The sequence below is a fragment of the Gigantopelta aegis genome, chromosome 6 (assembly GCF_016097555.1).
Source record: "Gigantopelta aegis isolate Gae_Host chromosome 6, Gae_host_genome, whole genome shotgun sequence".
In the NCBI taxonomy this organism is placed as follows: Eukaryota; Metazoa; Mollusca; class Gastropoda; order Neomphalida; family Peltospiridae; genus Gigantopelta; species Gigantopelta aegis.
The window spans coordinates 57,322,027-57,466,205 of record NC_054704.1 but is presented as its reverse complement, the minus strand read 5'-3'; the positions used below and the strand labels follow the sequence as shown (position 1 = coordinate 57,466,205).

At 35.4% G+C, this 144,179-nt stretch overlaps 2 protein-coding genes across 2 annotated transcripts; both read right to left on the bottom strand.

The window, feature by feature from the left end:
• Positions 1 to 29,634: 29,634 nt before the first annotated feature.
• Positions 29,635 to 90,069, bottom strand: LOC121374301 (zinc finger SWIM domain-containing protein 5-like). The gene is made up of 17 exons (XM_041501351.1): positions 89,693 to 90,069; positions 59,962 to 60,052; positions 53,047 to 53,174; positions 51,901 to 52,044; positions 50,245 to 50,393; positions 49,266 to 49,416; positions 47,628 to 47,804; positions 46,622 to 46,795; positions 45,991 to 46,143; positions 45,332 to 45,481; positions 44,723 to 44,848; positions 42,513 to 42,665; positions 41,085 to 41,220; positions 38,450 to 38,607; positions 37,442 to 37,605; positions 36,554 to 36,701; positions 29,635 to 36,010 (listed from the first exon to the last, which is right to left on the bottom strand). The coding sequence occupies exons 1-17, from the start codon at positions 90,066 to 90,068 to the stop codon at positions 35,211 to 35,213; spliced, it is 3,378 nt and encodes a 1,125-aa protein (XP_041357285.1). The 5' UTR covers position 90,069; the 3' UTR covers positions 29,635 to 35,210.
• Positions 90,070 to 106,957: 16,888 nt separating this feature from the next.
• On the bottom strand, positions 106,958 to 141,341 carry LOC121374876 (DNA-directed RNA polymerases I, II, and III subunit RPABC1). The gene is made up of 8 exons (XM_041501989.1): positions 141,185 to 141,341; positions 129,069 to 129,157; positions 128,549 to 128,610; positions 126,682 to 126,821; positions 125,161 to 125,241; positions 120,192 to 120,250; positions 118,894 to 118,972; positions 106,958 to 109,858 (listed from the first exon to the last, which is right to left on the bottom strand). Exons 1-8 carry the CDS (start codon positions 141,239 to 141,241, stop codon positions 109,793 to 109,795), a joined length of 633 nt encoding a protein of 210 aa, XP_041357923.1. The 5' UTR covers positions 141,242 to 141,341; the 3' UTR covers positions 106,958 to 109,792.
• Positions 141,342 to 144,179: the final 2,838 nt, after the last annotated feature.

Genomic DNA, 144,179 nt, shown 5'->3' with positions numbered 1-144,179 from the left:
TACCTACCTACTCATGAGAAGGAGGGCACAAGTTCAGTCCCGACTTCTGAAAGTGGGATGTTAATATTTGACTGTAATAAAAATATGTGTTCAGATCAGAACGCATTTAAAACAACAAACAGAATAAATAAAATTATTTTATTGATTAATATCACATAAAATGGGATTTGAATTTATTTTTAAACAGATCGGTATGATGCAATGCAGATATGAACACATACAAATAATAATACGATTTATCTTGCTACCTACACCCGTTACTACAGGTGTTGTTCATTGTTTATTAAGCTTTCAAAGAGGTGTCCTAATTACTGGGGAAATGCCGTCATTGTTTAAAAGGGGACCACTGGCAGACAGTGATGGTGGGGGCGTTATCCCGTGGGTCCCCTCCCTACGCCACTGTAGGGACGACGCATGGCCATAACACTTTGAAAGAGGCACTTTTGTGGGTTATGTTTGTTTATCTGTGAAAATGTCCTCACTTGAATTTGAAAGAAGAGTCTGGCAACCTCGAAACGTACCACTATATTTTACACTGCAGCCCCTGCTCTGGTACCCTCCCCGCCTCCTCACCCTCACCCTTTTCAGGTCTAGTTTAGCTCGTGCTCGTCGTGGTTTCTTGTTTGCTGTATCACGCGCAATCGTAGAACATGTGCCCGTGTAGCATTTAATTTGCACTCCCCAGTCATTATTATACGTATTTATAATTTGCACTCCCCCAGTTATTATTATACATATAATATGCACTCCCCTTGAATTATTTGCACTCCCCTAGTTATTATTATACATATAATATGCACTCTCCACAACTATATTTAAATACTGAATACATTACTGTACTGTTACTTTATTAACGTGCCTATATCCAAGAGGTTCATCCCACATTCAATCTCTGGCAAGGGCAGTGGTTGAGCATTGGACAGAAGGTATTTAATTTATTATTATTATTATTTAATATTTTTATTCCTTTTCTTCATCAGCATACAGAGCAGTACACTAGAAAAACAATATGCACATAATCCATTTCTTGTACATATAAAACATATAAATAAGAGAATTCGTATCTTTATATTGTTTTTCCCCATTATAACCGTAATGCGTTTTGTATAACTTCCCATTTTTCTTTAATTCTCTTTGCTGTTCGGGTGTGTATAAATATAGTGAATACAGTTCAATTCTTTTATAATAATATGACCTATACATGAAATATAATTTGGTTTTTGCTGTTTCATTCTAGAGACATGTATATAATGCTTTACTAAAGGCAGACATAAATTTATGTTACCAACATTTATATTTTTAGTAAAAAGTCCAAAAAGAAGAGTCTCAGCCGTATTCGGTAGAAGAATATCAAATTTTTATTTTAAGTTGTCAAGAAAACAACACCAAATAAATTTGACATGATGACATTCAACAAACAAGTGAATAATCGTTTCTTTAGTTTCACCACAAAAAGTACACAAATCAGTTTCCCAGGGTTTGCATAGCATCAGTTTGCTGTTGGTATAATAAATTTGATGGTTAATTTTAAATTGAAAGGATTGCAATTTTGTGTCATCAGTTATCTTAAAAGGCATTATGTAGTAAATGTTTTCCCAATAGTTGTCCTCAATATGTAAATCTAATTTCTGTCGCCATTTTTGTTGCGCAGTGGGGTTTTCATCCAATTTATCGATAAATAACTGAAGGGTTTTGATACTTTTTCATATTTTTTAAATAGTTTTACATTTGAATTTAATATTTTTCCTAATTTAAAATCAATATTTCTAATTATGGTTTTGCATCTATTTGGTATTGCATTCATTAAGCCATAATATTGTAAGTAATTTAGATTCAGGTGATACTTTCTGCAAAAGTTATCTCATGTAAGAAAATTTCCATGATTATCCAACAAATATCTTTTTCACACCAGGTATTGTAAAAAATTGGTTTATTATTGACTGTAATATTTGGGTTAAACCAAAGAGTTTGGGATAATATGTCATGCGGGGTTGTGGTGGGGTATTTAATTAAAAGGGACAATTTTGACTTTATACTACAATGGAATGGCTTAATTCAGAAGGCTTGTCTAAAAATTATGAATATGACAACTAATTCCTAATATTACAAAACCTTTTCGACGGGCGGTCCAAATAAAGAAAATTGAATAAATATTTAATTTTATATTTTTAGCCCTAGGAGAATTAAGCGGAAAGAGTTTGGCCTTGAACCAAACAAAATAAAATAATAAATAAATAAATAATTACGTTATGTTAGGTTATGTGTATAATAATGAATGGGTAGTGCAGACGATGTGTATAGCAATGAATGAGTAGTATAGGTTATGTGTATAATAATGAATGGGGAGTGCAGATTATATGTAAAATAATAAATGTGGAGTGTATATTACATGTATTAATATCTATAATAGTAATAGACGTAGGATATATGCATTCTAATGAGTGTAGATTATGTTATAACAATTGAGTGCACTATAATAATGAATGGGTAGTGCAGATGTGTATAGCAATGAATGAGTAGTGTAGGTTATGTGTATGATAATGAATGGGTAGTGCAGATGATGTGTATAGCAATGAATGAGTAGTGTCGGTTATATGATGTGTATGTGGGTCTGTAGTAATGTATTTTGATTCTAAAATATGAACCCGTTTAAGACCAAGCTTTGCAATGTTATCTCCACATAATTCATGTCATATTAATTGGAAGTAAGCTAAGCAAGGGGTGGGTGAAGAGATTCTGGGATCCATCTGATCACCACACATAATGAGTTATTATTTTTATTCTGCAAATTTACAAGGGCGGATCCAGGAACGTTTTGGCTTCCCTGATTCACATACCCATCTAGATTTGCCACTGAGATTTTTATCAACCTTTACAAAGTGCACTGGCCATACAAACATAACAAAACACTAAAAAAAATATAATTATGTGAGTGACTAAAACATTATTATAGCCTACGTGTAATATAGACTGGGGGCTGTCTGTATATTACATGTATAATATGCACTGGGGAGTGCTTATTCTATGTATAACCCTGACTGGAGAGTGCAAATCCAGGGGAGTGCAAATTATAATAGCACAATTATATAATTTTTCAATGTGTAGGACTTCGTATTAAAACATTTAACTGAACTGGTTTGATTCTTTTGGTAGAGTGTTTACGTAAATTTTAGAGGATCATTGGCTACCGTGGGAAATGCTTTAATTATGTGCTTGAAGATCAATTCATTATGCCAAACGAGAATGTCAATAATACGTTTTTGATTTAAAATATTTGGTGTGTAGCTAAAGGCCCCCAGCTCCTCTGCTACGTCGTGCCTGTCAAATGTTACACTATTTTTAGGCACACAACTATGATGTTTTTAAGTACTACTTAAAGTGGGTGTGACTTTCTGTGAACCCGCTTGATGCGCGATCGGTCTGGGATCGATCCACGTCGGTTATTTCTCGCTCCATTGAGTGCACCACGACTGGTATATCAAAGGTCGTGGTATGTGTTATCCTGTCTATGGGATGGTGCATATAAAAGATCCCTTGCTACTAATGGAAACATTTAGAGGGTTTCCTCTCTAAGACTAGACATCAAAATGACCAAATGTGTGACATCCAATAGCCGATGATTAATAAATCAATGTGCTATAGTGGTGTCGTTAAACACAAACAAACCATTCATTCATGTGAATGTGAATGCACAAGTAGAAAGTTTGTTTATATACACCTATAATTTTGCAATGATATATTTTATAAACATGTTAATACTCAAGCGCGCCATATCACTAATGTAACCGAATTATGTGTCAATACGATTTTATGTTATAAAAGTTGTATACAAACATTATATCTCTGTATATATGTATACATTATGTGCTCAAGTGCCATTAGGTCTAATGAAAATAAAGTTATGTTCATTCATTCGTATATGGACTGTTTGTACATTTGTGTTGTGTAGGTGGTATTTGTCATTTGTTTCCTTGCACTGGTTTTCAGCTTGGGTTTTAATTAACTCCACAGCTGTGTACAGGTTTAACAAGGTGAACACTGTACTCACTAAACCTGTCCATGTTTCTTTTGGCTACTTGCTGTTTTGAGTCAGACGCTTCATTACATATGAACATGGAAAACCTGTCAAAAACTTCTCTTCGAAATGTGAGGTCTGTTTGAAGAAAATTAGGGAACGATTTTCACTTTACTTCACTTCACTTTTCACTTTACTTCACTTCACTTTTCACTTAAAAGTACCTCATAACTTTATTTCAAATGGAATTGTTCAAATAACATATTTTTAATGAAATATGTTGTGCCAATTATCTTGAGAATATAAAATAAAATAAACAACCCCACACCAACAACAATGTTCGATCGGGTATATATGGCCGTATATATATCAATATTTAACAGGAAGCCATTGTTTACTTTTTATTTATACATTTCATTTATACATATATTTGTTTACAATTTATGATTAGATTCTTTGATTTTTAGTTTTAGTTTTAATATCAAGTAAAAGTTGATATTGTTTTATTAATATACAATTTATAGAGAACGTCTCATTTCTTATTTTAAACACTAACACTAAACCCAACTTAACACTAACACCTAAACTAACACTAAACCAAACTTGCACTAACACTAACACTAAAACAAAATTAGCACTAACACTAGCACCTAAACTAACACTAACACTAAACCAAACTTGCACTAACACTAACACCTAAACTAACACTAACACTAAAACAAAATTAGCACCAACACTAACACCAACACCTAAATTAACACCAACACTTAACACTAAACCAAACTTGCACTAACACTGACACTAACATCTAAACCTAACACTAACACCTAAACTAACACCAACAACTAAAACGAGTTGTTTTAAAATGTATCTAACGAGCGAAAGCGAGTTTGATATGTTTTTAAACAACGAGTTGTGAGATAAATGGTATCTAACCGATACGAATGTATTATTCTATTACTTACGCATCAAAAAACAGCTTTTAAGCAAATTTTAACACCTTTTTTGACTAAAAGTTATTTACTGCCGTTGCACTTGTAGCTGACTTACAATAATAATAAAAATAAATAATAACAACATACAGTTACTATTGTTTTGTTTTTATTCATTTTTAATGTTTGAATTTGCGATTTACTGATAAAAAAAATTCAACTTTCAAATTTCACTCCTGACCCCAATCGTCCTTCAAGATTTTTGGTGGTCATAAAACCTACTCAATCTAATTAAAATTAGCTCCACAATTACATGTGGATCTAACACCAGCCAGTTGGAGCTCATGTCCACCAATCAAAACCTTACTTGCAGAATCCTGCCAGTGATTTAAAAATAATTTGAAACCATTCCGAATTATCCTGAGGATATACGACATGTTTCGTGTGAATTACGAATGCCTTAAAACATGTTTTATTTTATAAAATAAATAATTTGTAATGTAAAACTGAAGACTGATTTAGTTGGGGGGTTTTATAAATAAATAAATAATTTTTAATGTAAAACTGAAGACTGATAACCCACCCCGTACGTATTGGTATGGTTCGCTGTACTGGGGCCACTAAAATAGACTCGCCCGATATTTTTAGAATTTGTATGCTCCCAAATAACGTTATAAAAGGCGAAGTGTGATTGGTCAATATTTAAATTATTATTTACAGACGAAATGTTACCTGGACATTGGGGACTATACGCAGTGTTGTTAGTTTTAAATCACTGGCAGGATTCTGCAAGTAAGGTTTTGATTGGTGGACATGAGCTCCAACTGGCTGGTGTTAGATCCACATGTAATTGTGGAGCTAATTTTAATTAGATTGAAAATCTATTGTAATACTGAACTACCTGTTGTAATGTTTGCCCATTTAATTCACTATTATTATATAACCATTCCTCTGCCCCACTATTTAAACAGTTAAAATGGATGACAATGGAAAGACAAATCCACTATCACAAATGTTTACAAATTTATAAATGTCTATACAATGAAGCCCCAAACTATCTTTCAAACTTATTAATATATGTTGGAGAAAACAATCCCTACAACCTTCGAAATGTAGAGGATAGAAATCTATTAATTCCAAAACCTAAAATGTCTTTATTTAAACATGCTTTCAGTTACTCTGGACCAGTACTTTGGAATAAATTGCCTAAAGCTATCCGATCATCGCCAAATACTGCTGTTTTTAAAATAGACTCAAGAAATATTTTCTAAAATAATATCATTTGTACATATGTTTATTGCCATATATGTATTTTCTATTTGTTCATAAATGTATGCATTGTAATTCTGTATTGTTTGTACCTGAGGTCCTCAGGGAAGATTAGCTTTTGCTAACTGTGTTACCCTCACTAAATAAAGAATTTATTATTATTATTATAGCTAATATACCTTACAATTTTGGAAATTGTGTAATTCTTATTAGAGTTCCCGCAACTTTTTTTTAGACTCGACTCTAGATGAATATAATAATATATATATATTATACACTACTATGCGGTTAAAAATAACTATCGAAGACTGATCATTTTCGTTGAGTATATATTATACTTTTAATACATAAACTATTCAGTGGATTTTTGTTTATTTAAAAATAATAATAACTTACGTAGTTTTTGCACGTTTCGAGTTCCATTTTGGTTGTTTCTATGTTTTCTGCCAACAGATCCAGTGTTTTCTCAGAAACGTCAAAAATACTATTGAGAACGAAATGGGATACTTTCTAGAGAGAATGTCTTAGATGGATCGTCAGAATGCTAAGAAAAGTACATGACCAACAATGAATGACCAACAAAGAACTATCTGAAAGCTGCACCAATAATGTTGCCATGGAATGAACCTGGCTAATGCATGGACTAGCTAGACTATATTTAGTGAGGTATCACAATGTGAGGGAAGAAGACTGGTAATAACCTAACAAGGACAAGGTCATTAAGTATTAAGCACAGTGTCTCATTAATTTGATTTATTTACGAAAATACCTAGTAGGTGTAAAATATGTATTTCTAAAATGCTTCCTATGCATTATTACGCCAGGAGTATCCTATATTTTTAGGTCAGTGCCCACAGTTTAAAAACCTAACTGTCAACTTCCCCTCTAATCCAGAACTAACGTAAACGTTCTGTCGTGGGATTATACTACTTTTAAAATGGTTTTTTCATCAGCATATCAGCATATTATGAGGCTCTTTGATATTTACTTCGTTATGCAAATGGTCGTGGGATACAATCTTCTGTATTTATAGCCAAAATGGAAAATAATACAGCTTTTAATATGCCAGTCGTGAAGCATTGTTCGAAAAAATAAAACCCTAGTACTGATGACAGAAATAAGGGCACTTCATTGCATAAACTCAGATATTTAACCCATTATGTTCTGTCAATAATAACTCATAAACACGTGCGTCAAGCAATAATGAATTCAGGATCGTTAATTTAATCATAGAGCAAACTTATGTTAGAATCAGTAGATGAACCCATCCATAGTACATGTATTTGAAGAAAAGGTCATGTTTAGCGACAACTCGGTACAATTAGAACTACTTATATTAGATGTTAAAGGGACATAACTAAAATCATACTTTACTTAGATTTTATTGTTTAGATTATCAATTCCGTACATTTGAAGTGTTATTGGTCATTCTGGTGTTTTTAATAACACAAAATGCATTTCTCATATTTTTAAAAACGCACGTGCGTCTGAGAAGTAACACTTATGGAGTCGAGTTTTAGTCTATTTGTATAGGGTATTTCATCATTTCAAAGTCACACTCATGTTTCACTCTATTGTAACTTTATCTAAATGTGTTAATTTTCACGGGTAGAAACTAGGGTATGTCTCTTTAAGCATGTAACTAAAATGCTTTCTTTGCAAAGTAAAGGAATAAATCCGCAACAGGCACATCAGTTATTTTTATCAATTCGAATCTAAGGATCAAACGTTTGTTTATATACATCTTACCCCATGGACGAGGGATTATTTAAGATTCCTTTGGTTTTGCAATAATAAAAACGCGTTCTAATGTTGATTCACAGCAGTTTCATCCGACTAGCAGGTTGAGCAGAAATGGTTTTGCTTCATTTTAGAACAAATATTTGTGCAAACTTTAAGGTTTTAAAAGCCTTATTAGTGCAGTCTTTTATGTAAAATAGGGGTACGTTTTGCTTGTTGGTTTGGGGAAAACAAAACTGAATTCCTCTTGTGTTGGATGTTGTGGTCTTGTTATTGCTAGTTTAACACACACACAAAAAAGACAATAACACCACTGCTACAATCAAAATTTTATCCCTGAAATATTTTCAAATGTAAATTCTTAGGTTTATTTTGTAGGAGGTTTGAGTGTTTTTCTACTTTTGTTTTAGTCTTGCATGTATATAGACCCATGTGGAAGCTCAAAAGAGCGGGAAGGCTTGTATCCAATACAGTACAAAATATTCACCGCATTGGTTGTGTGTGCAAACAATAATATTTGATTCGGTTTTAAAATCAATAATGAGACTTAAGGTGTGTTTTAATATTTCAAATAAATATATTTATTTTTTTCCAAAACTATTTACTTAGTATTCCTAAATCTGTTCTTTTCAGGTCATTTATTTTTATTTTTTGTTTTTAGCACCAGAGAAACAAAAACACATTCTGATTTACACATATACTGTCAAAAAAGAAAGGCATAGGCAAAATATTAATGGAATTATCTCTTTAATATAACGTAGCATAATTTCGTTATTTATGATCGTATCACATTCAAATTTGACGTGAGTATGTGACAATGTTCTTGCTATAGACTGACGGCAGTGGAGGCGTTTTCGTCACCAAACAGCGCCGCACGAGGGCACTGAAATCAGTACCTTGTGTGGCCACCATCAGCAGCAGTCACTTCGCGACATCTCCTTGGCATAGACTGAACGAGTCTCTGAATCCGCGCACGTGGAATTCTAGCCCATTCTTCCTGCAGTGCATGTGACAGTTGCGGAAGCGTCTGAGGCTCCGGGTTTACGCTGGCGAACACGTCTGTCCAGTTCGTCCCATAGATGTTCAGTGGGATTGAGATCTGGCGATCTCGATGGCCATGTCAGCACATTAATGATCTCATTCTGTAGGAAATCCATTGTTACACGTGCCGTATGCAGCCTGGCATTGTCCTGCTGAAAGAGTTATCTATGTTGATCCAAAATGGGAAGCATGTGACGGCGAAATTTTTTTAATGCCGGTAGCGTACAGCTGTCAGGTTGACTTGTACGAACACAAGTTCACTTCTGCCTGTGTATGAAATGGCTCTCCACATCATGACACTCCCTCCACCGAATCTGTTAACTTCGGCGACGCAGTTGTTGGCAAAACGTTCACTGCGGTGTCTGTAAACACGTTGTCGTCCATCACATCGCTGTAGAAGGAACCGTGACTCGTCGCTGAACCATACTCGCTGTCAGTTTCCAAAGGTCTACCTCCGTACATTCGTGCACCAGCAAACACGTAAATGTCGATGTTGACGTCGCAGGACGGGGCCAACATACTGTCTCCTAGCCCGTAAACCAGCTTCTCGAAGTCGGTTCTGAATGGTTTGTGCAGACACCCTTCTCAAACCAGGTATTCGTCCAGCAGTGTTCGTTGCTGTGGCAGTTCGGTGACGCAAGTGCAGAACCCGGATGTAGCGATCTTGTACTGCGAGGTCTGCCACTTCTAGACCGGTCTTCAGCTGATTGAAACTGCTGGTACCTGTCCCAGAGACATGGAATGGTGCTCTGATGGACGTTCATGTGACGTGCGACTGCTGACTGCGATTCACCTAACTGGAGGCGACCTATTGCAATGTTCGATTCGGCAGGTTTAGTCTTGGCATTTTGTAACTCGTTTATGTCGAAATCTAAATGAGGCATCATTGCGAGCATTGCAGCTTTAAATACCCATCACTACCCCAATCTTTTCCCCGAGTTTCACGTGCATACGCCAAAATCTGACCATTTGACGCTGATTTCCTGCAATTGTCGCACAATGCCCCACAGCGTGCCTTAAATTGTTTTTTAGGGTACATTTTGGCATGCTGTCCCATTCCAGGAACATTAACAAACATAGTCATTCAGCAACATTGTAAAAAAAAACGATATTTTGTCAAATCAAACACTTTTCTTCTTTCCCTATCCACCTATGAAATTTGACAGAGTATATATTTTTTAATTTCCTTTTATGTAAATGGTTAAGTCTCGAATTTAGTTAACACCTATCATCATCTTCTTTATGTTCGTTTACAATGTGGTTTCTTGTTTTGACATGGGGAAATTAAAATCATGTTTTTATTATTTTTCCGCAAGGTGTTGCTTGTTTGAAATGTCAAATTCGTAGCTTAGTGCAGTCAATTTAATATAAATAAACTTAAATATGAATGCAATCACAAAATAAGATATTAATTATGTAGTTAAATTCCAAAATTAGTTTAATAACAGAAGTAATGTTTTACTGATTGGAGTGTGGATTTTAATCTAATGACTGTATATAGTTAATTGAAGTATTAGTAACTAGTGAACGAGATGTATTATTAGTAAAAACCGATAGAAAGCTGCCTCTCCATGGTAGGCCCCAACGTGGAGCGCCAGCTGTATAAGCGGCATTTAGTTATAATGACAATTCCAAGGGTTACTTTACATTCATTTTCAAAATATCTTTCCTTTGGGAAACATACATTCATAAAATATCTTATTTAGTCATTACATCATATTTAATTATACTTATTAAATAGTACGGAATTACGAATTTGACATACCCGAAACAAAAATAATTTTATGTAATAATCACTAGGTGATATGAATTATTAAATATAAATGTCATATTTTTTTAGATCAGAAAACAATGAAATCACATTAGAAATAGAATAGATGACGAGAGAACATGTGTTAATTAAAGGTGACAAGAAACTATTAAAGTAAACATCAGATGGACTAACATAGAAAAAACCATCAGAATCTTATTAATTATGCATAGTCCTGTGAAAACAAGTATTTCTTTATGAATCTACAAACCTACCTTCTTGATTAGACTACTAGAATTTATATTTGTAGATCGAGCGTGCTCTTTGTTGCCTTGCTGTTTATGGAAGCTCGATACGTTGTCATGGTGTGACCGTTTGACACGCGCTTCTTGATACTAGTACTTGGGTTTTCTTTGACTTTTTGGTATGTCTAAGTACTAGAATCTTTAAGACACACATCCCATTGAATTATCACAATGTGTGACAATTCAGAACATTTCTATGAATTATGACCATACGTATTTACTCGTTTTCATGTAAAATTTGAACATTTTGTTTGGTATTCAAATGTAATACGTGGTCATACACTGGCATACACTGACAACCACAGTGTATCCAAACGTAATACGCGGTCATACACTGACAACCGCAGTGTATCCAAAAGTAATATATAGTCATACACTGGTATACACTGACAACCGCAGTGTATCCAAACGTAATACGAGGTCGTGCACTGGGATACGCTGACACCCACAGTATATCCAAACGTAATACGCACTCGTGCACTGGCATACACTGACAACCAGTGTATTTAAACGTAATATACAGTATACACTGGTATACACTGACAACTGCAGTGTATCCAAACGTAATACGCGGTCCTACGCAGTCCTACACTGGCATAGACAGACAACCGTAGTGTATCCAAACATAATACGCGGTCCTACACTGGCATACACAGACAACCGTAGTGTATCCAAACGTAATACACAGTCATACACTGGCATACACTGACAACCGCAGTGTATCTCAACGTAATACACGGAAGCTCGATACGTTGTCATGGTGTGACCGTTTGACACGCGCTTCTTAATACTAGTACTTGGGTTTTCTTTGACTTTTTGGTATGTCTAAGTACTAGAATCTTTAAGACACACATCCCATTGAATTATCACAATGTGTGACCATTCAGAACATTTCTATGAATTATGACCATAAGTATTTACTCGTTTTCATGTAAAATTTGAACATTTTGTTTGGTATTCAAACGTAATACGCGGTCATACACTGGCATACACTGACAACCACAGTGTATCCAAACGTAATACGCGGTCATACACTGACATACACTGACAACCGCAGTGTATCCAAAAGTAATATATAGTCATACACTGGTATACACTGACAACCGCAGTGTATCCAAACGTAATACGAGGTCGTGCACTGGGATACGCTGACACCCGCAGTGTATCCAAACGTAATACGCAGTCGTGCACTGGCATACACTGACAACCAGTGTATTTAAACGTAATATACAGTATACACTGGTATACACTGACAACCGCAGTGTATCCAAACGTAATACGCCGCCGTTCACTGGCATACGCTTACAACTGCAGTGTATCCAAACGTAATACGCGGTCGTGCACTGGCATACACTGACAACCGCAGTGTATTTAAACGTAACATACGGTATACACTGGTATACACTGACAACCGCAGTGTATCCAAACGTAATACGCGGTCGTGCACTGGCATACACTGACAACCGCAGTGTATTCAAACGTAACATACGGTATACACTGGTATACACTGACAACCGCAGTGTATCCAAACATAATACGCAGTCGTGCACTGGCATACACTGACAACATGTATTCAAACGTAATATACGGTATACACTGACAACCGCACTGTATCCAAACGCAAAACGCAGTCGTGCACTGGCATACATTGACAACCGCAGTGTATCCAAAAGTAATATACGGTCATACACTTGTATACACTGACAACCGCAGTGTATCCAAACGTAATACGCACTCGTGAACTGCCATACGCTGACAACCGCAGTGTATCCAAACGTAAAACGCAGTCGTGCACTGGCATACACAGACAACCATAGTGTATCCAAACGTAATACGCGGTCCTACACTGGCATACACAGACAACCGCTGTGTATCCAAACGTAATACACGGTCATACACTGGCATACACAGACAACCGCTGTGTATCCAAACGTAATACACGGTCATACACTGACAACCGCAGTGTATCCAAAAGTAATATACAGTCATACACTTGTATACACTGACAACCGCAGTGTATCCAAACGTAATACGCAGTCGTGCACTGACATACACTGACAACCGCAGTGTATTTAAACGTAATATACGGTATATACTGGTATACACTGACAACCACAGTGTATCCAAAAGTATTATGTAATATGCGGCCGTACACTGCCATACACTGACAACAGCAGTGTATCCAAACGTAATACGAGGTCGTGCACTGGAATACGCTGACAACCGCAGTGTATCCAAACATAATATATGGTCATACACTGGCATACACTGACAACCGCAGTGTATCCAAATGTAATACACGGTCCACTGGCATACACTGACAACCGCAGTGTATCCAAACGTAATACGAGGTTGTGCACTGGAATACGCTGACAACCGTAGTGTATCCAAACATAATATATGGTCATACACTGGCATACACTAACAACCGCAGTGTATCCAAACGTAATACACGGTCGTGCACTGGCATACGCTGACAACAGCAGTGTATCCAAACGTAATACGCGGTCGTGCACTGGCATACACTGACAACCGCAGTGCATCCAAATGTAATACGCGGTCCTACGCAGTCCTACACTGGCATAGACAGACAACAGTAGTGTATCCAAACATAATACGCGGTCCTACACTGGCATACACAGACAACCGTAGTGTATCCAAACGTAATACACAGTCATACACTGGCATACACTGACAACCGCAGTGTATCTCAAAGTAATATACGGTCATACACTTGTATACACTGACAACCGCAGTGTATCCAAACATAATACACGGTCGTACACTGACATACCCTGACAACAGCAGTGTATCCAAACGTAATATACGGTCATACACTGGTATACATTGACAACCGCAGTGTATCCAAATGTAATACATGGTCGTACACTGGCATACGCTGACAACCGAAGTGTATCCAAAGATAGTACGCGGTCGTGCACTGGCAATAACTGACAACTGCAGTGTATTTAATCGTAATATACGGTATACACTGACAACCGCAGTGTATCCAAACGTAATACGTAGTCGTGTACTGGCATACACTGACAACCGCAGTGTATTTAATCGTAATATGCGGTCGTGCACTGGCGTACGCTGACAACCGCAGCGTATCCAAACATAATATATGGTCATACACTGGCATACACTGACAACCGCTGTGTATCCAAACATAATACGCGGTCATGCACTGGCATACACTGACAACCACAGTGTATTTAAATGTAATATACAGTATACACTGGTATACACTGACAACCGCAGTGTATCCAAACGTAATACGCCGTCATGCACTGGCATACGCTGACAACTGCAGTGTATCCAAACGTAATACGCGGTCGTGCACTGGCATACGCTCACAACCGCAGTGTATCCAAACGTAATACGCGGTCGTGCACTGGCATACACTGACAACCGCAGTGTATTTAAACGTAACATACGGTATACACTGGTATACACTGACAACCGCAGTGTATCCAAACGTAATACGCAGTCGTGCACTGGCATACACTGACAATCACATGTATTCAAACGTAATATAAGGTATACACTGGTATACACTGACAACCGCACTGTATCCAAACATAAAACGCAGTCGTGCACTGGCATACATTGACAACCGCAGTGTATCCAAAAGTAATATACGGTCATACACTTGTATACAGTGACAACCGCAGTGTATCCAAACGTAATACGCAGTCGTGAACTGCCATACGCTGACAACCGCAGTGTATCCAAACGTAAAATGCAGTCGTGCACTGGCATACACAGACAAACGTAGTGTATCCAAACGTAATACACGGTCCTACACTGGCATACACAGACAACCGTAGTGTATCCAAACGTAATACACGGTCCTACATTGGCATACACAGACAACCGTAGTGTATCCAAACGTAATACACGGTCCTACACTGGCATACACAGACAACCGCAGTGTATCCAAACGTAAAACGCGGTCATACACTGGCATACACTGACAACCGCAGTGTATCCAAACGTAATACGAGGTCGTGCACTGGAATACGCTGACAACTGCAGTGTATCCAAACATAATATATGGTCATACACTGGCATACACTGACAACCGCAGTGTATCCAAACGTAATACACGGTTGTGCACTGGCATACGCTGACAACCGCAGTGTATCCAAACATAATACGCGGTCGTGCACTGGCATACACTGACAACTGCAGTGTATCCAAATGTAATACGCGGTCCTACACAGTCCTACACTGTCCTACACTGGCATAGACAGACAACCGTAGTGTATCCAAACATAATACGCGGTCCTACACTGGCATACACAGACAACCGTAGTGTATCCAAACGTAATACGCGGTCATACACTGGCATACACTGACAACCGCAGTGTATCTCAAAGTAATATACGGTCATACACTTGTATACACTGACAACCGCAGTGTATCCAAACGTAATACACGGTCATGCACTGCCATACTCTGACAACCGCAGTGTATCGAAACATAATACACGGTCGTACACTGGCATACCCTGACAACAGCAGTGTATCCAAACGTAATATACGGTCATACACTGGTATACATTGACAACCGCAATGTATCCAAATGTAATACATGGTCGTACACTGGCATACGCTGACAACCAAAGTGTATCCAAAGATAGTACGCGGTCGTCGTTCACTGGCATACACTGACAACTGCAGTGTATTTAATCGTAATATACGGTATACACTGGTATACACTGACAACCGCAGTGTATCCAAACGTAATACGTAGTCGTGTACTGGCATACACTGACAACCGCAGTGTATTTAATCGTAATATGCGGTCGTGCACTGGCGTACGCTGACAACCGCAGCGTATCCAAACATAATATATGGTCATACACTGGCATACACTGACAACCGCAGTGTATCCAAACGTAATACGCGGTCATGCACTGGCATACACTGACAACCACAGTGTATTTAAACGTAATATACAGTATACACTGGTATACACTGACAACTGCAGTGTATCCAAACGTAATACACGGTCGTGCACTGGCATACACTGACAACTGCAGTGTATTTAAACGTAACATACGGTATACACTGGTATACACTGACAATTCCGCAGTGTATCCAAACGTAATACGCGGTCGTGCACTGGCATACACTGATAACCGCAGTGTATTGAAACGTAATATACGGTATACACTGGTATACACTGGTATACACTGACAACCGCAGTGTATCCAAACGTAATATACAGTTGTGCACTGGCATACACTGACAAGCACATGTATTCAAACGTAATATACGCTATACACTGGTATACACTGACAACCGCACTGTATCCAAACGTAAAATGCAGTCGTGCACTGGCATACATTGACAACCGCAGTGTATCCAAAAGTAATATACGGTCATACACTTGTATACAGTGACAACCGCAGTGTATCCAAACGTAATACGCAGTCGTGAACTGCCATACGCTGACAACCGCAGTGTATCCAAACGTAAAATGCAGTCGTGCACTGGCATACACAGACAACCGTAGTGTATCCAAACGTAATACACGGTCCTACACTGGCATACACAGACAACCGCTGTGTATCCAAACGTAATACACAGTCATACACTGGCATACACTGACAACCGCAGTGTATCCAAAAGTAATATACAGTCATACACTTGTATACACTGACAACCGCAGTGTATCCAAACGTAATACGCAGTCGTGCACTGACATACACTGACAACCGCAGTGTATTTAAACGTAATATACGGTATATACTGGTATACACTGACAACCACAGTGTATCCAAAAGTATTATGTAATATGCGGCCGTACACTGGCATACACTGACAACCGCAGTGTATCCAATCGTAATATACGGTATACACTGGTATACACTGACAACCGCAGTGTATCCAAACGTAATACGAGGTCGTGCACTGGAATACACTGACAACCGCAGTGTATTTAATCGTAATATGCGGTCATGCACTGGCGTACGCTGACAAACGCAGCGTATCCAAACATAATATATGGTCATACACTGACATACACTGACAACCGCAGTGTATTTAAACATAATACGCAGTCGTGCACTGGCATACACTGATAACCGTAGTGTATTTAATCCTAATACGCAGTCGTGCACTGGCATACACTGATAACCGTAGTGTATTTAATCCTAATACGCAGTCGTGCACTGGCATACACTGACAACCAAGAAGCTGGTTTACGGGCTAAGAGACCGTATGTTGGCCCCGTCCCCGTCCTGCGACATCAACATCAACATCAACATCGATATTTACATGTTCGCTGGTGCACGAATGTACGGTGGTGGAACTTGGGAAACTGGCGACGTGATGGACGACAACGTGTTTACAGACGCCACAATGAACGTTTTGCCAACAACTGCATCGCCCAAGTTGTCAGATTCGGTGGAGAGAGTGTCATGATGTGGGGAGCCATCTCATACACCGGCAGAACTGAACTTGGTATTCTTACAAGGCATCCTGACAGCTGTACGCTACCGGGATGAAATCTTTTCGCCGTCACATGCTTCCCATTTTGGATCGACAGAGAGAACTCTTTCTGCAGGACAATGCCAGGCTGCATACGGCACGTGTAACAATGGATTTCCTACAGAATGAGAACATTAATGTACTGCCATGGCCATCAAGATCGCCAGATCTCAACCCCATTGAACATCTATGGGACGAACTGGACAGACTGTACACCAGCATGACCCGGAGCCTCAGACGCTTCCGCAACTGTCACATGCATTACAGTAAGAGCGGACTAGGATTCCACGTGCCCGGATTCAGAGACTCATTCAGTCTAGCCTATGCCAAGGAGATGTCGCGCAGTGATTGCTGTTGCTGGTGGCCACATAAGGTACTGATTTCAGCGCCCTCGTGTGACGCTGTTTGGTGACAAAAACGGCTGCACTGCCTATAGCAAGAACATTGTCATATACTCATGTCAAATTTGACTGTGATACGATCATAAATAACGAAATTATGCGTTTCTTTTTTAACAGAGTATATATTTAAAAACAAAATGTCATTTGGCATGATTGTCAATTAATAGTAATGAATGGGGAGTGTATATTATATGTATAATAATGAATGGGGAGTGCAGATTATATGTATAGTAATGAATGGGGATTACAGATTATATGTATAGTAATGAATGAGAGAGTGCAGATTATATTTATATAGTAATGAATGGGGAGTGCAGATTATGTGTATGGTAATAAACGGAGTGTATATTATGTGTATAAAAATGAATGGGGAGTGCAGATTTTATGTATAATAATGAATGGAAAGTGCAGTGTATATGTATAGTAATAAATGGGGAGAGTAGATTTTGTGTATAAGGAATGGGGTGTGTGTAGATTAGGTGTATAATAATGAATGTTGAGGGTAGGTTATATGTATACTCTTCAAAAAAAGAAACGCAAAAGGGTACAAATGGGTTATAACTCCGAGTTTATGTTTCCTACCGGTTCATGCTTTGTGAATATATGGTCATTGCATGTCCCAAACACATTCCCACGGTTACATTCGATAAAACGCAGCTACTGTACAATAACGTTCCAAAATGTGAATATTCGCAAAAACGCAGCCACATGCAAACCATGTCACCACTGCACGTGCGTTGTCTGCACGTGCAACATGAACACCGACAGTATAAAAGTGCAGGGTGTTCGCTTGCCTGGCCTCTGTATCTGGCCGACAGTTGACAATCCAGGACATGCCACGTCTCAGTGAACCGCAGAGAAACAATGCCATCGGCCGACTAGACGCAGGCGAATCCAGAACGGCCGTTGCCAGGGCATTCCATGTGTCCCCAAGCACCATCTCCAGACTGTGGGACCGTTACCAGCAACATGGATCAACACGTGACCTCCCTAGATCCGGTCGACCACGGGTCACTACCCCCGGGCAGGACCGCTACATCCGGGTACGCCACCTTCGGGAACGATTGACTACTGCCACCTCCACAGCCGCAGCAATACCAGGTTTGCGCAGGATATCCGACCAGACCGTACGGAACCGCCTACGTGAGGTAGGAATTCGTGCCAGACGTCCAGTTCGAGGTGTCATCTTAACACCACAACACCGTCGACTCCGACTGCAGTGGTGCCAGATTCATCGACAATGGCCTCAACTGCGATGGAGACAGGTGTGGTTCAGTGACGAGTCCCGATTTCTGCTCTGACGTCATGATGGAAGATGTCGCGTGTATAGGCGTCGTGGTGAACGTTATGCGGCAAACTGCGTGCAGGAAGTGGACAGATTCGGCGGGGGTAGTGTCATGGTGTGGGCTGCCATCTCACACACTGGCAGAACTGACCTGGTCCACGTGCAGGGCAACCTGAATGCACAGGGCTACATTGACCAGATCCTCCGGCCACACATCGTTCCAGTTAATGCCAACGCCAACGCAGTGTTCCAACATGACAACGCCAGGCCTCACACAGCACGTCTCACAACGGCTTTCCTACAGAACAACAACATTAATGTCCATCCTTGGCCATCGACATCACCGGATTTGAACCCAATTGAGCATCTATGGGACGAGTTGGACCGACAGCGACAACCACAGCCCCAGACCCTGCCCGAGCTGGCAGCAGCCTTGCAGGCCGAGTGGGCCACCATCCCCCGGGACGTCATCCGTACTCTGGTTGCTTCAATGGGCAGGCGGTGCCAGGCAGTTGTCAACACACGCGGAGGCCACACTCGGTATTGACTCCAGATGACCTTGACCTTGGTGGTGTGTCCTATCACTTACTCACAATGGACTAGAGTGAATTGTGAACAATCCTGCAACATTTGGTAATTATCGGACTCACCATTCAATAATTAAATCAATTCTCCAAATGTTACGACAATGTGGTTTTGCGTTTCTTCTTTTGAAGAGTATATAATAATCCATGTGTATATTATTCTCTAATATGTTGATATCCACGTTACTAACATGTACCAAAATTAAGTTACCTTTATTTGATCTTCATTCTCCTGTTAACTTCCTTTGGTTAAAACATTATAAATGTCATGCATTAACATTTATTGACGGCTGTATTTCTAAACGTAAAGTTCTTGTTCCAGCTGTCAGTGGGGCAGTAATTTATTTTAATTATTTCCCATTTATTTTTATAATATATACTGGGGTACCACGATATCGCGATACTTGACTATTTGGAAGAAATAAAGAAATGCACTAACATATATGAAGGTAAATATACTTGGGTTGCAATTTTTGCTATATCTGTATCATGTCCATGCCATTGTGTTGACAAATAAATGCAGTTTTAACATTAAAACAGTTGATGGAAGTACACCATACCACTGGCTTCCGTTCAAGGGAGGTTACCACGATATCGCGGTAAATCGCAAACGTTACAATACGGTGGACCGCCAGGGTCAAAAATGGCTCTTTTTGTAAACACATTTGTAGTAATGTCTAGTAAATAAAACTTCAACACAAGAACGAAGAAAAGTCAACTTAAAACGTTTCGTTTTTCAATGGAAAAGTCGGTAATAATAATTATTATTATTCTGCAAGACAGTGTGGGCATTTTTTTTAAATTGTTCATCGTATTAGTGAGTTTCAACAGTTATATAATCAATATTTATCGAGTGAAACCAAGAATAGAACATATTAAAAGTTATGTGTTTTGTTTAAATTGCCAATAAATATAGGCATGGCCCTTAAATGTTTCCATACTTTTCTAGAGGTCGCGCGTTCTAAATATAGTAACACTGTGAACGTGTATAGCCGCCTTTTTATTGTCAACAACCAGACGACAGTCTAATAGCTGTCAGAGCAGAATTGACCCCTCCGTACGCGATGGACCAATCATGTTTCGCGGTTCAAAAACCGCGGGCCCAAATTTGCTTGGACGCCTTTAGGTTATACAACTTAATGTTTTTCCGATGTGTAACATTTTTGTATAGTTAGCATTAAAATTAGTTAAAATAATTGTCTCCTCCAAATGAATTATAATCATAGTAAACATATACTTCTGCTGACATGTGTTAACAGCGATGACAACTATGCGGAGCCTACGATTGACGTAAAATCAGTGTTTTCCTGCGAAACCGTCACATGGTATTGAAAGTGAAGTTTTGCCTAAGTCCATCAAAATTCAACTGATATATAAATTCTACGAAGGTAAGAGTTTAAGAATCACTTTCCCTCCAATGTAATGGAATTTACTGACTCATTTAACCAATCTTCGATGTATATATTGTCGTTAAGAATCCGTCGTTAAACCGCACACCGTCAGACGAATGGCCAAAATAAAAGTTTTGGCAAGACTTCCGATCGTTCCAGCATTCAGTTAATTTAGGCTTAAGTTAGGTTTAAGGTTAGTGATGGTATTAACAAGCATGCTGGAACGTTTGGAAGTCTTATCTTTTTTCCCTTTTCTTTTTGTTTGCATGTATGTAGGCGTGAGTGTGTGTATGTGCTTTTGTGTGTGTGTGTGTGGGGGGGGGGGGGGTGAGGGAGTAACCTATATGGTTGTGAGCTTTAGGGGTATAAGGAAGTATTGTCTGGAAAGTTATAAATTAGGCAAATTTTATGTAGGGACCCTGAAATGTTTTGAAGCAAAAAAAATAAAATAATAATAGTTATTTTTTGCAATCGGAACAGATCTGCTGGTTATGGTTTCTTGGTTTGATTCGATTTAAGCTAGTGCATCACGACTAGTATATCAAAGGCTGTGATATGTGCTATTCTGTCTGTTGGGTGGTGTATATATATAAAAGATACCTGGCTACTAATGTAGCAGGTTTGCACTCTAGACTATACATGTCAAAAGTACAAAATGTTTGACATCCATTAGCTGATGATTAATAATTCAGTATGCTCTAGTGGTCTCTTTAAACAAACCAAACTTTAACCTAACCCCTCCACCCCTCCACCCCTCAATTAAAACAACCCAATTTTACCATAATATATATTAAAACAATTCCTCACCTAACAGCAGATCAATTACCAGTCTTGGGTAATTTATAATAAATACTGGTAAGACATTTTATTATTCCTTTATTGTTATTCTTAGAATTTTCAACTTAATGGTTTCTGCCAGAGGCTACTGAGGTTAAACTTATGTACCCTAAAATCTTGGAAATTAATAGATATATTGTTTTAATGTTTAGATAAATGATAGTAAAAGAACTGCTGTTTATAAATGGTCATGTGCTTGAAATGTAATGTCCTAACCCTAATTTCAAAACATTTCAAACCCATAACCACCTAGATGAGGCACTTACATCTGTTTTGTTTTTATTACCTACCCTAAATATGATTTTCTTTTGGAGACAGTAATTTTGTTTTTCATCATTACTTTATACCCCAAATTTTAGCAAAGCATAGGCATTTTTCTTCTTCCACATGTCATCTTATATGTAGCTTTGTGCAACTTTCTAATAGAAATCAAATAACATCATCAAAGTTAAATACATTGTTCACTACTTTTCTTAATTTACTGCAATACTTTTTAATTTTATACTTTGTTTAGTCACATTGATTTTGTTTACTGTTAAAAAAATGTTTTCCTAAAATTAAATTAAACTTTAAATTAATACAACGATATATAATTAAGTTACAGACTAATGTACTTCTTCAAATGGATGTGAAATACTTGACATGTTTGTTTTTATATATTTCAGCAACTGGACCAATGGCTGTGGAGTCATTGATTAGATGTCGAAAATGAGATTCTGAAGACAAACTATTAAACAAATTACATTGCATCTTGATATTGAGAACAGAATGATAGAAAGAAAAACTGGGACAGGGGATGAAATTGCTGCTGAAAATGAAACACTTTCAACAATTTCATTTAATACAATATTTTTTTTTTTTTTTTTTTTTGTGTTTGACATATTGCTGCTAAGGAGTAATTCAGATTTCCAAAACTTGGGATTCAGTTTGACACAACCCATCAAATGGTAATCCTTAATTGCTCAGTTGACTACAAGTTTCGAGGATAATGATTTGGAGATGGATGCCACAGAAAGATACATTTTTGAATAAATATATTTACCTGTACCAGATTGCATGGGGATTAATATGTAAAGACCCTCTCTTTGAGAAAAAAGAAAATGTTAGGAAGTATTCTCATAATAAATATTAAACAAATCGTGCAAACTGCAATCTGTGGTTTAGTTTCATGTTATATATATATATAATTTTGCCTCTTTTATATATATATATATATATATATATATATATATATATATATATATATATATATATATATATATATATATATATATATATATATATATACTAGTACCTTTTTTTCATTAAATTTTTATTTTGTATTATCGTGGAACCCGCGATATCGTGAGCAAGGAGTATGCATATACATTAATATTGTTGTTGTTATAGATGTTGTATCTTGTTGTTTTTTGTGTTTTTTTAATGTTTGCTGACACCAGCTTGTTTGGTAATTTGCAATAAATTGAATTGAATTGAATTGTCGTTAAACAAACAATGGTTGTTTATGTCGGACCTTTAAGCATACAAGGTGGTACTTAACTGAGGTGGGGTGGGTCTGGTGTAATTATTAATCGGAAGTAAGGGAAGCCAGTGATGGGTGAAGAGATTCTGGGATCCATCCGATCACCACATATGAATTATTAGTTTTATTCTGCAAATTTGCAAGGACGGATCCAGAAGAGTTTTAGCCTCTTTGGGTCCGCCCCAGTTTTATATAGGCCCTACCCAACACCCTCGTTTAGATTCGCCACTGAGATTTATACCAATATTTTTAAAGTGCACTGGCTATTGAAACGTCAAAAACACTAAAAATATATAATTATGTGAGTGCTTTAAAAAATATTATACCCTACATGTGATGGGGGAGTGCATATTATTCAGAGGGAGTGCATATTATACATACAATACAGACTGAGGGAGTGTATATTACACATAATATGCACTGGGGAGTGCTTATTCTACGTATAATGTTGACTGGGGAGTGGAAATTATATGTGACACCAGTGGGATTACAGGCTTGGAACAGATATGTTAAAATATTTATTACCCCAGCGGTCACTCCATATTTTCTCAGTGAGAAATATTCTGCATTGGTCTAACGAACATACTAGTATTGGACAATTTGACGCTTACAAACCAATGACTTTGTCGGTACTAAATATGACGTCATCACGATTTGACAACAAAATGACGCCATGTAGTTTAAAGAGTTTGCCTTTACGAGTCTATGTTTTTGGTGTTAAATTAATAACAAAATGTCATTTTAATGCAATTCATTATAGATTTGGAAGCAGAATAAAGAGAACTTGTTTTTTTTTAAATTATCTATGAACGTGATTAAATTACAACGTTATAGTAATTCTCAGAACAGTGCGTAAAGTGGTTTACATCGTTCCTATACAGGTTGGCCTTCGTGCATGTGCGTCGAAAATAAAGGCTTTTAGAGAAAAAATAGCTGAGGTAATAAATAGAATAATAAACTCGGTACCAGTTATTATCAAATTTATGTCCCTTGTGAAATAATTTTAATTTGTCACTCGCTAAAGCTCGTGACAACTGAAAATTATTTCACTCGGGACATAAATTTGATAATAACTGGTAACTCGTTTATTATCCTCTATTTAAAAAATAGGCGTCATATTTATCGACCAGCTTAAATAATTGTCATAATCCTCAGGAATGAAGTGGTCACTGCTGATCCTATCCCATCGTACGGTCCTTTCGATTACGCACGGGTTCTGTTTAAGAATTACTTGACTATTTGGACTGTCTGTCCAGGTTAGTTGTAAAGAATTCAGCCTTACCCAATGAATCATAAAACTCACTTTGGGTGGGAGAAGGAACCCAGTACTTACCAGCCTGGTCTAATGGCTTAAACACTATACATATGCCATACAGTTTAAAAAGTTTGTTTTGTTTAATGACACCACTAGAGCACATTGATTTATTAATATTCGGCTTTTGGATGTCACCATTTGGTAATTTTGACATGGTAAGCCTAGTACAGGAGCATTAGGTCAAAATTATATGGGCAGCTGGAAAAAAAAATAGAGAAAGCTGAATTTGTCAGTGAAGATTTATTGATGCATCCACAGTCATAATCCGCAAACATTCCAAAAATTCTGCCTAAGCTAACCGCAGGAGGGAAGAAAATAAAGATGGCCGCCATTATCATTATGCATTTACCTATGTTTGGAACTAAACTGAATACAATGCCATTTTAATACCATTTTTTCAGGGATTTAGAATACTGGAAACTCATTTATACCATAACCTAATGCTTTAGAGTGTTAATTCCTTACAAAGACTACGTATTTAAATTTAAAGGGACACTTACGTCACCACCCTGGCTAGTTTCTCCTTATTTTAAATTAATTTATTACTCGCCAACAGGTATATCCAGATGTTTCTTATCTAGGCTGTAGAACTATACTTTTAGCTGAATATTATTAAGGAAAGATTGCTGGGGTAATTAGTAAGGCTTGGTGGCGAGTTCCTGAAATGATTTTCGACCACTTAGGGTCATGACGTAAGTGCCCCTTTAATGTATATCATGATTTATGTCTGATTTAAAATCATCAATGCAACACCAATCACTAATTATAATTAAAAGATGAATTAATTACGTATCAACTTTAAAGTGTGTCAAGGTAATAACATGATTATATGCTTGAATAATAGCATATATGGCTGCTTTCTCACCAATTCTCTTAACAATTTTATTGGTCAGTGTCTTCACCATCAAGTGGACAGGAGTTTGTACAAGTCTATCCGGCACATATGGATCACATAGGTGTACAATCGAGGCCTGCTTTACGGCATTTGCATCTCTTGCCGCATACTGTTTTACAACCACAAGATATGATGAACAATACCTATTCTGGTGCAATGGGTCTATCAGTCTAAATGATGGTGAGCATTCCATCTTTTAGTTCCCATCCCCATTCAGTTGGATTTAAGTGAGCAACATTACCAAGCCACTCTTGAACTGTGAAATAGGCTCGGTATGAGTGGTACTTCGCTGCTGCAGAAGTAGGTGGGAGGATCTGAAGTTGGAACGTGCTAATTTTTTGCATATACTGCACATTTCTCAACTTATCAAGTGCAGTTACTGACTGTTTGGCATTGTATAACTTCAGCAGGAACAATTCTCCCACCCTGGCGATTTCATCGGCACTGGCATTACTCTGCTTAAATACATCAAGCATGTTCCAGTTCCCTTTGCCTAACACGTCAATAGCCTTCTTTTCGCTGATGTGGTATCACACCCAGTAATGGCATGTGCTATCAAAGTATGTTGCCAAGTTTGTGGTGCCATTTTCTGTTGGATGCTCTTTATATTATAAACTGACTCTCGTGAGTACTGCATGTAGATGTTGTCTGTGGTTGCCCTATCAATCAGCATGACTAGCAGATCTGTGTCTTTGCCAACAAGCACCACTTGTCGTGCATTAGTATAAGCAAAATCCAGTGCTGTGCTACAAATTAAGTAGTCAGCATCAGCCTGACTTTGGCAGCAAGCAACACCCTCAGAGATAAGTCTTTCCTTCAGCTGTTCAATTAACCGTGACTTGTTAGTACGATTTGCTAGAACTGAATGTTGATTGTTGGTGACTGGTGTATTTGGATCAAATACTATATCTGCAGAAGTATTTTTTACAGAGCGACGATTCTATTCTGCAACTTTTGTGGACATACTAAGATCAGTGTAGCCATCAAAGCAGATTGTGCAATCTCTGCCATAATTTTGTAGCACGTTTTACATAGCTGTCACACACATCATCATATGTGCATTCAACTGGCCATGTTACTCTGCAACATATGTCCTCCATCCACCACATAGTAAGAGTTCTCAAGACTATTTCCTGATACTGGCACAACAGGAGCTTTCGGGTATTTGGCAAGAACACTTTTGGTGTTTTAGCGCATCACACTGTTTTGAAACAGTGCAGGTGGCTGTTTGCTGAACTCATGTTTGAGATGATTTTCCATATCAGATGGTTTTCGTATCACACCGGTAACCCGCATAAAGAGTAGTGTTGGATCGACTTCAACATCTTGGCTACGAACAGTGGCAGTATTGGTGGCTGCCCCAATGGATATGACGCGATCATTTCGTTTGAGTTTGACATCAGAGTAGTTTTGTCCTGTTAAACGTGCAGCTGCTTCTATACCTAACTCTACTGCACAATCTGCATTGGAACACTTAGGGGCCACAACCCATGTTGAAATGCTGACCAAGCCATCATGATAATCACCACCATAGGCGAATGGTGGGTGGGAAGTGAAGTAATTGCAAAAGGTGACATTATGTCTGCCACCACGTGTTGTTGTGGTTGCCCGCAGGTCTGAGTGTTGGTCACTTGTCTGAGAATGCACACCACAAAATGACTCTAATTAATCACATACAGGAACGGTTTGTGGTAGGGCATGGACAACTTTGGCTTGTGTACTCGTTGTAATACCACGACCATGTGCTAGACCTCCACGTACTTTAAGCATTCGCATCCACATTTCCTCGATTGTCTGGTCAGTAAAACCACCAGACCAGAACCTGTGGCTCCTTCTGATGGTCCAGTACCCACATGCTGTGTACTTCTCATATTGGTCCTTGGCCATTATTTTGGGCAACTCTTTCATCTGGTCCAGGTATAGCCTTGTTGATTTGGCATATGCAGTATGTCCTCCAGAATGAAGAACCGGGATCATCTTTGCAACACAGAACAAATGTAGTGCCCAATCACCAGTGCCCTCAGCACGGATGAATAACAACAGGTTACGCACCATCTTCATGTACTCATTCCATAGCTTCTCAGTTCTACTGGTTGTAGAGAGATCCTTCCCAAGATCAACCAATATTTGTGTGACTAGCATGAGATCATACTCCGGGAGTAGAGTCTCGGCTGCATCCATCTTTGAGCAGCATCTTGTGTAGGGTGTTCAGTCTATTCAAGTCCACACCATCCAAACAGTTTGGCGTACGAAGCATCTCCAAAACAACAGCTGCAGCAGAGAGCATGTGTGCTCTAAGAGCACGAGCATATGCATGACCTGTGAGCTTGTGTTAGACAGAATTTGGTGCATAGACGGTTTCCCACTGCTCCTGCAAACCACTACAACTCATGAGGTTACTGATTGCCCCCATGTAAGACATGATCATATGGAATTCACCTAGTCTGACAAAAATGTTCGTAATATCTGGGGATGCCTGGATAATCTCTGCAGCTTTAATGTACAAGGGCTGATCAAATGTGACAGATGACATACCCAAATGATATTTCTCGGTTAGGGACTGTGCATAGGATAGGGCTGAATAGATAGTGTCTGGCTGGGTGGGATTATGATTCAGAAATGGGAGAATCTCGATTCTGCTATCAAACTGTTCTTGCCCGACTACTGTCTGGTTAAATCCACAAAATAGCTGGCCAGCCACATCATGTCAAGTGATGTAGCAAATTTAAGGATTGGTGGATCAGGGTCGGGAGGTTCTTCAGGGCCAATGAACACTTGCTTGAGACCTGGGCTGCTTGGCTTCTTGTACCTCTTAAGTGGTATTTCTGCAAATCTACCAACATTAACAGCCAACCGCACTGTAGTTGAATGAGGGAGTTGTGGTTCAACATGGTCACCAGCAGGAGTGATGCCAGCAATGCCACCCATAGTATGCCATGTCCCACGTCCAGTCAGCGTGCGAGTATCAATGTCAGCATTGTCAAACACAAAATTGACAAGTGATCCCACCCAGTCATACTCTTTCTCATCAGTTGGTAACATGGCATCATACAACCTTAGCACTTCCCGATAGTCATCAGCAAACCCTAAACTGCTGAGCAATTCTACAAGCTCGCGAGACTTGGAGCTGACATATACAGATATTGCTAAGAGACCTGAAATCACAAAAATAAATTGCAGAAGTTAATTTATGATCTCAAAAAACCCTCATCAAGTGATAATCTATGCAGTTAAAGTAGAAATTTTCCCCAAAACACAATTTTTACTACTATTGGCAGCCATCTTTGCTTTCTTGCTTCCCACGGTTAGCTTAGGGTTAATCTTTGGAATGTTTGCGGATTATGGATCAGGAGGCATCACTTTACCATCCCTGAGAAATTCAGCTTTCTCCATTTTTTCCCCCATGTGTTTCCATAATGCTCCTGTACTATAGTCTTAGAAAGGAAATCTGCTACATTTTTCCATTAGTAGCAAGGGATATTTTATATGCACTATCCCACAGACAAGACAGCACATACCACAACCATACCCTGGCTGGAATCACTATACTACAGAGGCTGGTAATTATTACGTAAGCTCATAAGTGTATTATGCCACACATATGGGGGCAGATGTAGAATTTTTATTCATTGTATTCATTTGCTACACATTGGAATTTTTGGTGCAGATAAAAAATGGGGGGGGGGGGGGGGGTAGGTGTGAGTGTCTGTAAACCCCCAGCCCAACATGCTTTCCCTGGATATGTGCCCGGATCCGTTGGCGTTATTGTATAACTGATACTTGTTACAGCATTAACTGTATATACATGAGGAACAAGAAAAATACAAAAACAAAACCAAAACCAATAACAGTTGTTTATGTCATTTATTTGTACCATCAGAATAGTGAAGATACAACTCTTGTTTCTTCTCGTGATAGGTTTTCAATAAATATACATCTTTGTATAAAGATTATTGGTTTACAATGGCAATGGAACTGAAAAACCAAATTGGTACATAAACAATGGCAAGTCAATCTGAATCACACATGTAACATACATCCAGCATTCATCAAGTATTTTCAAACTCGTGCAATAGTCTCAACTTGGATATAAACTCTACTACAAAATGATTCCAATTCTATTGTCATTAAAACAATATGCTACTGTAATCTTCACAATCGACAAAAAGTTTTATAGTTAAGCAAAACCTAATTTAAAAGTTCAACATTTCTCGTTACAAAATACTGCATGTGGCAGTGCTAAAAAAAAAAGGAGGAAATCCTATTGGCTGGGCAACACAGAATCTGTTAACAACACTCTTCATATAGATATATGAAGTTCTGCATATACTGCATCCCCCTGCTACCTTCATTTTAATTCAGTATTCAAGATTACCATAATAACATTGTTTTACTAAGCCTAACACCGGTTCAATGTTTCCAGTTCCAACTTTACAAAAAAGATGCATTTTATATATTTGTTTTTTTGGGGTATGTATGTGAAAATTATTAATGAGAAACCCATCCACATTTAGATCACTGCAAATGTAACTAAGAAAACCCTGGCCTATTTTATGCTTTTGATTATTTGTGCTGATATTTCGGTTGTGAAACCATTGTGTCTTAAAATGTTAACAGGTTTCCTTAGAAAATGGATCAATCAATATGATTAAATGGTTATATAACAAGAAGCCTAGAGAGCTCTCATTAATTTTCAATTTTGTCACTAATAGATGTTAAAATTTCTAATTAAATTTTAAACATTTAATAAAAACTGGAAACTTCCAAAATATCTCAATATTAGTGTGGAGACTGCACAGAGAATCATAGTTCTATGTTTTAGAACTATCCTAGGGAACATAGACTTTAAAACTTTCCTTTTTTTTTTTTTTTAAAACCCAAAAACCCAAGAGACAAAAATTGAAAATTAAAAATTCCAAATATGTTTCTATTAGTTTGAGACTGCCTCAGATAATGTTTCTGATATACCCAGTCAAAACTCTAGGAGGCATTCAAAATTTCATTTTAAATTGGTTGTTTTTTTTGTTTTTTTATAAAACATTTCTTACATATTTCTCTATTACTCTGTGGGTCATAAAAGAGTAGCCTATGTGGCGACAGCGGGTTTCCTCTAAAAAACAGTGTCAGATTGACCATATGTTTGACGTCCAATAGCCGATGATAAAATAAAAATAAATCAATGTGCTCTAGTGGCATCGTTAAATAAAACAAACTTTACTATTACTCTATGGAGACTGCCACACTGGATGACTATACAAGTTTTAGAACAATCCAATAAAACGTCTAGAAGATAGAATTCAAAGGAAAGTTTGGTGGGCAGATGACAGGCAGATGCTGGACAAATCAGTATTAGAAAAGCTCCTTGACAATTGTCATAGCGAAACTAATACAATACTGCTGTTGAGATAGTAGAAATATAACAATAAAATTAAGTGGATACAAACAGTACAGGCCATTTACAAAGTGTAAACAGTAAATATATTCCACACAAAGATAATTATGGAAGTAATTTCTCCAGTGAGTTTCAGTACTAGCTCTGCATCAGCAAACACTAGGATAAAGTGAGGGTCTGTTTTGTAATCTACCGGTACTAGTGGTATCATTAAACAAAATAAATATAAACTTTCTTTTGTAATCTACAACTGAAAAATATTTTTCAAACTATTTTTTTTATAAGAAAAATTACATAAAAATCAACAAAGGACCTGTATTGGGGGGTAATAAAATTTCTTACATTTATAATCTGAAACATGCACACACAAACAATACTTTTGTATTTCATACATTTGATAAAGCAAAACAATATTTTGCTTGTAACAACAATGTTTAACAAAATAAAACATTTTACACTTTTACAAGCAATTATTGCGAGACATCTGAATTACAAAATATATGTACTTTAAAACTCAATGTTATAAACAGTTGGTTTTCCTAACAGAAAAGAACAACCAGAACAAAATTACAAAATATATGTACTTTAAAACTCAATGTTATAAACAGTTGGTTTTCCTAACAGAAAAGAACAACCAGAACAAAATTCCATACTGATAAAATAAGAGATAACTCGGAAAATAAACAAAAATGAACTAGACACACAGAGAAAATTTCATACAGACTTCACAGTCCAATCTTACTAAACTCAAGTTGTGCAGTGAAAAATTATGCAAATCAAGCTTATGTTAGAAATATGAGGTAGATGTATAACACACACAAGGAAAGGCATAGGGATATAACATTGCTAGAGGTGAAACAGCATGCATCTATCAACATGTATAAAAATAAATGTATACATGTAAGACACATTCCCCTCATCTCTAGCAAAGACACAAGTCCCTGTGAGGAAATGGAGTGGGAATCTGTAAGCCTATTATAGAATCATCAATTAATACATTATGAAGAATGAAATTATGTGACGAGTTTTGTGGTTATAATGAATAGTTCAAATAGTGAAATGAAATTGCTTACCATTCATAATGCTTAAATACACTTATTTTCTAATTCAAGTCTACTTCAGCACAGATATACAAGAGACAAAGACATGAAAGAAAAATGGACAAAACCATGAGGTATAATTTGCTAGCCATGTGTGCTTGAACCATCTTATCTCTGCAGCTGATAATGAGTGTAATCATGCTTTATAACAACAATTTGCTAGCCATGTGTGCTTGAACCATCTTATCTCTGCAGCTGATAATGAGTGTAATCATGCTTTATAACAACAATACATCTAATCAAAGTCAATTAGTAATCAAATAACTTCACATTCTTTGTGTGCACACAGTATAAAATATCTAATCATATATAATGTCTTTTTAAAAATATTTTATATGAATACCCGTTAGGACTAAAATATAGTTAAACCTGTCAAAAATGGTCACTTTAGTAAGGTGATCATAAACTAAAGGTTGCCCTTTTACAGTTCATTAACTGACTTCACTAGTAATTAATGTGTGTTCTATGGCATACATTTAATAAACTTTTTAAATGTCACATTTGTCATAATTAATACAGTAATCTAGACATGTTCGTTTCTTCTCAGTTACATTTTACTATTAATGACAGACTATATGAATGGGGTTTTGGGCTACTTGCATTTAAATGAACAAGATCCAGACGTAAGGAGTTAAAATAACTTTCATAGGTTTTAAATGTGAGATGGATAACTTTCTATATGGATATGACATACATTGCTATTCCACACAGTCGATGATACTCATTCTTAAATTATATACGAGCACTGTTTATCTGTGAATGCAAACAACTATGACCATCAATGACAGTTAAAATGTTTGTATTTATGCTTACTTTATTATATATTTCAATTACTTGCTTTTTAAAATTCAAATTATGCTATAATTAAATGACGTTAAAGCTGTATGAGCACAAAGATGCCAGATAAGGAAAAATAAACATACCCTGCATTTTTATGTGAATACTTGATCAATTTCTAAATTATTCATAATAGATCACCACAGCATATTTCAATGAATTATGAAGATCGGTTGTTTTTAATCTTTCATGAAATATTATTGTAGTAAACAAGTCCTGAGGCTACAAACTTTATCATGTATACAATAAAAATATAAAAGTTTATCATTTACAATTCAATCTTTTGTAAAAAAAAAAGTAACCCTGTGATTCAATGCATGATCACCAGTCAGTCAGAAAAGATTTGAATTTTGTTTTCAGGTCTCAAACAATCCCAACAATTGAGCATGCAACAACCTTTAACGACAACACTATGACCTCAACACACAATAGCTACAAAATAATAAATAATATAACTACATATTAAAGAAAACCCCACAAGAAAAACACTTTAGCACTAAACAAAATGATAACTGTAATATTATACTGAAAACAACAATCAATGGAGGTAAAACACTGCCGAGTCATCAGCTACTGCAGTTGGGGATTACTTGAAATGTTATCTCAAGTTCCTGCTCAATAACTTTCAATGTTTTTATCTCACCACTGGCCAATTGAATAAACAAAAAATCAAGTAAAGAGATAGACAGACAAGAAAAAACCTGTCAATATTAAGGTGGAAATGTTCTGCTACCTGTAGCAAGTATTCTATTCACAGTAAACCCAATGATTACACAAAGCCCAACCCTTCCTATCATATCTGCACCAGCACAGAACAGGTGGCTACAAAACAATCAAGAATATGTGAAATGATGCAGCTTTAGATCATACAGTATTACCATCTAAACTCGTCATCAAGGTACCGGTCAAGATGCCATGATAGGAATAACGGAGTTTTCAAAGACCTGAAAGCTGTTCCAGAAATTATCACTAGGTTGGTGGGAAGAGGCAATTCTTTTTTAAACTTTGAAAAAAAATAAAAATACATTGTTGGTTCTAATAAATTTTTCAAGTGTAAAACAAACATGGTGGATGATGAATTCAAGTAGTTCAAATGGATAGATCTACTTTTTGTTCTTGAAATAGACAAAAATTAAAGCCTGTTCCCTTACATATGAATGCTCAATATGATTTTAAAAAATATTAACTTTAAAAAAATACCAAATTATGTGGATAAAAATGTAAATATTGGGTTAGAGATTTTAAGAATACTTGCCTTCCTACTCCAAGCAAGCATTATAATTTCTGGGAGAGTTTTCAACTAAACATGCACATTAATGTAAATATTACATGGATGGCGACACATGAATATAATGGCTACAATAATAACATCTTTTATAGATTAAATAAAAAAATGTATGACCAAATTATGCAATTTTATCATTTGTTGTGAGATACATGTATATTCTTGGACACACTTACCCAATTATTATTTTGTTCATATCGTAATTGTTATACAATATGAAATTATTTTTTGGAATATTATTGCCACTGGAAACAGTATATTTGCCAAAGTAATCAGAATCACAAACTATTTACGGCATTTACAACAAAAATGTAGCACATTTCAACTATCAAAAATCAAACTGTGAAAAAAATTGTTAACTTGTACACCATGCTCGGATAGTAAAAAAGAAAATCACAAAGTAATGACAGCATTTGGGTGATCAAATTATTGCATTCCTGAGTTGACAATGATCCATATTGCGATGATCAGTGATGAAAATGAGACAATACATTATGGCGCTTGAAGACTATGAATGTTTGGCAAACATTTCTCATCCAGTGTTCTTATTTTCATTATCAAATACATCACACAGTAAGTAAAGAATGAAATAAACATACAAATAATCATATAAAACACAATAATTTCTCATGCATTATTTCTATTCATCTTTATACTGCAAGTCATTTATTGCATGAAATCACACATTAAAGCACCCAAGTTCATAATGAAAAAAAAAATGTAGCACTGATGAGGTTGGACATGATTTGACCACAGGTCAGCTGACATCACACAAACATATACACACACGCAGGTAGATTTGGAGTTATTCTCATAAACCAAAGCGCTCCTTAATGAGGTACATGAGTTTTTTCTTTCCTTTGTAAACTAGTTTCATGTTCTCTATGAGCTGAGCAAACTGAATGTGCCCGTCCTGAGCCAAGACAAATGTCTCCCGTGCTTTGGTGAGAAACTCGATGAAGTCACCGTAGTGTCGTGGACTAATGTGCGTCAGCCTGGAATGCGTGGTGTTGATGTAGGCATATATTGTAGCTTCCATCAACTGACGGAGTGGTTGCTTATCGTATGACAACAGTTTGATGGTGCGTCGTTTCCCGTCAGTACTGGCCATGCCTGGAGCAGTCAACGTGCACCGTCTGAGAATGTCTGACAGAACTGTGGCACACTGCACATTTTTAACCAACAGAGGGAGCATGTTGGCCAGCTCCGTCTTGCCCAGTGAGTGACTGAGGGCACAAGCCCAGTGAATGTCATTAATAGCAGGGTGGGTATCCTGGTTGTAGGCCAGATGAAGATTCTTCATGGCCAACAGCGCCAGTCTGTAAGCTCGATGTGGGTAACCTCGGTGTTCCATGTAGCGTGCAATAGTGAACAGCTGGATCGAGTTCATCACATGCGATGCTGCATCAATTACTATCTGATAGGCCGTTTCAAAGGCAACTGGTTCCTTTTCACACAGTGTGAGTGCACACAGAGCACAGTTTTGTGGATCCTTCGTGGCACACTGCAGTGCGAGACTCCGAGCACAGGTAGCAAGCTCCTCATGTTGCTGGTATGACAAATTAAGCTGATCCATCGTCGCGCGAGAAACTACTGTTGTAGCAACAGTACCTGCAACAATAATCATAGAATTAATCAGTGTCGAGCAACAGATGCGACAGATCTCTATAAAACTGATTTGCAAACTCAATATTAACACACAATTTTCACTCTTGAAGACAGTCTTTAATGTATATACAAAATGTTGAGTTTTTACTTTTAGCCTCTCTTTTTTTGACATGGAAAATGTTTTTACTAAAAAATAAATGTTATCCATAAATTGACTCAATGCAGTTCAGTTCACACGGATGATAACAACTTCTTGTGCAATCCTTAACTAGTTTATTATATAGAAAATAAATGTTTGTCTGAATAAAAAGTTTATTTGACCATCTTTGGCTGTTTTCATCACAAATGTTGTGACACAAGGGGTTCAGATTCTATGCTAAAAAGTGTGGAGCCGAAATCTATTTATTTGTAATTTGATACCAATTGATTATGCAAATATCATTCACCTAACTTTAACAGTTACCCGGGTAACAAATAATTTATGGTTCACCAATATTTGGTAACACCTTACAAATGCATATGTGCATATTAGTGAAGACTGCTTACTTGTGGCCTCAATCGGAGCAAACAGCTGGAACCAGTTCTGCATAATGGAAATGAGAGCTTGTACACCAACCTCGGTGGCACACGTTACCAACCACCGCACCATCTCACGTCGGCGCCAGTTGAGAGTCATCAAGGTCATACGCATCACCTGTTTCAAACAAACAACTCTGCATATAGCTCAAATACTTCATTTTAACATGTACATGCTACATTAACAAGAAACACTAGTTGCAGCCAAACATTTATATACAAAGTTGTACTGTTTTCCCAGTTTTATCACCTATGTGTCTAGACTGATGATCAAAATCATTCCCCACCATTCACCAAAAGCTACCTTGTTTTATATTCCCAATTTTGGACTATAAAATTCCCAATCTGAAGGTAAGTAAATCTTTTTTTATTATTATATAAACATATATTTTAAAAACAAAACATAATACCTGACAAACACCCCTTCCCTCACCCATAACATTTACTAACACAAAACATATATTAATTTGAATAAATTACAAGTACATGTATAGTATTACTTTTTAAATTCTAATTTTAAATTTTTGAAATGAAACTGAAAATTCCCAATTTCTTTTTAAAACAACACTAAAATTCCCCAATTCAAAACCATAGGCGTCGTCAATTTTTAGAAATAAAACCCTGCCTACATCTTAACAATACAATCTGTTAGGGAGTAATACTAATTTAAAAATATTTTAGGATTTCTTTTTATGGAATCTTTAGAACATTAACAATACACTTTAGTCTTTTCAATGACATTTAGTAGCATTAAAATGTATTTCTTCAACTTAAATTGTTTAAAATTCTAACTTATGTTGTGTATTTTTTTTTAATTAATGAGGTGTCATTAAACAAAAACTTAAGTTAAAAACTAACCTGTAAACCAAGCTCAAATGCTGCATTGAGTGCCGGCATGTGTTTTGGACCATCTGACGGTGTGGCTATTTTGAATGCATCTTGTGCTAGCTTGAACAGCTGAGATGAGCTGTGGATGTGCTGTTGTGCGCATTCTAGAACTCGGCGCAACCGTCCAGTGTCACCTGTAAAACAAACACAAATCTCTCATTAAAGGCATTTAATCTTAAAGGTCTGCTTACAACTAGACCCTTATTTCTTGTTCAAGCTTAATTTCTTTAGCCATTTAAATTGGTTTGTGAGTATATAATCACCAACAAATTTGTCCAGGTGAATAACTGCTTATGTCCGTGACCAGTTGAAAGTGTTCTGAATTATGTAACATCTTGACAATTCAGAAGGCTGTGTTTCGAAATAGTATTTGTGAAAAATTAATTACTGCCTAAATTCTGGAGCTTGCCAAACCCCCAACATGAAATCTGTGATGAGGTTCTTGAGCATATTAGGACAACCAAGATGCTCATGATGTAAATAATGAACATTCTAAGCAAGATACCATTAATCATGGTGATACAAAGTGTAGGCTTTGTGTGGAGGACAAAATGTTCATATGGACTAGGGTTAATATACAGAAATTCATAACTCTGATTTTAAATGTATTTTTAAAGAGGCATGTTCAAATTCAAAGACAGGTGGGGTTTTTTGTTTTGTGAATGTTTACAGTCCTAATTATTAGTAGCCATAGACCAAACCCTGTATAGTTGTGAAAATCAAGCCATTGAAAAAAAAGTGTCTTAACACTAAACTGTTCATTTAGCTAATTTTAAAAGAATTGATTGGTTTCTGAGTTCAGTGATGTGTCAGGAATTTTTTGACTTTTTTTTTAATAGTGTCTTGATCCTCAAAATATTGTGTTGTACTAGTGGTGAAAACACAGCTTCTGTCTCCTCTAAGCACAAATATTTTAGAACAGCAAATGAGAACTTTAATACAATAACATTGTGCAAATAAGTGTCAAATACAACATACTTTTGGATGCAGCTAGTAGAGTGGAAGCCAGTTCACACTGGTGAGCTTCAACATGACTGAGAATAAACCATCGAGGAAATCGACTCAAAATGGCAGACCCGACATTGTTCAAGCCATTGTCCAAGTTCACTTCATCCGTGTTCTCCAACACTGGTAGTCTGCAAAACAAAGAGACATGTATTGTGAATGTCTAATTGAAATAGAATGACTTTTAAACATGCTTATAACATTTGATAGTGTCTGTTTGAGGTTCAAAGTCATCTGGATACTGCAGGTGAAATATCTCACCCCACCCAACGGTAGTCGACATACTGTACACTGTATACAGTGCATTCCCCAATTCATATTTCCTGCCGTTTTGCACACGGCACTCACCGCAAATCATAATAGAACAACAGGAAATAGATTAATTGCGAGTATGGCAGCTTTAGTTTTTCAATGGAAAATACCTGGGAATTTGTAGCTGAAAAAGTGGTTTTCTGCATGTATTTTCACTTGACAACAGTGGTGGAAAGTCAAGGTCATTTTCAGGAATTGATAGCTGATTGTGACAGCTAATTTGATAATAAATTTGATTATTTTACCAACAACGAAATATTGGGATATGAATCGTAGTCAGACAAACAGTTATTGGGAATAATGGACATAAATACTGGACATCTGGCCATACAGAGCACATCGGCTATTTAGATGTCAAGCATTTGACAATTTTGACATATAGTCTTAGAGAGGAAACACACTACATTTTCCATTAGTAGCAATAATAATAATGGACTTAAATACTGGACATCCAGCTACAAATGTCCTTAAAGGTAGGGTCAACTCAAACAAGAGCCTTATGGGTTGGAAAGAAAATGAAAAACACGTAATTTTAGCGTTAATAAAAAAAACCCATGATTATTCCTGCTAACTGGGGGCAGCCATTTTGTTTTGTTTTTGTGATGTCCAGTGGGATAGCTTGGGGCGAAGTGACATCAGCTCCTGACCATCTCCTGTATGTACAGTGTAAACAAAAGCAGTAAGTTTCGACACTGCGCTTCTCTTTGATCAGTCCTGACTTGTAAAACAGCATAAATGACGTAATAATATAATAAACTATTTAACTAAATATATTTCAAGTTGCATTAACGGAACAAAATGGGGTTATAGTATTTTTCTGTTAAATAATCCAAAGGAAAAATGTTAGGCCTATTGATATGCTACGTTGGAGCAAAAACGACAACCCACGATACCCAAGTGATAATTTTCTTTTCTTTGGGACTACGTAATTAGTCAGTTCAGTTTTTTTAGATGGAAAAGTCTACTTAATCAATAGTTTTACAGAACTATTTACAGTAATAAACCATGTCCATTACAATTTTAGGGGTGACAGGTAATAATCCACAATACTGGTATGTATTTTTGTGTCTAGACAGCATCAATTAATTGGCTCGTCTGGTTACCAATCAAATACACACCTGCCAATCAGGAATCACAGGTAGAAGCAACTAACAACATAGACCAATTAACTAAGAAAACACTCCGTGTATCATTTCAGTACGTAGGTTAATGCATGGACAAAACATTGTTAATTATTTCGACTTGTTGTGTAGCCACTTTGAAATGGTATTTTATTTTGTATTGAAAAATAATATATATAGTGTTGGATATACTTATTGCTGGCTTACTGGGATGTGTATTATTACAGAACATTGCAATGTATGACTATTTATCATCCCGCAAATACCAGGTAGATTGTGTTTCTCTAGTTCTAAGGCTCATTCCTGACGTTACGCGTTAAGTATTACGTAACCACCAGCTCGCCAGAGGACGTACTCATTGAGATGGTACAAAATGGCTGCGCCCGTTATATATAATAGCCGTCACATTTAAACGTTTTATTAATTAACTATACGAGTATACTTGTTGATATTAAGCAATAATGTGCATTATATATTGTTGAATATGCATACCAGGCCAAATGCCTTAATTGTCCCTTCCTTAAAGTAAACATAACCTTTTTGCCTAATTTTAATCAACATTTAACTGATCTAAAATATCATAAAAATGTGAAAAATCCACAAAAATAATACTTACCAATTCAAATATAAACTTTAATTTATGTATTTATAAAATATTTAATTGAAAATATGAGTAAAAGTTATAAATATTTGTACTTGGTTTTGTCAAAAATTCATTCTGTACCGGTAGTCAGAATGTTAACGAGAACGAAATATAGACCGATGGCCATCAATCATGCATCAGGCGACCATTTATCTCCTACCAAATGTTTGACATCCAACAGCCAAACTAGTTTTTCTTTAATGGAGCCATTGGGCCATTTCGTACTCTATCCAGTGGCTTTACAACTAGTATCTCAACAGCTATTATGTGTATAGTGTATAATCTGTAAGTAGGTTACCTAAAATATGTAGCTTATGTTACACTTGTTTTGTTTTATAACACACTAACTGATCACACAGCTGTGTAAATGCAAGCGAGTAGGATAGTTACCTGAATCTAATAAAGTAATTATGTTTATTCTACTATCTGAAATCATTTGTATTTATTCCTTAAGGTTGACGAGATAAAAAAGAAATGATAAGAAAAGGTAAGTGCTCCAGGCAAAAGGATTTATGTATAGTTTATTAATTACCTCATTGCTCTCATGCCCACCAAGTACGCCAATTGAACATCAACTCCCAGGAGACTAGAAAAGAGGAAGCGTGCAAATGTGTGCATCGGGTAGCTCTCGGGGTGAATACCAATACCCAGACCACTCATCGGACCACCTGAAACATACAGTTTGTTATCATTACACATATCAAGTACACTTTGTTTAAAAATGGAAACACACACAAATACTAGTGTTAGGAATGAACAAACAGATACTTTTTGGGTCATATTTGAGATCAGCATCCTCAACCAAAAAAAATAAAAAATAATAATTACAATTTAATGTCGCTAGAATGATACCATTAACGACAAAAGCATGAATACGATATTTACGGAAATACTATTTTAAATTTTTCAGCTACGATATGTGAAACAAAATAAATTGCAATCAGTTAACGTGAAAAATCCATAATGTGGACACAAAACAAATCAATTCTAGTAAACAAAAGTGAAGCACCCTCTAGTAAACAGGAAAGAGTGCAACGTTTCTAACTGCATTCAGGAGCATGCGTTTGCAAAACATATCGTACCACATATGTGGGGTTTGTAATTTTTCCATTTTTAAGGCCACTACATGAAAAATATATGTTGCTTAAATATGCAGAGTTGATGAACACATTGTTTAATATTTTTTTAAAAGGCAATATTCTGTTTGTCAAGCGTTCTGGTGAGGTCCATGTTTTACCAACACACTGTTAACACTTGATGTCATTACTGATAGGTGCAGTCATTAGTTTATATAATATGAAATTTTTTATGAAGTGATTCTTAATTAACACAATTTATACACTCAAAATTATTTACAATTGTTATGAATGTATTATGAATACTATTCATTACAGTAAAGACACAAAAATGTAGCATACATTTTGCAGATCGAATATAATAAATGAAAACAATTTCTAACAACTGGGGGCTTAAAAATCATAAAAACTAAATAATTTGGTCTTGTTGATCTGGCACGTGTGAGGTCATGTGACACACCCCAAAATTTAATTCATCTTCCTCCATTTTAAGTCAATTTCTACGAGTCATGTGGACCCGATATCGGTAATTTTACAGAATAAACAAAAACGACTTAGTAAAATTAATTATTTCTGGGGTTTGTAATGTTTTGTATTAAATACTTACTTGTCTGAACTTCATTGGTAATGAAAATGTTCCTGAACTGTGAAGAAAAACCTCACAAATGAACGACTAGCAGAAGACAACAAATCGGATGTTGATTGCACGAACCATTCATAAGAAAACAAACTGAACGGAGTTGCAGGCATAACGTAGTTAGGCAGGTTGACGATACACATTATGTACCCGATACACCAAATATAAAATTATTATAACATTATATAGTAGCTACTACAACAAATACCGATGCCAAAATGATTGCTGTGACTATTCTCAGTCTCACCTTCTAGAAGCATGGTAGCTTGTTTCTGAATGACCTTGGCTAGAACAGGGTCGAGAGGAATGTTCTGGAGCCAGCTCAGCAGACGCTCCTCCTGCTTGCACGCTTTATCTTGAGTGTACAGACCCGACGGCATGATGCGCTGCTGTCCGAGACCTACAAACAGCCACACGTTAACACCAGGCAAACAGACTGGTAACTCACAACCAATGGGTATCTTAAATACCAGTCGTTTTGACCTTCAAATTACAGTAGTTTAGTTTTGAATTAATATTTACACTATACTGTATAGTTAGAGCTGGGCGGTACTGAAATTTGAGGTTTCATATTTTTGGGGTGATTTACCTTGGTATCGGTACGGTATGTTTTGGGTGATTTACCTCGGTATCGATATGGTATTCGGTACTGACACAATACCAATACCGATATCGAGCAGTATTTTCGGTATACTCAGCTTTAAATGCATGCCTGAGTTGAGGCTCACACACTAAGTTCATCTAAATAAAATTAAATTCCATACACAAGGCTCTTGTCTGATTTATACCCAACCCATTTTGCATTCGTTAGATATATTATTAGTGCATAACTAAACGGTGTGAAATTTTGTAAAATACTGAAACCGATACCAAACGGTATATACAGTATACCGACCAGCTCTATATATGAGTGTGTTAAAGTCAAAATATTAAAAAAATTATTTAACAGGGTTACAGCAGTATTTTCGGTATACTCAGCTTTAAATGCATGCCTGAGTTGAGGCTCACACACTAAGTTCATCTAAATAAAATTAAATTCCATACACAAGGCTCTCGTCTGATTTATACCCAACCCATTTTGCATTCGTTAGATATATTATTAGTGCTTAACTAAACGGTGTGAAATTTTGTAAAATACTGAAACCGATACCAAACGGTATATACGGTATACCGACCAGCTCTATATATGAGTGTGTTAAAGTCAAAATATTAAAAAAATTATTTAACAGGGTTACCTCTGGGTGAGTTAAAATTTCACCAAATTTTCTATTTAACTTGAAAACTAGTAAAACCCAGTTATTTTCCACTAAAAATCAATCATTACAAAATCTGGAAAACCCAGATATGTGTGCCAAGAGTGCTTCTGAGTAATGTCATGGCTTGCAAAGATGGAGGTGAAGAATGTTTAAGGGATCAACTAACCCATTAGAAGAGTCGTAGAGCCGTGTGTGTGTGATATGTGATAGGGCAGTACAAGATGAAAACTGGTGAGGATCAACTAACCCATTAGAAGAGTCGTAGAGCCGTGTGTGTGTGATATGTGATAGGGCAGTACAAGATGAAAACTGGTGAGGATCAACTAACCCATTAGAAGAGTCGTAGAGCCGTGTGTGTATGATATATGATAGGGCAGTACAAGATGAAAACTGGTGAGGATCAACTAACCCATTAGAAGAGTCGTAGAGCCGTGTGTGTATGATATATGATAGGGCAGTACAAGATGAAAACTGGTGAGGATCAACTAACCCATTAGAAGAGTCGTAGAGCCGTGTGTGTATGATATGTGATAGGGCAGTACAAGATGAAAACTGGAGAGGATCAACTGACCCATTAGAAGAGTCATAGAGCTGTGTATGTATGATATGTGATAGGGCAGTACAAGATGAAAACTGAGGAGGATCAACTAACCCATTAGAAGAGCTGAGTGTGTATGATATGTGATAGGGCAGTACAAGATGAAAACTGGGGAGGATCAACTAACCCATTAGAAGAGTCGTAGAGCTGTGTATGTATGATATATGATAGGGCAGTACAAGATGAAAACTGAGGAGGATCAACTAACCCATTAGAAGAGTCGTAGAGCCGTGTGTGTATGATATATGATAGGGCAGTACAAGATGAAAACTGGGGATGATCAACTAACCCATTAGAAGAGTCGTAGAGCCGTGTGTGTGTGATATGTGATAGGGCAGTACAAGATGAAAACTGGGGAGGATCAACTAACCCATTAGAAGAGTCGTAGAGCCGTGTGTGTATGTTATATGATAGGGCAGTACAAGATGAAAACTGGGGAGGATCAACTAACCCATTAGAAGAGTCGTAGAGCCGTGTGTGTATATGTGATAGGGCAGTACAAGATGAAAACTGGGGAGGGATCAATTAACCCATTAGAAGAGCTGTGTGTGTATGATATGTCATAGGGCAGTACAAGATGAAAACTGGGGAGGATCAACTAACCCATTAGGACAGCCTCGACTGCCAGAGTGAGGTAGGTTTCTCCTGACATCAGACCCTCAGACATGTGTTGATACCGCATAGGGCTGGATGTCTGACTCTCGCTGTTGTACATGCGGGCATTCCAGTCTGGAAGATGTGGACAAATTAATACTTAATAAAGAATTACAAATATGATGCATTCAGTAAACAGGTATTTTAGCAGAAAAAACTAACTAAAAAGGTAATAGTAAATCAAATACCATCTCACCAAGTTGAAGATCGAAAAGCACCCATCTTTACACAGTGCATTATATACTACTACACATGCCATTTAGGAAGTAAATTTCGGAAATTTGTTTTCTTTTATTAGTATCAATGTACCACATAATATTATGCTGGTTAAATGTGTGGGGTGCAATTAAAATTAGGATGACAATACTTGTACTGAATAAGAAAGTCGAAAACATTTCCTGATATATCCAAAAAGTTACAGGTGAGGTTGTAGTATATGTATTTGTGGTGTACATGGGTCAAGTTCAATATCAGCCCTTCAAAATTTAATGCAATTTTATCTGAACTAAGAATTATTGACAACTGACAAAATAATGAACTAATAGCTAATGTACTTGCCTGCAGTATTTTCATCCCGTATAATGCAGGGTTCCAGCAGGGTGTCAAACAGAACACTGATGGGGTTGAGCGGGTGCCCCACCCATCCAGTGGAACTGACAGTGGTCTGGGAACGTGACCCGCATGTTGACATAGAAGGATTAGCAGACACTGCAAAAAAAATAATTAGTATTTTACGTTTTGCTTATTGTGGTGACAGTCTTGTATTTTAATAACTATAGTTAAATATTTTAATTTGTAAGAATTAACCTTGTAAATAGAAAACCATGTGCCAAATATTTCTGCATTTATAACTAAAACAAGTTTTAATCAAAATAATGTGGTGAATGCAATATTAAAACAGTGGTCTCATTAACTGATTTAATCCTATGTCTTATCATTTACATCTTATAATGATTGAGATTCGTCTTAACAAATTTTGACAGATAGTTTTAGCATTTAAAAGAAGGCAGTTAATGGTATTACAATCCTTAAAGGTTTTAACTTATCTAAAAATTAACAACCTCACAATAAACAACACTGATTTATGAGAAACAAGTCTCCGAGACATTATGAAAATTTAATTTGTTCACAAGAACTGTGGTTAGCAAGTACAATTTACCAAATTAAAAAAGAAATCTAAAATAGCTCAGTTATAAAGACTTTGAAAACCTGTTTACCTATATCTCTCTGGAGATCAGCATATTTTTCTTGATTAAAGCGTTGTTCCTGTTTCATCGTTCTTACTATGGCAACAGCCAATCGTAAGGCTTCCTTAGCATACCCATGAGATCGCAAGGCATCCACTCTTGCACAGGCTGTGGGCAAATGCTCTGTTAAGAAAGACATATATGAATTCATGACATTCTGTTTGCCACATCTCGACTTAAATGGATAATGACTAATTAGTTAATAACACTATTTGCCTGTATAAATATATGGTTTTACTGAAACAAATTTCCCATGTTAATGGTTCCAATAACATGTGGCCAATAGAAGTAAATTTGGGACAGTAAAAACACTGATTTAAGTTGGCAAATCAGAAAATAAAGAAGGGTTATCCCCTAATTTATCAAAAGAGCCTAAATATTGTGTATTTTCTCAGAAACAATATATTTATTAACACCATTTTATTTCATTTAATGTTTTACTTAAAACTACTTAAAAAATAAAGACAAAACAATGCATTTTGTGACACCTTTTTCAACAAAATACTATCATACTTCGATTACAATGTTAATGAAAAATTTAAAATAAAATATGCACTTCAGTAACTTGAGATTTATTATTTTTACACTTGGTCCAACTCACCTTTCCATAATGGCTGTCCCTGATCATCAAAAAGCAGAGGATGAGAAGTGTCCCGGCGATGGCCGAATCCCTGACTGATCACTGCTTGTAGGTGTGGGTGGTGCCAGGTCAGCCGACACGCTTCTAGGGCATGCTGGAAGACTGTGCGAGGTCGTGGGCGCATTGAGGAATTGTCTGAAAACATCCAAGAAAACAGTGAACAAAACTCCAAACTCAGTAGTCCGATTAACAAAAGAGAAAATTAGTGAAATTTGAATTGAGGTGGTGGGTGGGGATGCCAATTACCATAAATACAGTACAGTACACTTAGAACGAACACACTTACAGCAAACTACTGCATACAACGAGCTGGACCCTGAATGATAAAGGAATTATGTTCGCTGAGGAGCCGACACACAATGATAGTGTTTGACAAATTACAACCGAAATAAGCATAATGAAAGACATTGTAATAGTTTTGCAAGTTATAAGGCCGCCGCTAAGTAAGCAGACAAAAACAAATTACAATTTTAAAAAAACTACGATTAAATGAACTTTTAATTTGAAGTTCTATTTTGCATTTTTTGTTTATTGTTGACAATAAATTGTGTTAAAATTTGTGTATGCTATATGTAAGGTGTTTTAAATTAAAAAACCCCAATATGGCTGACTTTGGAAATGAAAATGGCCAATTACTACTATAACAAACTATAATTCATGGTCCCTTCCAGTTTATTATAAGAGTACTTAACAGTAGGGTTTTTTTTTATAATCACATAGTAGTGTTAACTTCATCCATATATATGCACAATATATTAAAATCCAAATCGACTATTGTTTTATGAGGAATAAGTAAAGTAGTAAGAGCTTTATTACACTATAAAGAAATATTTAAAAAATCAGCTTTCATGACAAGTTTCACATCATCATCATAAAATGATGACAAATATAAAATTGAAATCCAATAGCTATTGATTTGTTTAGAGTAAGTTAATTTGTAGTATTACAATTGTCCTGCCTTGCTTACCACTTCCAATGGCTTGAAGGAGACCTCTGGTCTGTGGAATGTCTACAACATGTCGACCATCAGCATCCTCCAGTGGACACACGCTGTTAGACGTCCACTGTTCTAACAACTCTCGCCACTGCTCCTTCTCGTGACAATAGCACCGGGGATTGAGCACAACACACACCCATAATGCACCTGTATTCAAATCAAAGACAATTGATTAATATTGTGCTCCATTGTGTAAAAACAGCATTAATAATGGCAAAATATAAACTTGAACAAGTGATGCTGAGAGAATACCAATAATTCAACAAATTATGCAAAAATGTATCAAGCATAGTATAAAGTATTTTGTATTTCAATCTATATTAAGCTGCAATTGTAACATACAACACTTTCAATATAAGTGGGGGTTTTTGTGTTGCTTTGTATGTGTGTGCATATTTATAGGAATCATTTCTATTACATGTATGTTATTGTGATGCATTGGATGGATAGATAGAGGCTATTTCATGTAGTTTTTCGAAGCAATGCGTAAAAATATGGTTTTCATACATCACGAGTTGACATAAAAATCGTATTCGAAAAAACACCATGAAATGGTCTATTTATTACAAACATCTTTCCTAATTTTTGACAATATTTTTCGCGTTTTGTTAAAATATTTCGCTTATCATATCGAATACACGTAACACAATGATATATTTTTTCCTATGGAACTTTTCCAGAAATTTACTTGACCATAGCCTTTTAAAAGAAATTTGAATAAAAATTATCTTTATATTAACATTTATTTTATAATACTGCTGTGCAAACATACCTGACAAAGCAATCTTACGAAACCTCCCACAAAAACAAAACAAATCGAACGCTGCTAAATTCTTACACTTACACTACATTGTGTCATCATTATTTAATTTCATATTCAATTCGTTTTAGATATTTTATCATAATTGCACTTCGTAATCCTTTTTATAGTTGTTTAAATCACTTCTTTTTTTTTTTTCAAATACGATCAAATGCATTGGAAATCATCAAACTTAAATACGAAGAAATGAGACAAAGGGAGATAATTTAATCATGCTTTTTACAAAAAAGTAAATACGATTTCTATATTTTCACTATAGGTAAAATACAGTGAAAATATGACTTTTCACTGGATATCACTTCTATGGTTTCTGTAGATCTATACATTTCATTGCTATGTATATAATAAAGAGAGATATTGTGAGATCCTAATTATTATGCCCCTTTTGCTGAAGGTAAGGCAAATACATAGATATTATTATACGAGCTTGTGTGTCGTACTGATTTAAGGAAAAAAAGGTCTCAGAATTCTTGTATTACCCATCGAGAGCGACTCGCACAAGAGTAATCATTTCTTTCTTATTCATATTATTAATTGATTTTTTTTTTTTTTATGAATAACAAGGCCTGTGTCAAAATGATTCAAACGTAACTAGGAGACAACGAAATGACGTCATGTGTCAGTGAATACAATATTTCAGAGCTAGGACTGAAGAAGTAACATTATGTCATCCCAAAATCACAGTATTGGTTGGTCACCGTTTTCACTTGTTATTACACATGTGCTTTGTATGGTTTTTATTAACTTGGTTATGTTCACCCATGTGGATAATAGCGCAATATATTTACCAAGCTCATCCCAGAGTTGTCTACACTTGTCCGACATGGGTGTTCCCTGTGTTTTCCAGACCGCTAGACGAGGATCCGCCAAAAATTGTTCTGTTATTAATGTCAACATCCTCGCACCATTGGAATCTCGTGCTCTCAGCATTTCTCGTACCTACAATGATTACAATGAACAATGAATGGCAATGTCTATGTTTAACTGTTTTAGTTTTTAGATTAAAAGAAAATTTCATTTGAAGACAAACTATTATGATAGAGCTAAAAATATAAATTAACCCAAGCAACTTATTATATTATATTTATAGATCACATGTAAACATTTAAACTATATTTCAATATTATTATATTAGTCATGGATAGACTTAGGTTAAAACTAAACTTTAAATATCAGGTTATGTGATTGTGACCTTACATCTCAAATCACAAATGTTTTAAATTGATCGTGAGATTATGATCTGCTTGCTTCAAGATTTCCATTGTGACACTGGCTGTTTACAAGTTAAAATAGTTCACAACACTATAATAAAACTTGTTGTTCTGACATTGATTCTTATTACACCTTAATGTGTATCTCAAAGAAATTAACTTCGTAGAAATGAAATGGTTATTTCTAAAATGCATGCTATATATGGAAAAAGGTAACATTTGTTTTAACGACACCACTAGAGCACATTGATTTATTGTTTTTTGGATGTAAAACATTTGGTAATTCTGACAGTTTTAGAGAGGAAACCCGCTACATTTTTCCAATTAGTAGCAAGGGATCTTTTATATGCACCATCCCACACAGGACAGCACATAGTCTTTAGCATACCAGTTGTGATGCATTGTCTGGATCGAGAAATAATCCTAATAATCCCACTGAAGGGAATTGATCCTAGACAATGCGCGCCAGGAGTCTTTACCATTGAGCTACATCCTGCCCACACATCAGTTGTAACAATTTACAATAAATAATACTGTTGATATGAATAAAGTTTACCTTTGCAAACATGGAGTTGAGTTGATTACAGGAGTTGAGATATCCACCCTGTGAGAGAAAGGATCGCACTTGTTCCCGCACCTGATCCTCATCCAGATGCCAACTGTTGTCATCATCAACTGATGCCCCAGCAGTTGGGTCTGGTGCTCCTGTAACATACAACAGCAGTGTGGTGAGAAAATGTCATTTAAAGTAGTTTAAAAAACAACTGAAATTATACACACCAGTTGTAACCATATCTAACTCTTTACACATAAAAAACTCTGAAAGCGGACGTGATCAGATTATTTTGAAGTCAAAAAAATTGCTGTAAGATACTTCAGGGGATCACATTTTTGCAATTTAATGAAAATGAATTAGTTTGCAAGCATTTAATTTCGCGAATTCTCATCCCTCCCCTAATAAAAAATTTAAGTACCAGTACAGATGCTAATAATTTTGATGTTTCTTGCTTACAAAATACCATAAGCGTATGCAAGGTGCTTAGGCTACCCTGTGCACTTTTTCGAAATCCTCAAACTTATTATAAAAATCGAACCCGAAAACAAAATGGAATTTGAAGGAAGGAAATGTTTTATAATATTTATTTAACGACACACTCAACACATTATATTTATGGTTATATGGCATCAGACATATGGTTAAGGACCACACAGATACTGAGAGAGGAAACCCACTGTCGCCACTTCATGGGCTACTCTTTTCGATTAACAGTAAAGGTTCTTTTATATGCACCATCACCACAGACAGGGTAGTACATACCAAGGCCGTTGATATACCAGTTATGGTTCACTGGCTGGAGCGAGAAATAGCCCAATTGACCCACCGATGAGGAAAATGGAATTTGAAGGCAATGCTAGCGCAAGTTTGATTTAAACTACTTGTTCAGTACGGCTTATGATTGACCAACAGGCAAAACCTTTAGTGTGAAGGCCCAATACGAACTACGAGTACAGTGTCGTTGTACAAGCCCAACCTGGATTGTTTTCACTTCCACAATTTAACATACCTTGATGTTTACTTCTGTTTTTTAAACACATGTATTGCTTTCATCACCAGCACTTATGAAAATGCAAAAATAAATTGCATGCGAAAATAAAGTACTGTAAAACACTTTATTTTTGTGTGGAATTTATTTTTGTGTTTTTCGGGCTTGAATAAAAAATTTGAAAATAATTTCCACGCGAAATTAATGTCTGATGAAAATTGAACATTAAAAAGAAAATTTTAAAATGTCGTCTTTTTCAATCAGATCCAAGACCTCGTTTGTTTCTGCTGCACCACACCCACTGTGCCACAAAAATACCCACATTTGTTGAAGCTATAGTAGTAACAATGAGATACTTAAAACTGTACATCATGAAGCGATATCAAAGTAAAGACAATATATTACATGATAATAAACAATACAAAGTAATAAATAATGCTTAAATCAAACTTGTGCAAGCATTGCTCCCTCAAATTCTGGTTTGTTTTTGGGTTAAGTTTTCATAACAAGTTTGATGATTACCAAAAAGAGTCTGGGGCAGCCTAAACAATAAACGTCAAAATTATTAACATCAGAACCGGTACTTAATTTATTTATTTTATTGGAGGGGGGGGGGGGAAGGGAGAAGGAAGGAGAGAGAGAGAAAAGAGAGAGTCTATTTTCATTACCTGGAAGCCTGTTGATTTCTGAAGATGACTGCAGTATTTGATCTGCAATCTTTTGGGCTGTGGGTAGCACATCTGTGTGATGCTCTGCTATCAGATACTGGGCAAACTTCTGCAGTTGTTCTCGATTCATCTGAAGTAGTGTTTCTGTAAGCACAAAACTATGTATTAGACAATCACATAAAAACCTTCACTTAAAGGCTGTGCTTATAATCCCTGTCCTACAGAATGACTTAGTGAAGTTTTTAATTAAAATATTCTCAGACATTTTAACCTGATAATAACCAGTCTCAAAGCAGATCTTTAAACCAAACAAATGACAATGGCTACTATGAGAAAGTATTATTATTCAATTAGTGTTTTGATTAATGATCAGTGCTATTACAGTGTTCGAGATTAACGGTATCCCGATATCCCAGGGATACCAGCATTTAATTTTGGATACCAGACTTCAAGAACCCAGTATCCCACCGGGATGCCATATAATACCAAATTCTGAGGTGGGATACCAGATTTTGAAATGTTAGTATCCAATTGGGATACTGGCCAAATTGTTTTTATCTCGAACACTGTATTATATGGCTTGAAATATTTAGTAAAATATGGTCTTCAATTATTTAATTATAAATAGACCAAAAAACATAATATATGTCCTGCTAAGGAAAAATATAGCCTGTCGGAAATGAAATATTATGGGATGAGGTAAGGTTTTGAAATATAGCAAAAAGACAAGCTAAATGGATGAAATAATCATACATAAATCTGTCTTTAAAATTGGACCACTTTTTGCATGCTGCCATTTTAAGCAATGTTTTCATATATGAAATATCAATCTGTCATTTAGTTAGCAAACCAGATAAAAAATATCACTCTAATTTAGGCATCCAAATATAACATGCTGCTTATAAATGAGAAAACAAATCAGAGAAGAAAATAACACTGGACAAACAATCTGGAAGACGGTAAGATCTTGAAAAGTGTGAATATTATAGTGTGTTTTTCACGAAACAAGTATAGGGACAGTTTTCAGGTTGCCACTTGTGTGTCTTTCACTAAGACCTATATACATGTAAACAGTCTGTTCATCAAGCCTTTATGATTGTTTTAAAAACTGAATAAATAGCTGAAATCAGAATATTAAATACCCACCGGAAATAGGCACTCGCAATTGCACCATATCTGCTTTGCGGATCCTGTATAGGGACAGAGCGACAACATGCTGGCACCAGAAGATATCCTTGTTCCCACAGCCACATTTCACCGAGGTTATTTTACATCTAAAAAAACAAACAATATGATGAGAAACAGCACGAGAGCACAAATACCATCAATGACATATATATCTTTACATCTGCAAGTCTCCAGACCTGTATATCACACAATTAAGTTACCAACACTCTTGGGGCAGTTTGGGTTATATGCACATGCACATGCACCTAAATCTTGTTGAGTTTATTTGCAATGTGTATTTGCATAATGCATCTTACTGCAGTGATTTTCGCTATCCCACCACACTAAATCACTAGGCCAAATTTCCAACCAAAAATAAACCTTGAAAATTTATTTAATGTAACTAATTTATTTGTTTAATTTTATTCATTAATATCATTTTTAATACATGTATTATATATAAAAATTTAGTAATTATTTGTCTCTATATTTGTCTATTTAATTCTATTTAGTATTTTATAGGTTATTTCAGCATATACTATTAGGGTAAAATCTGAACAGAAAGATAGCATGCATGCATTATGCTTGCATAATACATGTATGTACAGTGAAAACGGTCTAAACGAATCACACCACATTTCACCAGGAACCTAATATTTATCCGATTTAAACACAATCTGATGTCTAGAGGGCCGCTTTTTAGAATTTTGAAAATTTTGAACCATGAAACTTGGCCAGTTTTGACAGGATTCCGTTTTAGACAGGTTTCACTGTATTAAAGTGAAAACAACACCAGACAAGTAAAAACCTCATCGCAAGTTGACCACCTGGCGACTGGAATTTCACACATTCATTACAACCAATTATTTCAGAATATCCTAAATGTAATGTTTGTAAAACAACCAAAAATATGATTTTTTTTATAATAAATTTGCTATGTAACAATCAATTTAATGCTCATTTGAATGGTAGAAATAGTAATAGAAAGCTACCTATTTGTATAACAACTATGTCTTTATTAACACTGATATACTTTAGAACAGAGTTACATATGCCCATTGAAACTGATCTCCTATGCCAAGTACAGTAGTTTTGGTTTTTTAAAAATTAAATCTGGGCTACTCAAAAATTGTATGGGCAAGTCAAAAGTGCTGACATAACTCGCCCGAATGGTAAGTAAAAAAAAAATCCAAAGTGCACATCCTGTATGGTTGTTTGGGTCGAATATATTTTCATTTTATGTTTAGCTTAAACAATTCAATAAAATTACAGATAGGTAGATTAATTTTAGAAATTGATCTCAAAATATTGGTTGCTAATTATTCAATAATGAAGCTCAGAAACATTTATTTGTTTAAGCACTAGCCAATCTAGCAACAAGGTTAACTATGTGGAGGTGTATCAGGCTCAAGCCAATATACATTGTAGTTTATATTTCGAATACATGTTTACAACAGAAGAGTTCTTGAAAACATTTCTAAGTTGATGCAGTGCAGTGAAATACATGCACACATGTATAGAACATTTTATTCATTACAAAAGTATTTTGTACTTTTTACTGAATAGTGAAAGTGTGACTGCCAGACAGACTGATGAAAACAAAGAAGAATGTGGTGAGAAGGGGAGGGTGTTCTGACCTCAACCGTTATCATTCCTCAAGACCTGGTGTGAAACTAATACAGAAACCATGTAATCATAGTAATATGATCGTTACAACAATAAAAAAACATGCATGTACCAACAGTTGTAAACCAAGCAGTTTTAAAAGCAGGTTATCTTTGTGTGCTTGAACAGTCTCAAGACATCAGGCCTCTAAACATTGCGAGAACGGTCGTTTAGTTCATGTGTTTCTCGTGCAAATCGAATTTTGCGTAACCTATTTTTTGTTCCCGCAAAATTTTGTGCACCATCTACATAGATATAACTAGTTACGCAAAAAGGAAATGGGTTACCTGGATTTATTTCAGCATAACAGAGGCCTTGACCTAAACAACTGCCTCAACTTAAAGTAAAACAAATTTTCTCAGCCAACATTAATTGTTTGTTGGATGTAAAAATAGGATCATTTTGGAAAGAAAAGCTGTCTCTTTTTTGTTGGTTTTACAATTTCACGTGTTTTTTCTTTCTTTTTTTTATTATTAATGTTATATTATTTCTGACATATACATGTATATGGCAGGTAGGCAGCAGGGCTCAAACTTAAGAATTTTTTACAGCAATTTTGTAATGTTTTTGCCATGTGCAAAATGCTCACTAGTGGCAATTCTGAGTCTGCCTATGACAATTTTAAATCAGTAATTTTTGCAAAAAATATATTAACCGAAAAATTTAAAAGTCTCACCAATCAACTGCAATAATTTTTATCCGTCAGCAAAAAAACTGCCATCAGTGAAGCCGTTGTTAAGTTAAGTTTGAGCCCTAAGGTAGCTATGTCTAATGAAGATTATTTCAAATTATACAAAATCCTCAAAGCATTATTTATGTTTATTTTTTTTAAATAAATGTCAGGCAGTGTGTAAATACGCTGATGTCAGTATGAATGATTATTACATTCAATAATATAATATACATGTACTTGAAACAATCATATTCTTTTGTTCAATGTTTACCATATTTCAAGTTTATAGTGAAAGAACCACATTTTTTTATCTTTTTCAATAGACTTTTCAATTGGTGCACTTAAAGGCATAAAACTAAAAGAAGACAGCATGCATCAGTCAGTGCCCCCAAATACCTTCTCAGTCAAACATCACTAAAAGGCTGTTTATATGACAAGAGCTTTTACATATCCACATGCAACATGAAACACAATGTGCTTAGTAAAATGTTACTCAACTGACGAATGTTCATGTAAAATAAATACATTTTTAAAAACTATAAGTGGATTGACAAACCAAAATTGTTCCAGAGGGAGTCCTGCATGCATGCAATATGGTTCAAGCAAACATCAACATTTTTGCCAAAGGGTACCAAAGATTAAATTACATATCATACAATCTTGGCATTTAATGCATTTTTATATATATATATATACACATGTATATTCGCCTGTAAGGCATTATTTTTAGATAAATCAAATCAAGGGAACTACTGTTAAAATTGTGTCTAACTGTAAGCAATATATAGGGCTAAGTTCCTAAATATTTCAACCGCAGATCCATCTAGTAAAAGCACTTACAGTATCTTTTTTTTTTTTTCTCCCTCTCTCTCTCTTCTGAATAAGTACTCTCAAATTATTTTGTGGAATACTTGTAAATAAAATAAATGCACTTACATACATTGAATTTGGGGATCTTGTTTTTAAGATTCCACTGAAACTAAAAGTGATGTAATCTAGGTATTTTTAGGATTCCATCTCACAATCTTACGTTTCTGACCTAAAATCTGGAATTTACAGCAACACAGAACCCTGCTAAATTTGCAGCCTGTTTATGTATGAATAACAGATTTGAACTTCCCTTTATATAGGAACATGTTTTGATTGTATTATGTCTGGTGGAAAACTCACAACTGTCAATAATACATATTTAAATAAAACATTTTATTTGTGAAGATCTGAAAACATTCAGTTGATATTGTAGCTGATTTCATATAAGGATGACAGTTTAGGGATGGTGGGCAATACTAACTATTATCATAGACAGCAGTTTTTTTTTTCTAAACAGGATTATTAACCCCCTGCTGGGGGTCACAGAGGTTCAGATTCAGTTGTAATTGTTATAAGTTAGTACAACAGAGTGCAGGCCACTTGTCATTCACACAGACCAGTAACCTGACAATAACCTGTACTGATTACCTACTAAAACACAAGTCATTCACAAATGATGGTGTAGGCAAGTTCTCCTGTTTGATTTAGCAGTGCAGTGTGGTAGGTGAGGCATGTTGATTTAATATTTCACGGATGGCATACCATGAATGGCAGCCTACAAGGAGTGACTCCAAAATGATACAGACGGGCTCCTTTCCAATACCTGCAGCAGAATGCCATTTGTAACTCACACACCTGACAGAAATGTTGCAATGGGAACAGTTCAGGCATACCAAATAGCTCTGAATAGTTTACTTATATAGGTATGAATGTTAACTTTAAGAGCTGCAACAAATACACTGTGTGGTGAATACAATACGTATCATACGATGAATGAATGAATGTTTAATGACACCCCAGCATATCATATAAGGCGCCGGATATAGATATATAATAAATCTACTAAATAGTGGAGTTTTTTTCACCAACAGATACATTGTTAAGAAATGATTTGAAGCTCAACCTCACCTCTCAATCCCATAACACTGTGTATTAATGTTTTTACTCTGTATTGTTGTCTTTTACTATCAGTGTATATTGTCAACTGCCTTAATGCATTCCGATCAATCTTCAACCTGTGCATAAACTGTATGTGACTAGATTGCAAGGCACAATATTTTTCAAAATCTTTGGCAACTGGAAGTCAATTCACATGTGCTCCAGTGGTGTAGTTGAACAAAGCAAACTTTAACTTTCAATTCAAATGATTTTCAACCATGTTACCAATTGTTTGGTTACGTGAATTATATTTGTGTTAACCAACGAGTTACCTAACCATAACACATTTGTAGTTATATTAATATTCCAAATAATTGAGCATTTTTCAAGTTGATTACTGACATGCAGTGCTGCACACCAAGAGTTCAAAAACCAACCTGAAATTTTTTTATAATACATAACACTTAACAGCTCATCACGTAACAGTTTGGCAGTTTGTGTGAATTTAAAATTGCTATTTTTCGTCAACAGTAAAACACATTTCTCACACAAAGAACTACACATACAATGTACATAAATTATATTTAAAATTTTGCAACAGCCCTTTAAGTACACGTACATCGAAGGCTGGGTTCTTTATACCTTAATTATCCCCTTCACCACCTGGTACAGAAACCATAATATAGCATATAATTTTTTACAATTTACATTTGTAAGTTAATACATGCACCTAGTTTAAAGCTCAATGGAATTGAAAGAGTCGCTCGGTTACTTGGTACAATCTGCACCAGACCAGTGAACCGATAAAGTTTATGTCTGTGTATTATGTGATTTATGATGCACAAGTATAACATTTTGTCCCTATGCATAAGTATCTACATCACAACATTCAATTTCTTGCAATCTGTCCCACCAGTAGGGTTGGATTTTCAGATATTAACTTTAGAATTCAGAAAAGTAGAATAGATTAAATGTTTTGGTAAAAAGAAAAACACAAAACAGAGAATATTATGAGTGGTCGTTAGTACCATTTATTTTACAATGACTTGTTTAAAATGTATCAAAGAAGGTTTTAAGCAAATTTAAACGTCTTTTCCAAATAAAATGTATTTACAGCCCTTGCACATGTTACATAACAGTGTAGTCCATTTAATCGTGTGGGGTTTATTTTCATTGCATGGCATGGCACTAGCGACCTGTTCATCACCTAGAAGTAGCCAGTCGTATGTCTTTAAATTGTTATCACACATTACAATGTTTTATCAAAAATAAAGAATGATGTTCTCACCAATGGTTGTGTTAGAAAGTGTATTTACTTAATGATTAAACATAAACAGTTTTATGTACACAAAATGAGAGCCAAATGTTGTTGTTTTTTTTGTTGTTGTTGTTTTTTTTGGGGGGGGGGGGGGCACTTGTCATTTTCAGCAGTTTTGGATAAATATAGAATATCAGGTTACTACGCTTTGATATTGTGGTTATTTGGCGAGGTTTAGATAACAGTGCAACAGGCAAGCTTCAGCGAGCCTGTTACACCCTTATCGAACCAAGCCAAATAACCACGATATCAAAACGTGGTAACCTGATATTTTGTTTATCATGCAACCCCTTTCAAGTTATATTTTTTCAGTCAAAAGCAGTATAGAAACTATTAGTTTTATTGTGTAGAAACTATATGTACTTCCGGAAGTTGGACAATAACAGGTGCTCAAAAGCATATTGGGAATGGCATAGCCAGCCTAAAAGTTATGTTTCCAAATTTTAAATAAAATACTTTGATTATATTTCAAAGTCTGTTGTGTCACATTACAATTGTTGTACTTTTTTCTGTGAAAATAAACTCAAGTTTATGTGTGACCTGAAGATCTACATGACGTCAGACGATGTTCCCAATGAAAACATTCTTTGCAGGAAGCTACTTGAGTTTTTTGTTTCAAAATGTTTACTTAAAAATGCTGGCTAGTTCCCAATGGAAGCGAATAATGGAGAATTGAAAAATAAAGAGTAATTTAATGTTGCAGGAGATGAAAATGTTATATTTATTTATGCAGTTCAACAATTATTGCTGTAAATGGATGCTTGAAAAATGAGAAATCAATCTACCTGAAAATTTAGCAAACATCTGTCATGCGCACAAATCATTTCCTAGTGACATGACAACACTTTCTAGTGACATGATAACACTTCGAATTATCAGGTAGGAATTATCAGGTCAATAGGAAGCATGGTTGCATAACACTAATTTTAATACCATAGCAACCAGTGTTTTTACTTGTTAAAACAAAAAGTTGTGCACACTACCAGCCATGCCCCAAAATTCAAAATGTAGATTGCGTGTACATGGTTAAAAACATCATATTTTGTAAAATGACTAAAATACGATTAAATGTTTTAATTATTTCCCGTGAGATTTTTTCTTCTTTTTTCATATCAACTTTGTTTTAAATTGTTTTTAAGTAGTGGACAACGCAACCTAATTTCTTTTTCGGGTTTCATCTTTGATATAAGAATTACCAAATGTCTGACATCCAGTAGTGGACAATTAATAAATCAATGTGTTCTAGCCACAGTAGTGTTGTTAAACAAAATCAACTTTACTCCTTCACAACCTCACCTCCCAGCAAGTGAAGAGATTTTGGATTACATACCTGTCAAAACTTATTGACACTGGATACTTCTTCTCTGGCTCAGAGTATAAAGGATTGGCGGGTTCTGTTACTGTGCCACTAAGATGGAAGCCTGCAAAAAACATTTTTAAAATGAAAATTAGAACACCTGTATGGAAAATATTTCTAAAGCACAGGAAAGGTGTTTTATAAAATGTTCAGGTTTGTCCTCTAACATGAAAGCACTGGGGACTCAAACTCATCACATCTGTTCAACTTCAATATCGTATCATTAAGAAATCATTGTTAGTACATTATCATACTCAGGACTCAGGGTTTAATGCCAAATTAGCCAATTATTAATTTTTATACAAAATGGCTAAATCATTTATTTTTTGGCTAATAAATTTTCCTTAAATTAAGTACATTTTAATAATTTTCAAGGAAATATTCTATATATCTGAAAATTGGCTGTACCAAAAATTGTTCCGGTGCGAGCCCTGTATATTCAAGCACTTTTTCACAGTTCTTTTTTTAAAATACAAAAACAAATCCAACCCCAAGCTATACATAAATGTCCACAACTCTATTCTCTTAGCCAGTAACTATAACAGAAAACTAACAATAACTAACAGTAGTACCGTATACGCAAATATTTTCGAGGCTAAAATAATTACTGATCGGGCTTTCATTTTACATTTTCGTTAGACCAATGCATCATAAGTTCTCAGTGAGAAATTATGATTTTTATTTTTCCTGTTATGAGTGACCGCTGGGGTAATAAAAGACTTTATATTATAAGTGAAATAATATTTTACCAAATCAGAAATAAGTTCTCACGTAATAAAATTTGCGGTGTTATCAACGTATTCGCGATTTTCTTGGTATATTTTATTCGCGAACGTATTTGCGTATACGGTAACATGCACAGAAGTAAATTTTTCTATGATTTCTATTTCAAAATGACTACTGATGTTTGATTGCATTACTTCAATGACATTCTCATAAACAGAATAATGGTTTGCAGGGATCAAAATAAATCCCCCATAAAGAAAATGGGTTATGTTCAGCGCCCTCAATAGTTTAAGAAGTAGCAGGCTACAACAGTGATGATAGCAGGGGGCAAAGCGGGGGATCTGGGGGCCCTCCCCTAGAAACATTTGAAAAATCAAATTTCGATGTGAACTAATCGCATTTCAAGACAAATAAACAACTATTTTGGCACCTTGTTTGGATCCCTTTTGTAGGAGACTTTATTAAAGAAGAGAAAGCACCTTTTTTTTTTACCATCAACGAAAAGTAGGCGGCGGCAAAAGCTGTTTCAGGCGGCGATTTGCCGCCGGAGACCGGGTACTTTTGAGGGCTCTGTATGTTTAGTGTTAGGGTTAAGAAAATCATACAGTAATGACAACAGTAATTAATTTTGTCAAAAAATTAACTTTAAAAAATAAAATCTGCAAAATAATTTGGGTATGGCGCCATACCCATTTTACCTTCTGGCAGAAACCCTGATATTGGTTACTAGACACGGTGCTTACCTCCATACCTGGTGGATGGGGTGGGGGAGCATATGAGTTTGATTATTGCATTTAAATTTTTTTTTAAATGTTGCACTAATGCGTAAGAAAACGTTAATTTTTACACCAAAGTTCATCAAGGTTGGGTAGAGGTGGGTGGGTTTTTTGCTAAATTAATTTTCCACTTTCAAAGCTTAAAGGACAAATGGTTTAGTTTTCTTTAGCTTCAGCTTTACTCTGGTTGACCGACCAGCATAGAAAGGACAGACTTTGAAGAACAAATCCATTCCTCTGCACGGGATGGCTTACTACAAAGATGAGACCGACTCCTGGATGGTACACACACTGTACAAACTGCAGACCTATCCGATTTCTGGCCGAATACCTCATCATTCTCTGGGTGACAGTGTCGCCTTCTCACTCGACAAATGCTATTGTTGACAGTAAACATGCTGTACAATCCATCCACTTCAGCATTCATTTCAGCCCTGAACATGCATTCAAAAACGGGCTTATTTCAATTTGAAGGAAGGGTTTAAAAGGAAACCGATTTATTTCTATTATTGTGAGCAAAAGTATGTAGCAGCCTGCTGTTAGAAGTGCCTGCCAGAAAGCTGGGAGTGTGAGAAGTGTGTGTGTGTGCGAGAGCAGAGACGGACTAGCGGTGGGGGAACACTTGACCAGGTACAGTGTTCTGCCAATAGCCTGTGGCCACAAACACATTACTGCAAACATTTCAGCTATTTCCATAATGCCATGCTGAAAAGACACCAACATGACATTGACTGCGAAAAATCCATATCATTTATTCATCAAGGAATGCTTTGAAGTGTGCCTTCCAGTACTTGTACAGAACATTCACTGTACAAACATGGCAAGAATTACTTGCCAACAAAAGTATAGAAGAAATTATAATCTACATGCATATGTATAGATAGACCCACTGATTACTTGCAATAACCATTAAAGATGAATTCATCATCTTACACTATTACTGTCATGTCAGATACTAAACAAAGATATGGTATGAACTGCCTACAGGCCAACAGTGAACATGTGTTTCATTACTCAACATAATTTCTCAAAAACATGTCTTAAAAAACAAGAAATCCCCAGTACCAGACATTTTACCAATAAACTTTATCCTAGAAAAGGACAACCACTCTAATTCTAAGCACTGAACTAATATTCTAATCCCAGTATGTTTATTTAATGTCCACTTAGCACTGAAAAGTGAATACCAAAGCCATCTGCATGTCTTAATGGAAACCAATAGCATTAAATTTCCTTTGTAAAGTGGGTAAAGTGGGACAAACCAAGGTCAGTCTTTACAGTCCAAGGTACCCATGTTTGGATTACACTTCAAAAGGTTAGTTACAAAATTTAATGAGTATATTTGCAGTGTGCCTGTGCACTGTGTTTAAATTTTAGTGTCTTATTTATGAAAAACCTGTATGTATACATAGACTTTGAAGTAATTGGTACTAAATACCTACTAGAGCTGGGTGGTATATCGTATTTATTACATACCTATTCAATCTTACTATAGTGATAAAGGCCTTTTAAAACCGTGTAGTAAATTTATTCTGTATCGCACATATGTGCAATCTGGACTGGAACTTTTAAATGGGGAATTCCCTTTTTCTTTTTACAGCAGTTAGCGCCTTTTATTTACTGACATCATATATGATTTACAAATGATGTCATACTGTATTTGAAACATTACACAAGGCTGCCGCCGAGTATGATTCTTAACATTAAATGAATCCGTGAAAGGAGTTTTGTTCATAGATTTAACAAAGTGTTGTTATGACGTTAAATTAAAAACGTTTTTTGTAAAACATAAATGAAGGTATGTAATAAATACAGAACTTCACATACGTTGTTTTCGCTACGCTACGCAGTCTCGTGGTATATATTCTTGCGCAAAATAGGAAGTGAAAACAACGTATGTGAAGTTCTGTATATATATCATCTGATATCGGTATCATGTCAATACTGATTTACTGTATCAAAACACAGAAATTTTGGTACTGCGATGTATTAAAACACTAACAATATATATCTGACGAATGCAAAATAGCTGAGAAGAGACAGCCAACTAAAGTTTGTATAGGGAGCTTGAACCACTCATATGAACATGAAACTTTTTTATCACCACAAAGAACTGTCATTCCGAGATTTGAGGTCCACTGTGGGGTAGATATGGTAATATAGATCAATTACCATTACTCCATTACAGGTACCATTTCTCAAACTAGGCAGGGTTTATCTTATGATGTGTTAATAAAACAAATAGGAAGTAAAATTTATAGTCACAAAAATAATTTTTGGTCTTGATCCAAAATATTTTGGTGGACTACATATTAAAGAAAAAAGAAGAAAAAAAAGGTAATCATGGCCGTAATCATTCCTGCTGTTTGAAAATAAACCAATTAATAAATCAGATCAGTCACAATATTATGGGGATTCTTCAACTTCTACACAAAAGCTTGGCAAAGCTGACTGACTAAAATAAAATATTTGAAGAAAAAAACAGACTAAAAAGCACTGGGTGTGGCCATCTTCAAGAGCAACAGCCGTCTCAACAAAAGGTTTTCAGCGTCCTGTTACATGTACATGTGGCAGCCAAACGTTTTTCTCCCAATGCCAAACGTTTCTCCCAACACACTTTTAAGAACCACTATTAACCAACAGACTGAAGTACAAGGGTTGGGATTATCTTAGGAAGTTCCCAAACACAGTGACTTCACTGCCTATAGTGGGATTGCCCTAATTATCAATATACAGGAATTCAAGTCTGTAGACTGCCCAGCAGCTTGTACAGGCCAATGAGTAATTTTTCACTAGGCCAAACTTAACTGGGACCAAACCCTGTCGATACACTGTGTAAGCTTCTTTTGTTAAACTGCTTACACATGATGTCAAACATGGCCGCCTGCTGACCGGATTTTCATTAGTGTGATCAAGGACAGCTGTGACTGAACACACTATGTGTAGTATAGATTTTAGCCATTAAATCACACAAACTACATACTCACTTTATTTTTGTGAAATTCTCTAAACACTAACTTTCTGTACACTTAACAGCAGCACAAAAACAACAAAAACACTTTTCACAAATACTGAAAGTTTCATAAAACTTGATAGTTCTATGGAAATGCACCTTGGGAATGGTAGCGGCTAGCTCGTGCCCATATAATATTATTCAGGCTTCTCTTCATAACTATGAAAACTGGCTATATAACTTATCTGCTTGCCCCTTTGACCCACCATTAAAACAGTATAGTGATGTAGAAATAGGCCATGGGATGGGACCTACTTTGAGCCCCACCCACTCTACAAATATTAATATCATTCATTTTATTCCTCTTACGTACTATAAAGACTGGCTAAAGTTGACAGTGCCATTTGCTCATCCCTTTCACCCACCATTAAAACTGGAACAGATGTTTAGTACTTATATACAATATACAATGCATGTAAATAAGCATTGATACAAGACTAACAATATAACAACCACTGCAGAAAAAAACCATTGAATTCTTTGTTGTTCCAAGCTGGGTTAATTAATTCCAATAATAATCATAATATATATTCTTAAACGTTCACTTCTTGTGAAGCAAAAAAAAAAGAAGAAGATTAAATGTCTTTCAGTTTTACTTCTAAAAACTGACAGTTGAAAACCTTGCAAAATGTGTTATTACCTGAGAAATCATTATGTCTATGGTTTTCAAAACCAAATAATTTTAAAATGTTCAGTTGTTTAACCATTAGAGCACACCTATTGGTTATTGGATGTTAAACATTTGGTTATTGGCAAGTAGTCAGTTAAAGTTTGTTTTTGTTTAACACCACTAGAACACATTGATTTATTAATCATCCGAAATTGGATGTAAAACATTGGTAACATTTTCCCATGAATAGCTAGTTTTTTTTATATGCACTATCCTACAGACATGATAGCACATACCACTGCCTTTGATATACCAGTCCCGGTGTACTGGTTAGAGAGAATGGGCTCAATGGATCTACCGACGGGGACCGATCCTAGACCGCCCGCACATCAGGTGAGCACTTTATCACTGAGCTACATCCTGCCCTGACAAGTAGTCACCTGAAAGCCGCTACTGCACAAAACATGGCCATTGATATACCAGTCCTGGTGCACTGGTTAGGGTAGGGAAAAAAACGAATCAGATAATAGGTAGACAGGGGATTCAACACTTCAACCCAGGCACCTCCAGTAAGTACTCTATCTGAGCTAGATCCTGCCCTGACAAGTAGTCAGCTGAAAGCCGCTACTGCACAAACCATGGCCTTTGATATACCAGTCCTGGTGCACTGGTTAGGGTAGGGAAAAAAACTAATCAGATAATAGGTAGACAGGGGATTCAACACTTCAACCCAGGCACCTCCAGTAAGTATTCTATCTGAGCTAGATCCTGACCCACAAAAAAAAAGAAAAAAAAAGAAAAGACAATCCTCACAAAAAGCTGACCTCATACATGTATCATAGAAAAAATAAAATTTAACAAAGTTTTTTTTTTAAATATCAATAACGGTATTATTATTAAAACACTGCAGAATATATTTTTGGTAAAATAAACAATCATTCTTAAGCCGTTCAAGAATTACATTTCAAGCTAGTTCAAGTGACTTTGAAGACTAAAACCTACAGAAACGTAGTTGCTGCACTACTCAACTCGAGTACATGAATGTGTACCAGAACATAATTATTTCCAATCAACAGCACCTGCAATAATCGTTGTGATCAATAGGAACCTTTTGGAGAAGACAAATGATGTATTATTTAATGACGAGCCAGTCCTTCATGGCTGAATGGACCCACATATCTGGCTGTAGATCCATATCATCTCTTCTTGGATGAGGCTGCAGTAATCAGTGGTAATTACCTCTAAGCTGAAGTAATTGTTGCTTGTAAATTACAATCAATACTTCTTGAAGATTTCCATGTATGGCAAGTACCCAGCTGCCTTGTGTGATCAACTGCTGGACTACGTTAAGCAAGAATACCATAGTATAGTCTGCATACAATGTGTCCATCGATCTGGCCTTTAATGAGTATGGGCAATGTTCCCCATCACTGTTTATGAGTACTTATATCAGTATCGAATAGTCTCTGTAAGGTATAATCTACTTTTCTTAAGTGTTGCCTAAATTAAAAATAAATAAATAAAAATACCTTCCCCACAGTTGTAATGATATAAACAAGTATATAAATGTTGAATATTTAATAGTTTTCACTATTCCGAAATCACTTTTAAACTAAGGCCCGTTTCAGAATTCCTCACAATGAAGGAGGGTGGAGTAGGATGTACCATAATTATTATTTGGATTTATTGCAACTTTTGCTGCCATAATGGGTCTAATAAAATTAACTTTGTTGAGTGATGGGTATATTAAAAAATTGCTTCCTGTCCTCCATATGATATAATAAATGGATTTTAAAACTATTATTATAAAGAAGAAAAATCAGCATGTACTTTCAATAGCTTAATTTGCCAATACTGTTCAATATATTTACAATGAATTTTCCCAATAATCAGGCCAGTTTTCATTACTTTATTTTTAAAACAAATAAAATCGACTTTACAAATACATTCAGATTTAAAAGGTATGTATCAAGTTGCATAAATGCTTAAAATAATAAGAGCTGTATCTTTAGCATAACAACAAGAGCTTTAGATTGCACCAAAGTCAAGGCAATAAACACTGTACCCAAAATAACCACACCCAAATTAAATACAAACATGCTGACCTCAAAACATTTCACCTCAAAACCATTGAAGTGTTAACTAGCTTTAATTAGAATACAATAACTTGAAATATCTACAACTCTTCAGCATTTGTTAAAAAAGAGTGCTTAGAACAGACAAGAAAAAATGCTGCACCCAAATTATTGAGATTTAAATCTCTGGATTTAACCTTCTTCGTGCTGGGGTGTTATTAAACATTCATTCATTCATATCATCCATAATCAAATATCCTGACTGCAAACTTTGAACATAATGCAAGTTGGTAGCAAATACATATGGCAGGAAAGAAAATGGACACCCATGACATCTACAGTAAGTTATCAAAGTACATCAGGCCTACTGTATGGAATACTGACCCATTGACCTCCATTAACAGCAATAGGAAGTCTGACACATGAATATTTCCCCTGACCTCAATCATATCCATTATAGTATTCAGCACAAATTACAATGCATACATCTACTTGCTGGTAGTCTCAAGGCACACATTATGTATCATAAAGTAAATCTCCACTAAAACAACTTAAAATTATATCATTATCAGTAGTATATATGGTAGTGTTATGTTGTATATCTTCAGGCATGATTATGTATCCATTACAGTGTATATATTTCATAAGAACTTAATATTTGAATTTTATTTTGTGGCTGTTAATAATTACCACCACACACCCTTCACATGTAGCATATGTATGCATGAAACAACTTGTTAGCTTTGGTACAGAATATTTTTTAACATGTGATCCACAACCACCATCAAGAGCCATCAAATAAAAAGAGTTGATGGTTTATGAAAATTTATGTTAAATAAAGAATGTCATGAATGATGTTATGCTGTAGCCTCTCACTGTTGAATTAGAAAAATGTTATCACATTGTGATATCGTTTACACTCTGCATACAACCAAACCAAGTCTTTAGTGTTAATCATAAACATCCTGGCTAGCTTAAAGGTAGACTAAACTCCAACAAGAGCCTTATGTGTTGGAAAGATGCATACCAGGACCACCAACACATACTGACACTTTAACAAATGAAAAACGTGTAATTTTAGAATTAATAAAAAAACATGATTATTCCTGCTAACTGGGGGCAGCCATTTTGTTTTGTTTTTGTGACGTCCGGTGGTATAGCTTGGGGCGAAGTGACATCAGCTCAGGTCCAACTTCTCTATTATGCACAGTGTAAACAAATGCTTAATTCACGACAAGGCACTTCGCTTTCATCAACCTGACTTGTAAAATATAAATGACTTGATAGTATAATAAACTATTTAAATATATTTCAATTTGCATCAATATAACGAAATGGCATTATAGTTGTTTTGTTTTTAAAAAATCCAAAGAAAAAATGCATATTATCAGGCCTATTTGTAGGATACGTTTGAGCAAAAACTACCACTCACGATACCTAAGTGATAATTTTCTTTTCTCTGGGACTACGTAATTGGTCAGTTTTGTGATTTTAGATGGGAAAGTCTACTTAATCAAGGGTTTTACAGAATTACTTACAGTAATAAAGCTGGTAAAGTCCATTACGATTGAGGTTATCACACAATACCCTGTGATCTTCATAAAAGAGGCACGTCTTTTTAGTGTGTCTAGACAGTGTCTAGGGACCGTCTAAATATACACCTGCCAATCAAGAATCACAGGTACAGGCCACGGAAAGAAAAGACCAATTAAGCAAGAAAACACTGCGACTATTATTTCAGTACGTGTGTTAATTTATATACAAAATATAATACAGTTATTTCAACATTTTGACAATGGTGGTTTATTTTGTATTGAAAAATAAACCACATATACACGTTGCTGTGTTACTGGGATAAATATTATTACAGAACATTGTGATGCATCCGCAAAAATCAGGTATGTTTTGTTTCTTCAGTTCGAAGACTAATTCCTGACGTGACACGTTAGGTATTACGTAATCACCAGCTCGCCAGAGGGCGTATATTCACTGGGATGGTACAAAATGGCTGCGCCCGTTATATATAATAGCCGTCACATTTAACCGTTTTATTAACTATACGATTATACTTGTTGATATTAAGCAATAATGTGCATTATGTATCGTTGAATATGCACACCAGTCCAAAAGCCTTGCTTTAGCATTCCTTTAACACAGCAAAGTTTATATTTTATCCACAACAACTTGTAAATTGTCTATTTTAAATGCCCCAAATGTTGTTAACATGGCCAGCAGACTTGCTGCTTAAACAAAATGAAAAACACAAATACTGTGGATGAAAATAAAATTCACAAGTACACACAAGTAGTTGTATTTTATCTGTACATCATACATATGTGCTGAATATTAAAATGTAACACTAAATATTAATGACTGACCACCAACTGTTTGATGAAATAATAACCAATAAAAACACTTTGTACTAAAATAAATCTTGCAACTCAAAATGGTCATCAAAGAGCGCAACTTAAATTTACTTTATTAAGAAACTTCAACTTGTATCAATACATGTCCAAAGTAAATGATAGTTTAAACTTTCTGATACTAGTTTACTTAAGTCCACATCCTAGGTGCACATAATCTGGGTCATTGCCCATTCCAAAAACTGAAATATCAAAGGTGCTACTCTGGCTGTGGGAAGTACATGTACATATATCTTGTAAAGTGATTTTTTTTTCAATCTAGATATTAAAACCAAACAAACCACTGAAATTAACACTACAAAAATAGATTAATTTACACCCACATCATGCAACAGGTTTTAGCTGGAAAACTTGCTTCAGTTATTTTTTCACTAGATTTTTGAGGACATGAAAAAAATAGAATACTATATACTTTAATCTTATTATTATCTTGTGTAAACTTCTTTGAAACTTATATCATGTAAGAATGCAAAGGTTCATTTAATATCATCTGAATCAGGTGATTGCCAAATGAAGTAATTTTGATAAGCGATGCCATTTCTGCTAGTTTTAGCTGTGTGCATTTTGACGCCTTGTTAAGTTATGTTGGAACTATTTGTCTGATTTGTATTTAGTTTATATTTTATGAATGTGAAAGAAGGGAACATGTCAAACATTTACGCTGTAGCTGGAAACATTTAATTTTCGTCAACAACTGTAGAACACTTATTAGTAAGTTTCAGGTGTGAACGTTCCTACATTTCTTTGGCCACCGAGTGACAGACCGAATCTCATTACATTAGCAATGATTTTTTAAATCAATGCTTATGTCTACTCTGCTATAGCATTTACCATTAATTTATCATATAAAAAAGTGCACTACTGCGTGGTATCTGTGTCACAATTGTACTGCTTTTTGTATTTTTCATGTGTGTTTTCTACAAAATATCTAAATATGGTTGCCTGAATAATCCAGCTAGTTACAGAAAAGTAGTGCGAGTCAGATAGGTGTGGCTCAATTTTTTTTCTGTTCATTGAGATTTAAATGAAAAAAAGTAAGCACCTCTCGACCAATCAGATTGCTGTAAAGTGTATAGGTGCAAAGAAAATTTTATTATTCATTTATGTTAATATTTATACAATCATATAATTTCTCTATGTAGTTGGGAACATGGGAGTATTTTGAATTGACATATTCTCTATCTATCTCTCTCACACAACTAATAAAACGTTAGTACTAACAATTTTTAGTGTTTACACAAGTATCAGAGGGCTAATAATATTTTACATTCTGTCATCCCATGCAGAGAACATCTAATAACAGCTCCATGGTGATGACCTAGATGCCAAAGCTAAACCATCCAGTGAAATTATTACCTCCTAAATTTATATAAACCAAAGTCATACAGGTACATGAACATTGTGCAAGTACAGGGCTCTAACTTTAATGACAGCACTGATGTCAATTGCTCAATTGTGACATGAATTGCCATAGGTCAGGAGCTTTACCAATGGCAGTTTTTGCCATGGGTTGAAAGTGTAATTTATGGTTATTTATTTGTTTCAAAAGGTACTGGTTTAAAATTGCTGCAGGCATGTTCACAATTGCCGTGGGTGAGCATTTTGCATGTGGCAAAAACATTTTAAAAATTGCAGTAGGTAATAAATTCTGAAGTAATTTGATCCCTGAAGTATCACAAATAGGTATTAGTTGAAAATAACGGTTCAATTTGTTTTACTCAGTTTCTTGAGGACAGGGCTTCTAGATTATGGTTGCCCATTCCCATGGCTAGTGATATTCAACGTTGGGCTAGTCAATAACTATTACTGCCATGCCCGATGACTAGTTAAAAATAAATAAATAAATAAATAAATAAATATATATATATACAGGGATTTACCGGACGCACAAAACTTGCGTATAGGACGCACTAAAACTTAACTGGACCCGCAAAAATAGAGATACTGCGTCCCGTGGGACGCATAAAATATCTGACGTTTTCAGTAACCCTGTCCACTATCAAAGATCGATCATTCTGTGTAACACACTATTTCTTTTCTACCTATAAACTGCGTATTCAAATGGGGATTCCCCATATCGAAAACAAAAAGTTTTAATCTCTGGGAACACTGCATCTTTATCCTTTGCTGCGCTTAATCGGGTAAAGTTGGTAATTTCCGGAAAGATATATATATATGGAATCTCAGGTATCTCCATTTGGAAACCACAGGAGAACAACTCATTGCTCTCCTGATAATAATTTCTGGTGATAGATTTCAATCAAGAAAGAGCACTTCCACAAATTTCAAAACTAAATACCATTTTATGATAAATAATAAAAGGTGAAGATGAAAACGTCCACAAATATTCATTTTCAGACAAGCATGAGCTGACTGTATCTAAGGGCCACTTGTGTGATATTGTCTATTGGTCAGAGTATGGAGGAATGTGTTAACACCATCAGAATAGTAATTTTCCACAGCAAAGTGTGTACACGAATGTTTCAAATATGTAAATAATTACACAAGTGTACTGGCATGCCTGCATGATAATGATGGATTGTGGGAGACAAATTGAAAAATATGTTTGCAATGTAGCATACATGTAAGAGAAACATCCAAACCTATATATAGTGAAACTTTTTTTTTTCATTGCAAGTTACTTCAGTGTGGATTCACTGAATGCCAGGTTGAAATTGAATTTGTGTCATAATATTAGCTTGGTTCTGACAGTATATACATGCCAGAATCAGACATTTAAAGAATGTATGGTTTTAACAGCCAAACTATACTTGCACTACCAGCACCGTTCCACGATAAAAAATAATGTGCCATTATAAATTAAATACAGATTTTCATCCAGAACTTTTTTTAAATTTTAGTTTTTATTTTCTGGATATTGGAAATAAGTTTTTATAACACATATCGAGTATCATATAATAATCATATATACATTGTGGGACGAATTTACAAAGCGTATTTTTCTTAAACACAGGTGTTTAAGCATTGTAAATGAATGCAGTTACACACGTGTAACACAGGTGTTTAAGCCTTGTAAATGAATGCAGTTACACACGTGTAACACAGGTGTTTAAGCATTGTAAATGAATGCAGTTACATGTGCGCAACACAGGTGTTTAAGCCTTGTAAATGAATGCAGTTACATGCGCGTAACACAGGTGTTTAAGCCTTGTAAATGAATGCAGTTACATGCGCGTAACACAGGTGTTTAAGCCTTGTAAATGAATGCAGTTACATGCGCGTAACACAGGTGTTTAAGCCTTGTAAATGAATGCAGTTACATGCGCGTAACACAGGTGTTTAAGCCTTGTAAATGAATGCAGTTACATGCGCGTAACACAGGTGTTTAAGCCTTGTAAATGAATGCAGTTACATGTGCGTAACACAGGTGTTTAAGCCTTGTAAATGAATGCAGTTACATGTGCGTAACACAGGTGTTTAAGCCTTGTAAATGAATGCAGTTACATGTGCGTAACACATAAACAGGCTTTGTTAATTCATCCCTGTAAGTTTAAACTTAAAATAGTGGCAGGACTTTATTGCGGTTGTGGATGAAAAACCTAGAATTTACTTTATAATTGCCCAATCACACAAAGATACATCCAGTTCAGCTAATTCAGTTAATGTACCATATTTTTCGGCATATAAGCCGCAACTTTTTTACTGTGAATTGCAAGGTGCGGTTTATAAAACAGTGCGCTTTATTTATGAATTTTACGGTAACCGCTGTACATGTATATAAACCATAATTTTTTTTTTTTATTCTCATAATAATAATAATATAGCATACCAAATGAATGGGACTTAAGTATTGCAATGGAATGGCTCTTTATTAATAGTCTAGTCAGGCTAGAAACAATACATCACTTGTGTATCGTTATACTTACAGTTTCAAAAATGGACTCGTCCGCGAACTTTCTTAGTTTCATTTCTGTAACATTTATTGTTAGTAGTGCATGAGATGTGTTTGTCAGATGTTCTAAAATGAACTAACTTTCCTCATATTATACAAAGTAGTGTTGTTATACTTTGTAGTAAACACACCCAACTTGCATGTTCGATATTGCAAATAAAAAAGCCAGTGGCAGCCTAAACAATGTCACGTGATACAATTACAATGTCATGGCCATTTATGGCCAATTGCAAAAGCCGGACCTTAACAAGGACATCAAAACAGTTTCTTGATATCTTTAACGCCGCTGTTTCTAACCTGTTTGTAATGTTTTTAATTAATATATCAAAATTTAAGTTTAGTACGAAGCTTGTGAATTAAAATCACATAATCGGAGTACCTGTAATGTTTGTATTAAATGTCGACATTTCCAATCTAATAGGCCCGCTAATTTATACAGAGCATAACGACGTTGTAATGTATTTTGTTATATTACATGTAATTATACATATATAATTCTTGGCAAATATATATATATATATATATATATTAAACTTTAAAGGCCGTCGTTTAGAAGTTATAAAACAATGTCGAAACTGTAAACGATCGATAGGACTGCATGCTTAGTTTCGGTTCACTGCCACATATCCAGCTTGACCCGACCTCGTTTGAATATGTAATTTGTGCACATGGCACGCTAGTTAGGTTACAGAGAAACGCGTGTTTTGCAATCGAGTGAGTTTATATACTAGTAATTTTCACTTGTTCCCTTTTTTCTGGTTCACGCTTCGTAATCATACTGGAACAAATAAAATATTATCATGTACTTTTTATTTTTTTTGCAACTAATGCAAGATTACGAAATTAGCATTATCAAGTCCTTGTTCATATTTTCGTAAAAAATAGTGGGATTTGTCAACGGTGTTTTGTTTACAAAACTTTCCCATTAGGTGAAATCAATGTAAAAAAAAAAGTGTACATGTTAACCTTTTAACCTATTAACAGAAATATTTCTTAATTGGCGACCGGTCTCGGTGGCGTAGTGGTTAGGCCATCGGCCTACAGGCTGGTAGGTACTGGGTTCGGATTCCAGTCGAGGCATGGGATTTTTAATCCAGATACCGACTCCAAACCATATGGGTTGGTGTAAATCACTTGCTCTGACCAGTGATCCATAACTGGTTCACAAAGGCCATGGTTTGTGCTATCCTGCCTGTGGGAAGTGCAAATAAAAGATCCCTTGCTGCTAATCGGAAAGAGTAGCCCATGTAGTGGCGACAGCGGGTTTCCTCTCAAAATCTGTGTGGTCCTTAACCATATGCCTGACACCATATAATCGTAAATAAAATGTGTTGAGTGTGTCGTTAAATAAAACATTTCTTTCTTTTTTCTTTTTCTTAATTGGCGAAACCAACCTTTTAACTAACCAACTTCACCTTACTTTTAATCCATAATTTAATTTCTTTTTCTTTGTTAGTAAAGACTTCTTTACAACATAGTGACACAACCCAGGACCATACAATGTGTCATGAATATTTCAAACAAAAAGAATAAATTTAAGGTATTCTCTCACTGGCTGAAAATTAAAAAGGGAGCAGCTGCACGACTTTCTCACACACACACACACACACACCCACCCCACCCTTCAAGAGAAGACTTTGTGGAAAGACCTATCCCTTATTTTGCCCTTCAGAATCTGGTACAAAAAAGTTGGTACAATGTATGAGCAGTCATCTTTTATGTAGTTGAACCTTTTGATAGAGAAGTTAACACCACAGGTCTTGTGATTGGGTGATAAATATGAGTGTGTTGGTTGTAAAAAAAAAATATAGTTTCATCTGGGCAAAACCTGTATGCAATTTAATTTTATCTAGAACCTCTGTGTCATGTAGCCTTGTGCTTGAAACATGTATGGGGTACCTGTAAAAAAAAAAGTACTTAAATGTTTTGCAGAACTAGGGTAGTCATAGGCACTGATTCACTTTAAGGGTGAAGGGTGGTAGTATTTATATCTGTGGCATTTATGTTGATTGATACACTGCAGGTAGGAGTTTTAGTCACATGTTACTATTGTCATCTATGGGATATGACTTGGTAGTATACACACTACTTATACGTGATGATCGAATATAAAAATCCATAATCAATGTAAATATGCTCAGGTTTGGACGTGCCTTCATGTGTACCTAAAGAAAATAATACTGAAAATGGAAACTCATAGCAAAAGGCATTATTAGACTGATATGGGTACAAAGCTCCTTTGGAAGTTATCTTGAACAGTTTTGGAGTTATGCTTTAGAAACAGTGAATTGGGACATTTTGACTATTTTTTTCCATGATAACAGAAAAAAATATCGACAATGAAACTTTTTTCTTAGCAAAGGCCACTACTACTACTACTAGATCACTACACTGATATGTGTACGAAGTTTCAGAAAGTTATATTGTCAGATTGGTTTTAAACAATAAATGTGGTCATTCTGGCTATTTGTTTCCATGGTAACAAAACAACCCACAAAATTAATAGACCATTAGAATTATATGTGTACAAAGTTTAATGAAGATATCTTGAACGGCTTGAAATTGTGTTCCAGAAATGGTGAATCTGGTCAATGTTCTGGCTATTTGCTTCCACAGTAACAAAAAAAAATATTGAAAATGAAAACTACTTAATAGCAAAAGGCACTATCCAACCACTAGATAAATGTGTACTAAAACTTATGGAGTTATATTACATATGTTTTTGGAGTTGTGCTCCTGAAACTTTGAATTTGATCATTATATCTTCCAACAAATGTATACGTGTGTATGTGCCAAAAATCAATTATGAGCATGTAACTGAACATTGTATGTGAACTTTAAACAAACTTGTAAACAAGAAGTTCTAAATGTTGATGGAAAAATTCGTAAATATTTTTTACATGTTTTAGTATGTCAGGGTTCATACACCTTGGAAACAATAATCAGTATTTAAAATTACCTGAAATTGTCTAACATAAAGTACATCGTGTGCAAAACCTTTTATTGGAACTGGGATCAAAAGTAACCCAGTTATGATATTTGGGTTTTTGAGTCCAAGACTGAGAGTAAATGCATCTCCCCAAATTTTTGGAAAATTTTTACAAAATGGACTATCTTTTTGTCATATGCATTGTGTAAGGGTGTACTTCAAATATTCGGTAAATGTTGGCAATTGTTAGTCTCAATTTCCCAAATGTACGTTAGTGCCAAGATCAGAAATCTTCGTCAGATTCTGCCGGTTTTACGCAACCGAAATTTTCTACATGAGTCCTAAAGACGAATTTCAATACTTTTTCCATGTCTGGAAAATGGATTTTCAAAATTCCATACTTAAGGTTTTCCAGACTCCGTACAAACCCCGGTATGTACATGTGCTAATCATTGACATGATGCCAACATAAAATATTTTGGTATTTAAAAAATTAGCATAAGACTTTTAACAGTAATGTATACTATATACAAAAAATATGCCCAAAATATTACTATTTTGAATATGATACAACATTTTAAATACTAACTAGTACATTGTATAGCAGCCATGTATACATGTATCTACATACAATTTCCAAAATATGATACATATATATGTATTAGTCTAGGCCCAAATCTGGAAAAGAGCTCAGAAAAATGGTGGTTATGGCATTTTGGGGTAGAATATGGTATACAGTAGTTTGTATATGATTTGGACCTGCTGATTCCAAAAATGCTGTATACCAAACTGAATTTTGTGTTTTTAACCCCCCAAATTCCTAAAACAAGATGGCCACCATATGTTCTATAAGATTTTATTACTTTTCATCTAATTGAGATATTATAATCATCGCAGATTTGGGGTTTTTTACATTTGAAGCACCCAGTAGGTCAATTACAGCAAATTTAAATATGTACGATAAAACATATATATATATATATATTTACATAAAAGGTCACGGTCACTTTTTCAAGTTCAATCATATCGTTTCTCTCAGTTACAATGTAGTAGCTAATAGCCAAACTCTGTTACAGGTTTTGGGTTTTTGGGGTTTTTTTTACACAAACCAGAGCTAGCCCTGGGTTGTTATTTTAGTTTGGCAATCTTCAATTTCTTTTGCCAATCTAATTATATATTTACCATTAACATATTGGCATTTCAGTCAAAACATTTTGTTTTTAATCTCGTTCCTTATAATAATATAGTATATGCTAAAATGTACTTATTATTCAGTTTAAATAAGTCCTGTAATCTAATAATGAAATTGCTCCTGATGTCTAGGGCTGGCTGTAGTCCAGTGGTATATATATATCACAAAAGAAGCAATTTAATGCATCAAACAATGATATAAATTGTATGTTTTTCTGTAATTTAAAAGAAGCAAGTGAATTTTGATCCGATATATATGTTCTCCAAAAGATTCACCAGACTAAGATATACACTATACATATATTTTTGCACCAAAAGAGTGAAATGGTAAGTACCGGTACATAATGTTTACATATTTAATAGCCTAACAACTGATATCATTCAGTATTTTTTTAGATATGCATGCAAAAATGTTGGAATAAATGAGGTCCAGAACAGGACTCAATGCCCTTTTGTTTTTATTACAATTTTTAAAATATGATGAGACATCAAAATAACTTGAAAATGACAAATGGAATTTATAAATGTCTAATTATGGAAGAAAGGAAATATTTTATTTAACAACGCACCCAACACATTTTATTTACAGTTATATGGGATCAGACATATGATTCAAGACCACACAGATATTAAGAGAGGAAACCTGCTGTCACCACTTCATGGGCTGCTCTTTTTTATTAGCAGCAGGGGATCTTTTATATGCATCATCCCACAGACAGCCTTTGTTACACCAGTTGTGGAGCACAGGCTGGAACGAGAAATAGCCCAATGGGTCCACCGAAGGGAATTGATCCTAGATCGACCGCGCATCAAGCGAACGCTTTACCACTGGGCTACGTCTCACCCGTCCAGTTATGGAGACATTCAACAATTACATAACATAAGATCTGACTTTTTTTTTTAACCCTGCCCCCATTATGTTTTGTAATGATGACAATACTCACCCCTCTAAAGTTATTTAACAATTGTCTCCCACCCACTTCCTTCTTTTCCTGTGACTGGCATTAATTTTACCAATATTATAAATTTATAAACATTAGATTTTCTGTTCTTATTTTGGTTCTTTTTCTTTTCTACTTTATATAACGATAAAACTAGTCTCATCAGAGACTATGCTATGTACCCCTCCAGATATTGTTCCAATGCCACAGGCCTATAGGTATGTATTTTTAATCAATAATAAATAGATGTATTATTGTAATTTGTATATATAATATAAAAAATTATATTATTTTTAAGAAACAAAATGGCCAGACTGGCGGTTTTATTTTATAAAGAAATTGTTTTTTTAAGTGCATAATTCTTGATCATACCCTATCCCATGACCTTGTTTTGTAACTACCCTCCTAACTTATCTGTATGATTTATAACAGAATACTGTTCACAACTTATTTTCGTGTTAATAACCATTAAGATTCAAGTACGCTGTCCTGGGCACACACCTCAGCTATCTGGGCTGCCTGTCCAGGACAGTGGGTTAGTTGTTAGTGTGAAAGAAGAGGGTGTAGTGGCCTTACACCTATCCACTGAGCCCTTAAGCTTTGGGTTGGAGCCAGTACCGGGCTGTGAACCCTGGACCTACCAGCCTGTAGTCCGACGGCCTAACCACAACGCCACTAAGGCCGGTTTCAAGATTATAGCCAGTCCCCAAAATAAAGACAAAGGGAACATCAGTTTGTTATTGCCATCAAAACACTGGTGTGCGACCTCCTTCACAAGTGGGGAAAAAAGCTCTTTCAGTTTCACGCCGATTCAGAGTTTTGTATTTCTGTGCAAGGAGCGGAAAGATGTATCATGTCGGCATTAGAATTATATCAGTAGATATAGCACAAATGAATTATAATTTCGCCATTTAATATGTTTGAAATATAATCTGTAAACGTAGAAAGTTTTAACTAATAATGATTGTATAAGTGAGATACAATATGTATTATTTACAAAAGTTTTTTTGTTTTATTTAATGACGCCACTAGAGCACATTGATTTTTTATCTTATCATCGGCTATTGGACATCAAATATATGGTCATTCTGACCGTTTTTTAGAGGAAACCCGCTGCTGCCATATAGGCTACTCTTTTATGACAGGCAGCAAGTGATCTTTCATTTGCGCTTCCCACAGGCAGGATAGCACAAACCATGATGTTTATTGAACCAGTTATGGATCACTGGTCAGTGTAAGTGGTTTACACCTACCCATTGAGCCATGCGAAGCACTCACTCAGGGTTTGGAGTCGGTATCTGGATTAAAAATCCCATGCCTCGACTGGGATCTGAACCCAGTACCTACCAGCCTGTTGACCGATGGCCTAACCACGACACCACCGAGGCCGATATTAGGAAGCATGGCAACACTAATTTTAATACCATAGCAACAAGTGTTACCTGTTAAAACAAAAATTTGTGCACACTATCATCAGCATAACCACGACACCAGAGGCCGGTGTATTCCTCACCAATGCACCCACGTGATTTACAGCATTAACCGGTACGACAAAACATGACTAATAAAAAGTAAAACATGTTGTCGCTAGTAATCAAACATTTAGTATCAACAATGCAACACATGGACATGCAAATAGCGCTTATTCACACCTCGAGGCAGATCAACTGAACAAAACTGGTTGCAAACATGATTGGTTCTAAAAATCGAGATGGAAAAAATCTTTTGAAACTTTTTTTGCCAAACAGAAAATTCTTTCGCAAATGGTTTTTTTTTTTTTAATAGTAATAATAATTTTGCAGGGTAATAATATCTTTATCATATCAGAAGCTCAACATGTTTTTTTGTAAACTTTATACTTAACTATAGTTAATTCCAGTCGGTCATAACACTGTATTCAAATGATGTATGGATATGCGAGGTCTTTTTTCAATGAAAATGATGTCAAACTTCAATGATATCATTTTGGATATCCTTAGTTAAAAATAAACTAGTACATGATGCTGGACAACTTCCAATGAAAAGTTGCTCTAGTGAAATGGTTTTGTCTGATGCCTATGAATGCATATATGTCAATTATAGAGTGTGAATGTAGTATGTTAGCTTAAAATTTCAATAAACATAGTGCAGTAACCTGATTATTTTACATATAATTTGCAAAGTTAGGCAAACAAAGGTTTGTTTCCTATTGCATCTCTAAACAAATTAGGGTAGGTAGGGATTTTCCACACACCCATCTTCCACTCTGTATTATGATTAATTTATATGTATACACACATATACAGTAAAACCCCTCAAGACGAGACCCTCTCTAAACAAGAATTCTCTCAAAACTGGACACTTTCCAAAGTTACATGATTTATGCATCCTAAAACCATATTTATAGATCGTATTTTGAGAGAAAATCTATTGTGTTGCCGAGTTGTGCTAATATTCAGGGATGAGAATGACAATTTGTATTTTCAGCTGAAATTAGCTGGGGTCCATGGGGCCACAGGTCCCTGACCAGGTCTAGGGCAGAGCCCTGGTCAGGGGCTCAGGGTGGCGAAGCCTCCCTGAAGCTATAGGTTTTTTTTTACAATTGCATGGCAAAAATCTGCATCAGGAGACACATACATCACAGAATTACAGAATAGCTTATATACCATAGAAAGGATTATTATAATGCATAAACTCCTGTCAATAATCATGAAATTGCACATACTTACACTTTTGACACAGGTTGTTTTTCAGTCCTTCAGTCTATTATTTGAATCAAAGTTTGCAAAGTAGTCATTGTTTTAAAAGATTGCTTCTCAGTGTTCAAACACAGTAACAAACACAGACACCATTTTTGAACAGAAAAACACCACTGCAAAAAACAGTCGAAAATGGCGGTTGTTTTGCACATAATGGTCTAGAACTGTAAGGGCTACGCTGATTGGTCTCAATATCTCAGACGTCTCAATTTTAGCCAATCACAGTGGTCGTAGTAAACAGTACTAAACACATACACACAAAGCTAGTTTTGTTTTATTTTTGTATACACACAGTGCGTCGAAATAAACATGGTGGCCGCTACACGTTTCACAGGATCGACCCTGGGGGTCCAAAATCCACGGAAAAAATTTCATCCCTGAATATTAATATATGTATATATACCTTCAATGCTGTCCATATTATAACTGGAGTTATAATGGTAGAACAAAAATACAAATTACAGTTAGTCTATGACATTGATCCCTCAGACAATAGGTAGTGATTTCATATACTACTACTAGTAGTAGTACCATCGACATCCCTAACTGTGTTCAGCTAACAACACAAACACGAATATTCTATATTTTTCAGTTACGGTATACATGAAATAAAATACATTCCAATCAACAACATGGACATAAAACGAATCCATTTTAGCAAACAAAAGTTTAACATTGTATAGTAAACAGAAAAGGGTGGTAGTTTCTAACATGCGTTCACTTGCATGCATTTGGAAAAATAACCATTCTGTGTATGTGTGATTCGTCATTTTCAATTTTTAAAGCCAATACATGAAAATTATGCACAGTGGAGGAATACTTTTATTAATATTTTTAAAAGGAAAAATTCAGTTTGTAAAGAGCAATCCGCTTTCCGCCATGATGTCAATACACAGACAATATGTGCATACCAGGGAATAGTTTGTAAAATATAAATTTTCTAATGAATGGGAAGGCAGGAAATGTTTTTAGTTAACAACGCACTCAAAACATTTTATTTACGGTTATATGGATAGATATTGATAGAGGAAACCCACTGTTGCCACTTTATGGGCTACTCTTTTCGATTAGCAGCAAGGGATCTTTTATATGCACCATCCCACAGATAGAATAATACATACCACGGCCTTTGTTACACCAGCTGTGGAGCACTGTCAGCTATTGGATGTCAAACATTTGGTAATTCTGACAGTCATCAGAGGAAACATGCTACATTTTTTCTAGAGCAGGAAGGTATCTTTTATATGCACTTTCCCACAGACAAAAAAGCACATACCACGCTGTTGACCAGTTATGATGCACTGATTGAAACGAGAAAAAATAAGTTGAATGGATCCACTTAGGTGGTTCGATCCTGCAACATAAACACCTCAAGCATGCACTCAACCGACAGATAAATCATGTTCTTCTACAAATCAAGTGAACCAGTTATTGGCAATTTTTAGGAATTGTTCATTTTAAAAAAAACGACTTAGTAAAATTAATGGTTTTAAGAGGTATGTAAATATAGAGGTTATTACCAGTGTTTTTCGGTATCGTCAATATCATATATTAGGAACAAAAATTGTATTATGCGAGCCTCTAATAATCTCTTTATCATGTAATCTCAAGCTTAATACAACATATTTTCGTAAACCATACCTGCAACTTTAATTCCAGTCCGCCATTACTAGATATTCAAATGATGTAAGAATTTGTGGCGCAGTGTCTTTTTCCGTACATCAAAATAAACTAGTGCTTAAAATTTTTTGTTTTCTGCATGCTGGACAGAGTTCAGTGTAAAATTGCTATTGAAATGTTTTTGATGACTGAATGCATACGTCAATTATGGAGTGTCACCCTAGTACGTATGCTTAAATGTCAATAAACCTAGTGCCGTGATCTTGATTAATTTACAACTAATTGCAAAGTTATCAAATTCTTAAAATGTGATCTGAAAAATATCACATACACAGGGTTCTCATTCATCCAAAAATATTGAGAGTCCATGGACTCATGACCTTATATTTTGAGGGTCCATTAGGAATGTAGGAGTCTACATTTGAAGATGAATTGATATATCCAATAAAATATCAAGTGAATTGTATAACAACTGACAACACAAAACATTGACATTTAAATGGTTTTAGCCCATGTAATAAAAAGTACATGAACATGAATAAAAAAAAGTATTATTAAAATGTATGATAAAATATAAAACAAATACCAGGTAACTCATATATATTCAACTAATGACACAAAAGAACTCAATACATATGTATTTATATATTATATACAGAATGCCCCACATACAAAATATTTTCACTACCACCTTACCAACATCTAAAAAAAAAAAAAGAAGCTAAAATAAAATTTCACCATTCTATCAAGGTTACTAATTCAATCCACACACTAAAATTTGTTGTATTAAACTTTTGTTTGTAATTATAGCAACAAGTATCTTCAACCAGATCGATATAACAAAACATAATTGGTGACTATTATTAATATTTCGTCAATTGCGGAAAAATTTGCAAAAGATTTTTTTTCCATCACGATTTTTAGAACCAAACATTTTTCAACCAGTTTTGTTCAGTTGATCTGTGTCAATAAGCGCTATTTGCATGTCCACATGGCCAGTCTACTATTCAGTAGTGTACTGCCAGCTGCTTGTCGTAAAGCTAGAAAACGGGATTAAATAAAATGAAATACTGGTTAAAACATGTTGCATTTTTTATATTAAATGTTTGATTACTAGCGACAACAAGTGTTACATTTTATTAGTCATGTTTTGTCATACCGATTGGTTGAGATAATTTCCACGAATGATTGATGAGGAATACATATTGTTTCTCACTTATATACAACCAACTGATTGTACCAATTAATACTAATTTCCATGAATGTTGCTGATTTACTTTACAGTAAATTTAGATGTTTAAAAAAAAAAAAAAAAAAATCGTATTGAAGTTAAATCAAAAATATACTGCTTCCACAGGGACGCACGTGTATGCAATATGGTGCGTCCCATCCTTGATTGCTGCGTCAGGGACCCGGGACTTCGGGTCCGTGAGAACCCTGCATACAACCGTGCACGAGAAAACAAACCAAACGGTATATTAACTGTATAGTACCATGAGCATGTATAGCCTACTGCTTGGCAAGGATCAATTACTTGTTTATAATCACCATAAATCATCAGTACCAGGATTTTAGAAGTTATATAATCCACTAGCCATGGGATCAGTGATTTTAAAATTGATTAGCCATGATTAAAAATTAAATAGTCCTACTTTAGGTAAATACAATTTTACAAACGTTCAGGAATAAATGCAAATGTCACCTAATGGAAATAGAGCTTAAAAACTTTTAGATTGAGAAGGGGTGGGGAGCAGGATATTCACATTTAAAATTTTTTTACTTAAATGCAGCATTTGACAACTCTTGTTTTTCACTAGTTGTCAGACATGGCAATAATAGTTATGTACTAGCTCAATATTGAATATCACATGGGAGTGGGGCTACTATGGTGACCAGCCATAACGTCCCTGCGACAAATCGTCCACGCGTACGAAGGAGGCTGTGCGCTAAATAAACAAGTAAACGGGGTAGGTGGAAACATCAAAGAATTAGCATTATTAGGCATTAAATCCTCAAAACAAACAACAATCAAATTTTAAATGTCTTGTCTTTGATTGGTGTTAGTGAGTGGGATTCCAAGCCTTGAAATAAGCGGCCGGTCACGGTCATTGTCCGGTACAAATTTGTAACTTGTCAGTAACAATGTTGATTGCGCCGGTCATCATGTCCGAAGCTCGCGCTGTAGTAAAAGCCGGCTGGTACACTTAATGCACCGATAATAAAAAAAAAAAGATTATGAATGAAAAAACACAAATGTGTACCAGTGGGATTCGAACCGGTTAGCGGGGCACTTGACAGTCCAACACGAAGTTCATCTACAGTCCGTGTACCTGTTTAGTAGGATTTTTCATGTCTCAATTTTGCGGGAACTTACATTGTGAAAAATGATGTCACGCATATTAGTAATTGACCTTTCGTACTTAGTATATACTTCCTGTGGCCTTTTCGTTTAAAGTTTGCAATTCAGATTGCCTCGTAGTTAACAATTAAAGGATGTTAAACAAAATAACTCCAGTCTTTGCTGTAAAAGAACAGACAGGTACCGATAATGACAAATCAACTGCCCCTGTTCCCAGTATCCGTGGCATGCGACCTCCAATTAAATCGTGCCCCGGAAATTCCCAAACGAATATCTCGCGGAGTAGGATCTTAAAATCTAGCACTGAACTAAAATGGTAAAAGGAGGATTTAGTTAAAACAAATGCCTCTTTGTGGCTACAGTTTGAAGAAAACACTAAAGGCGAGGTTACACTTATGACGTGCTCGCTTTGCAAAAAATGCTAAAAATCACTCGGCAACCAAAAATATAGAATATTACCACAAACAAAACACTGATGACATTGAAAAAAATGGATGAGTCTGAGTCAGATCATCATGAATCTGAAAGTTCAACACAAAGTGATAGTGACGACAGTTTCATGGGTTTCTTAAGCCCTATCCTAACCGGCTGCAAGCGATTACTGCTGCATCCTAACTGCACGCGTGCAACGCGACATACAAAAGGTGCCGCACGCATGCGGTTAGGATACAACAATTGAAATCCATGATTTCTAAAATTATAGCTCACGTCGCTCGCGGCCGGTTAGGATACAGCTTTACCAGAGGACATAGACTAGTAAGTATGTAACAATAATAAATGTCATCATTTGTTGACTATTGCCTTAATAATTGCTGCATTGGTTATTTAGTAATTAAATATATCAATTATTATTTCATTTTTATTTACAATGTTTTGTGACAGGTACAATTTCTTTTATGTCAGGCACAAATTGATTGGTGCAGGACATTGTGTCAGGAACACCAATTTTTTTTATTTCAAGGCTTGAGATTCTTAATTAGTTGTTATAAGCGAGATTTAGTGGCCTCTTTGATTTAACATGGTTAGGCCAAAAAACTAAAATCGTTTGTTTGCGGTCACCCAACCGACCCTAAATTTTGCCACCGACCCTGAACTTTTTTTTTCTGCTGGGGTGGGGTGGGGGGAAGCGCACACAGAGAAGTTGTGGTCGCGGATCGACAAAGCAGATGACATAAGTACTCAAGTAGGATAACTCTTACACATCAGTGTGTGTGTTAAATGGAGGTTGAGGAGTGTGTGTGCGTGGGGGGCAGCAGCGATGGTTTTTATACACCCCCACCCCACTTTTTGGCACCTTCTTATGCTGTGCCCTGGACCCAATCACTGGTGTTGTTAGAAACTGGACCCAGACTAGACATGCCTGGACGTTGAATGGATATGAGCATAACTAATTTGTTTGAAATTGGAATCATTAACCAGTGTTCTACGTTGCGACCAAAACGTTGGCGTGGCGACTGACTGAATTTATTATCGTCGCCATCTGGTGACTGACTCCAAAAACATCTCTAAGTATTAAATTATTTGCCATGTGCGTTCAGAGTCCTAGCAGCGAAAACAAATGAAATTTGTTGACAACATTGTGCAGTCGGAACATTTCACTATTTACGAAGTTGTCCGATTGATCACTGAATTCCGTATTAATTGTCGGTACAATTCGGAACTCATCGTTGATTTTAGTAATTTGGCGAAAACAATCCAGATACTTACAACATATTCAAATAAATGATACAAAATTAGTAGTGTCGCACTGTGGCGAGTAACATTTTAAGCTTGGCTAGTAAATTTTGTTTGTCCACTAGCCAAAGAAGAGTAAGTTATAAAACCGAGTGTAGAACACTGTTAATAACACGTGCTTTTATTAGGTACCACGGTAATTGGTGACACACGAGATCGCATGACAGTACGGTAACGTGTGTGGCGATTAAACGGCTTTTATTACAAACTGCTAAATACTGTAGGCCTATAGAGGAAAATATATCGTATTATCGTAACTCCAGTCATCTCATACATTGTAGGTTTATTTTCCAAAAACAACAACGTGCGATCTCAACAAAACAATCAAGGATTTCTTGATACCACATGCACAAACTGCAAGTCATCGCCTTTTTTTGTCGCATGCAAAGGTGAAGGTCATTTGAAGAAGACGTGGTACAATTTTCGTTGTTGGCAACTGCTTAAGCATAGTACCCAGAATTTGTTAATATACACGGGTGTAGCCTGTAGGAAGATACCAAAAAGTGGGGTGGGTGGGTACACACACGTAAAAAATTAATATATAAACCATCGATGCTGCTACAAAGTACCCCCTTCCCCGCTTCCTACGCCAGTGATGTAGATAGGCCTATCAACTGCTGAGCATGGGTAATAATTAAATAAACGGAATATTCAAGAATAACCACAAACATTAAACAGTTCACATTTATTTCAGTGTTTCAGTTAATTGGGAATAAATTAATTTGGGTGATTTTAGCAAGGGTCCGTTCAATAGGCTAATAAACATGAAAACTATAAGTCTGTCCCACAGGGAACGCCTTAGCCCGAGTACTCTGACTGTAAGAGAGCTAGACGGACATTTGAACATAAACACGCTCTCATTATTTATGTCCAAATGTCTGTCTAGCTCTCTTACAGTCAGAGTATTCGCGCTAGGAACGCCTTTTTTATTACTATGAAATTTACTACAAGTTATTCATTTCTAAGCCGATTGATTTGTAAATTGCACACAAAATTAGTATTGTTTTATTATTTCCAATACAAGTTGGACAAATCTGTGAAGTTTTTGTGCAGTCATCTACTGACTGGATAAATCTGTGAACTTTTTGTGCAAACATCTATTGACCAACTTGGACAAATTTGTGCAGTCATCCTCTGACAAAACTGGACAAAGCTGTTACGTTTCTGTGCAGTCATCTACTGACTTTTATTGGTAAAAGGAACTCTTCTTTTTTTCCCTGTCTTTTGAAAATGGCATGTGAAACTTAAAACTGACATTGACAGTGAAATTGTTTTTATTTCTCTCTGACTGCAAAGAGTAAACTAAGATTTTTCAGACAGCTTGCCTTCATGTCTTTCATCTTGAGACTGAGTTTTTCTCTGGCAAACATATTTAAGGTAGGGTAACCTTTGAACTAAAAAACAAAAAAATCCTACCTACCTACCCTACTTCTTTTGGCCATGTTACCTGAAACAAACTTCTTTTTTTTGGCCTTATCCTTATTGGGCATTAAATCCTCAAAACAGACAACAATCAAATTTTCATTAGAAATGGCATATAATGGTGAAAGAGTTGTCAGTGTCGGGCACGGACACAGAAAAAGACAATTGTTGGAAAGAAAATATTGATGTATATGCCTAATGGCATTCAGAGATTGAATTAGGTTGAAATGACATTGAATTTGATTTCCCTCAAATAATTATTGTGTATGCGTTATATAGTTGGTGTTAAGTGTGACCGGGGAAGTTTTCCCATGGGAACGATATGACCCAGGGACAATATGACTGGTAACCGCTACCATAATCTAGAAGCCCTGAGTTCTTACTCTTAGAAAATTCTGAATATTTAGCAAGATATTGATTAGTGTTTGTCTCCATAAAAAAGTTTAAGCATGCATTCTGAAATATTCAATTTCAATAAAATAAAAAATCCAAAATCTTATTGATATCCATAGTTAAAAAGTAACGAAGTCTTGAATTTATTTTTCTGTTTCTTTATTATTTGAAAGTGTGTCAGTGATAGGTTCATGTACTATTGTTTCTGACAAATACGAATTTGAAAATTATAAATTCAACAAAGGGACTTACACTAACTAAATGTTCAAATGTAGGCTAGTATCCTAAACATTAAAAAAATCTTGATTTTTTTTATAAATAACAGCTGTCTTAATCTGATCATTTAAATACTATAAATATTACAGATTATGTATGCCATGTGAAAGTTAAATCTCGAAAGTCTGGACAGATTTTGTTGGAACACCTTCTAGGCTATGTGCAGATATAATTAAAAGCCATATGTTGCCTTCTAAAACAAATAAAACAGCCATAAATATAAATAATGCAGAAGGAAGTCAATGCTTGGTTTTAGTTAGGCATAGGCCACTACATAATCTAATATCATGCTGCTGCAAAATGTTCAATACATTTACTGTTAATTCTGTTACAAGAATCTGGCTCCATAGAAACTGCATGTAAATAAACCCTAAACGTACCGGCTTTCAAGCTGGCTACAAACGTTAATTTCTCTGCTTTGGTTCCAATAATCTGATATCCTTGACGCATGCGACAAGTATGGGGTCGTTTACAAATTGATTTACAAACACTGACCTCCCATCCCTATATCCGTGTGCATTGTGTGAACTAAACGCACTATCGTCGAGTATCGACTTATACTCACCGATTTGAAGCACGCTCTCCACCGCACTGTTGTCAAGAAGTTTTATTCCCTGATAAAAAGGCAATTTTTGGCTTTCACAGTTGTCCTTGTTCGTGCAGTTTGCATAGGATGAATACATGCAAATATCCCTTTCATTCCGTGGGAACGACCAATAAACTATCCGACTCTGTACTGGTTCTGGTATTCTGTCATAACGTTCTTCGATTCGCTGAAATGGAATATTTTCCGCGACAACTTTTGCACTAATATTGAGTAGGGATTCCACATTACTCTGGTATCCATTCCTGGTACTATTCCCGTGATTTTTATGCGAATATTCATTGGAGTTTTGCGCTTTCGATGAGCAAAACCTCTTACAGGCCGCCATGGGAAACATATGATGCACACACCATCCCGAGATGGTACACTTCTGCTCATGCGCATACGGAAGAGAAATTCCTTTACGCATGCGTATCATTATTTTCTAAAGATTTATTCACATTCCTGGCCTGAGATATTATGCCGATTTGGGGCCTTAGGAAATCCCTTTGGGGAAACCCTTTGGCTGAATGAAAGGTCAACCGTGTCAATCTAGATTACCGTATTTCACGTTCTTTGGTGCGTGTCGCGCTATGTCACAGTTGTAAAAGACAGGGAACGCATTTGATTCTTTGATTCTTTCTATTACTTGACATCTAGCTGTAATGATCTGCTCAAATATTCTGACTGCTAACACGTGAACACCGGGTTTCTTTTTAGTTCACTGCGTTTGTTTGATTAAATCTTTGTGTGCCGAGGAAAGACCGCGCGAAAGCCAGTTTAACAATGAGTTTTCCGACTCCAACTTTAATAATATATTTGATGACGACGATTTAATTTTAAACAATCAATACTATGGTAGTTAAGCAATGCTATAAAAAGCTACTTTGCAAAATAAATGATAAATAAAAATAAATAAATAATAATACAAAGTGCATGACACAAACATTATTAGCGATATACATAGTAATGACCTGCATCGGGATCTTGCAGTAAAATAACAATTTAAAAAAATAAATAACTAAAATAAAAACTATTTTTTTAAAGGTTCAATTTTCTAATGCAACGAAAGATAGAATGCTTGAAAAAACCAAACCCATCGCAGATGTGCGTCGATCCCCCCCCCCCCCCCCCCGAAACTTCGCACGCCACAGTTTAGAGCACCCCCACCCCCAACACACACACACCCTGCATATTTTCTTAATTCTGACCTGTTTACCGAGATACTAGCATATATGTGGTTAGGCGAATTGACCGACGATTCCCTAGCACCTAACTCGGTACAACAGACACGGTACACAAACACCAACAGTGTCAAGATATGAATACTTTGTTTATGAGCAACCTACTACCAAATACCGTGTGTTCGACACAGTGTCAAAACGATGAACAGTGTCTTCGGTACACAGTTTAAAGTTAACGCTAGACGCCGTCGGAGACCGACACACAACATAGTGGACGTGTGGAATGCTATCGAGTTTGCTAACACAAAGACACTAACACATTCTGTGAACGCGCCTGTGGCTTATTAATGATAAATACTACTGGTGTTCGTGAAATATATTAAAATGAAAATACCACCAAACTGTAATAGGCCTACTTGGAAAAATTCAGAGAGGAAAGGGTTTGGTTAATGACATGTCAAGATATTTTAAACTACGTCTAATTCTTTTTGGTAACATTTGATTATTTTGACACTCGCTTTAGAAATGACAAAAAACTCGCTGTGTATGTACACACACACACACACACACACACACACACACAAAAACCCAACCCCACACACACAGATATATATACACACACATACATACACATACATACATATACAATATATATATACACATGTATGTATGTATATATATATATATATATATATATATATATATATATATATATATATATATATATAGGCACACACACACATACATACATACGTACATATACATATACAACACACACACACACACACACACACACACACACACACACACACACAAATATGATTTAATAGGCCTAATTTGCACCATTCACCAAGTATGGGTCGTTCATTGATTTTTCCTTTTGTCTTGATAGTCTATGCTGCCAAGAGCTCAACTTCAGACAGTAAAAAACATGCATGGAGTATAAATTATTTCTGTTGTCCATGTGCACCTTCATTTTATAATGCAAATTTGCCTTTTTGTCGAAAATAGCTATTAATGCCCGGTGAAAAGGAGTAATTGTTATGTGTAAAGTGCCTCGTGGGTGCCTTGTGGGTGACCATACAGATGTAAAGATAGGCGAGAATTGCCCAGTCAGATGATGAATAACACAAGACCAATCCTCATGGGGGTGAAAATTACCCAAGGATAAGAACGAGGCTTTGACAAGAAGAATCGCGATCCACTAACAGACGACTATGGTCGGGTAGAACAATGATTGCATCCGAGGCTAGTCACAAGGAAAGCATTTTATATGACCTCTAGCGACGCTTTCTTCGAAATACCAGCACAATGTAGCATCTGTGAATCTTTTATGGACTTTATTGCTTAATTGACAATCAACTGTCATGTTTGTAGAATTGAAAAGAATGTTTTCTTTGATACATGTCCCAGTTTGACTGCCTTCTGTAGTCCGCAGGCGGAACACTGCGTCTTGGGATCATTTAAAACACCCCATCTTCACCAAGGGTGGTACTCGACACTTTGAAATCCTACAAAGGCAAACGCCATTAACTTTATGGTAGATAAATTTTGGGTCCGAATTCAAATGAAAGTTCAAAGAATTAAACAAAACGTATAGGTGAAAAAGCAAAATATAGTTTACATTTTGCAGGTGTATTTGTAAACACACACACACACACACACACACACACACACACACACACATCATTATTACTATCGAAAAAATAACTTCACTTGTCTAAATATTCCCATTTATTAAAAAATATTCACTGTGGTTTAACAATTAACACCCAACAGCCTGTTTTATTTATTTATTGTATTATTATTATTAGTAGTAGTAGTAGTAGTAGTTGTAGTTGTAGTAGTATTAGTAGTAATAGTAGTAGTAGTAGTATATTGTGTGTGCTGAGGTGTCATCAAATATGTGTTCATTCGTGAACACTACCATACTTCTTTGAACATCTAACAAATCTAAATTCTGTACACGTATAGATGGAAACAATTATGTATGTATATAATCATTAAAAATCGAAACAAATTTCATAATTAATATGATTAACAAATATAACAATTACTGTAGATTAAAACAGCCACATTGCAGGTATTTCTCGCATCAAATATCATACTATTGACCTTTTATTGATATCAAATTAATGTTCACTATCTCTTCTGATACCCACCCACCCACCCACCCACACACACACACACACACACACACGCATGCACACATCAAAGGGAAGAAATCCCAAACACGCTCTTCTATAATTACTAAAACAAACAAAAAGAATCACGATTTGACCTCTTTATTGTGACATCTTCATAGATATTAGCATTGACCTAGTTTCCGAGAACAGACTTAGTATCTAAATCATTGTTTTCCAAATGTTTCCCGCTGGTCAATACTGTCTTTTCTAAGGACATTATGTCATAAGAAAATATCTTGGACATACGTAAAACAGGTATTATTGTCGAAGTGGAAATACAAATGTATGCTCTGCAGTAAACATATATCCAATGATCTGCGCAGAATCATCCATTTTCGTGGTATTTTCGATTATGCAAATAATAATACCATGTAGTTTCGATTTTCCAACTCCATAGTCAGCTTGAGTGGAAGAGACAAAAAGATGCGGTAGTCTTTCTTTTGGTGTCAGCTGAAATCAATGTGACAAATGAGGCAGACCTGTTCTCCCATGCGAAAGGTTATTTATTAGACGAGATGGCTTCTTGTGCGGATATCTTAAACATCCATCACTTGATGTCCTACAGTCTTGTGATATGAAGACTGTAAAATAAGAGAGAGAGAGAGAGAGAGAGAGAGAGAGAGAGAGAGAGAGAGAGAGAGAGAGAGAGAGAGAGAGAGATGAAAAGTATATGAACTCACTAGTGTGTTTTTATAAACTTTGTATATGCAGAAAGGAAAACTAAAACAATCGAATTCGCTCCAAAATCACAAGTAATGTCTATATAGAATTACTGATTAGGATGTTCTAATATATATATATATATATATATATATATATATATATATATATATATATATATATATATATATATATATATATATATATATATAAAACAATCGGCTCAAAAATAAATTGTACTAAGTTCCATAGTATGGAAAAAGGCGTTCCCTGTGGGAAGGACTATAGTTAAAATGTTATGTGATGCCAGCAATATTTTTAGTTCATAGAGCTCACAAATTAAATTTAACAATTGCTAGCATTTTACAAAACACCAGGCGACTCGCGAGTCGTAAATAATTGAACTACTTCACCCTCAACATCTATCCATGCGATTATTTTATTATTTGTTTATATAATATGTTGTAAAACGCATTGTTTAAAGTGAAAACGAGCAGTCAGTTCGACTTTTCTGGTAGCCATTTTTGGTGTTGTAAAGAAGACTATTAAATGAGTCAAAATATTTCAGAATCATATGAAGAACCAACATCTATTCTCAAACAGGAATGAGGTAAAGTTCAGAAAACTCGGGTGGGCTGACCTATGGACTTAGAACCAAGTTGGCACAGTGGTCAATAACACTCAAATGCCATTTTGTGTTTCTGCATCTTCGATTTTATAGTACAGCCTCTGGTAGCACGTGCGTTAACATCCGTCTCGCATGGTGCCACAGACAGTCACCAGGCGGATATTGGCGCGTTGCTAACTCTAGAATACGATACGGCCTCGCGCTCCGCCAGCCTCGTATTGATTGTTAGCGAAAGACCTCAGGGGGTAATGTGTTAGGATTAGATTGTGAGGTAAATCCCGTCACATAGTGGCTCTATTGTCCAGATAGGCACTCACTGGGGATAACTTCTAAACTCGACTGCCTTGGCAACGGTCTTTTTAGATAATCAAGAATTTATAGCACGGTCTTGCGGACACATTTAATCAGAATTGCAGCGCTGGCACGGACCATCACGCATGGGTGCTTAGTCCATCCTGTTTGACGGAGTGATTGCGACCGCCGAGGGGTTGGCTGACCTGATCGTAACACTACGAGTGTGCCAGGGGACGCGCTGACCCTCAGACAGACGGCATGTATGTGTCTTGTAAAAAGCTTCGTCGGACATGTCTAACGGAAACTGAAATATTAGACGAAATACATGTGCTTTGAAGAACTTATTAGATAAGAATCGAAGTAGATGGAGTGATTATGAAATAAAGATAAATATGAACGATAAAAACCGTTACCATAATAAAACAAACATTATATACCTGCACAAACATGTAACACACATGTCGATGATGGAATCGGTGATGAAGATGGCTACATAACATGTTAGTAGTCTGAAGAATTTTCTTCGAAAATGAGTTTCCAAATTCGATTTGCTCTCTCTCTCTCTCTCTCTCTCTCTCTCTCTCTCTCTCTCTCTCTCTCTCTCTCTGTGTCTCTCTGTCTCTGTGTGTGTGTCTCTCTGTCTGTCTGTCTCTCTCTCTCTGTCCAGATTTTTTTTTTTTTGTTGTTCTTTTAAAGCATGGATTGCTCAGAAAAGGTGGGTATTTGAAATAAGGGGCATATTTAAATTGAAATCAGAATGCACGTCCTAGTTCGTGTGCGATGGCATTTTGGCTCCAAATGCGGTTTTACGTTATAGCAAGAAAAGCCTGGCAAAAATCGACGCATACCGCGGAAAATTAAAACAAAAATGTTCATGCACGAGGGTCAAAATCGACGCGCGCGCTGACCAGAGACCAGACATTTATTTTGTTAGGCCTTAAAAGTGAAACACACACAAGAAACAGAACAACGGTTTTCCATGACATTTAATAGTCGTATCCATATATATATCATGTTAAATAATTCTCGGGAGATGTAATATTTTAATAAAATAAGCTAGCTGCACAAATACACTTTCATTAATATACAGTAAAGGCTTTTTTTTACTGGTTTAAATGTCGAGTATTTGACTGCTCAGATGTTAATACACTATTTGACTGTTACATGTTGATACACTGTTTGACTGTTAGCCGTTAATACACCGTGTTTGACTATTAGATGTTAATAAACTGTGCTTGACTGTTAGATGTTAATACACTGTGTTTGACTGTTAGATGTTAATACACTGTGCTTGACTGTCCGATGTTAATACACTGTGTTTGACTGTCCAGGTGAATACTGTTTTTATTTGTTTTGTGGCATCGTAGTACTAAAAATGAAGCACTGTACGTAAAGGGTGCGCAGTTTATTATATCAATTCAGCCTTAGTAAAGATAGCATGCAGTTTGCTCCTCACTCCTTTGGCAATTTAACTTAAAGCCGCACGCCCTAGTTCCATCCAGCGAAAATAAATTATAATTTGGTTAATCTACAAACCTGTAACACACTTAGATCACGCTTTTATCAAATGGAGTGAAAAAGCAGGTTTTATATCGATAAATACCATGGGAATCCCCATGTCCCATTTGCTTGAAATAATTTTGAAAGTTAGTATTCTGATGTCACCGGTAGATGTCGCTCGAAGCACAACAATGCCTACGTCACGACAAATTTCACAGAGTGCGCACAGACTTGGGGGTGCGTTCCTTTCACCTCTCCTGGACATGTTCCAACTGTTCTGTCCTGGTTGTATCCCCTCTCCAGATATCGTAAGACTTAGCAAAATTATTGGTTTTAAGGGTTTGTAACGTTTTGTATTGAGATACTTACTTGTCTGAACTTTATTGTTACTGAAAATGTTCACGAACTGTGAAGAAAAATCTCACAAATGAACAACAAGCAAACGACAACAAATCGGATGTTGATTGCGCGAACCGTGCACGAGAAAACAAACCGAACCAAAATGATAACGGTCACGTGGTATACCAACGTCTGTGACATTGAAATGGGAATATCCCCTCTAAAAAATATATTAGACCATGTCTGCTCAACGGGTTTTTCTCAGAGGCCCGTGGCATTTTATGAAATACGAAAAATGCATTTTGTGGTATTACAAACACCAGGATTACCAGGATTACCAAAAAACACTTCAGGTGAATGGAAATGTATATTCTAAATAATAAACGGTAAGTAAAGTGCAATTTTATTTGTGAAAAAATGGGTTTAATAGCGAAAAACAACGGCGTAATGGTTAACAACTAGGGCGTGTCCCTTTAACATATACATCAAAGGTATATTCAAGAATACTTGAAATGTGTGCCCAGGATAGCGTACTTTAACCCTGCTTGGAAATAAGCACAAAATAACTTGAAGAAAAATAACGCAACTCATCCTATCCAACACAGAATCAATTATTTTAATGAATACAAAGAGGTTATTACTAGAGTGTTTTTCGGTATCGTCAATATCATATTATTAGGAATAAAAATTGTATTATGCGAGCCTCTGGCGATCATAATACATTATTTGTATTCCTAATATATGATATTGACGATACCGAAATACACGAGGGTAATAATCTCTTTATCATATAAGCTCAAGCTTAATACAACGTGTTTTTGTAAACTGTACACGCAACTTTAATTCCAGTCCGCCATTACTAGATATTCAAATGACGTAAGGATATGTGGCGCGGTGTGTTTTTGAAAGGAAATGACGTCAAACTCGAATGACGCCATTTTGGATGTCCTTACATAAAAATAAAGTTATACGTAACATTTTTTGTTTTCTGAACGCTGAACAGCTTTCAGTGTCAAATTGCCATTGAAATGTTTTTATTTGATGACTATGAATGCATACGTCAGTCATGGAGTGTCACCCAAGTACGTTTGCTTAAATGTCAATAAACCTAGTGCCGAGACCTCGACTAATTTACATCTAATTTGCAAAGTTATCAAATTCTCAAAGTATGTGATCTGAAAAATATCACATACTTTGATTGCACTGAAAATGTAAGATATTATATGATAAATGTATTTATCTTCAGCTTCCAAGGCCACTTATTTGTCACGGAGGCAAACTCAAGCATAGACCTTCCGAGTGGAAAACAAACCCAGTTAATGCCAAAACTATCGGAAATTATTTTCTGTTTGTGAAAAAAACCCCGAAAAGAATATACTTCAAAATTTGATTAATGAATTTGATTAAATTTCAACATTTTATTGGGTTCACATTGTGTTCTCACTGATGTTAGCCAGTACAATTGATTTCACCCATCAACTTGCTGGTAATGACCCTAATTCTGTCGTAAATAGCGGCGTTTGTCTTTTAATCTTTAGGTTCTAGCAGCCTGCTATAATGTGTTCATAATGACATAGTCGCATCTGGCACAGACCTATGAAACAAGGCACACGTGAATGAACAGTTCTCTGCATGCTTTCATTGTAATCCAGTGCTTTTCTCCAAGCCGAAATCTAATCTCTATTCATCCCGCAGTGGACACAGGTTGCATGCTTCAGAACTGAATCACCCGTCTTGGTGTCCGGGGTAAGAGGGGATGTCGGCGTACTGATTAAGTCAGCAATGTTTGAAGCCAATAAGTACTGGATTCACATCCCAGGACCGATGTCGCAATATTAAATATCTCTCTCTACCGATGTCGCAAAATAATTTCTATTCCTCTGAATTTATGCTGATATATACTCTCTCACTCTCACTCGTTAAATAATTCTCGACAGATGTAATATTTAAATGGAATAACCTAGTGGCCCAAATATACTATGTTGTTAATATAAATATTTGTTGTTGTTTTCGTTGTTTCGTTTTTTCTTTTTATGGGATTTTTGGTGGGTTTTTTTTGGGTTTTTTTAATTGTTTTAAATGTCACTAGACGTAAGTGATATTTTACTTCAATTTAATTGTAGATAACAGAGTTATTTTCATGTTTGATTTTTTAAAATTATTTCTTTCTTTGTTTTGTTTGCTTTTGTTGCAACATTTTTTATAATTGTGTGTAGGTAACAATACCCAAACATATCAATATTTCCAAAACCAGCATTATAATTGGGAATACATATTGTTGAAACCATTGGTTCATCAATTTTACTGAAACATATGCAGCAAAGACAAAGACAACCAAGTGTGGACAATACACGGACTAATTAACACCTGATGCCCGTATAGATCCGTGAAATCTCGATTTATGCTTTCTCCACGTCTCAATTACTGAATGGCTGTAATAGAATACACATCAACACTAGACAAATTATAATGTACAAGCGGCCTCGATGACGCATTCATACATCTTGGGGCGGAAGTAGCCCAGTGGGTAAAGCTCTCGCTTTGGGATCGATCCCCGTCAGTAGGCCCATTGGGCTATTTCTCTTTCCGGCCAATGCACCACTACTGGTATACCAAAGGCCGTTGTGTGTGCTGTCCTGTCTGTGGGATGGTGCATACAAAAGATCCCTTGCTACTAATTGAACAATGTAGCGGGTTTCCTCTCTGAGACTAGGGCCTCCACGAGTCCAATATATTGGACTCGAGTACTCGAGGGTCAAACTCGACCCGGACCCGAGTACCCGACGCTTACACAAGATGATAATGAGACAAAGGAATATAACGTAAAATAGCATTATATAGCTTAATTCCAGCACTGAACATGAATGCCAAATCATGCCATTGTATTGCATTTAGAAACCCGTTGATACGTTCAGTATTGTGACGGACGAAAGGACGGCCAGATTAAAAAAGAAACTAGCAAATAGTCATATAATTATCGTGTAACTTCTATATCGTTGATTAGTTACTGCTGAACTGAACTAGTTGCTCTACACTGTCTCACTTGTACGGGTACTCGAGTCCTGTGAATGGACTCGAGTCTTTGCTAGACTCGACCCGTGCCCGAGTACTCGAGTACTCGTGGAGACCCTATCTGAGACTATATGTCAAAATGACCAAATGTTTGACATCCAACAGCCGATGATTAATAAATCAGGGACATTTTAAATACATTCTATCATTTTAAAACATGGATGAGAAAAAGTTCTATTGTTGGCATATCTCATTACGAAAAGAATATTCTTGGCTCATTCTCTTGCTGCTATATCTAGGCGGGATTTTCACCGTTTCTCTATTTAGATCATTCATTTCAACTCTGAATGTTATCGTATCAATATACTCAATGGGGCAAAATTTCCAGAAGTAGGCCTACATTGGTTATAAAGACATTCATATTCTAAAAAAGAAAATTATTATTTTAATACTGTAAAACTATTTTATTTGCCGGAAAACTTTTAAAATGGCAAGAAACCCAGGATAGTCCCTTTAATATTGTTAAAATAAGTCGAGATACAGTTGGGGGCGGGATGGATCCCCGTCGATGGACTCATTGGGCTATTTCTCGTTCCAGCTAGTGCACCACGACTGGCATATCAAAGGTCGTGGTATGTACTACCCTGTCTGTGGGATGGTGCATATAAAAGATCCCTTGCTGCTAATCGAAAAAGAGTAGTCCATGAACTGGCGACAACGGGTTTCCTCACTTAATATCTGTGTGGCCCTTAACCATGTCTGACGCCATATAACCGTATATTAAAAATGTGTTGAGTGCGTCGTTAAATAAAACATTTCTTTCCTTCCTTCGAGATACAGTTGAAAAAGATGTTTTTTGAAAGAAGATGATGTAGAAGAAAATGCTTATTTTATTTATTTATTTTATTTTAATTTTATTGTTTTATTATTATTATTATTTATTTATTTATTTATTTATGTTTTTTTTTTTTTTGGGGGGGGGGTATAACTTGGGTCAGCGGCTTTAAATCTGTGGACGTTCATTAAATACACATTCCTTCATTTCCTTCAAACATTTTCCTTGTCACATAATACCGGCCTCGGTGGCGTCGTGGCAGGTCATCGGTCTACAGGCTGGTAGGTACTGGGTTCGGATCCCAGTCGAGGCATGGGATTTTTAATCCAGATACCGACTCCAAACCCTAAGTGAGTGCTCCGCAAGTCTCAATGGGTAGGTGTAAACCACTTGCACCGACCAGTGATCCATAACTGGTTCAACAAAGGCCATGGTTTGTGCTATCCTGCCTGTGGGAAGCGCAAATAAAAGATCCCTTGCTGCCTGTCGTAAAAAAGAGTAGCCTATGTGGCGACAGCGGGTTTCCTCTAAAAACAGTGTCAGAATGACCATATGTTTGACGTCCAATAGCCGATGATAAGATTAAAAATCAATGTGCTCTAGTGGCGTCGTTAAATAAAACAAACTTTACTTTTTTTTTGTCACATAATATGCTCAGACAAAACCTCCAATGAAAATTTGGAGTATCCTGTTCCATTACTTCTGTTGCTTGGCGCCCGACTGCCAAAACCCCGAAACTTTGTTAATGTTGACGTATAGGCTATATCGCCCAATGATGTTAAAGTTTGTTTTGTTTAACAACACCACTAGAGCATAATGATTTATTAATCATCGGCTACTCGACGTCCAATATATAATTTTTGATACGAAGTCTTAGAGGATACATTTTATCATCAGCAGCAAGGGATGTTTATATGTAGGCCTATTTTCCCACAGATAGAACAGCACAAACCATAGCTTTTGATATACCATTTGTGGGACGAGAAAACCCAATCAGAGAATGGATCCACTGAGGTGATTCGATCCTACGACTCAAACACCTAAGGCGAGCGTTCTACCTACTGAGCTAGATCGCGATTCCTCACCCAATGATGTTCCATACGGGTTCGATGTTGGGGAGATCTGGACTACGTCAGACCGAGCAGGAAAACGTCCGCTAGACTGGTTTATAGGCTTGACGTAAAACCAAATGGTCACACGTTGGGAACCAATCAAAAGTCAACGAACGTTAGCGAAACGTTCTCTGCCTGAACTTAGGCCAGAACTCATGACAAATAACAGAAATGTATTAATGTTTTGGCGATTGTAGTTATTCCATACTTAGGTCTACTTATATATTTGAATTAAAATATCCTCTACTTTTTTTAACGCAGTATTTACAAATTCACACCTGACACACATTAACAAAGTATTAATATATCGAATAGTCACAGCCGCAATTCGGATCTACATATTCTGCAATTTTTAAAAATCAAAATCAAAATCAATAGTTCATAGTTTAATGAAAATAATATTAAGAAAATTATAGTCCACACAAAAATCTCGTGACTCAGAATCCATGCATGATAATTATATAGCGACCAATGGAGCCACCAAAATTAAGTTAATACTGACATAACCGTTGGGTTAATGCATTGCCTTCAGTCATATCGAAATGGAATATTCCGCAACGTTAAACTAACCAGTAACGATTTTACTGTGGCCAACACTGAAACGGCGCACAAATTCGCAATTTTCCTTCACTTTACGGCATCCATGTCTCCATAAAACAGATGCCATTATCCGACCCGCTTGTTGAAAATCAATGACACGGTCTGTGCTAGCAGCAATGGGCATATAAAACAGCAATTATTTCTTCTGTCAGTAAATTTATATTGTCTCCTTGAGGCTCTCTCAGCGGGCTTCTCGTTTTTCCTCCCTGAAACCCAGACTTCGCCAATGTCACATACAAATGTCTTGTCGATCCCCCTGCTCGTAATCTATATACATATTTGCATTCATTAAATATGCAGACATCGATTTGTCCATCTCTTTTTTTTTGTGTCCCAGGTCACATTTCCCCTCAGCCAATCAATTAACAGCCATGTGGGCGGAGCTTAAAGACGTTAATACCCCCCTGAAGCGACAGCGTATTGTGTTCAGTCGGCGTGCAAGTTCGATATTTACTTTCGACCTGTTCGTTGTTAATAATGAAATATTTATTTTCACAAGCCGGTTTTGAGCAGGAGATTTTAGCTTACAAAATAAAGACAGATATGTCGATTTATAAGTAAGTAGCTGGAACAAAGAACTGCCATGGACTCGGTGTGAATGAGTACAAGTAATATCATTAGTACTGCTAGAAGTGGAAGTATAAAAATGTACATCTATGGGGTGAACAATATAATGCTTCCATTAGGTGGAAGAAAATTTGCCTGTTTAACGAAGCCTTTGGGAATATATGAAAGAAGTACCGAGGGTTATTCCAGATATAATTCATGGTTTACTGGGGAGCGGTGGTGGACGTCAATGATAGTAAACTCAATTATTTTGCTCTGCATGGTCGATTTTATTGGAAATTATCTTTGTGCATTGTGGCAGTATAAAACGTTGGGGAACGGAAAAAAAAAGAAAAAAAGAAAGAAAAGTGTATGTGGGAATAACATTCAAATACATTTTTTTGTGAATAACGGTGTGGGTGTGTCAGTCGACTGGACATTGGCTTAATAAAAACGGAATATTCCGCGCCAAAAGCTTCATTATTATTATTATTATTATTAGTTATTAGTAGTTATATTCACCCCCCCCCTTCAATTTTTTTTTTTTAATTTTTAAATCCTAGAGCTGCGTACAATGGTTGTTCAGCCAATGACAAACACAGTTTGCGTTTTAAAACGAGAATACAATGGATTCTTGTACATTGATCCTCACATAGCCGGGTAAATTAGCATACTGTTACGATAGCGCTGATAACAATGGCAATTACGGTAATAATGGTCTTATCGAGATTCAGAATAACCATTTAGGCCTGGTCGATTCTCTGGTGCGATCCATAGTTACAGCTCTTGTCTTCTGTTGGCTGTAGTTACTCATGTTGCATACACATGCGTCTGTATTTACACAGTTTGCACGAAACAGTGCAGTTCTAGATGCACCCAGAACCAACGTGGCTGTAGCCCATGATGATTATTTGACTGCATGGAAGGTCGGGAAGAGTTGGACAAAAGTTCGCTATCAATTTTTCGAGATAATGATAAAAACTATTATTGGCCGAATGTCGATTTTTGTTGTTATTGTAGTTGTTTATTGGCTAATAAAAGGGACCTACACCCCCTCCCCCCCAATCCTGAAGAACCAGCTATTAAAACATAGCTGTGGGTAGCAAATTTTGCAGCTCACGTGAAAAAGGGTAAAGCTTCAGTTTTAACAATAAACACCAACATAAACACATGCATTGAATAAATGAATGATTATGGTCAGTTTATATATAATTTAAAAAAGCCCACAGTTGTGTTGTTATGTTGTTTAAAAACAAACAATTATATTTATGAAATATTATAATTGCATCACTTGATTGCGGTGTCCACTTTCAAATTTGCCTCTTTGGAAACATTCCAAGATCTGATGTCAAAAACTATGATCACAGTCGATGTCAAAACTATGATCAGTTTGAAAAATGTCTACATAATTATTGTAGAACCATTTAAAATAAATTATGGCCAAATTTACAAAGCCTGTTTTCATCAGAGCATTATAAATATATGTAGTTACATACGTGAAAGACAAAAACAATCTTTATACATTCGGCTCACTGTTTGGTAAATTTAAATATGCGGAGATGTCGAAGTGTATGAACATGTCCAACCTGTCTGTCTGCTCGACTCTCTCGTTGTGCTGTGCAAGCGTGGTCGGTTTGGGATCAATCCCCGTTGGTGGGCCCATTGGGTTATTTCTCGTTCTAGCCAGTGCATCACGACTGGTATATCAAAGGCCGTAATATGTGCTATCCAGTCTGTGGGATGGTGCATATACAAGATCCCTTGCTACTACTGGAAAAATGTCGTGGGTTCCTCTTTAAGACTAAAAATTTAATGTCAAAATTACCAAATGTTTGACATCCAATAGCCGATGCTTAATAATCAATGTGCTATAGTGGTGTCGTTAACCAAAGCAGACTTCTTCCTCATATGTCAAATTACCAAATGTTTGACATCCAATAGCCGATGATTAAATAAATCAATGTGCTTTAAATAGTGGTGTCGTTAAAATAAAACAAACTAACTTATCTACCATACCTAACTCGACATCCTATAGGCACGGACGCACATAGTCTAAAATAAGTAAACTATAATAACAAAGCCACGATACTAGCATGTTATAATATAGTAAATAGTGAACATGTAAATCAATCCGCATAACTGCTAGACAGTTTATCAAAAAGAAGGCAGAGAGCATTAGTCAACAGCAGATTCCATAACACCAATTATTTACGGCATATTACATAATTACAATTATTTGCCTTAGCTTAAAACGTTTTAAAACATTAAAGGTTTTTTTTTTTTTCATTTCTTTTAAAAATTCTACCTTAACTCTGGTATCACATGTGCGGTTTAAAGAATACCACTTAGTGAAAAGGTAAACCAAACATTAAAGCAATACACGAACGGATCTGAGTTATAAGCAATTATAAACCTAACATGCACAGTTCAAAATTACATTGACCCAACTTTGGCATCGGCCAGAAAGACTTGCTTTCTGAACACCAACCAAATACGAAAGCCATCATTGGACAGAATTACAAGTTAAAACGCTGCCATATAAACACACGAATGTCAGGGGCTTTATCGATGGCATTTTTTTTGATGGATTGGTTTTTATGCCGCTCCATAATTTTTTTTTCCGTCAGTTGAAGGGATAATTTTGGGTTTTATTTTCTGTTTATTTGTTGCAAAAGTTTGTTTTTTTAATTATTGTTTTAAAAGTTTATTACCCCTAGAAACTAGTTTGATAGTGTCACGGTTGAAGACCTGATAGTACTTAAAATCATGTTATAGGCTATATACGGTACATGTATATTGTTTGTTTATTTGTTGCAAAAGGTAGTTTTAAATTGTTGAAGGCAGGCACAAAATTGCCGTAGGCAAATTCTTAAGATACAGCCTTTAAAATACCTCAAAATTATCCCGTACTGACTAAAGATCGTGTATGTTGCCGTCAGAACCATTTATAACAAGGATGATTTATTCGGCCGTCGAGCGATAGGCTAAATTAGCATTTCTTAAGGACGAAGGACAATAGTTCGGGAAATGATTGGGGAGGGGCACCGTACTCTTTGTACTCAGGACTGCATTGCCCTTCATTAACAAGAGCCAAATCTAAATATTCTACTCAAGTTCCAGTTTTAGCACACATGTGAAATATGTTTTAATATTTTGGTAATGTGATATTCTAGTATGAAACCACATTAACATCTCCGATAATACGAAGTAGCATTAGACAGTCCCGTACAAAGACAAGTTCATTATCGACCGACGCCAAATAATTTAGCGAACGTTTGGTTCAAATTGAAAGTGACACGAAATAGAAAATGATTTATTGACGTTTTAAATCTCCTCAAACAAGGGCAACATAATGTTCTTAAAACATTGAGCCAGTGATAGCACAAACGACAGAAAATACACAGCATAATAAGCATCATGTTATATGCAACTTAATGGTTCGTTACACAACAGATTTTAGACCAGATGTTCAAAATTAACAAACATTTTTTTCTATTAACCCTTTGTGTACAACGATGCCAAAATGGTTAACCTTAATTAACAAGTATAATCACACATAGCTAACCTTCCGTCAATCAATGGCACGGGGGATGGGCAGTGGAAAATTAAGTGCTGGCATATTTGACTGAAAAAATATACCAATTAATTGTGGATGTGTGTGGGTGCGTGCGTGCACACGCTAAATATTCAAGGCTAAAATTTGTAACACACAGTTTGCCTACATAACTAAATTCAATCCAGATGTAGAAGACAATGTTCAGGTTCGAATAGAAAATTACGCCCGGCATGGCTAAGGTGGTTAACAACGATTAGCAGGTAATATTCTGGAAATGCATATTTGTAGCACAACCAAACATATCAAAGCGTTAGTGTGAAAATCATTCATAACCAATAACAATAGTTTCAAGAAACGTTAATTACACGAATCCATGCTTATACCATTTTGGTGTTAACATGCTAGCAGTTTGTGTCACTCAAATCATGATTATGTATATGTACTACACTCACTAACTGCGAATTAACATGAAATAAACTAAACAAAAGATTTGTTTAAAAAAGAAAAAAATCCCAAATCGATTAGTTCACGAATGTTATCGTTTTTCGTAGTCGTTGAACATAGGACACAATTAACGCGTGGATTAACACACATAGAAAATTAATTTATTAGAAATTCTAACAGTAAACAAAATAATTTACTTGTAATTTGTATAGACTTGTAGTTCATGGTGTAGTTCTTACATTTCAAAACAACAAATTGAACATTTTTAATACAAAGCCTGCATCATCAAGTTTGTTAGATTTCCTTTATGAAGACACCTTAATGGCTTTACTAGAAAAAATAATAACATTATCATAGAAAAATGTTTTATTTGCATCGCATGATACTTACATCACATGTTTCCACAAAAATAATTTTAGATAATGTCAGCATGAGTACTAATTTGTCACTTGATTAAAAAACAAAACATAAAAACATCAGCAAATAAATACATGTATATAAGATTCATGTTTCTCTTACAACAATGCACAATACTTCTAGTTGAGATTTATAGTCTCCTGCCTAGAATGTTCATTTTGGTATATCTGGTGTGTTCTTTGTTTTCCTTCTTGAGAATGAATGAATGAATGAATGAACAAATGTTTAACAACACCCTGACACAAAAGCGACATGGACTATTGGGTGTCAAACCAAGGTAAATGTGTAAATGAAGTGATAATGTTATAAGAAGCTGAAGCAGTGTCTGTTGGTGGTGTAAGAAAACCAAGTACTGTAAAGCCAGCCAACTCATGGACTATCTGATGGGTGTAACTAGTCCCTGTATATTAGTTTGATTCCGCAACCAGTTGTCTTGACCCAATCAAAGTCAGAAACTACTACAGGTAGGATATCTCTTATCACAACATCTAAGGCTGTTACTTGTATATAATGAAATACAGATTGGTGTCGGTGTACCCTAAGAAAACATACATATCCATTTTTGAGAAATTTAACTTCTTAAAAGGATTAACGCCAAGAATCTTGCTTGCCATCATACTGCAAAGGCCTTGCTTGTGTAGACTATATGTATACACCATCTGTGTATGACAAATTAGGAATAAATAGGATTTCTTCATTATTTTTTATGTATTACAGGATAAAATAATATCGGCATGCCATCATTCTCAGCATCACAAGATAACTTTAGTCGACAACCTACATCATCAACCTGTTTGTAATCCCCTTCCGGTCGAACAGGAGGGTCTATGGTTTTCATCTCTGTCCTTTTGCCTGTCCATCTGTCTGTCCCACTTATAATTTTCTGGATGTTTTTTTTGACAATGCCTTGTGATATTGAGCTGAAATTTTGTGTATCGCTTTATCATGTACCGGTACTGTTACAGATCATGGTTGACTTTTATGACGATGTACCCATTTTTAACATTAAAGTTTGTTTTGTTTAACAACACCACTAGAGCACTAATTTTGACATTAGTCTCAGAGGAAACCTGCTACATTTTTTTCAATAATAGCAAAGGATATTTGATATATACAATCCCACAGACAGGATAGCATATACTATGGCTCTCTGACGAGGATCGATCATAGACTGACCATACATCAGGCAGACACTTTACCACTGGGTTATGTCCCGCCCCATTTTTAACAAGTTATAGTACTTTATCATCTTGTTACAAATTAAGTTTGACTTTAATAGCAATTTACCAATTTTTCATAGAATTATGGCCCTCAAACTTAGGAGATTTGAATTTTTGTTTTCCGAACACTTTTTTCCAATGTCTAGATATTGAGATGAAATCTTGTGTATTGCTTTATCATGTATGGTTACAGATTAAGTTTTACTTTCATGGTGATTTACCTGGGTTTTGTTTTAGTTATAGAGTTGACCTTCAACTTAGGAAATATGAAAAGATTTGGAGCCCAGTAGGGGACATGTATTGCTTTAGCAGTACTCTTTGAATACTTGTTCTCTTTATAAGCAAACAACACAAAACATGATTATGAAGATTACAAAAATATTTTGATAACAATATACCGAAGTCAAATAAAGCAACTTACTTACAGTCTTGTTATGTTTTTAGATACCAGCAGTTGTTACCATTTTTAACCACCATGGTAGTTAGTAATTTTTATTGCTCATATTCTTTTACCCTTTTTGAAGTTTTGTGTATGTTTCACATTTCTATTTCTTGTATTTACTTTTGCAACTTGATATATTGTATGTTAAATATTAGATATATGTTTTTGCTGTCAAGATATTAATTAATAGTACACTGCTATTAACATTTAAACAAAGGATAATCAATCATCTGCAAATAGCAGTCCCCACCCACACCTAGACTGGCCTTCCATGATACTTTTGACAACTGCTAAATATGCTACACTAGATGTTGCAATACAATCAAGATATGGTATAATGATATAACAATGTCATTTGATATGGCCAACAAATTAACAGCTGGTATTAAAGTTCAGAGGCTTTCCCCCTGAAGATAAAAAAGAAGCAACTTACAATGAATAAATGGTGAATAGACTCATGCTAAATAACACGAAAAAGTATGAAATGTCTATCTGTGTAATAACACTTCTGTTCATTGTGTAATCAGTAGCTGTTACAAGCTAAACATATGGTATTGGCAACATTTGGTCTAAAAAAGTCATTGGCTTCAGTCACATAGGTTTATGACATATGAATAACAAGGTATCTTTCAGGGGCACAGCTGGTTTATGATGTACAAGCAATGTACGGCAAAACTGTGAATATGCTTGGAGGGCTTTTAAAGCAATGACAAAGGGAGGGGGGCATGACATCAATTGCTTTAGTGCTGTCATCAAATTTGAATCCTGACTTTAGTACATAAATCTAACTCAGTGTTTTTGTCTTGCAGGTTTTTCTGTGATTTGTTGATTTGTTTTGTTTTGTTTTTCAAAGTCCATTTCCAAGTAGGTGAATACTTGAATATATAGCAGCTACACCCCTGTCTTTTATATGCACTATCCCACCGAGTCAGAAGAACTGGTTCAAATGGAAATAACCCAATGAGTACACCAATGGAGGATCGATCCTAGGTCCCACATATCTCAGTTGGGCAGCCAAGTCTTTGAGTTGCATCCTATAATGATGTGAAAGTTTTCCAATAATGAAATATGAAACATCCGTCTGAAGGTGACACTGTTGAGGCAACATCAAACCACCAATCTGTAGCTAACGTAGCGACCAGCTGTTTCACTAGGTCGGACAATCTTTACAGCCTAAAATCAAACAAATCATATCAAAACATCAGTGTGGATGGAGAAACATTCTTTAAACTCAAACAAAAAGCAAACTGGAAAACAAGCCACCTTTTAAAACAAGTTTCTTTGATTTGATCGATAGCTAATGAAATAAAATACCCATCTGTTTCAATTAATTTTTAACATTTTAAAATATGTAACTGAATTATAGCAATACATGTAAAAAAGCTAGAATTATTATTTTAGTATAAAAAAGAAAATCAGAATAAAGCATACAGGGCTGTTTACTAACATGCACACCACAAACAATTAAAATAACAATAATAAACTCCACCTTATCTGAAATAGAGATAAATTCATGACATTCTTTCTGGTCACTAACTTTTTATTTAACAATTAGTTGATTGGTCAATAATAATAAAATTTATTGTTTTTTATTATTAAAAAATAAATGAAGTAGAAATAAATTTTGGAAAAGAAAAGTAAGTTTAGAATATTTTACAGATCAGTTACATGTATAAAGTTAAAAAAAATAGTTTTAAGTTGGCCGAGACACAACTACCATATAACATCATTGTTTCAATGTGTACTAAAATCAGCCACTTTTTAACACTAATTTATTAATATTAGCTATGGTTAATGAGAAAGAAGTCAGTGGTATAATACTCTGGATATATTGTTTCTTTCATTTGAGGAACGAATTAGAAAGTAACTATTTTCTCCTTGGTCGAAGTACATAAAGGTTGGCAATTTGCATAAGTGTTTGGTAGAGGGCGCTGTTAGTGCACTATATAAGGAGGTGGCAATGTGTTTTTTATCATCTTGGTTGTGGTGCATGTAATTTACACTGTTTTGAAAGTATATCTCACATTAAATTTGTGTTGTCTTTTTATAGGTTGGCGAACCGTGAGAATACGCTGATGAAGGTGAAAAGCCACTGGAGGGGTAACGGCCCATTATAGTTCATTTAGAGGTTTACGTTGTAAGAGTGTGGATTTCAGACTTTTGAGTATGCAATTTTTTATTATAGAATAAACTGTGGTATCTTAGTATGTGCACCACACAGTATGCCACTTACTTGTCATTTTGTTTTATGTACGGAGGGTGGGGGTGAAGAAGAAAAGAGCCAGGGATGGGGAATGAACCCAGTATCTGCCAGTCTAAAACCTGATGGTTTAACCAATGCGTCATCAAGGTTAGTGCTCATTTAGTTATTAACTCAATAAAATGAGTAGACCAGTACTCATTTACCAGTAACTCAACAAACTGAGTAGACAGGTACTTATTCAAAGACTAGGGTAGTGTTTTATGAACTTAACAGAATGATAGACCGGTACTTATTCAGAGACTAGGGCAGTGTCTTATGAACTCAACAGAATGATAGACTGGTACTTATTCAGAGACTAGGGTGTTTTATGAACTCAACAGAATGATAGACCGGTACTTATTCAGAGACTAGGGCAGTGTCTTATGAACTCAACAGAATGATAGACTGGTCCTTATTCAGAGACTAGGGTAGCGTTTTATTAACTCAACAGAATGATAGACCAGTACTTATTCAGAGACTAGGGCAGTGTCTAATGAACTCAACAAAATGAGTAGATTGTCAAATCAACCTGCTACCCTACAAAAATGAGTCATTAAACATATGGATTGGTACTCGTTCAGTGACTAGGACAGTGTCTTACGGACTCAACACAATGAGTAAGTCAGTATCATTCAGTCACAAGGTAGTCTCTTACAAACTCAACACAATGAGTAAGTCAGTATTCATTCAGTCACAAGGTAGTCTTGTGAACTCAACACAATGAATAAGTCAGTATTCATTCAGTTACAAGGGTAGTATCTTACGGACTCAACACAATGAGTAAGTCAGTATTCATTCAGTCACTAGGGTAGTGTCTTTTACGAACTCAACACAATGAGTAAGTCAGTATTCATTCAGTCACAAGGTAGTGTCTTACGGACTCAACACAATGAGTAAGTCAGTATTCATTCAGTCACTAGGGTAGTGTCTTTTACGAACTCAACACAATGAGTAAGTCAGTATTCATTCAGTCACAAGGTAGTGTCTTACTGACTCAACACAATGAGTAAGTCAGTATTCATTCAGTCACTAGGGTAGTATCTTACAGACTCAACACAATGAGTAAGTCAGTATTCATTCAGTCACAAGGTAGTCTTTTACGAATTCAACACAATGAGTAAGTCAGTATTCATTCAATCACAAGGGTAGTATCTTACGAACTCAACACAATGAGTAAGTCACTATTCATTCAGTCACTAGGGTAGTATCTTACGGACTCAACACAATGAGTAAGTCAGTATTCATTCAGTCACAAATGTAGTATCTTACGGACTCAACACAATGAGTAAGTCAGTATTCATTCAGTCACAAGGGTAGTGTCTTATGGACTCAACACAATGAGTAAGTCAGTATTCATTCAGTCAGAAGGGTAGTGTTTTACGGACTTAACACAATGAGTAAGTCAGTATTCATTCAGTCACAAGGTAGTCTTTTACGAACTCAACACAATGAGTAAGTCAGTATTCATTCAATCACAAGGGTATTATCTTACGAACTCAACACAATGAGTAAGTCAGTATTCATTCAGTCACTAGGGTAGTGTCTTATGGACTCAACACAATGAGTAAGTCAGTATTCATTCAGTCACAAGGTAGTGTCTTATGGACTCAACACAATGAGTAAGTCAGTATTCATTCAGTCACTAATGTAGTATCTTATGGACTTGACACAATGAGTAAGTCAGTATTCATTCAGTCAGAAGGGTAGTGTCTTATGGACTCAACACATTGAGTACATGTAGGTCAGTATTCATTCAGTAACTAGGGTAGTGTCTTGTCACTTCAACAGAATGATTAGATTGGTACTCATTCAGTGACTAGACCAGTATCTTATGCAGTCAACACAATGAGTAGGTCAGTATTTATTCTGAGACTAGGGCAATGTCTTATGAACTCAACACAATGAGTAGGTCAAGCCTGACTCAGTGGAATGTATTCTGCACTGTGAAAGTTAGCCATTGACTGTGTGCAGTGAAGCACGGCCCAGTGACAGGAACTCATCCTGAAGACAAAACACTTTGTCCACCACAATAATTTATCTGTCCTGCATCACTGGGCAGTGAAGAGAAACCAACACTGGGCTGGGTGCTCCCCACTGCAATTTGCGACATCCCCATGACAGCGTTGTAATGTGACAATGGTGGGAGGGTGTGGCATTGTGCATCTTAAGAGTGCTCCATGAACATTGAGCCTAGCGGAGAATGCATGTGTCAGCGGCACAATGGACCGGCCGTCCAGGCAGGCAGTGTTTGGCTACACAACTAGAGGAACAATATCCGGGCTCAGTCAAGTGTTCACCGGTCAACTGGGATGCCAGCACACAGAATGACTCAGCCACTGTGGAAATATTTACCCAACAAATGTTTGAACTCTCTTCAACATGGGCAATAATTGAACAGGTTTCAAAGAAATTAGGACAAGCTTTTGTTCAAAATGGCAATAACTTTCAGTAAAAATGACGAAAGGAAAAAACCATTCTAAAGTTTTATTGTTGACATATCTACCAAAATAAATATTCTGTGAGACTTCCTAATTAAAATAAAACAGAGAAACCTGCTAATGTGACCACCTCTAATAAATATTCCATATAGGCTCATGTGCAGTGATTTTAGCAGAGGGTGGGGTCTAGACTGTGGTGACCAAAGTTTTTTGGGGGTGGTGTGGGGGTTAATACATTGAGATTAAAGTAACTTTGCTTGAGCAGGGCAGGGTTTCATGTGCCACATATATTAAAAAAAACATGTTTTAGGTCTTCTTAGTTGCTGTTTAACTGTATTTGAAATACTTGTTAAGTATTTTAAATGTTAAAACAAATTATATTGAAAAAAAAAAAATCTCTACAGTCAAAAAACTTTATAAAATTAAAATACTGGAAACAATAAATGGATAAAAACAAAAACCTTTTTCTGGCTCACAATGTAATCCGAGATTGAAATAACAAATATTCTAAGAATGTTAAAAAAGTTACAAACAAGTTATTCCACCAACTTTATAGAGATAAAACTAGCATAGGGAACTTGGGCTACAATGCTTATTTTTCCAAAACTCAAAATTGGAGAAAAACAATTCAGAAAAACCTCACCCCAGTGAGATTAGAATATGTTTTAAATGAAAATTAAGTAAGTAACAATAGTTATCATATATTTTTTAAAGTAAATGATTAAATACATCTCCTAATTAGTCAAGAAGGATGGCTTTTTATTTAATTATCTTCTGAAGATAATGAAATATTCCAAATATTTAGTATTGAACCACATTGGGCTGACAGTTACTCAGTCTGATGGAACTTTTTACATTATATATAAACCTATAGACGGGTTATTCCCCGAATGTTGCCCAGCAGTTTATGACGTTGCCGATAAATGGCGTATCCGTACAGCCGCCATTAAGGGAGTGAAATTCACGCAACAATAACATGTGACGGCATTGCAGCTGGGTGCAATTTCAGTCTTTATGACTTTTTTGGAACGTTTTGCAAAAGCAAAACCAGTCTCTCAGATAATTCAACCTTATTTAAAGATTCATATAAATATCGGTGGAAATCTGTAAATGATTAAAAACATAAATAATAAAGCACCTATATATGCCAATACAAAAGCATAGTGAATAAATTAAACACATGCAAGTGTAAACAACTTTGATGGTTATTAAGTGAAACTTTACTGAATGTATCCTAAAATATAGAAAAGTATTTCAATTGTGAACATTTGTAGAAAACGTGGTGTACCATTTAAAAAACAAACAAAACAAAGACTGACCTTAGATCTAGAATAGATGTCAACATTTGGCTGTTACTATTATTAACTCTAATAATTATTATTATTTTTTTTTTTATACATACAAGTTATTATGTTAAATGTGTGTGATAAAATGATCAATAAATAATTTACTGATGTAACATGCATGCATGCCACACCAAAAATCGCACCCACACCCATTTTGTCGAATTTGTTTATAATTATTATTATTATTATTATTATTTTTTTTTTTTTTTTTATTATTAATTAATTAATAAATAATAATAATAAAAATAAATAAAAAAATAAATAAAATAAAATAAATTATTTATTTGTTATTATTTTATAATTATAATATATATATTTTTAATTATTATCTTTTGTTTCTTGGGGAAAAAAATGAAATTAATCATCCACAATATACAACACTAAATTACCCCGAAAATTAGTCATAAAATGTTCTATATGCTAGTTAATTACAAAACGAACCACTTTGACAAAACAAACAGGAGCTTAGGCTGGCGGGCGGGGAGGGGGCAGTCATCTGATACCCTTGTCTGCCGAGGCTAAAATATTGTTTTAAAGTTCAATATATTAGGCTATACAAGTGCTTCTAAAGGTATTGAGAATAATTCATTTTTATTTGACATAGATTAGCAAATATTGCCAAAGTATGGCATACGATAGTAAAACAAACAAAAAATGAACGTTGATGCTTTATTCTGAATGACAGGGTTTTATTTCTCAAATCTGACTTGACGCCCATGGCTCTGACTTTGAGAATTTTAGCATTATTTAAAACAAAACTGGGAATTTTCAGTTTCATTTCAAAAACATCTCATTCAGGTAAGTTAGAATTTAAAAGAGTAAAAATATGCATGTACTTGTATTTATTCAAATTAATGTATCTATTTTGCATTAGGATACATTACAGAGGAGAGAAGGGGTATTTGTTAAGTGTTACGTATGTGTCAAAATATATCTTTATATAATAATAAAAAGGGGAATTATTTACATTCCGATTTGAGAATTAAAAAAACGACATAGCCATTGAGGAATGGTGCCGAATATTGGAGTCTAGAAACATAGTTGATAAAAGCCAGAAAGAAAATTCAATTTCAATCCAAACTGCCATTTGCTATTTCTCACAATTTAAATCCCCATAAATGAATTTTGAAGTTCCATCGAATCACCACTAACCAGGGCTAGCTTTGGGACAGCAGAAAATTTTGCCAAATTATCTATCAAACTTCAAAAACCCAGTTATTTTTTTTTAGCAAAATATCAAGTACAGTCAAACCTGTCCTAGCGGCCACCTGTAATCAGCGGTCACCTGCCTTAAGCGGCCACTTTTTTCCCTCCCAAATGATTTATAATGTAAATGCACCTGTAATAAGTGATCAACTCTCTAACGCGATAAGGTGCAGCAAATAACCGATATTCACACCTTCAGGAATACTAGTACCCATTCAGTCCAGACATCTCAACTGTGTATCAATTAAGAAAGTATGACTTAGAATGAATCTAACTGCCTCTGGGCAGGCTACGCTTGACATATGTAAATTTACTTTCTATGGCAATACATGGCATGAAGAAGGAATTAATTAATTATATGGAAAAAGAAAAATTTGTTGAGAATGTTTAATTTAATACATTCCAGTTGCATTTTTTTTTCTGCAGAAGGCAACATGTCAAGTTGATTTATAGTTAATTGTGAAGAACACATCCGTTAATTAGCAGTACATACGGTAAAACAAGAAATTATAAATTGTTTAAAGATTCTATATGTGGCAACCTGTAATCAGCGGCCACCTGTCTTCAGTGGCCAATTTTATCTACTCCCTTGTGTGACTGCTTAAGATAGGTTTGACTGTATTTCATAAAATTATTTTACCAAATTAAACTAAAATTAAGTAATTTTTGAAATTCACAATTGGTGAATTTGGTAAGATCTGCTAACAACAAATGTATATGCAAGCTATGGTCTGGGCAAGGATTTACTGTTATGTGCAGTAGACTGTGAAAAGTAGGTCACAGTGACCTAGTAATAGTACGTGACACACCATCATCTCAGGTTGTTCCTACATGTGAGGTTTGATGGTCCTGTATGCATCTGTATGCAAGATATGGTCCGACAAGGATTTACTGTTATGTGCAGTAGACTGTGAAAAGTAGGTCACAGTGACCTAGTAATAGTACGTGACACACCATCATCTCAGGTTGTTCCTACATGTGAGGTTTGATGGTCCTGTATGCATCTGTATGCAAGATATGGTCCGACAAGGATTTACTGTTATGTGCAGTAGACCATGAAAAGTAGGTCACATAGAGGGGCATATAAAAATGAAACAAAATGTATTTATCTAGACAGGACAGTATTCAGGGATTTATCCACAAGTTTTCACCTGGGTCCTACGTCTGATGGAATTGGGAAAAGAAGCATTTAATTTATTCATAATTGGGACATTTTTAGGCCACTCATTGATGCAATGTACCATTGTTAAATTCATTTATTAGAGCAGACATAATTACAAAAATATGCACATGTCAAATTGCAAATGTTCAGTGCCACTTGCTTTTGGGGAAGGGGTCTATGTTTGGTACCACAGAATGCCTGGATAAATCCCTGATACCGCTACTATCATTGATACGGTGGTGTCCATTGGGGCAGTGTGTCTAAAAGAGAACAGAACATCTCACAACAGTGAATTTAGTGGCAGACCTCCGAGAACTGAAAATGAGACAATACTCCGGTAGCTTGTTTGAAAATGAAATGACGTCAGTGTTACATGACGTCACTTTACATCTCCTTACAATTACAATAAACTGAGTGCGTGATTTCCATCTTCAAAATGCCGGGGAAATTCAAATACAAAATTGCTATTGAAAATATTTTGTTTGAAAATTACTAATGCACCTAATGTGTAAGAAGAAAATCTTATAATTAAAAAAAGAAAGAAAAAAAGACGACAGAATATTGATTTGAAATGAGATTACCGTAATATATATTATAATTATTATTTATTGTGTATGAAGGCAAAACAAGGGTGCAAAAAGTGACTTCTATCATAAACTTGCTAACTGGAGACATTGACACGGTCAACGTCTCGTAGACATGGGTCCTAATTGCGAGTGTAATAGATGACTACTTGAGTATTATGTAATATTGGCCACAGGGGCAAATGCATAATTCTTCCAGGTAGGGGTGCAATATTTAAAAAGGGCACCTACAATATTCAAAAGTATACTAAAGTAATCTTCCACAAAAATATCAAGCTGAGCTAACTATTGGATGTTCCCCCACTAAATTCCAATAAATGCACTTTATTCATGTGCTATACATGAAGATTTTGTGGGTGGGGTGTGAACCCCCCCCCCCCCCCCCCCCGCATGACATACATGTGTTATAAGATGCTTTCTAGTCTATTTGTAGAGTTATATACATTTTATTATTGTTAGAAATGTTGATAGTTAGACAAGACAGTGTTATTGGATTTTGCATTTCACAACGTTAAAAAAAATAGCAAGGGGTAGGGATATGTTTTGAAATACGTATATTTTTTTTAATAGGCCAGTGACCCATCTTCTTTATTTAATTTAAGTAGACATGCTAGTAGTCTTTATACAAGATTTGTGGGAATTTTTGAAAAGTGACAAAAATTATATAAGCCAAAATGTGCTGATAAAATATGAAATTGTAGTTTAAATATATTGCAATAACTCTGTATTTTTGTCAAGAACATACAAACATTGGATATTAAGTTATACCAAAATAATTTCTATAATGCACACATATGCACTAAATTAGACATGTATTTCAATTTAAAAACTCTTTATATGGTATCGATTAAGGCAAATTTAAATGTTAAGGTATTTGTTCACAAAATAGGACAAAGATGTTTGAGATGTATAAAATCTAGCCCGGTGACACGCCAATTGTTTTGGAGATATGTGTTTTAATATGCTTGTACAATAAATGGGTAAAAAATTAGAACATTTTGAGTGGTAGAAATATTTGTAGCGTATGCCTTTAACCTATTTATAGGATAAGCCACCTCCCAAAAATCAAAAACAAATCAGGTAACTCATTTAGTTTTTGTAAACCCATTATGTCCATGTATGTAAATGATGTTATGAATTTAATACACAAACCAAAAACAGGTTTGCAATTTTTAGAGGCCTGAGTTTTTCAAAAGCGAAAGTCTGCAATGATAATACTATAGAGATTACCTGTCCTCGCTTCAGGCCGAAGTAACGTGCCACTGGATCCCCCTGTTGTATTCTGGGAAGCTGTGATTCTTTCAATTTACTAAAAGCATGTTAAGGTTTACAATAATTCACAATAAACCATTTGCTCTAAATACAAATCCAATCTACTTCACGGACAACTATTAATATTACACAAAAGACAACTTGAATTTTCACTTAACACTTCAGAATGGGTATCACTTAAGAGTTGAATAAGTTTCATTTTAAGTATAATTGTTTAAAAAGTAGGCGTACTGTTCTGCAAGCCAAAGCAAAGATCATGAAGGTAGAGCAGCTGAAATAGATAATAGATGTTAAAAGGTGGAAAATAAAGAGTTAACAATAGAATTGGAACATCTATAAAATGTTGCCACAGCCAGCAATAATTTTCAGTAACAGACTTAAAAACAACATATCTGAGAAGTAAAATAAATGTTAAAAATACACCATATGACAGAAACCTAGTTGCAAGCTTAGAATTATTGTTGATAATTCAAAGTAAAAGAGAGAGAAAAAGAGAGAGAGAGAGAGAGAGACGGAAAAAAACCCTGTGATGGTATAGCCATAAAATCTGTTTATACTAGGATACAATCCAGAGTATATTACTGCACTTTTCACCCTGTTTTTTAATGTTGAAATAGACCAACAAGTTCGCCTATTGCATAAATAGTCTCACCCGATATTTTTAGAATTTGTATGCTGGACATGGGAGTCCACGCAATGCTGTTAGATCTACTGGTAGACCATTAGAGCTAATTTTAATCAGATTGCCATTGAGCCCTTAAGAACTCGCTCTGGGTTGGAGCCGGTACCGGGCTGCAAACCCTGTACCTACCAGCTTATAGTCTGATGGCTTAACCACTGCACCACTGAGGCTGGTTCCAATAGCAGTTCTAATAAAATAACATTATGACATATTTTTACGTGAAAACTTTCAGAATTTTATAACTATGCAGTTCAGTGTAAGCAAACGTACTAGTAAACATAAAACACTGGCTGTATATTTTTGTCAGATGCATTCATACTCATTAACAAAAACATATCAATAGCAATTGTACATTGTACGTTGTCCAGCACTCAATGTCATGCACTAATTTATTATTATTGTAGGGATATGCAGAATGATGTCATTCAAATAGTGATGCCATACAAATTAAAAAAGAACCCAAATCATTTATTCATGTATAATTGGAATATCGAGTAATTACCCGGTATGTTGAAAGTCAGTATATAAATGTTATTAATTTTATATGAAAGTCCACACTCAAGTGAAAGGATACTATCTTTCTAACAATTCTATTTTCTCTTCAGGTGTCATCACAACATGCTCTGGAACAAGCTAGAGAAACAAAACAATGATGACATTATTAAAACAGAACACACAATCAACCTGCTAAGTAAATACATATTTTCACTGATAGACAGATTATGTGGTATTCATTCATATATATTATATATATTATATATATATATATATATATATCAGGGGTGGGGAAAAGCCCTTTTTCCCCAGTCTGGGACCGATTCTCGATATCTGAGACTGAAATTATTTTTAAAAAACGCGCGTTTGCCGGTCCCACTTTTGTCATTCTTGTCGGTCCGAAGCACCTGTCCATTTCTATTATTGGAACAAATTCCTATCGGTCAAGTGGACCGGCCAGCCCAGACATCGGTATCTCGTGCATGATTTAAAATAATAAATAAATAGTGGTTAATATGGCTGATGTTTCAGATGTTTGTGATTTTAAAGTCTGCCCAAGTATATCGCCAGTCACTGAAGTCGGACCTACAGTGCTGAGTAGTGTCAATCGACTGCCACTAGGCTAGACATTTGTCAAAGTCGCTGAGTCGGTCAAGAGATTACACATACATTAACGATAGCACCTTTCTTGGTTTAGAGAGCCATCAAGGTATTGCACTCCAATTAAAACAAAGGACCCGGAATTTGCAACTGGTTACAATCAACACCTGTGTACGGAGCTCTGTCGGGTCGAGTGTCCTAGTCCGAAGCAACAGGCTTTTGTGCAATACAAACTGCTTAAAATAGCATAAAATATAATGAAATAATCTATAAATGTATTTATTGTTGACTGTTCAATGTAGTGTATCCAATAATTATAAAGGATTTTAAAATTAACAAAAGGTTTCCACCTTTTTTTTTTAACAAGTGGGAGTAGGCAGAACAGCTACATGTACTGTTATCTCAAGAGCCAGTAGAGGTCAAATTTCATCCAATCAGTGATGACGTTATTACTCTCTTTGTCTAAACATGTGCTAGCTCAGGCTGTCAAACGCTTCAACGGTGCTATCTTTTATTAATTTTTAAGATACAGTACTGAATACTCGTACTTTTTTTTTTTTTTTTTTTTTTTTTTTTTACATATATGGGAATTAAAATTCATAACTTTTATTCCTTTTTTATATTATTTATTCTATTATGTAAAATATATACAATTTGTTTTGTTTTTTTATGTTTTCATGTTTATCATTTCGCGTTCATGATTCAAGATAAAACTATACAAATATCACTGATTTAAAAAAAAACTATTTGGCAAATATCGTTTTTGAAATGTTTTTTTGTTTTTTGTAATCTCCCCCCCCCCCCCCCCCGTAGTGACGACATCGAGTGGGACCGATTGACAATTTTATTTTTCCCCACCCCTGATATATATATATATATATATAATTTGTCTCAGATATATACATGTATATATATATCTATTCTTAAAAAAACAGTAGGGGAACTCTAATAAGAATTTACAATTGCCAAAATTGTAAGGTATATTAGCTGTGGGGAAACATTACAACCGGTAGTTCAGCATTACAGTAGGTTTTATGACCACCAAAGATCTTGGGGTCAGAAGTGAAATTTGAAAGTTGACATTTTTTTCTATCAGTAAATCGCAAATTCAAACAATAAAAATGACTAAAAACAAAACCATAACAACTGTATGATCAACAGAATGAAAACGATTGACAGATATAATGTTCCACAGTGATTAATGAACCTTCCTGGAAATTGTCAAAATCGAGAATGACACCCCACACATATGTATGGGGCAACTGTGTGATCCATGTGCAAACTATGGAATGCATTTCGGTGTGTTGATAAACAGACCTGAATGTTCTTTACTAGGATGTCTGTGGTCAAAACATATGTTCGGTCTAATAGTTGATATTATTATAATATTTCAGGTTCCCCTACTTTTTTGAAGATTATATATGTATGTATGTATGGGACCGATTCTTGATCTCTGAGACAAATTATTGTTATATATTATATATATACACACACACACACAGACAAAACTACATATATACTGAACAAAAAAAGAAACTTCCAATTTGTACATATAGTATTTGTTGTGTTAAAGAATTCATTGTGTAATGAAATTATATAGGTAGTATTAGCCTTGAGCTGTATTATCAGGATTCATGGATTTTATCGATTATTTTTGCAATGTTAATCGTCGACAACGTTAAATTCAATTTGTGCGTGCATGCATGGTTCAACATGTTACGTGTAGTATTCGGTCAATTTGTTTTACTTATCTTACTGACACTGTTGTGAAGTGAACGAAAACGCTTCAAAATTTGCAAAAAAACACAACGTTTTTTACATTGTAGCATTTTTAGTATGCCAAGAATACCCAATAATTTACACGAACGGGCGACTGGCATGCTTGATGCTGGCATGTCGACAGAAGACGTTGCAAGGCATGTTGGGAGTTCTAGTCGAGCGATACGAAATCTTCGCGTAAGATTTCGAACGACAGGAAGCACCAACGACTTGCCACGCCGTGGACGTCCGCGTGTTACAATGCGTGGTCAAGACCGCTATATCATGAACACACATTTGCACAATCGATTCCAAACTGCCACTGCTACTGCTGCTAACACACCTGGGCTTCATAATAACCGAATCAGTGGGCAAACTGTTCGTAATCGTCTGCGGGAGAACGGTTTACATGCATGACGTCCTTACGTCGGATGCGTTTTAACGCAACGTCATCGTCTAAATCGTCTTAATTGGGCATGTATACACACTCATTGGATACGGCGATGCTGAAATACCGTTCTTTTTTTGGATGGATCCAGATTTTCTTTACAACGTGGTGATGGCAGGGTGCGCGTCTACCGTAGGAGAAATGAACGCTATGCTGACTGTTGTGTTCTTGAACGAGATCGTTTCGAGGGTGGGGGTTGTGTCATGGTCTGGGCAGCCATTGCCCATGGTTATCGTTCACCACTAGTCGTCATTGATGGCAATTTAAATGCTCAACGTTACCGCGATGACATTCTCGCTCATCATGTCATTCCTCTCTTCCATAACAACGCCAACATCTCGATTTTTCAGCATGATAATGCCACCTCTCATACAGCTAGAGACACTGTAAATTTTCTTAGGACAAATAACATTGATTTCATTGATGACTGGCCCGCTAAAAGTCTTGATCTCAACCCCATCAAGCATGTCTGGGATAGTCTGGACAGACGATTGAAGCGTCGTCCCAAACCACCCGCTAACGTCAACGAACTTCGTCAAGTGCTCATTCAGGAATGGAACAATATTCCACAGGCAGAAATCAACACTTTAGTCAATTCTATGCGCCTGCGATGCACTGCAGTGGTCAATTCAAGAGGTGGTCATACCCGTTATTAAGTGGGTGTTTTTATTTTTAACCCCTACCACACTTGGTCAAAATTTCTCCCAGTTTCTGTTAACCTATGGCCATGATTTTTGCACCAAACGATGCATCATGGAACACTCTTTAAACGCATATATAACAACCTTCAGAATGCCAGTTTTATCAACGAAGAAAAATGTCAAGAATTGTTCACTCAGTGTCTGAGTCGTCATCGGTGTTTTCTTTTATTGATGTTCATGGAATTATTCGTTGCTGAAAAGTTTAAGTTTATAGTAAATGTGCCTCCATAAATCATCACTCCACTGAATAATCCGGTTGACAGTTCATTCAAGTTTTCTACGTGATGAGACGGTGCATGCGATGACATTGTTGCTGAAGTCGACGACAGTCACTTTTCGCACACTTCTTTTGACTTCGTACACAATAAATATAGCATATCTTACTGTAATTTCACTAGAAATCCATATTTTGTAAAAGGTACAATTTTTTAATCACAAGATTTTGTTCAAACACATCTAGGTGCATTAGTAATGTTAAAAAAAATTAAATTCAATAGCAATTTTACATTGGAATTTTTCCAAAAAGGAAACGGCATGTACCCAGTTTATGGTTATTGTAAGGAGATGCAAAGTGACATCATTGGAATACTGACGTCATTTTAATTCAAAATTAGCTGTATTATTACAATGCTGCGCCACATTAAAATAAAAACTAGTCTATAACAAGCAGACAACGCTGTTTACAGGTCAGTACTTTTTTTTTTTTTTCATAATTCTGGACAAAAAATTAATTTGAAGTTTTGAAAGATGAAAGAAATAAAAGGTACCTTTTGTCAAATATATCATATCACAAAATTATGGTAGGAGATGTTTTATTTATTGTGTACGAAGAATTGAATTGTGTACGAAGCCAAAACAAGGGTCCAAAAAGTGACTGTCGTCAACCTTAACTATCGTGGATTAAAAGCTCGTTGGTTAGTAGTGTTCCCGTCTCAAGTTTTGGTATCACGCTCATTAAATTGTAAATATTTGTCACCGTTTTTGTCTGTTTTCAGTTCAAATTTTCCACAAAATAGCATTTTAAACAAACCAAGCACAAATTTTGTTTACATATCGCGAAGGGCATTCCCGGTAACCATGTGCTATAAATAGTAGCGTTGAATATGGTATAGTTCTGGCAGTTGAGTTGAATACAGAAAAGTATATTTTATTTTTGTATTCAGGGCTGTATTTATATAGTAAAATTTAATGGGTATGTAATATATATATATATATATATATATATATATATATATATATATATGAATCAGCAACGTTATTAATCGTTTTGTCTAAACATGCTGTCAAATGCTACAACGGTGTCACCTTTTATTAATTTTCAGGACACAGTACTGAATACTCATACTTTTTATACATATATAGAAGTTAAAATTCATAACTTTTATTCCTTTTTTAATATTATTTATTCCATTATGTAAAATATACACAATTTGTCGTTTGTTCACCGATGTGATAAAAGTTTAAAATGATAAGAATTTTAAAATGATGTTTATCAGTAATGAAAAATGGAATGCTTCATAAATAATTCTACACAAGCATACCATGTGTTCTGTAATGTTGATCAGCAATTCTGCTTCAAGAAATTGCTCCAAAATATACTTAGGAGCCATCTCAACCAGCGACTGACAAGAAAAGAGAGCATACAATAGTTAAAACAGAACAAAACATTATTGGACTGGACTGATTGTTTAACGTGCACATTCAGAACAAGCTGTTGTAGCGCACGCCTGAACATCATTGTGTACAAACAACTCTTCTACATGTAAATGATGCAGTATCATCTTGTTTATAGTTGAGAGGTACTGGGTTCAAGTGCAATTCAAGAGTAAGTACTCTGTTGTCAAGCGACCACAAAATAACACCATTTTGATGAACGACATCATTACCTAGTCTTAACTATGTGCATTTCAACAAGCTGTTCATGCTGGAATAAATTATTTTTCTTCAATATGACACTTTCAGCCAAAGGCTGTGGTATTTGCTATACTGTCTGTGGCATCATGCTGGATGGTGCATATAAAACACCCCTGACTACTAATGAAAAAATGGAGCTGGTTTTCTCTCAAAGACTATATGTCAAATTACCGAATGTTTGATATCCAATAACCGATGATTACTAAATCAATGTGCTGTAGTGGTGTCGTTTAAAAAAAATAAAAACTTTTCAATATGACACTTTGTAATAAACAGAATACTATGCTTGTTTCCGTAAGTGACTGTTCATATTATAAATTGTGTGTTTTGATCAGATATCAGCTACTTTCACTTGTGATGTACAAATGGAAAACATAATATAAACAGTTTCTCATGGAAAAACATTTTGTATTCTCTATGTGTTTGATAAAGAACACATCTGTCCTGGAGAGATAGTCTAACTAACAGAGTTACACTCCATGACAGCATGCTTTCTCATTATATTAGCTCACAAATAAATGAGTTATCATCATCTTCTTCACCATCAGTGTATGAAATGGTACACTTAGACATTTACAAACAGAAAACCATGTTAAAAACTACACAGATTTTAAGAGTTATTAATACATCAATGTTCTCACTTTTAACCTGGAAGAGACAATAATTTACAAATTTTGCATGAAGGTTTTATCTTTAAGAGTCTACATTCCGACATATTATGTTTGTCTCACCCAGCTTTGAGATGTAACACACCTCTTGCAATTTTCCTGAGATTTTATATTCATCCATAAAGGCTATAAGTCAATAAATAAATAAAAAATTAAATAACAAGCATTATGAGAGTACTGCTAAAGCAATACATGTCCCCTACCAAACTCAAATGTTTTCCGTATCTCCTAAATTCAAGTACCATACTTCTGTGAAAAGTGGGTAAATCACCATAAAAGTTAAATTTGATCAGTAACAGTGCATGATAAAGGCATATACAAAATTTCATATCAATATCTTACGGCTTTCTATAAAAACATCCGGAAAACTGTATGTGGGACAGACAGACTAACGGATGGACGGAGATGAAACCTATAGTGCCCTCTGGTTGGAAGGGTAAGGGACTAATAACTATGTAATGAAAAGTAAATGACACAAACTTGTTTGGCTGATGGGGTCATTCCAGTCTGTACTATAATGATTGCTCGTGTGATATTTTCTTCCTGCATACGAGTGCAATAGTTTTTGATTGTCTTGATGCCCACTTTAGGTTCTTCTGGGAAAAACACAAACATCTGATCTGAAAATAAAAACAGGAAATAAATGCTACTGCTCAGTGTGTGTATGACACATAACATTTCAATATGACATTTTCATCACTGAAATTTAAATTTTTTAGTGGTTGTATATTTAACTAGAAAGAAAGAAAGAAAGAAATGTTTGATTTAACGACGCACTCAACACATTTTATTTACGGTTATACTGTGTCAGACATATGGTTACGGACCAAACAGATTTTTAGAGGAAACCCGCTGTCACCACTACATGGGTTACTCTTTCCGATTAGCAGCAAGGGATCTTTTATTTGCGCTTCCCACAGGCAGGATAGCACAAACCATGGCCTTTGTTGAACCAGTTATGGATCACTGGTCGGTGCAAGTGGTTTACACCTACCCATTGAGCCTTGTGGAGCACTCACTCAGGGTTTGGAGTCGGTATCTGGATTAAAAATCCCATGCCTCGACTGGGATCCGAACCCAGTACCTACCAGCCTGTATATTTAACTAGTACTTGTTTAATAACACATGTACAAGTACTACTTAATTTTTGTGGTTGTATATTTAACTAGTACTTGTTTAATAAGACATGTACAAGACTACCCTCATTTTAGTGGTTGTATATTTAACTAGTACTTGTTTAATAACACATGTACAAGTACTACCCTCATTTTAGTGGTTGTATATTTAACTAGTACTTGTTTAATAACACATTTACAAGTACTACTTCATTTTAGTACTACTTCATTTTAGTGGTTGTATATTTAACTAGTACTTGTTTAATAAGACATGTACAAGTACTACTTCATTTTAGTGGTTGTATATTTAACTATTACTTGTTTAATAAGACATGTACAAGTACTACTTCATTTTAGTGGTTGTATATTTCAGGGCTCACCCTGGATCAAAAATACCTGTAGCCAAAATATTAGCCAAATGGAATTTTTATTAGCCATACTGAAAATGCTTTAGCCAAATTTCTTTTACGCAGTACTGTATTGAGTATTTATATATGAATATGAAAATGTATATTTTTTCAGCTAATTGTGTACAAATTGGAATAAATAGGAATAACAAAACCACAATGGGGGTAGGGGCAGTTAATATATTACTTCGATTTTTCAGCGGGGGTGGGGTTGGGATAGGGTTACGCAATATCTTCAGAATTTGAAGCCAGTACCCCATACACCCACCTCTACTTCTAAGGCCTATGACATTAAATTAACAAACATACAGAAATATGGGGGTGGGTTGGATGTTTATGGATGTTTTTTTTTTTTTCTTTCTTGGTTTTTTTCCAAATAAAAATTTGAGAGCTTTTTTTTATATATATATAATTTGTGCCATGTATGTTGCAGTTGATTTCAGCGTCTAGTTAAATGCTTATTGTGATTTCTGCTTACAAAATTTAAATACTGCATGTTCATTTCCGGCGATCACGATCTGCATGGGTACGTTTATATTTAACTAGTACTTGTTTAATAACACATGTACATGTACTAGAGTAACAGTCATATTCAACTTTATTTTTGTGATTGTGTATCCAATTCACGCATGCTGTCCTGGACGCACACCTCAGCTATCTGGGCTATCTGCGCAGGACAGTGGGTTAGTGGTTAGTGGTTAATAAGAGAGAAGTACATGTAGGTGTAGTGACCACACACCCACCCACTCTGGGCGGGGACCGGAATCAGGGTGCAAGCCCAGTATCAGTACGACTGTCATAAAAACTACTATTTGAAAAACTAACCAGTAGGATCGTCATTATGGGCGACCAGGACAATTAAGTCAGATCGAAGTGGCTTCCGCTCACTGAAAAAACGAAACATGAAAGCTAATGTCAAGATGAAAATTCACAGATGGAACAATAAACAATCTTTAATAACTGATCTTGAATTTACACTTAGTGAGAAAGGGAGATCACTGCAAAAACTACACAGAGCTAAACGCTAACATTAAGGTTTAATTTTATATATATATATATATATATATATATATATATATATATATATAAAAAATTGTTGATACAAAATTTATGATTAATCTTGCTCTTTAAAATAAAAATTAATTTAAAATTAAAAACAAATAAAATAAAAAAGATTACAAAAGTAAATTTAAAAATGCATTTGCCATCACTGCCACTTTTGCAAAAGTAATATAGATCAATATCTCACTTTTTTTTTTTTTTCATGGCGACAATTAACAAATCAGCATTCTTGACTGTTGTTGAGTTCAGTATGAAAGTGCGACTACATTACGACTATGAATACCTGGGCTTATCTCCAAACTGTACTTTGAATTCATCAAGTGTCTGGTCCAATTCATCTTGTGTTACTAAGTAACCTCGGTCGTGACAGAGCTAAAAAAACAACCAAGAATTATTTCACATACAGTGGAACCCCGTTAATCCGGTCTGTATGGTTTCCCCTAAAACTGTCCAGATTAAATATGAATTTCTGTATCGTAGCTGTAGTTTGATTTTCCTTGATATGCAAATCAATAAAAATAATTAAGCAACAAATACAGATTTAAATAAAATTTTATCATTTATTTATATTCCGAAACTATATTTATCAGAATCTATTAATGAAAAATTATTCTATCCATATATATTTAAAGAAAACAATTAAATTTTGAGTAATTTTTTTAATTGTATTTTTAATTTTCATTCAATCAAAGACTCTCCTTATTGACATTTTCATTTGTTGGGTCTAAGAGGCAGATGACTTTAATCAGAATTTTAGGTAAGAAAGGTTTGACAAGCCTACTTTATGTATTAAAAAAAAGTGGTGCGGATTCCAAAAATAACAGTCTTAAGAAAAAATTGACATTTTGTCAATTTTTTGGCCAAAATCAGAAATCTGTTATATGTTTAGTCTGGTGTTACCATATTGTATTTAATAAGCCTCTGAATATTTTATAGTACTGGCACTATGTTGTGGTCTAGATCTTGCCAAAGAATAACAATCTCACCAATGTGGCCAATGTTTGGGCACACTTGACCAATGTGTGGCCCAAAATGGTCATTTGCCACAGGCATACTAGTAACTAATTATATTGTACTCAATATGAATAGTTTATAAAAACTCATGAAAAATCTCATTTATAAAGGCAAATACAAATTGAAATTACAATCTCACATTTTGTGCCTATCAATGTTAAGTTTTAGCCATAAACTATTCAAAATAATCAATAACCAAATCCTATATTTTAAAGTAAAACAACTGGTTTTAGAGTTGTGCATTATCAGAACTGCCATCATTAGTGTCATCTTCAGTGTTTGAATCAAAATTAATAGCTGACTGTCAGTAAATTGAAGTGGCAGAAAAACTCCATTAACCTCTTTCTAACCATGATATGTAAGCTGAATGTCCTCTTGTTGACCACTTATTTGTGCCACATAATTATAGCACTTGTTAACATTTGTACCATGTTGCATGTTGGATATTTGCTGGGCTTGATAAGTGGGTTTGTATTCTGTAGGAAGATTTTTTAACCTGGTCTCATTCACAATTTAAGCAAGATGTGAACATGTATACTTTTCCACAACATTCTTAAGCTTGCCACCACCAAAGATGGTGTTTTCTCCAAGACTGCCGAATCCTGCACAATTTTAGGGTGTATCTGAATTATTTAGCACATAATGTGTCTACCCTTGTGAATATAATGATTACTCAAAACTTTTAACTGTAACAGAAAAGGTGTATTTAACATTCTTGTACACTGGTTTTGGTCACAAGAATTGACCAATACCAACATGAATGACATCCAGAGATAGTATAAGCATACATTGCGTACATGACTGTCTACAGTCATTTGAAGGAAAATGTCTTTAATTTCACCAAACATAAAGCTGAAAAAGATCCACACATAATGAAAGGACGTAGATACCACCCAATTTAGTTCCCGCAGAGCTGTACATTAATGCTGTGCTTGCCAGCTATAATGCATAAATTTGATTTTTTATGAATTTACTGCTATTCATATCAATTACAATTCTATTACTATTCCTATGGAAAATAACTGGTTTTGGCCAAATATTGGCTAAATGTGGCCAAAGGTTGGCTGCATTAATGAGATTATTATTCTTTGGCCAGACCTTGACCACAAAATTGTACTGTAAAATATTCAGAAGCTTATTAGATTTAGTACTAGACCGTCCATATAATTTAGCTGATTTTAGGCAAATTTGACTGTCTGTAAGGCAGAGTTTCCGGACTGCTGAAGTCCAGATTATTGAGGTTTCACTTTATAAACAATAATAATTGAAAATAAAGTGTTATTTCAAAGTAAGATAATTTTTAACTGATTATCTTCGATATCGATAATGTCTCTTTGCTAAGCCAACAACAGCTTATTATGTGCATCTTAATTTGTAATTATTACCCATCTTTTTTCACCTAGATATATTTCTAAATAGGATTTTTTTTGGTCTTACTATTAATCCAAACAATAGAGAATACCACAAACTATATCACACATTACAGGGAATAGTTTGTTTTCGAAACTTTGATTAGTAACATTTCTGGTCAATTGAAAATAGATTAGCAACTATTGATTAATGATTTAAAATTGTGTAGTGATCTCTGAAACTTGTGTAGTGAATTGTGATACAATACTGAACAAAATGTTCTCTGCATTAATTGCATAACTGGCCATGAGGTGTCACATGGACAAACACTGAATTATCATGACAACTACTAGGGCCTCCAGGATTCCAAAATATTGGACTCGAGTACTCAAGGGTCAAGCATGACCCAGACCCAAGTATCTGACACTTACTCTAGATGATAATGAGACTAAGAAATAAAGTAAACTAGCATTATGCATTGTAATTCCAGCACTGAACATGGATGTCAAATCATGCCATTGTATTGCATTCCACACATTCCACTTTTGTTTCCCCTCTATTTCTCATTATGTAGTAACTCTATAATGTAACCAGCGGCAAGCATATATGGCAAAATAACATTTTAAAAAATAATAACTAACTAAATGGGTGCTCTTCCTTTCACGGGTACTCAAGTTCTGTAAATGGACTCAAGTCTAGCTAGACTCGACCCATGCCCGAGTACTCGTAGAGACCCTAACGTCTACCCATGCATTTATACTGATGGGATTACAAGAAAACAATATTTCTGGTACTAAGTTTATTTATGAATATGTCAAGATTCAAAAAAAAAATATGGTTATAGGTTACTAGTTAGTGGCACAAAATACCAATCTGTCCAGTGGCAAGTCGTGTACAAATCATAGTCACTTTGTACCAGTGCTTTTGTACCACCCATTTTGTACCATACTGTCTCAGGGTAATTTCTAGTGGTAGGAATTGGTTGGATTTTCATATTTGCTGATTGGTTAGTTCAATCAACCAATCATCGGCTATTGACATATTAAAACTTTTTTACTCAAGGTTAAAAATATTTAAGTTTGTTTTCTTATTGACACCACTAAAGCGTATTGTTACTCAAGATATCTAATGGATACAAAAGATAAGAATATAAGTACTATACATGTAAAATTTATTTTTTATCTGAAAATAAATAGAATGTTCACCCAATTACCCGACTTCGACTTTATCCTTTGTTAAATAAATTTAAGATAAATTAACACAAAATTCATCTATTTTTATTGTAGGGTATAATGTATATTACATATTTATGCAAAATGGTAACGCTGTATAAACATTACATTTCGCAGATCAATTCTGAGACACTTCAGCAATTTCTGAAGAACAAGGTATGTGTATGTTTGTTTATAATAGATTACCAGAAACTGTAATTGATTAGTTGGAATTTGGATTTTACAAACCAATCTTCGATTATTCCAATTAAGGGCCATTCCATGGTAATGATTTACGCCACGACGTGACATTCTGACTCTTATGATCTCCTTCACTAAAAATCCTTTTTAAATGGAAATGGAGTTTTATCATTTATAGACTCATTACATATAGTAGTGTAAGCATGTCAGGCCTAATTATGTTTTTTGTAAAAAAAAAAAAGACTTACAAAGTGAAATGAAAAATGTGCCAGGACGTGACGAAAATGGACATCACTTTTTTAACAATGCAGAAAATTAGAAAAATCTGCTCTCCTGATAGAATGTTTGCTTATTGAAATACACTGTTTAATACAATATCCAGTCTATTTCTAAATGCTGTATAGCAATTTACTTTAAAATATTCATTATAATGTAACATTTACTTTTAAAAATTTCAGGAGCCAGGACGTGACGAGCCAGGACGTGACTTTTTGTCCACTTCACTTATACAACTAATAAATGATATGTATATCAAATACTAGTAATGAAACACTGTTAATTTATTAAATCAATGATATTTACTTGATTTAAGTGTTTTTAATCATCAAAATAAATGCATAAAATCCTGATTAATTGAACTGTAATTGTGCAAAAAAAAGAGAGTTCTCATACAATATTCATATAATGTACTTTTACAACCAGTAACCATACTGTCAACAGCATTGTTTATCCTGATGTTGCTAAGTCTGGTGATTTTTGTCTTACCTTTACATTACAATACATTCACAAACTAAAAAGATGAAGTATACATGTAGGTGTAACTTTTTCGTTGGCTGCGACATCAGCTTTTGCATTTAGCTCAACATTGATTGTACAAATGTAGATACATTTCTCATAAATGACATGTCCTGCATCAGTAAAACTTCATTTATAGTTCTATCTATGAATATTCACCTCAGTGCACATCAAAATTAGTTTTTCAACTTTATTATTTAAAAAATTTAATTTAATTTTTGGAAGTTAAATTTTTTTAATGTTTTAAAAACATTTTTAACATGCATTGAGATAGATATCTACAGATACACCATCAATGACACTGAATAGGTTTGTGGTAGGCCAGACATTTAATTCTGTAGAATTCTTGTTTGCAATTTACCATATATTTTATAATTATTATATTTTGCCTTTTGTTGGTATTTTTATGATGATCTGATTTAATTGGAATTCAAAATATGAACCCCAGTCAGTACAGAAATTATAGTTTTTGGACAGTTTCTGCTTTCTATTCATCATTATCTGATAGGCCAAACTATCAACAATGTATATTAATATAAACTGTTGATGGGTGACAACAGCAAAATCTCAACGACATAATTGATTTGAATCCCCCCAACCCAAGTTTTATCTTCTACATATATCTTTATCAATTACATCCTTCACTGAAGAAATGTGGGTTTAAATATATTCCAGTTCATGTTTGGATACCTGTATCTGCCAAGGAATAAACTTAAGATTTTAGCAGCACATTGTATTTGAACAATTCTTTGACACAATATTAATGGTATGTGTACACCAGTTTGGATTCACAAAATGGAACATTTGGTATCAACACAATATTCTTTAAATTGGTGGATTATCAATAATTCATTGTTTGGTCAAAACATAGAAGCATAGAATTAATTGATAATAGTATTTTTGCATATACATAAATCCTTGTTAAATATTTGAACATGCTCCCCCGAACGTCCAGTTTCTCCGTTTCCGATTCTTGATGACGAGAGGAAAAATATTGAAAATAAAAGTAATTTCTTTTAGGTACATGTGCATTATCTAGTCAGTTTTGCCAATTTCTCTATATAGAGAGATTTAATACATTTTTAATCTTTACTCAATTTAACATGCCATCTTGAATGTTACGTCCTGGCTCAAAGTTTAAGGTGGTTATTTTAATCATTTAATACAACCAGACATCATTATACCTTTTATTTATACTTGGAACATTGAGAAGGAGGAGGATTAAAAAGCATTTTTATTTCTGAAAAATAGTTTTTAAATAAAACTAACTTTTATATGTCAAATCAGCCAGGACGTGACATTATATATTTTGAAAAATAATTTAATATACTAATTATGATATGAAAGAAGAGAAAGTAGTATTTTCATATGTAGTATATTTTAGATATGACGTCCTGATACCTAATTTTTACATTTGACATAACAGTAATGAAATATTACCAAAAAACAAATGTCACGTCCTGGCTTACAAAAATTATTTTTTCAAATAAAACTGTCATTAAAACCCATAAAACATAAGTAAATTGGCAATAAAAGTATATTTGTATGTGCTTAAGGGTGTTAACTTTGAGCTATAATAAAAACTTAGTTTAAAAGATCATTTTGAAATTTTCACACCCATGGACCAAATACCACAGAATGGCCCTTAATCGGATCACCACTAGTCATTTCGTACCATTCTAAAAAGTAATTTTGTACCCTAGTCATTTCGTACCAGTATATAGCAAGCAAATCGACCATATCATAAAAGCAGTTGTACTGCATTATTGCCACAAAGATGCAATGGTATTTTTTTAAAACTTCATTTTGACAGTTGAAAATTCAGAAACATGTTATTGTGCAACATATCGTTATTAATACCCATAATACATATCTAGTGTTTTCCCTAGCTTGTTTTAGCATGGTGCAGTATCATGCCTCAATAGTCTAGCACTATCTTGCCGTAATCAACGCCATGATGCCCTGAGATTAAACAAGCCTTTTTTACTAATTAATTCTAAAATTGCCTTTATAAAACACTCAAAAATGTATTTATATTTTTTGCCATTCATTTATTAAAGCAAACTCATAAATTACTTTAATGTTTATTTTAATTAATTTTTGTGTATTTTTAATGAAAAACAAGTGCCCCCAAAATGGTGAAAATGCCCCAAAAGTGTTTGGTCTACCATGCCGTGCCTAATTTCTAGGGAACTCACTACATATCAACTGTCAGACCTTGTTACAATGACCATGTTCGTCCCTGGGTTGTTTTGTCGTGAGATCGAATTTGTGTACAATCTATTTGATGTTTTGCCACATTCAATTTAAAAAGTTAAAGTTTGTTTTGTTTACCGACATTAGGCCTAATGGCCCTTGAACACATAATATATACACATATATAGAGAATTATTGTTTTATGATCAAGACTATTTGCTGCCAGCTGAAGTCTCAACTAAACCATAACTCAATCGTGGTTTATTTCCTTCTAGGCTACCTATGCAAATTGTCAGATTATTCTTTTATAATATTGTTTACAAAATTAATATCTATATGTTAAACATATGTATAAATTGACAAATATTTTCAATGTCAAAAATATTATTTTAAATTAAATCTCTCTCATCGTTTACTATAGCTTTGTGTGATAACTTTGCTCAAAATGTTATCTGTCCGTGTCACGCGATAACATAAACACACATTCAACTGGCTGGGATAATTGGCTTATGACATTTACAAGTCTATTGTCATCAATAAAAAATGCTATTGCTGTGGAATGAAGTTTATTTTGTTTAATGACACCACTAGAACACACTGATTTTTTAATCATCGGCTAATGGATGTCAAACATTTGGTAATTTTTACATATAGTTTTAGAGATGAAACCTGCCATATTTTTCCATTAGTAGCAAGGGATCTTTTATATGCACCATCCCACAGACAGGATATCACATACCACAGCCTTTGATATATCAGTCGTGGGGCACTGGCTAAATGAGAAATAGCCCAAACTGACCACGCATCAAACGAGTGCTTTACCACTGGGCTACATCCTGCCCATTGTGGAATAAAGGCAAGTGTTGTTAAGATTCTTCAAAATGACACCAATTGAAGATAGTTACAGCCCTTTTAGAATAGGTTTTTTTGTTTTTTTGTGGTGGACGACTTAAATTTTTTATTTTCCATAACATATTTACAACTCCTTTGAGGCCATCCTTAAAAATATTTAGTTTTGTCCATTTCCAACAAGTAGTTTCAAATGTGGATAGGTAGGTAGGTAGGTAAGTTTTGTGGTTTTTTGCTCCATTGCTCCATACATATTTTAGCAAGAATAAAATAAATCAATTGCATATATAATGCTGCATATGAAACACTTCATTCTGTCACACATTAATGTTGTAGTTTTGAATATTTTTGGATATTACTTTTTTTTAAATCAGGTTTTAACTGTACCCAAACATTATTAATCAGTGAATTTTAAAAATAATTTTTCAATAAAAGTATTCCGGTGTTGGGGTTCATGAGAGTGAAGATTACTTAAAAACAAGTCATATAGGTGATTTACCAGTTCGGTATCACCTGTAGTTACCAATCAGTCTGTCGGTATATTCCATTTTTAGTCATTTCTAATGTAAATTTAATTTTAAAAATATTCTAACAAACACTACCATGGAGTTTTTAATTCTCCACGGCAATTTTTTGCCTTGGACTATATTCAGGTTTTTTTCAATGGCATGTTTTTTTTGCCATGGCCAGTTTCTTAATTGCAGGGGTTGATAATTATATGTTTCTTGAAATTGTACATTAAATTTTTTTAACAATATATAGTCTTGGTTTTGTTTTGGACACCGATACATAACCACTGTTAAAAATTTACATGAGCAGACCACATGAAAAAACAGAAGACATTTAACAAGAGAGATGAAGTTTTTGATGTTTTTCTTTTTATATCGTTTGAAATTTTATAGTACATGTAGGGAAAACATATATAGACTGTGCATGACAAGTTTTATGAAAAGTGATGCTGCAAATGACTTACTGTAACTCCTCAAAGGGAACACACTTAGTACGCCAGTTGCGGATCACTCACAAAATGGAAGTGTTTCTCTTGTAATTGCTGCTAGATGGGGCAATGAATGCATAATAATAATAATAATAAATAATAATAATTACTATGATCATTATTTTCTTCTAAAACCTCTCTGGATTCATCATTTCAACCACTAGTTCATAATAATTCGACCCTGCATGTGTCAGACCCATATCATAGTAGCCCTAGATTTTGTCCCATGGCCACTCGTCTTCTACACAATATTCTATTAATCGTTGTATCATCTATTTTTTATTTTTGTTTTCTACAGGTAATGACAATATGTATATAATGTAAAGACACTATATTTTATAAACTGAAACTACGATTTTAAGTCTTGTCCACTTGTCTCTCACATTATACTTGTACATGTAATTTGCCATTTGTATAAATACCAGCTGCAGTCATTCAACAGTAATTCTAATTATTAATATAAATAAAAGGTTTTTAAAATCCATTTTCATTTAATTCAGGCAAAAATCAGTCTACCTTGCCCTCTACAAAAATGGGAGCCTGTATGGCCTATGTTAGATCGCCAGTCTAGACCCCACATCTCTGCTAAAATTGCTGCACATGTGTCTTGTATTTGCCCCATAGACTATTCAGTATTGTTGCCCACCACCATCAGTGTCAGAGCCGCCCACTCCATTACTTGCTTGATTGATTGAAAAAACATTTTACTGCACAAAGAACAAAAGAATCGGCACAAGTTTGATAACTTAGAGGACATTTATAAAACCCTGCCACTGCCAGTGTTTTTGCATACTTGACTGCTCAACTTTGGGAGAGGAGGGAAGGGCTTCTCATTTCAACAGTCTGTACCACTATAGCAGGGATAGAAATTAGCAGAATGTTTCACTAGTCCACCGGACATTTATATCTAGAAATCTATTTGTCCACCAATATGTTCACTTGTCCATATAAGTGGTTTGTTTTATTCAAGTACAAGGACAATGTTTTTGACTGCTCAAAATGAAAATGCATCGGACATTTTTACTTGTTCACTAGACAACCATTGAGATACATTTTGCTTATCTGAGCAGATTTGCACTTGTCAGGACAAACGGACAAGTACCCAGTACTTATTTTGAACACTATAGGGTGGATTAATTTTTTCAGTGGGATTTTATTTTTACACAATCACATTCTGATGCAGGAAAGTCAGTCGGCAACTGATCTGTGTATTCGCAAGGTCAATCTGAGCTAGCCCTTGCCTGTACCGGAAAAGGGCACGTGGAACAACATGTCAAAAGGGCATCCCAATGAAGGAATTAAAAAATATATATTTCCACTTTGTAACTGTTTAGTGTGTATCACTATTTTAATATTTATCATTATTAACTAGGGGTCTAACCGTCCTGCTTCAAAATTACTTGCTTAATTTTAATATTATGATAAATACTAAGCAGACCCAAAGTTGATATTTTGCTGATATGTCATTTCTTTCTATTTCCAATAAAAGGTGCAGATTTTTCAAGCCTTTGTTCCTTTCACAAAGAAAATGTGACTTTTAAAAGTCATCAATATAATAATAATAATTATAATAGTAATATTATTAGTAATAATTAAGGCTGGCCATATCCAAAAAATTTCAGTTGCCCGCCGGCCAAGTAACTAAAATTTCACTTGTCCACAAAAACATCAACTTGTCCCAAAACGTAAGCAGTTTAAATAAAAATTTAAACTGTACGTGTCAAACAATTTCACATCATACAAAGCACTTGTAAGCCCTGTATTACTAAATATGTTTATTTTCCCTAATTTGTGAATGCAAGAAAAAAAATGCTATTAGAATGAAGGAAAATTGGAAATGAGGGTTTTTTAAAACTTTAACCTTTTACTTTGGAATGATCATTGAACATATGCTACTTTGAGTTAATGGTGCACAGTGAATAACATTAATTCCGGGGAGGGGTTTTCTTCTTTTTTTTAGGGTCGTCATAATGGTCGAATGTACCAAAAAGATTTTTTGTTTTTAAATATTTAAGTAAAGTATACCCCTATATTTTTAGGATGAATTTTACATGTAGAATGCAAGACATTGCATTTCAGGACATCTAATTGACACCAAAAATGAAGTCCCAAGTTTTTTGTTTGGTAAACCCGAATATTAACTGATGATGGGTCAAACATGCCCAGGGTTGACTATAAGCCTTCGCTCGAACTAAATTATTGGTCCCAACTGTGCTACTAGCTATATTTCCCTCAAACTGGTGATCCATCAAATATCAAATGGAAAACTACCGAAAATGACCAACAATTGCTGCGCTTGCGCAGTTGGTTATTACAACCTTCGGATTAATTATTTAGGCAGAACGAGCTATAGATGAATCAGAGAATCGCAACAATCCTTTCTTTACCATACTTGTCATGTTGTTTGTTAATCGGCTATCGGTAATGACCTTTCAAGTACAGCTAGTGTTACGGTACCTGTTAGATGAACTGTGATACCAATCAAACAAATAGTGCACAAAATTACCTCGGCATAAAGCATTACTTTGAACACATCTACAACACCAGTTTTAAATGAAACAATGGGCGAGTTAATCAAATGTCATCACTTCAGCAACCACACACTGATGTTATGGAAATATCCGATGATTGGTTCGGTCAAACTACCTGATGGGTCGAACACTTTCTCAAACACCGATGGGTTTCGAGCCAACAGGATTCAACTGTATACCATGATTACAAATAAAGGCTTAATTTCTTCAAAGCCTTCAAAAAGAGGGAGCCTTATTCAAAGATGTGGGCCTATTTCCGGTCAAATACGGTATTTGATATAATAATTATGGGAAACGAAAGTTCGGTTTCGTGATTTTACCGACATGATACTGAAAACTATCGTTTCCGTGACCAAGCTTTGAAATGGCAGATGACGTTTGCTGCAGACTACAGAAATGAAGTGATAAAGAGTCAGTTCGTGCTAAAAATATTTGGTTGCCTTGTCGTCCAAGCAAATTTTTACTCGTCTGGGGCAAGCGGACGAGTACTTTTGGTCAGCCCTGATAATAATAATAATTATTATTAACATTATTATTATTAATATATACGGTAATAAATGAATTTTTTATTATTATTATTGTTATATAATAGAATGCCAGAAATCAAATATAATGCATACTTGTTGAAAGTACAAAATGAAAATAATAAGGATCGCAATCACACCTTTATTTTCAACACAAGCCTCGTATATCTGGAGTCATGGGACACCATCATTGATTTTCAATCGATTTAGAAATGGCTAATTTGGGTCATAATAAGGGGGGGGGGGTACCTCATGGAGTTGCAAATGGCCATAAAATATGTCAGGCTGGATCCACGAACGTACTGAAGGTGCTAAGATGTTGAAAATAGTTTTTGAAGGCATAAGCCGCTATTTTCAAAAGTAATCCGGAACTGGACAAAGTGATACACAACTGGCGTACAAACGCCAGCTCGACCAAAACTGTTTTTGGTGTCAAATGTTTACCTAAATTTACATTTTATATCAATGTTTATTTATATAGTTGATCGTCTTTATTACCAAGAATTTTTTTAGGACTTTCCTTTGGCACTGTCACTAACCCTAACTCTATTTATTAAGTATTTATAATGTTCTTTCTACATGACAGTGTCAAAGGAAAGTCCTACCTATAAAAAAAAATAACGATAATAAAAATGTAACGATAACGCAATACTTCACAATAAAAACTTAAATTTATTTTATAAGTACTAGATTCGTCTATCACATACTTCAGTTCACATAAGTAACAATACCTGCATAATTGTTTTTCTTATGCGCCAAAGTTTGTATGTTTCCTGTTCATCATCCATATCGATAAATGTCTTATAATGTCAATCAAAAACTAAAACGTTGAAACGTTCGTAGTTAACTTGTTATCTGTTGCATTACGCTTTGCCACCGCAACTTGTTACCAGTCTTGGGTAAATGTTAGGTCTCATTTCCTCCATCAACAAATTTAACACTTAGCCAGTCACCCTAGTATCAGTACACGTACTTGTACGTGAACGTTGGGCATAGCGAAGTTTCCGTTTAATAACACACGAGTCGGCACAAACTGTTATACCAAAATGACAACGGTCAGCCACCGATCTAGCTTGAGTCACCTCCAGCCCTGCCCTTAGGCTTATTGATATGGAAGGCTAAACGAAACTCTACGTACATAATGCTTTAGCAGTCGTCGACAACCAAATGGTCGCAAACTACTGTGTCTAAAATACAATTTCCCCCCTAAATCTGATGCCACAGAGTTTTAGTTTGATTATTCTCGAGTCAGAGGAAACCCGCTATATTTGGGAATGCTGGTCAACTCACCCCAAAACCAACTCACCCCAGTGTTTGGACAACTCACCCGAAATTTTACTGTCAGTAAATAACTGTGACGAAATTAAAAATGGACGTCTACAACTTTGGTGTCATTTTATTTATTAATATTACAGTGAAACTCCGCTATTACGACCACTTATTAAATGGTTTTATATTGGGGAGATCTTAATATCGGATAAATAATAACAATGAACTGCCAAGCCTATTTTTCTTAAAGGAAAGATCAGGCAAGTTAAAGTCTGTGATGTTTAAACAGAGAAATATCGTCTAAAAATTACTAGAGCTCGTCTCCATAATCATTACGTCTCAAACGAACGTGCATTTTTAAAATTATGAACAATGCATTTCGGGGTATTACAAAAACCTAGATAACCAGATCCACCTCAGGTGTAGGCTATGAAAATGAATATTGTAAATAATATAATGCAAGTCAGTGGCGTAGCCAACATGAGGCAGACGAGACGCTTGCCTCGTCTGCAATTTCCTCAGATTTATTTTATTTTTCCCATGGCACTAATATTTATTTTACAGGCCTGGGTTACCTCGGCGTTTTTTCCTCTCTGGCTACACCCATGCAAATTCACGATTTTATGGCATCTGATGCTACATATAGGCCTATTTATATTGATTATACACTTACTTCAATACAGCGGGGATGGCGTGGGTCTTATTTTTAGTAAATTATTTAGTATAATTTAGTTAACACATATATATACATGTACGAAATAATATTTTGGACACATTTCAACTTATTTTTGTGCTTATATTCAATTAAGTTCAAGCAGTCAGTGTATTGCCTCTCTTCAAAGGACCGATAAGCCAAATATGCCTATGCTTGAATAATAGTACTTTTTTTGGCGTATATTATGATTTCATTTCAACTTATTTTCGTGCTTATATCCAATTAAGGTACAAGCACGCTGTCCTGGGCTCACTTATCAGCTATCTGGGCTGTCTGTCCAGGATAGTGGGTTAAAGTTGTTAGTTGGTTAGTATTTAGTGAGAGAGAAGACGGTGTAGTGGCCTTACACCTACCCATTGAGTCCTTAAAAACTCGCTCTGGGTTGGAGCCAGTACCTGGATGCGAACCCTGCACCTACCAGCCTGTAGTCCGACGGTTTAACCACTGCGCCACCGAGGCCGGTGTATATCATAACACGTTGTTATGCGACACTGTAACATCTGCAGTTATTCTGAATATTATCCAGGTCTGGCGTCTGTTTGTCATGCAATAGTTACGTAATGTTTTGAACAGTTATAGCTAGAGTATCAGGCAGCTAATCATCGCTATATTGTTTTACAAATGATATTCTATTTAGTATTTATTAGGTCATACCAGACAAAAATAAATCAAATAATACCGGAGAATCGTTTTAAGTAATTCTTAGCGTTACACAACGTTACGTTGGAGGAGCACTGGCAGGATTTTATATGGGGGAAAGGGGGGGGGGGGGGGTGCATGTATGTATGATGTATGTATTGATGTATGTATTGATGTATGTGTTGATGTATGTATTGATGTATGTATGTATTGATGTATGTATGTATTGATGTATGAATATCTATATATTGTATGTATGTCGAGGTTGACTGTTACATACATAGATATTAACGCACTGGCGCAGGGAATAATTAAATCCTTTCTGGCCTCACAAATTGTCCCGTGCCGTTACTGGGACTCGAACCTTAGGCACCGAATCGCCCGCAACTTTGCAGACTTGCCACGATACCTTTTGAGCTATTGTATGTATGTAGGTATGTAGGTATGTAGGTATGTATGTATTTAAGAATGAATGAACGCACTGGCTCAGGAATTTTTTAAAACTAAAAAATTGTTATTTTCTAATTTTGCCCCAGGGATTCGAAATTGATTTTAAATTGACCGTTGTGATATACAAAATATAACTGTTTTTCGGTCTTGTTTTAAATTTATTTGGCTAGTACTATGTTTTGTTTACAGCCGGATACGATGTATTTGTTGTTAAAAAATTGTTAGGAAAGGGATAACAACAAACCAACCACTGAAAAATGGACTGGCTTAGAGGCTTAAGCGGCGTGTAGTCGGGTGGAGACTAAGATATCCTTGAGACTTGGATTTTTTCTATATGCAATAACCGGACGTGCTGTAATAGGGTTTTTCATAACAGTTTGCAGATTTAAAAACTCCTCCTTCATAAGTTTACCAATATCAACGCTACGTCGACTGTAAATTATTGGAAACATTATTTGTATGTATGTATGTATGTATGTATGTATGTATGTATGTATGTATGTATATCTATATATTGTATATTTCTGCCTCACAAATTGTCCCATGCCGTTGCTGGGACTCGAACCTGTGGCACCAAATCGCCCGAAAATTGCGTGACTAACCACGATACGCCGTTCATGCCGATGCTTTAATGTAAAAGGAGGAAATTGAAA

Coding starts and splice junctions, on each gene's coding strand:
- LOC121374301 (XM_041501351.1), bottom strand. CDS start 90,068: ATGTTTCCCATGGCGGCCTGTAAGAGGTTTTGCTCATCGAAAGCGCAA. Junction 46,796..47,627: donor CCTTCAAGCCATTGGAAGTG/GTAAGCAAGGCA, acceptor GGATGTTTTCAG/ACAATTCCTCAATGCGCCCA. Junction 45,482..45,990: donor TGATCTCCAGAGAGATATAG/GTAAACAGGTTT, acceptor TTTTTTTTGCAG/TGTCTGCTAATCCTTCTATG.
- LOC121374876 (XM_041501989.1), bottom strand. CDS start 141,241: ATGGATGATGAACAGGAAACATACAAACTTTGGCGCATAAGAAAAACA. Junction 125,242..126,681: donor TGACCCCATCAGCCAAACAA/GTTTGTGTCATT, acceptor TTTTCTTGTCAG/TCGCTGGTTGAGATGGCTCC. Junction 118,973..120,191: donor ATAGAATTGTTAGAAAGATA/GTATCCTTTCAC, acceptor ACATGCTTTTAG/TAAATTGAAAGAATCACAGC.